Source organism: Sycon ciliatum, chromosome 10 (assembly GCF_964019385.1).
Source record: "Sycon ciliatum chromosome 10, ocSycCili1.1, whole genome shotgun sequence".
In the NCBI taxonomy this organism is placed as follows: Eukaryota; Metazoa; Porifera; class Calcarea; order Leucosolenida; family Sycettidae; genus Sycon; species Sycon ciliatum.
Window position 1 is genome coordinate 19,298,185 of NC_088652.1, and position 144,179 is coordinate 19,442,363.

The following is a 144,179-nucleotide window of genomic DNA, read 5'->3' on the forward strand; positions in this document are numbered from 1 at the left end:
CCCGTTTGAAGCTCAAGAACTGACCATCGCTGTATGGTCCCTGCCTAGACCATACAATGATCTAATCATGCAGTTTATACACACACGTAACTGGCTCACTCTGACTTGCTCTGAAGCTCGGAATGTAATTATCTTCAACCAGACTCAGCTGCAGCAAGAGAAGACTGCCTCCGAACATCCCAAAACCAACCTCACACGAGCATGCATCTCTAGTGCGCATGCTCGTGAGAAGTCATAATAATATGACTTGACTGAGGGACACAACAATTCCCCCACCACTAGAAAAAGACGAACATGGAAAACAGTAATAAGAGTGGTTCAAATACGTATGGATGGCTACTATGCGAGTGTCTGATCTGCAACCAATTATGTCATCATTCGCTATAGAATTATAACCGATACCCATGGCTGACATAGTAACTATTCATGTATTTATGACGGCTAATACCTATAATTATTTGAACTATTTACAGAAACAAGGTTTGTATACACATTATAATACAGTTCATGACCACTGCAGTAACTGGAAACCACTACTTGGCTTGAGTGCGGTACCGTTCAGGTATGACAACCTGGCGGCCGGACCGGGTCGTACTAGTGTTCTGACCAGGTGTCGATGGTGTCGGCATTCTAGACTCAGACTCACTATCCGTAGGTATTGTCATGGTTGTTGGTGTAGGGCTGACTGTTGACTGACTTGACGGTTGTTTCTCAGCGGTAGTAGGACTTGAACTTGAAACTGTACCGGTAGAAGAAACACTGGGACCAGTATCAGCGGATGACGATGGAGCCTGATGCGTCGATTTAGGGGGAGCTTCAGCCACATCCTCCCTCACAAACTCAGACAAAGGAACTGAACGTGCTCTCAACTGGTTGCGATGACGCTTCCACAAAGCATCCTGAACTTGAACTTGGTAGTTGACTGGACTGATGACTGACACGATGCGACCTGGGACCCACTTTGAACCATAAGAGCCAAAATTTAGAGTGAACACAGCGTCGCCTGGTTGGAATTCTGGGGTCTTGTTCATGTTGCGTTCGTAAGAGTCAACAGACGGTTTGGCGGTCTGTTTTAGCGTGTCAAAACGGGTACATGGTTGACGCATCATAAGCATCTCAGCTGGTGACTTGTTGTTTGCTGAAGGGGTTGTACGATGTGACAGGAGGAAGCGTTGTAGCGTAGCGTGTAGGTCACCCTGCGTACCCATGGCTTTCAATTTTGACTTGAAAACCCCAACATAGCGTTCTGCTAACCCGTTGGTTGCCGGATGTCCAGGAGCGGAACAAGTGTGTCGAATGCCATTCTTGTGTAGGAATGATTGAAATTCTTCACTCGTGAATTGTGAGCCGTTGTCCGATACGATGTGATGTGGTAGGCCAAACAAAGCGAAGACACGGCGTAAAGCAGCGATAGTAGTAGCGGACGTTGCACGGTCCATAGGAACAATATCCAGAAATCGAGAATATGAATCAACAATGACAAGAAACATCTTGCCCATGAAAGGACCGGCGTAATCAATATGTAAGCGTTGCCAAGGTCCCGTCGGCCATGACCAGCTACCAAACTCCTTCGCTGGCAGGCGTGCTTCAGCTTGGCATTCCGGACACTGAGCGCAAACCTGCTCCAAATCTCTGTCGATACGAGGCCACCACATGTAGCGACGTGCCAAGCGTTTCATACGAACTACACCTGTGTGTTCATAGTGAAGATCGTTCAGCAAGAACTCACGTAATGATTCTGGAACAATGACACGATCGTTCCAAAGAAGGATATTGTCAGACACAGACAACTCCCAGCGCTTCGCAAAGTACGGCTGTAGAGTTTGATCAATGGTTTCCGGCCACCCATTCAGTACATGGTGCCAAACTGTCTTCAGTATAGGATCCCGTTGCGTTTCGGTAGCAACTGTGTCCGCATTAATGACTTCGCTTTCAATGAATAGTACCTGTTCATCAGCTACCTCGTCGGAGCAGGGAGCGCCAGGACCAGGTTGGCGCGACATGAAATCAGCGAATGGGTTTTGGCGCCCTGGGATGTGCTTGATAGAGTAGTCGTATGCCGCTAGGGCCAACTTCCATTTCTTGAGTCTCGGTGACACCAAGTACGGAACGCCGTCTGTACACCCAAGCAGTTTAACAAGCGGCTGGTGGTCTGTTTCGAAAATGAACTTGCGACCGAGAAGGTACTGGCGGAAAGTAGTAGCTCCGAACACCACGGCAAGCGCCTCTCGCTCGATGTTAGAGTACTTCCTCCGCGTCATCGAAATTTTCGCAGTTTGACTTTTGACATAAAACGGGGTATTTACTCACCAGCACTCGTATCAGAGGCAAGGAATCGGACATAGGCGATAGTCATCAGTATAGGGTGACGGCAAAGTTCTATTTCCTGTTATTGGCATCTGAAATTTTTGAACTAGACGCAATTTCTTCGCTGATGTCGCTGCGATGGTAATTTCAACTCGCTGAGATCAGTCAGGCGTTGCAGGCTGCACATTTCTCGTGCTTATGGCCATTCACTCGAGCCTCATCACTGTTTTACCTTAGCTGGGGTGAGAATGACTTCGTGGAACAAGTAGCAGCGCTCGGAGAAACATCGAGGGGTCAGCAAGCTAAATGCATGCAACGGCGATAAAATTTGTTCCTCTGGCTGAGACACTCAGTACATGATTTTACCTGCAAGAGCCGTGTACTACGGTGTAGACTCTACACGAAGTGCTAGTGACGATGCACGCGCAGCTGCCGTACCAGTGATGCTGAAAAAGAGGGCGCGCTGGATGATAATACACTTACCTGCATGAGCTGTGACCACACAGGTAAAATAAATGGGCATGCCACGGCTAAAAAAAGTTCATTTTCAAGATCGAGGTGGTTCCGCCGACGGTAATCAACCGACCTCGCAACGATCGTTTATTCTTACTAGGCTTCGTTGGGGGTGAAGTAGAAATCATCCAGAGCTAGCAGACGACAAGCATAGCAGCTCTTGTCCTGTAGAGAAAGTCAAAGCGTCTGAGATGAGGCGCGACCAACTTTCAACCTTCCTTGAAATATTTCGGAACGATATTTTTGCGTCCATTGACATCAGCGACGACGAGGACTTCATCTCTGCATGAAAACTCTCAGGCCAACTGTCCTGGAACGTTACTCTAGTCTTCAGACTATCATACTGTGTAATAAGTTTTGAATGGTTTAGCTTATGGAATTGTCAGTAACAAGTGGCAAGTCACTAGTCAAACTGCGACAATTTCGATGACGCGGAGGAAGTAGTTCTTTTCCGCCTTGGTCAAAACACGCGAGGCATATGCAATGGGACGGAAATGACCAGGTCGCTCTTCTTGCAATAGCACCGCTCCTAGACCTACGCCTGAGGCGTCAACTTGGACCTTGATGTCCTTCGTAGTGGAGTAGAAAGCCAACGTTTCAGTGGCGCAGAGTGCACATCTGATTGCGTCAAACGCGTTGCTCTCACTAGACTCCCACTTCCACACAGCATCTTTTTTGAGTAAGGCGTACAACGGTGCCATGATGGTGGCAAAATTCGGAATGAATGCTCTGACGTAGTTCGCAGAACCGATGAACGATTGCAGTTCACTCACAGTAGTTGGAGGTTTTGCGTCTTTCATGGCTGTAGTGCGCTCGGCTGATGGCGATACACCCTCCGCTGAGAATGTGTGCCCCAAGTAGGAGATGCTGTCAAGCATGACTTCAAACTTCTCGAGTTTTAGTTTCATGCCGACGTCTTGCAGGCGCTGGAGAACTTTCACAAGGTTCGCTCGATGCTCGTCAGGTGTTTTGCCCGTAACCACAATGTCATCGATGTATACAATGCATCCATCGATGCCAGCCAGCACAGTCTCCATGGTGCGCTGAAAAATGGCAACAGCCGAGTGTACACCGAACGGTAAGCGCACATATTCAAACAAACCACGGTGAGTATTGATAGTGGTGTACTTTCGGCATGATTCATCGAGCTCGAGCTGGTGATACGCCTGCTTGATATCGATTTTGGTGAATTTCGTACCGCCTGACAATTTAGCGCGGATCTCAGCGATTGTAGGTAGCGGATAGCTTTCCAGCGGTGAATGTGCATTCAGAGTGCGCGAGTAATCCGCACAAATGCGAATCGAGCCATCCGGCTTTTTGACCGGAACAGTTGGCGTTGCCCATTGTGAATATTCAACTTTCTCGAGAATGCCATCGCGCTCGAGTTGATCAAGAGCCTCATCGTATTTCTCAGTAATTGCAAATGGGACTTTGCGAGGCTTGAGGAAAACCGGGTGTGCTTCGTCAACACGCAGGTTGACCTTCATTGTGTTTAGTTTGCCCATTGAGGTAGAATCAAACAGATCTGGAAATTGGGCCATAATTTCCTCACGCAGTTGAATTTGTGCCACGGTTTCATCAATTCTAGTTTTGACAGAGAAGATTTCATTCCATGGCAATTGAAACAGTTGTAGCATGTCCCTTCCCAAAAGGGATGGTCCCGAGACATCTACAACTCTGAGCTTAACGGGCGCTGTCGTACCATTCAAGGTGACATTCATTTCAAGCTCGCCCAGGCAGGTAATAGGCTTATCAGAGAAACCCCTCAACAGTATGGTGGATTTAGGTAAGGTAGACAGAACCCCACCCAGCTTCTCGAAATCCCGTTTATTTAGTATGGACACACCACTGCCAGTATCAACTTCCATGCGAATAGGGATGGGTACCTCATTGATTACAACATCCACAGCAAACGGGGGTACGCTGCCTGTAGTATCACGTACAGTATACATTGGAACGCTCTCACCTGCGTCTTCACAGTCAGAGTCGGAGGTAGAAAGATCCTCACCCATGACATGGTGACAGTCACGCTTGTCTCTCTGCAGTTTAGTACGACAAACCTTCTCCAGATGCCCCCGTTTGTGGCAGTACCGGCACTCGGCGTCCTTATGTCGACACTTGTTTGCCAGGTGCATATCCGACCCGCAGCGAAAACAACGCTTTCCGGACGCCATCGGCTGCTTGGTGGATCGACGTTCCTTCGTCATGTGTACGGGAATGTCCGTGGGAGACCCGATCGACGCAGAAGCAGCAGAGGGTGCAGTGAATTGTTTTGAGTAGGAAATGGCCAGTTCCTCCTTGCTAGCCAGGTCGATGACTTTCTCAAACGTGTCAATATCGGACTCCTTGGAGAGTAACAATTTCCGTCGTATCGTCGAGCTTGCCATGCCCGAAATAAACTGGTCCGTGAGGGCTCGGTCACGATGGGAGCCAAATTGACAATCGACAGCAGCACGCTTGAGTTTATTAGCAAAATCGACTGTAGTTTCACCCGGAGCTTGGGAGACTTGGCGAAACTGAAAAGCGGCGGTGGTTGGGGTAGTGTTCTTTTTGTAGTATTTCTCCAGTACAGCACAAAGCTCGTCATACTTCTTTGACGCGATCTCGTCAGGTAGGATCAGGGATTTCAAGGTTGAGTAGACCGTCTTAGAGAGCAGGGAAATTAGATGCGCTGTCATTCTCTTCTCCGCTGCTCTCTTTTCACCAGAAGAGGCATTGGACGCCACGACACCAATACTATTGGCACAGAAGAAAAATTCAACGCGTTCGCGAAAGTCTTTGAAATCACCCCCGTCGAAAGGCTCGATGGTGGCGGCGTAGGGCAAGTAAGTATTCGTCGCCATTTGTATGGTCCCTGCCTAGACCATACAATGATCTAATCATGCAGTTTATACACACACGTAACTGGCTCACTCTGACTTGCTCTGAAGCTCGGAATGTAATTATCTTCAACCAGACTCAGCTGCAGCAAGAGAAGACTGCCTCCGAACATCCCAAAACCAACTTCACACGAGCATGCATCTCTAGTGCGCATGCTCGTGAGAAGTCATAATAATATGACTTGACTGAGGGACACAACAATCGCCACCCTGATCTTGTTGTCTAGCTGGACATAGGGAAGTGCACGAAGAAAAAATGCCACATTTCATTAGACAACTTGCCCAGGGCTGCTGAAAGCTGAAATCAAGCTATCTCGAAGTTTTGGGCCTTTTTGCCGGTGATTCTTCACTTTGCGGCTAAACTATTGACAGCAGTGCCAACATTTTGGCGTCACTGAATACGGGTGCCAGCGGCCTACAACCAAACCAAAAATGAAATCAATGCGACCACTCACATCACAGCTCGGTCATGTTATAGAGAGGTACGTTGAAAGTGACACGTGGGCACAAATGGTCAAAAAGCGACAATTTCTAACCTTTCTGCCCGTTCGAAGCTCAAGAACTGACCATCGCTACCCTGGTCTTGTTGTTGAGCTGGACATAGGGAAGTGCACAAAGAAAAAATGACACATTTCAATAAACAACTTGCCCAGGGCTGCTGAAAGCTGAAATCAAGCTATCTCGAAGTTTTGGGCCTTTTTGCCCGTGATTCTTCACTTTGCGACTAAACTATTCACAGCAGTGCCAACATTTTGGTGTCACTGAATACGGGTGCCAGCGGCCTACAAGCAAATCAAAAATCAAATCAATGCGACCACTCACCTCACAGCTGGGTCATGTTATAGAGAGGTACGTTGAAAGTGACACATGGGCACAAATGGTCAAAAAGCGACAATTTCTCACCTTTCTGCCCGTTCGAAGCTCAAGAACTGACCATCGCCACCCTGATCTTGTTGTCTAGCTGGACATAGGGAAGTGCACGAAGAAAAAATGCCACATTTCATTAAACAACTTGCCCAGGGCTGCTGAAAGCTGAAATCAAGCTATCTCGAAGTTTCGGGCCTTTTTGCCGGTGATTCTTCACTTTGCGGCTAAACTATTGACAGCAGTGCCAAAATGTTGGCGTCACTGAATACGGGTGCCAGCGTCCTACAAGCAAACCAAAAATCAATTTAATGCGACTACTCACGTCACAACTGGGTCATGTTATAGAGAGGTACGTTGAAAGTGACACGTGGACACAAATGGTCAAAAAGCGACAATTCCTCACCTTTCTGCCCGTTCGAAGCTCAAGAACTGACCATCGCCACCCTGATCTTGTTGTTTAGCTGGACAGAGGGAAATGCACGAAGAAAAAATGCCACATTTCAATAACCAACTTGCCCAGGGCTGCTCAAAGCTGAAATCAAGCTCTCTCGAAGTTTTGGGCCTTTTTGCCCGTGATTCTTCACTTTGCGACTAAACTATTCACAGCAGTGCCAACATTTTGGCGTCACTGAATACGGGTGCCAGCGGCCTACAAGCAAACCAAAAGTCAAATCAATGTGGTCACTCACATCACAGCTGGGTCATGTTATAGAGAGGTACGTCGAAAGTGACACGTGGGCACAAATGGTCAAAAAGCGACAATGTCTCACCTTACTGCCCGTTCGAAGCTCAAGAACTGACCATCGCCACCCTCATCTTGTTGTTTAGCTGGACATAGGGAAGTGCACAAAGAAAAAATGACACATTTCAATAAACAACTTGCCCAGGGCTGCTGAAAGCTGAAATCAAGCTATCTCGAAGTTTTGGGCCTTTTGCCCGTGATTCTTCACTTTGCGACTAAACTATTCACAGCAGTGCCAACATTTTGGCGTCACTGAATACGGGTGCCAGCGGCCTGCAAGCAAACCAAAAATGAAATCAATGCGACCACTCACGTCACAGCTGGGTCATGTTATAGAGAGGTACGTCGAAAGTGACACGTGGGCACAAATGGTCAAAAAGCGACAATTTCTCACCTTACTGCCTGTTCGAAGCTCAAGAACTGACCATCGCCACCCTGATCTTGTTGTTTAGCTGGACATAGGGAAGTGCACGAAGACAAAATGCCACATTTCAATAGACTACTTGCCCAGGGCTGCTCAAAGCTGAAATCAAGCTATCTCGAAGTTTTGGGCCTTTTTGCCCGTGATTCTTCATTTTGCGACTAAACTATTCACAACAGTGCCAACCTTTTGGCGTCACTGAATACGGGTGCCAGCGGCCTACAAGCAAACTAAAAATGAAATCAATGCGACCACTCACGTCACAGCTGGGTCATGTTATAGAGAGGTACGTTGAAAGTGACACGTGGGCACAAATGGTCAAAAAGCGACAATTTCTCACCTTTCTGCCCGTTCGAAGCTCAAGAACTGACCATCGCCACCCTGATCTTGTTGTTTAGCTGGACATAGGGAAGTGCACGAAGACAAAATGCCACATTTCAATAGACTACTTGCCCAGGGCTGCTCAAAGCTGAAATCAAGCTATCTCGAAGTTTTGGGCCTTTTTGCCCGTGATTCTTCATTTTGCGACTAAACTATTCACAACAGTGCCAACCTTTTGGCGTCACTGAATACGGGTGCCAGCGGCCTACAAGCAAACTAAAAAGGAAATCAATGCGACCACTCACATCACAGCTGGGTCATGTTATAGAGAGGTACGTTGAAAGTGACACGTGGGCACAAATGGTCAAAAAGCGACAATTTCTCACCTTTCTGCCCGTTCGAAGCTCAAGAACTGACCATCGCCACCCTGATCTTGTTGTTTAGCTGGACATAGGGAAGTATTATTATTACTTGCATGTACGCGTTGGAGTCAACCATGCAAGCATGATCCACAACCTCGCTTATGCTGAACATGATAAACAGGACTATGACAGGGGAAAAAATGAGCTAGAACGATGATAATAATAATTATGATACTTACATCATATATATGTAGGGCTCAGTGACCAGTCAAGGCCCCGTGACCAATCACGGTCCCCGTGACCAGTCAAACAGTCACAAACCCCCCATGACCAGTCACAAATTAGTTTACCAGTCACAATGCCCCATGACCAGTCACAAATCACCATACATGTACATGTGTAAAGTACACAGTTCGTGACTGCTCGCAGGGTGCTTCGTACTGCAGGATTTTTTGTGGAAACTATAATTCCCTATGACCGGTCACAGAATACAGTTGTGACCACTATAATTCCATGCGAACAGTTACATGCGGAATGTACAGTTGTGACCACTCTTTCTCTGTGAGTAGTCACAGGCAGAATATAGGTATTTCTGTATTACAAGAGAGATTGGAGGCTTTGTCACAACTCTGAGTTTCACGTATTACTACGATCGTCAGGCAACTGATGGCTCCTAAACGGGCAGCCTGAACATAAGGGGGAGCAAGGTGGGAAATTCTGAGGGGTATCATAGGCGACGGGTATTATAGTGCAAGAGTCAGGTGCAGGCGTGAAGTTGCCAAGTCTTCAGACTTGGGGCTATGCAGCAGCAGTTCCAGCGTGAATGACATATAATAGAGCTGGGGACGACACATGCCCACACCATTACACACACATACACCCACACTCTCTCCCTTTTCTCACATACACTCACACGCGCGCGCACGCACACGCACACACACACACACACACACACACACATTATCTAAATCTCTCTCTCTCACACACACACGCACATATGTCATTCATTCTCTACATCACACACACCTGGCCTGGTGTACAGCTGCCAAATGCTTAGCCACGCCGCCCCCGAGACAGGGGGAGAGTAGAAGAGAGAGTTTGAGACACACACACATCCACACACACACACACACACACACACACACACACACACACACACACACACACACACACACACACACACACACACACCTGGCCTGGTGTGCAGCTGCCAAATGCTTGGCCACGCCGCCCCCGAGACAGGGGGAGAGTAGAAGAGAGAGTTTGAGACACACACACACATACACACACACACACACATCCACACACACACACACACACACACACACACACACACACACACACACACACATTCTCTAAATCTCACACACACACACACATACACATTCTCTCTCTCTCACACACACACTCTCTTTCTCACGCATGCACACACACACACACACTCACACATGCGCGCGCACACCTACTCACACACACACACACACACACACACACACACAAATAGGCAGCGGGACTACCAGCTAGATTCACGTGACCTTGCGGACAAAGTTACGGAGGTAGAACTTGTTTCCATGACGACACTTGGACACAAGTGCTTCTGTATTATTATTTTATCTCTTTTCAACCAATCCACAAGCCAAGAAGAGATGCGTAGACGGAAGAACCGTACTCTTGGTGATACTGATCGCAAACATGATTAATTCCTCCAGGCCATTGAGCACCCAATTCTAAACCTTATCTAAGCAAAGCAGCATGCCAGTTCAAGAACATCTCGTCAGACATACATATCGATACATGTCTGGTGCACTCTCACTAACAAGCAGGCATCGCAGGCTACATTCGCACCAGCAATCAAAAGAAGTTGAAGTGAGTGAATATTTCTATAAAATTAATAATTGGAAGACAAATGAAGGTGTGGAGAATCGCCCAAAGACACTGACAAAGAGACAGTAAACGGTACACAGTACTCGTATGCATGTACTTATACACGTTATAGCAGCACAACGAGAAAGACCATGGTGCATAATGTTGCATCAATAAATTTATTTTACAGAGTTATTTTGGGAGTAGAAATGAAGATGTGTTCGAAGCAGTAAACTGCGTAAGCACTACGTTGAGCCACAATATTGAAATACAGTTTCCTGCAGTCAAAACAAGACACTCACACTTCTCTGGTCTAGTTCGCCATTCTTATCGATAAACATGACTTGATTTAATTTCTTACGATGGTTCTTGAGAATGGATCAATGATGTCTTGAATAGATGTCTTCCTGAACGACTTCAACTGAGAGGCAGTTTCAGTTTCAACAAGCTGGACATTGTTTTTCTGTGGAGTCTTCCACAAGAAAGACAGAGCTACACACACGAAGGTGCTTGATGTACTCAGTACCCTCTTGGAAATGAACATATTTTCATTTCCATCTTCATTATATTTTCGTCTCTGCATCGTCGACGATGTCCACTTCTGACTCCGTAATCTTGTCACCCATCCTCTCCAAAAACACAAATCGAGTGCTGCTTGCATGCTGGATCAGTTGAAGTCAGTCTCTGCTCTAGCAAGATCGGCATGCAAATATTACATGACTGAAAATATTCCGAAATAGCTTTTCTGAACGACGAAGTTTGTTCTTCAAATATGATGAATAGCACAACCTACTAGCCAGAACGTCCTCTCAAAAGAGATTCTATCTGAAGCCTGCAAGATTTTCGACCACCCTTCGTTTTGGAGAGGAGCCCACACACACCAGACTCGAGCTACAAGTAAACTACGCGGAGATCGAGAGTTGATCGAAATCTTTCTTGCTCACTTCTGAAACCTGTGAAGGAAAAAAGTATGCTGAACGCATGAATGCCACAGTTGAGTCGTAATATTTTGACGTGGATCCTGTGACCGTTCACAGAGAAAGTCGCGGCTGTTTCTGACTGGTCATCGGGATTCAAACTGGTGTGTGACTTTATGACTGCTCTTCGGGGATTTGTGACTGTTTGATTGGTCACGGGGATCGTGATCGGTCATCGAGACGTGACTGTTGCGCAACGGGTCTAGAGTGAAAGACTTTTCATGGCTTATTTATGTTGTTCTTTAGTTTTATTGTGTAGTGGTTTAGTCTTGACTTTGTTGCATTGTTTTGGTTGCATGTGCAGTCTTCTGTACATGTATACACCATGCAACGCTTACGTCATCGTCGCGCGTGCAACATTATTTCGTGCGCATGCTCATTATATACTGCCGCAACGTTTGTCCTTTTCTTTAGTTATCAGTTTTGCCTCGTCGTGTCCAGTCTTCTCGTCTGTCCGTCTTCGTCTTGTCCAGATATTATGTAGAACTTTTAGTTCAGTTGCGCTGTTGTGTGTGGCGAGTCGGATGGGCGGGGAGGCTGGGCCCCTGACGCCTGGAGAAGATGTGCTGGTGCACGAAATTGGCGACCACGCCAGGATTGTCAGGAAGACGAGGAACTTGCAGGAACTCCGGTGCGAAGGAAAACGCATCGAGAACAAATAACCATTAGTACGTCTACGTCGTTGGGAGGCAGTTTGCACCGTGCATGCGTGGACGAGTGACCAACGAGGGAGCTGCGGATTGTGTGACCTCCGAGGGAGCTGCTTGAGTCCGACGACAAGGACGGTGCGAAGGAAAACGCATCGAAATCAAATAACCATTTGTACGTCTACGTCGTTGGGAGGCAGTTTGCACCGTGCACGAGTGGACGAGTGACCAACGAGGGAGCTGCGCCGCTGTCACAGTCCGCAGTTTGTACCTGGGATTGAGTGACCTCCGAGGGAGCTGCTTGAGTCTGACGACAAGGACGGTGCGAAGGAAAACGCATCGAAATCAAATAACCATTTGTACGTCTACGTCGTTGGGAGGCAGTTTGCACCGTGCCAGACTGGACGAGTGACCAACGAGGGAGCTGCGCCGCTGTCCGCAGTTTGTACCTGGGATTGGGTGACCTCCGAGGGAGCTGCTTGAATCCGACGACAAGGACGGTGCGAAGGAAAACGCATCGAAATCAAATAACCCACGGTACGGTCGTCCACAGTGGAGGAACCCTGCGGGGCGCTGTTCTCGACGACAAGAAGAAGGACATGGAGGGTGCGAAGGAAAACGCATCGTGAACAAATAACCCGCCATGAGTGTGAAGGAGTTTAGAAGGTGCTCCCGCTTTGATTTGTTGTAGAAGTTTGTAGTTTTGACTTGCTCGATTTGTTTGATCTGTACTCGATGTGTTGGTGCCTGGCCTGGTGATAGGTCGGATGTACTGTAGTTTATTGCCTTGATTTGCTGGTGCCTGGTGACAGTTCGGAAGCTGACTTCCGTTTGTATTTTCTATTGATCGTTCATTTGTTATTATTTATTTTGCCGTTTGTGAGTCTTAGGTTATTTATGCGTGCAGCATAGATTATAATGTAGTACAGTTTGCAGCCTCCTTGAGCCTTGAAAAGGTCTTTGGCGGGGAGTATGTTGCGCAACGGGTCTAGAGTGAAAGACTTTTCATGGCTTATTTATGTTGTTCTTTAGTTTTATTGTGTAGTGGTTTAGTCTTGACTTTGTTGCATTGTTTTGGTTGCATGTGCAGTCTTCTGTACATGTATACACCATGCAACGCTTACGTCATCGTCGCGCGTGCAACATTATTTCGTGCGCATGCTCATTATATACTGCCGCAACGTTTGTCCTTTTCTTTAGTTATCAGTTTTGCCTCGTCGTGTCCAGTCTTCTCGTCTGTCCGTCTTCGTCTTGTCCAGATATTATGTAGAACTTTTAGTTCAGTTGCGCTGTTGTGTGTGGCGAGTCGGATGGGCGGGGAGGCTGGGCCCCTGACGCCTGGAGAAGATGTGCTGGTGCACGAAAGTGACTGCTCACTGAGTCCTACATATATTATATACAATGTAGCTCATGGGTATTGAAGATATGTCATTTATGAATATGTCCATAATATGAATATTGCAGCCTGAGTGATAATGATAGTGCTATTTCCTGAGTTTGACTGTTTCAGGATCTGTCGGAATATCACAATGCACAGACCCTCATGCATAGATCTCGCCATGCTGGTCTGTCATGGGCAATGGCTCCCAGGCTCTGCAGAGCGTCTACTATTGAACAATCCAGCATTGGCTTGGCGCAGATCTCCCACCATAAAAACTACAGCCGCGAACCACGTAGTGGAAAGCTACAAAAGATGGCCAACCCATTTTCACATGTACAAACAATTTGCAAAAACGTTCCGAACATTCAGGGAGAAGACATTACTTGCATGACACATTGGCAGAACGAACAAGGCAGACTCGAACATTCCAAGATTCTGCAGCCGTTGCGTTTCAGGTGTTGGGTGGTAGCTCCGTTACTGAGGCCGTATACAAGTCGTCGAGCTCGGCTAGCCGCCGCCAACTAGTCAGCGCAACCTCGGCCACGCGCTCGCATTAGCTCCATGCCCGCGTTGACGGAGCTCCGGGTGACCAACAAGCCGAACAGCTGCAAGTCGCGACTCCAGAATGACACTGGCCGTCCGCGTGCTCTAACACTCCGCTCCACTCGTACTCCCTCTTTAGCCGTTTCGCTGCTCGTCAAGCCCTGCAGGTAACTTGATTTCTTGAAGGGTACAGACGTCTATGCCGTAGAAAGAGAGGTACCGACACAAGCCAGTTCCTCTTGACGGCCGACATGAGGCCCCGCACATTGAAAATTCCGACAGCAAATTTTTCTTTTCCTCCGTAAAGCGTTCGTTCATCAGCTCGTACCATTGATTCCCGTCGCATCGTCCCGTCACTAATGTCCAATGAAAACTGCTCCCCAGTTGCGCGAGGAGACTACATTTCCTCCGGTGAGCGAGGAAGAAGAGCGGAGTTACCCAACTCAACCAAACTTATATAGGGACATAGGGAAGTGCACGAAAAAAAATGCCACCTTTCAATAAACAGCTTGCCCAGGGCTGCTCAAAGCTGAAATCAAGCTATCTCGTAGTTTTGGGCCTTTTTGCTAGTGATTCTTCACTTTGCGACTAAACGATTCACAGCAGTGCCAAAATTTTGGCGTCACTGAATACGGGTGCCAGCGGCCTACAAGAAAACCAAAAATCAAATCAATGCGACCACTCACGTCACAGCTGGGTCATGTTATAGAGAGGTACGTTGAAAGTGACACGTGGGCACAAATGGTCAAAAAGCGACAATTTCTCACCTTACTGCCCGTTCGAAGCTCAAGAACTGGCAATCGCCACCCTGATCTTGTTGTTTAGCTGGACATGGGGAATTTCACGAAGAAAAAATGCCACATTTCAATAAACAACTTGCCCAGGGCTACTGAAAGCTGAAATCAAGCTATCTCGAAGTTTTAGGCCTTTTTGCCCGTGATTCTTCACTTTGCGACTAAACTATTCACAGCAGTGCCAACATTTTGCCGTCACTGAATACGGGTGCCAGCGGCCTACAACCAAACCAAAAATGAAATCAATTCGACCACTCACATCACAGCTGGGTCATGTTATAGAGAGGTACGTTGAAAGTGACACGTGGGCACAAATGGTCAAAAAGCGACAATTTCTCACCTTTCTGCCCGTTCGAAGCTCAAGAACTGACCATCGCTACCCTGGTCTTGTTGTTAAGCTGGACATAGGGAAGTGCACAAAGAAAAAATGACACATTTCAATAAACAACTTGCCCAGGGCTGCTGAAAGCTGAAATCAAGCTATCTCGAAGTTTTGGGCCTTTTTGCCCGTAATTCTTTACTTTGCAACTAAACTATTCACAGCAGTGCCAAAATGTTGGCGTCACTGAATGCGGGTGCCAGCGGCCTACACGCTAACCAAAAATCAAATCAATGCGACTATTTACATCACAGCTAGGTCATGTTATAGAGAGGTACCTCGAAAGTGACACGTGGGCACAAATGGTCAAAAAGCGACACTTTCTCTCCTTTCTGCCCGTTCGAAGCTCAAGAACTGGCCATCGGCACCCTGATCTTGTTGTCTAGCTGGACATAGGGAAGTGCACGAAGAAAAAATGCCACATTTCAATAGACAACTTGCCCAGCGCTGCTGAAAGCTGAAATCAAGCTATCTCGAAGTTTTGGGCCTTTTTGCCCGTGATTCTTCACTTTGCGACTAAACGATTCGCAGCAGTGCCAAAATTTTGGCGTCACTGAATACGGGTGCCAGCGGCCTACAAGCAATCCAAAAATCAAATCAATGCGACCACTCACGTCACAGCTGGGTCATGTTACAGAGAGGTTGTTGAAAGTGACACGTGGGCACAAATGGTCAAACAGCGACAATTTCTCACCTTTCTGCCCGTTCGAAGCTGAAGAACTGACCATCGCCACCCTGATCTTGTGTTTTAGCTGGACATAGGGAAGTACGCGAAGAAAAAATGCCACATTTCAATAAAAAACTTGCCCAGGGATGCTCAAAGCTGAAATCAAGCTATCTCGAAGTTTTGGGCCTTTTTGCCCGTGATTCTTCACTTTGCGGCTAAACTATTCACAGCAGTGCCAAAATTTTGGCGTCATTGAATACTGGTGCCAACGGCCTACAAGCAAACCAAAAATCAAATCAATGCGACCACGCACGTCACAGCTGGGTCATGTTATAGAGAGGTACGTAGAAAGTGACACGTGGCACAAATGGTCAAAAAGCGACAATTTCTCACCTTTCAGCCCGTTCGAAGCTCAAGAACTGACCATCGCCACCCTGATCTTGTTGTTTAGGTGGACATAGGGAAGTGCACGAAGAACAAATGCCACATTTCAATAAACAACTTGCCCAGGGCTCCTCAAAGCTGAAATCAAGCTATCTCGAAGTTTTGGGCCTTTTGCCCATGATTCTTCACTTTGCGGCTAAACTATTCACAGCAGTGCCAAAATTTTGGCGTCACTGAATACGGGTGCCAGCGGCCTACAAGCAAACCAAAAATCAAATCAATGCGACCACTCACGTCACAGCTGGGTCATGTTATAGAGAGGTACGTTGAAAGTGACACGTGGGCACAAATGGTCAAAAAGCGACAATTTCTCACCTTTTAGCCCGTTCGAAGCTCAAGAACTGACCATCGCCACCCTGATCTTGTTGTTTAGCTGGACATAGGGAAGTGCACGAAGAAAAAATGCCACATTTCAATAAACAACTTGCCCAGGGCTGCTCAAAGCTGAAATCAAGCTATCTCGAAGTTTTGGGCCTTTTTGCCCGTGAATCTTCACTTTGCGGCTAAACTATTCACAGCAGTGCCAACATTTTGTCGTCACTGAACATGGGTGCCAGCGGCCTACAAACAAACCAAAAATCAAATCAATGCGACCACTCACATCACAGCTGGGTCATGTTATAGAGAGGTACGTTGAAAGTGACACGTGGGCACAAATCATGCAGAGGCCCAGCCAAAGCCGGCTCAGCCGGCAGAATGCCGGCTGGGAGGGCGACCTGCCGGCTGAGACAGCTCCAAGGGTTATTTTGGCCGGCTGGCAAACAATTGAGATTCAGAGAAATTTTCAGTTTCTACAAGTACAAGTATTTGTAGCATGCTGTGTTCGAGGATAATTTTTCTTTCAATCATGTCACCAAGCCCACTATCCTCCGCCAAGGTAAGAGTCGACCACTGTCAGCTGTCGAAAATAGGTCCAGTTTCTGCCACTACAATGTCCGAATAATCGTGGAAACAGAACGACCGGCAGGCGGCAGCAGCGAAAACTACTTCCACTGTACTGGCACTGCACTACAGTGCACTGTACTTGCGTAGATCCGTAAGTGCACTGCACTAGCACTTGAGTCAGTAGATCTACGTGGCAGAGGCTACTCAGGCTCAGTGCTAGCTCTTCACTCACCCTGAAATGCACTTGAGTATGCACTTGAGTACAGTCATGTACGTTGTTGTCGTTGGTGCGCAGAGTGCCAGTAAAATGTAACAGGTGCTAGGTCGGGTCATGGCTCGCTGCTTCCGGTGGGTACACGGCTAGCTGTGACACTGACAGCTACAGACTCTGGACTGTCATTATCGTGGGCCAGTCGTGGCTAGGCTGGGTCTTGTGCATGCTGCATTTCGGAACACATGACCATCGGCATTGTACACTACTCCAGTTGTTTTGGCGGACCACTCAGGCACTGCATTGCTTTAGTTGTGGCACTTCAAGTAGTTCCTCCACGTTGCTTTAGTGAACACATGATCCATGCTGATGTAGCTGTTTATTTCTTTTTTCATATTAATATTTTTGTTAATTTACCTATAGTCACAATGTCATTGTCACAACTGCCTGATAAATGTCCATAATTGGACGAAGCGAAAGGAGATGCAAGCTGCAATGAAAGATTTGTAGTGGTGTGTGTGTGTGTGTCTGTGTGGATATGTGAGTGATGGCGGGGGTCTGGGGGCGCAGCCCCCAGAACGATGCATTTTCACTAGAACGTTGGCCGGCTGGCATAAAATCCTGGCTAGACCTCTGAAATGGTCAAAAAGCGACAATTTCTCACCTTTCTGCCCGTTCGAAGCTCAAGAACTGGTCATCGCCACCCTGATCTTGTTGTCTAGCTGGACATAGGGAAGTGCACGAAGAAAAAATGCCACATTTCAATAAACAACTTGCCCAGGGCTGCTCAAAGCTGAAATCAAGCTATCTCGAAGTTTTGGGCCTTTTTGCCCGTGATTCTTCACTTTGCGGCTAAACTATTCACAGCAGTGCCAAAATTTTGGCGTCACTGAATACGGGTGCCAGCGGCCTACAAGCAAACCAAAAATCAAATCATTGCGACCACTCACGTCACAGCTGGGTCATGTTATAGAGAGGTACGTAGAAAGTGACACGTGGCACAAATGGTCAAAAAGCGACTTTTTCTCACCTTTCAGCCCGTTCGAAGCTCAAGAACTGACCATCGCCACCCTGATCTTGTTGTTTAGCTGGACATAGGGAAGTGCACGAAGAAAAAATGCCACATTTCAATAAACAACTTGCCCAGGGCTGCTCAAAGCTGAAATCAAGCTATCTCGAAGTTTTGGGCCTTTTTGCCCGTGATTCTTCACTTTGCGGCTAAACGATTCACAGCAGTGCCAAAATTTTGGCGTCACTGAATACGGGTGCCAGCGGCCTACAAGCAAACCAAAATTCAAATCAATGCGACCACTCACGTCACAGCTGGGTCATGTTATAGAGAGGTACGTAGAAAGTGACACGTGGCACAAACGGTCAAAAAGCGACAATTTCTCACCTTTCAGCCCGTTCGAAGCTCAAGAACTGACCATCGCCACCCTGATCTTGTTCTTTAGCTGGACATAGGGAAGTGCACGAAGAAAAAATGCCACATTTCAATAAACAACTTGCCCAGGGCTGCTCAAAGCTGAAATCAAGCTATCTCGAAGTTTTGGGCCTTTTTGCCCGTGAATCTTCACTTTGCGGCTAAACTATTCACAGCAGCGCCAACATTTTGTCGTCACTGAACACGGGTGCCAGCGGCCTACAAGCAAACCAAAAATCAAATCAATTCGACCACTCACATCACAGCTGGGTCATGTTATAGAGAGGTACGTTGAAAGTGACACGTGGGCACAAATGGTCAAAAAGCGACAATTTCTCACCTTTCTGCCCGTTCGAAGCTGAAGAACTGGCCATCGCCACCCTGGTTTTGTTGTCTAGCTGGACATACGGAAGTGCACAAAGAAAAAATGCCACATTTCAATAAACAACTTGCCCAGGGCTGCTGAAAGCTGAAATTAAACTACCTCGAAGTTTTGGGCCTTTTGCCCGTGATTCTTCACTTTGCGACTAAACGATTACCAGCAGTGCCAATATTTTGGTGTCACTAAATACGGGTGCCAGCGGGCTACAAGCAAACCAAAAATCAAATCAATGCGACCACTCACGTCACAGCTGGGTCATGTTATAGAGAGGTACGTTGAAAGTGACACGTGGGCACAAATGGTCAAAAAGCGACAATTTCTCACCTTTCTGCCCGTTCGAAGCTCAAAAACTGACCATCACCACCCTGATCTTGTTGTTTAGCTGGATATAGGGAAGTGCACGAAGAAAAAATGCCACATTTCAATAAACAACTTGCCCAGGGCTGCTCAAAGCTGAAATCAAGCTATCTCGAAGTTTTGGGCCTTTTTCCTAGTGATTCTTCACTTTGCGACTAAACGATTCACAGCAGTGCCAAAATTTTGGCGTCACCGAATACGGGTGCCAGCGGCCTACAAGCAAACCAAAAATCAAATCAATGCGACCACTCGCGTCACGGCTGGGTCATGTTACAGAGAGGTACGTTGAAAGTGATACGTGGGCACAAATGGTCAAAAAGCGACAATTTCTCACCTTTCTGCCCGTTCGAAGTTCAAGAACTGACCATCGCCACCCTCATCTTGTTGTTTAGCTGGATATAGGGAAGTGCACGAAGAAAAAATGCCACATTTCAATAAACAACTTGCCCAGGGCTGCTGAAAGCTGAAATCAAGCTATCTCGAAGTTTTGGGCCTTCTTGCCCGTGATTCTTCACTTTGCGACTAAAGTATTCACAGCAGTGCCAAAATTTTGGCGTCACTGAATACGGGTGCCAGCGGCCTACAAGCAAACCAAAAATCAAATCAATTCGACCACTCACATCACAGCTGGGTCATGTTATAGAGAGGTACGTTGAAAGTGACACGTGGGCACAAATGGTCAAAAAGCGACAATTTCTCACCTTTCTGCCCGTTCGAAGCTGAAGAACTGGCCATCGCCACCCTGGTTTTGTTGTCTAGCTGGACATACGGAAGTGCACAAAGAAAAAATGCCACATTTCAATAAACAACTTGCCCAGGGCTGCTGAAAGCTGAAATTAAACTACCTCGAAGTTTTGGGCCTTTTGCCCGTGATTCTTCACTTTGCGACTAAACGATTACCAGCAGTGCCAATATTTTGGTGTCACTAAATACGGGTGCCAGCGGGCTACAAGCAAACCAAAAATCAAATCAATGCGACCACTCACGTCACAGCTGGGTCATGTTATAGAGAGGTACGTTGAAAGTGACACGCGGGCACAAATGGTCAAAAAGCGACAATTTCTCACCTTTCTGCCCGTTCGAAGCTCAAAAACTGACCATCACCACCCTGATCTTGTTGTTTAGCTGGATATAGGGAAGTGCACGAAGAAAAAATGCCACATTTCAATAAACAACTTGCCCAGGGCTGCTCAAAGCTGAAATCAAGCTATCTCGAAGTTTTGGGCCTTTTTGCTAGTGATTCTTCACTTTGCGACTAAACGATTCACAGCAGTGCCAAAATTTTGGCGTCACCGAATACGGGTGCCAGCGGCCTACAAGCAAACCAAAAATCAAATCAATGCGACCACTCGCGTCACGGCTGGGTCATGTTACAGAGAGGTACGTTGAAAGTGATACGTGGGCACAAATGGTCAAAAAGCGACAATTTCTCACCTTTCTGCCCGTTCGAAGTTCAAGAACTGACCATCGCCACCCTCATCTTGTTGTTTAGCTGGATATAGGGAAGTGCACGAAGAAAAAATGCCACATTTCAATAAACAACTTGCCCAGGGCTGCTGAAAGCTGAAATCAAGCTATCTCGAAGTTTTGGGCCTTCTTGCCCGTGATTCTTCACTTTGCGACTAAAGTATTCACAGCAGTGCCAAAATTTTGGCGTCACTGAATACGGGTGCCAGCGGCCTACAAGCACACCAAAAATCAAATCAATGCGACCACTCACGTCACAGCTGGGTCATGTTACAGAGAGGTACGTTGAAAGTGACACGTGGGCACAAATGGTCAAAAAGCGACAATTTCTCACCTTTCTGCCCGTTCGAAGCTAAAGAACTGACCATCGCCACCCTGATCTTGTTGTTTAGCTGGACATAGGGAAGTGCACGAAGACAAAATGCCACATTTCAATAAACAACTTGCCCAGGGCTGCTCAAAGCTGAAATCAAGCTATCTCGAAGTTTTGGGCCTTTTTGCCCGTGATTCTTCACTTTGCGACTAAACGATTCACAGCAGTGCCAAAATTTTGGCGTCACTGAATACGGGTGGCAGCGGCCTACAAGCAAACCAAAAATCAAATCAATGCGACCACTCACGTCACAGCTGGGTCATGTTACAGAGAGTTACATTGAAATTGAAATGTCAGCACACATGGTCAAAATCTGACATTTTCTCACTTTTCGGTCTGTTCGCAGCTCAGAACTGACAATGACCATCCTGATCTTGTTGTTTAGCTGGATATAGGGAAGTGCACCAAGAAACAAATGCCACATTTCAAAAAACAACTCGCCCAGGGCTGCTGAAAGCTGAAAAGAACCTATCTCCCAGTTTTGGGCCTTTTTGCCCGTGGTTCTTACTTTGCGACTAAACTATTCACAGCAGTGCCAAATTTTTTGCGTCACTGAATGCGGATACCAGCGGCCTACAAGCAAACCAAAAATCAAATCAATGCGACCACTCACATCACAGCTGGGTCATGTTATAGAGAGTTACATTGAAATTGAAATGTCAGCACACATGGTCAAAATCTGACATTTTCTCACTTTTCGGTCTGTTCGCAGCTCAGAACTGACAATGACCATCCTCATCTCGTTATATAGCTGGACATAGGCAAGTGGACCAAGAAAAAGAGCCACATTTCTCTAAAGAACTCGCCCAGGGCTGCTGAAAGCTGAAAATAAGCTATCCCGAAGTTTTGGGCCTGTTTGCCCGTGATTCTTCACTTTGCGACTAAACTATTCACAACAGTGCCAAATTTTCTGGGTCACTAAATGTGGGTGCAGCCCCCTACAAGCAAACCAAAATCAAATCAATGCGAATGTTGTACATGTGGCTGCACGTGTTGTCTCTTTGTCGTACCTGCTGCTGTATTTGTGTCTCTGTGCTGCTGACCCGTACATGCTGCTGCGCTGCTTTGTTGTATTGCTGACACGTGCACCTTTTTGTGCTGATATGATATCGAGTATACCACTTTTTGTGCTGAAGAGGGTACCAATTTCTGATATCATGTTTCCTTTTGCCATGTGAGTTGTGACTTCTCCCGTCGGCTCCTGAGGTGTGATAATGAAAAGCTCTCTCTCTAGAAATACTGTAAAAGCAGAAATTTTCGGTGGTGTAATATTTTCGGTATTCTCCAAAATCAGCGGTTCGGCGGAGGGAAATTTTCGGTAAACCCGCGTTCCAGGTAAGTGTACTAGTACTATACCGACATTTTCGGTGCGTTTTATTTTCGGTAAAAATTTCGGCACCGAAGTTACCGAAAATAAAACACCACCGAAAATTTCTGCTCTTACAGTAGAGAACAACCATTTGACTAGTCCTTTTGATGCGTGGCGTGGCGAGGGTATAGTAGAGGCAGCTCGTTCTGCATCTGAGACGACACGAACACTGACATTACAGCTGGGTCATGTTATAGAGGTACATTGAAAATTTAAAGGTGGGCACAAATGGTCAAAATCTGACATGTTCTCACCTTTCTGCCCGTTCGCAGCTCAGAAACTGATGTGGTAGATTTTGTGTCACGTGTTTGTTTCGTCTTGGCCGCTGTGCACACGCGTCATTGGTTGGTGGTGTTGTGCGCATGCGCGAGACTGTGTAAGTGAAAGGTTGAAATTCGGCTTTGTCCGAAAATATTCACGTCTGAACATTTCCTGTATTACAGTAAATGGAATATTGACCTCGACTTCGGTCTATACGGGAAATATAGACCTCGTCTTGGTCAATATCCTATACACGTATTTCACGTACAAGCGTAGACCTCTACTGTTGGCATGTATTATAATACCTATACTGTAACAGTTTTACACCTACTTTCACCACTCACACCTTATCACCTTGTGTCGCACCTACTTTCATATACATAACCAGTATATTGAGTAATAAACGCTCTCTTCTTCCTTCGCTCAATGAAGAACTACAGTCGTCGCCAAAAAAATCCGGCCAAATGCAATGCTAGCTACCGGTAGCTGTACTGGGCCGCATACTTCATACTCATAGCTGTACTGGGCCGCATACTTCAATAATCATAGTGGTACTGTACTGGTAGATCGGGTCTGCATGTACTGCAGTTCTGTCTTCACTGTCTGTTCACATGCTGACAGGCCGGCTAGGCCCGCATACACCATGTAGAGGCGACGGCTCGATACGTGCAGTGGATACCGGAACGGCTTGACAGGTCAGCCAAATAATTGTATAGGCCCAAACCATGCAAACCTATCATCAGCGTTGATTGTTCACTCGAAATATGTTTGTGGAAGGAAACTGGCATGTTGAAGTTTGATCTGAGGCCAGAGTCAATCGAACTGAGCCTTTGTGTTGACCCATTGCCTCCAAGTTGCCCAGTTTTTCGCTTCAAATCAGAGGTGGCTCCAAATCGGAAAGGGTTTAGAGTGCACGTCAAATTCACTCTTAGTCTGAAATTAGGTAATTGCTATCGCTCCACGACAGCCAGTACAGAATAATAATAAGCCTTGTGTGTGCTTCTCCATTAGTTTCGATTGGTATGCGGTGCTTTATTGGCGAGAGGCGAGCCGCTGTTTACCTGCGACAAGAAGTTGATTTTTCGAAAGTCGTAAAAATCAACACGTCAAAAACTCATCTGCTTGGTGTGGCGCTTCTGGTCATCGCAGAGCCATGAAATTTTGGCTCGGAGTATAAGTTATAACACATCGTAGTCTCACTGTGACATATGTTTTCTAATCAAAATACTAAGAGAGAAAGTGAATATGGAGTCCGTTCCGGTTTGCAACCTACCGGTATGTCCTATTATTTGAAACCGTTGCCTTCTACACTCACTCAGCGATCAGACAGACTCATATCAGGCTCGGCGCAGTGCTCAACCCGACTGCAGCAGGCAGAGTGTGGCGCAGACTAGTCGACTGTTCAGTGCTGTCCACATGCACACTGCCACTGCACTGGTCCAGTGGCAGTGGCAGTGGCCGAGGCTAGACTAGAGTCTAGTGCATGTGCCACTCCATGATCCAGTGCATGAACCCGCGATGAAGTACCGCGTGCGTAGATCTACCTACCATACCTAGTACCTATGTACGCGTATACTTGGCATTGGCCGGATTTTTTTGGCGACGACTGTATTACATTGGTAGCAAGAGGATGGATCTCCATCCCCTGTGGTCGTTCGTGGGCCTAGTTCTGGCCTCGGCTATCAGCTCTATCGTCGTCAGCATCTGGATCGTCAACCGTCTCCGGAAGGAAGCTCTACCCTCTACTCGGTCGTCACCCCAGTGCGTTCCTGAGTCTCGTGCTTCAGCTTCCCAGCCTGCACCGCGTGATCGCCCACACGTCAAGGAGCCGCCCGTGTTCACCGGAGATCCCACCACGTTTCGGGAATGGGCATTTGCCGTCGAGTTGGCCTTGGCTTCGTGGCGCTTCGCGGATCCTAAACGTGAAGCTGAGTTTGCAGCCAGTTATATCGCTGGAAATCCGCGTCTGTGGTTGATGACTTCCTTGGAAGCCGGCGCTGCATACCCAGACTGGTCGTCCTTGAAGAAGGCATTAGAGGCGGCTTACGGTGTGAAGTACGACCAAGAGAGAGCTCGGTGGAGTTTGTTCTCCCTCTCCCAGCGCGGCGCCTTAGGAGACTACATCGCAGAATTCTCGCGGCTCAGTTTTTTAATCACTGACCTGGATGGCCACTCTCGCGCAGTACTATTTGTCAGGGGCCTGGCCCCGGAAATCAGGCGTGAAGTCATGAAGGAGCATCCTACAACCCTGCAGAAGGCGACAGAAGCAGCGCTCGCTGTATCGCAAGTGATGCCCTTCATTACGGTACGACAGCAGCAGGGGAACCCGGTACGTCGTCCACTGTCGGTTCCTGGTCCCCGTTCCAATCGCGAGGAAACGGAACGACGATGCTACATATGCCACCGACCTGGTCATCTGGCACGTCAATGTGATTCGAACCCAAACGCTGGACGCCAGTAAAAAGAGGGGTGCGATTACTGGCCTGTGAGAGAGCACCCAAGGTCACCGTGCCAGTCGCCAACAGGTTTAGTTGCCTGGAGATAGACGACGTGAGACTGATGATGGCGATGACACCCCGGAGTCTCAAGGCCCACAGTGCGTGCGGAGCTACGTCAGCAACATTGCCCTGGATTCGCACGCGCAGGACCACGATCTCCTTGTTGTGAACGGAAAGGTGAACGGCCACCGAGCGACAATGTTAATCGACTGCGGGTCAACACAACTCAACGCCACCATCCAAGGCAGCGTACCGACTATCCAAGCCCGAGATGGATGAACTACAAAAGCAGCTGACAGCCCTCCTGGGTAAAGGATTCATCGAGCCTAGTAAGTCCCCGTACGGAGCCCCGGTGTTCTTTGTTAAGAAGGCCGATGGGTCATTACGAATCGTTTGTGACTGGCGGGATCTAAACAAGATCACTATTAAAAACAAAGCCTGCCTTCCGAACATTGACGATCTGTTCGACACCGTCCAAGGGGCTCGCTACTTCACGAAATTAGACCTCCGTTCGGGATACAACCAAATCAGAATTAGTGAAAAAGATGTACCCAAAACGGCAATTAATACCCCCTTTGGACATTTCCAGTTTCGGGTGCGCCTGCCACCTTCCAGGCCTTGATGAATTCAATACTGCAGCCCTATTTACGTGATTTCGTGGTCGTATTCCTTGATGATATCCTTATCTTCAGTAAAACATGGAGCGAGCATTTGAGGCATGTCAGCACTGTTTTGGAAACCTTGAGAGCCAACAAGTTATTCTGCAAACCCTCAAAGTGTGAATTTGGGTTGTGGAATGTCATCTTCCTAGGCCACAAGCTGAGTGGTTTATCTATCTCTCCCGACCCAAACAAAATTGCTGCGGTTAAGGAGTGGCCTGCGCCGTCCTCTATAAAGGAAGTGAGACAGTTCTTGGATTTCGCGAACTATTTCAGACGGTTCATTGATCACTATTCCATGATTTCGAGACCTTTGGAGGAAATCACAGGGAAACACTCGCGTTTTGAGTGGAACAGCGCACGTCAGTCTGCATTTGAGAAGCTGCGGAAGGCCTTACTGAGTGCACCCGTATTGCGACTTGCTGATGTTAAAAAGCCATTCAGAGTAGAAACCGACGCTAGCGATTTCGCCATTGCTGGAGTGCTCCTGCAGCAAGGCGAACCAGGAAATCTCTGGCATCCAGTCGCTTATGCTAGCTGGAGACTGTCCTCCGCCGAGCGCAACTACACAGCCGGAGAAAGAGAAACCCTCGCTCTAGTCCAAGCCCTGAAGTGTTGGCGAGTGTACCTCTTTGGGCATTTCGATGTGTTCACGGATAACATGGCCGTTGTACATCTGAGAACCAAACCTACCCTCACCAAAAGGGAGGCCCGTTGGGTAGAGTTACTGGCGGATTTCGACTTTACGGTCCATCATAAACCTGGAAGGGACAGTGCGGCTGCTGATGCCTTGTCTCGTCGTCCTGACCTTCAGCCGGGCGAGATCTCAGTAGTTCAAACAGAACTGACTGCTGCACAGTGTAACGCTCTTGAGTTCGCTCTGGCAATTGATGATCGGTTCTCGAAGATGGTAGCAGAAGCATATCAACACAATGCAGAGTTATGGCCTATCATCCAGAAGATGCGTCGTTCTCCGAGTGACAACGTTCACCAGGCATATCTCTGGGATGGTGACGCCCATCATCTGTACTTGCGATCTTCCCCCAGTAACAGGTTCTGCGTTCCCAAATGCGCACTTCGACTACAACTCTTGCAGGAGCACCATGACTGCATTGTCGCAGGTCATCCCGGCAGGGACAGAACGTATTTCCAGCTCGCTCGTCACTTCTATTGGCCACGCATGGGGTTGGATGTTAAGAAGTTTGTTAAATCGTGTGATGTCTGTCAGCGCGCTAAGGGTGCTCAATTAAGGTCTGGGCTTCTCCAGTCACATCCTGTGCCCGTGTCGCGAATCGCGAGAATAATCTAATCAACTCCTTATTTGCTCATCGTGCGCCTAAATCTGCTATGCGTACTGTATTGTTGTACGCTGTATTTTCTCTTCGGGGTGCTAGTGCCGAATTGGGCTAGCACCGTACTCACCCTTTTCTGTAGTATTCATATTTGGTTACAGTGTGCTCGTAATGGTGTTGCTGCTGTTTTCCCCCGAAACAAAGAGCTCTTTCCGGTTGGTGAAAGAGCTGCCGAATTTCTTCTTATCATCGACTTCATTACTTGAAATGATCTTACTCGTAGCCTTGACCAGAGTCAAGCTATAACAACCGAAGCTCTTGTTGTGTGTTATGGACTGACATAGATAATCGGCCAGTGATACACAACAAACTGGTGCCGAAAACCCGACCTTTAGATAACTAGAGTTTGTTACTGAAGGAAATTCAAAATGCCACCGAAGGGCAAGAAGGCGAAGACTCGAGCAGCAAAGTGCTTACTATCTGATGACGATGAGCCCTTGCCACCCCCGCAGGTCTTACACGCAAGGCAAGTGACTACTATCAGCAACGAGCAGCTCTACTCCATCTACAAGACCGCCGACGCGGTGATGGACGACGACGATGTATCCTTGCAACAGCTTAGTTTATTTATTTCTGAACTTTCCGTTGCTATTGATTCTTTTCTGGCTGCCTGTTCTACTTTTGATAACGCTTGCATGAAGTATGGCTTTCTTGATTTAAATGAGTCGGGGTTGAAAGATCGACTGCAACTGGGGCTCGTCAGTAGGGGTAAACTTAGGTGCCTAGAATCCAAACGAGACAACATGCAGCGACCTTCACAATCCACTGCTACATCATCCACTGCAACATCACGTTCTCCCTCCAGTTCTAATGTTTCAAATCCCGCAGTACCAGACAGCACACATGGTAGTTCGTATGCATCCATCCGGCTACCGAAGCTTACCTTACCCAAATTTGATGGCAACTTTTCGAAATTCCGTGAATTTCACGAAATATTCCAAGCCTCTGTCGGTGCCAGCAAATTGTCTGATGTGGAAAAGTTTGCATATCTCCAAGAGAATGTTGAAGGCGTCGCAAAGGAGGCAATTGCTGGGTTCGACCTGACGGGTGCCAACTATCGCATTGCGATGGATGTTTTAGAGGAAAGATTCGGTGACGTTCAAATCCATATCGACAGTCACTACACCGCCATGACGCATCTACCTCCAGCAACAGACAAACCTGCTTCGTTGCGGAAACTACTTGACGAAATCGAACGGAACCTCCGCAGTCTTGAAGCACTCAAACAAGACGTAGAACACCCGTTATTTATTCCTATGATCACAGCAAAGCTCCCACAGGCTGTCATGGTGCAGCTTGAGCTTGCACGGGGCAGCGACAGCTGGACAGTCGCATCCTTACGCAAGGCCCTTGGCATCTTGGTACGTGTCAAGGAAACTAGTGAACGCCAATGTCACGACGCGAACAAAGGACATCAACAGCATCCTGCGCCATCCCATGTCATTTCAACTGGTGTATCCCTCTTGCAACATCATGAGAAACGCAGACCTCCGAAATGTTTCTACTGTTCAGGGGCACACTTTAGCGATGAATGCGGGCAGTACCGAGATTTAGATGCACGCAAAGCTCACTCGAAACTCAATGATCGCTGCTCCATATGTTTCAGATCAGATCATATCGCACGTGACTGCAAACAGGCGAGACCGTGCTTCCACTGTAAACTGTCTACGCATCACAGAAGCTTGTGCGGTAAGAAGTTTGGCGGTGCCTCGGTAGCGCAGTCGGAGCAGAAGCCGGAGAACTCTACAACATTGAACGTCGATGCTACACCATTTCTGTCTGCAACTCAAACCTTGACATCGACTTGCGAACATGTTATCATGCAGACGGCCCTTGCTACCATCCAGGATGAGTCAGGGCAAAGCCTTCAAGCTCGCCTTTTGTTCGATACTGGTTCCAGTCGAACTTACATCAAAGAATCCACCCGAAAAGCCTTGCACATGCCGACAATTGGCACTGATGTCACAGCAATGGCCAACTTTGGTGCATCCCAACGCACCACGCAGAACCTTCCACAAGTGGAATTCAATGTCCAACTTCTCGATGGCTCTGCCCAATCCGTTCAAGCCAGCGTTGTCCCGCAGATCTGTTGTCCAATTCTGAAGACTCCGCTGGATACCCAGACACATCCGTCGCTCGAACGCCTACCTCTTGCTGAGCCCTTAACACTCACTCGCGAACATGTCGAGATTGACATTCTGGTTGGGACAGATTTCTACTATGACTTTGTGCTGACAGATCGCACCCACTTCCCAGATGGTCTGATTCTCCTAGACACCAAGTTAGGTTTTATCTGCACAGGAAAGGTTCCCCACTCCGAGATCCAACCAGACGAGTCCACAGTCATGGTCCATGACGTTCCTGACCCTCAGTGCACTCGTTCTGACTTCTTGGATAAGCCACCTAGCGAGTTGCACGGATCTCCATCTTCCTTTCTGGGGGAGGATCCTGTACGGTTGACCACACCCACTCCTGATGAGTTTGAAGAGTGTGTTGCAGAAGAGGACACTCTGATCACAGATATTCAGCCAGAATGCGCATCCTTTGCCATCGATACCACAGCTGTTGTGAACACCAGGCCACCTGTTGCCCATACTGACGAGTTCTGGGGGGTGGGGGATCCTCTGACACCAGCTCATTTCTTATCCCTCCATTATCTTATGTTCCCCATTTTCTTCATACTAATGTACATGATGACACAGAATGTATTGTATCTAGCTCTAATTATAATTTGCAAGCCAGGCCAGCAGTGTCTTACCAGCCTACGAGAACGCCCACATAGTGCACCAGCCAAGGGAAGCAAGAATGTGGAACCGCGTGTGAACAGTATTGTGTTGATCAAGGAGAGCAGCATGCCAAGAGGGACATGGAGGCTGGGCAGAGTGGTGGATATTCATGACAGCCAAGATGGTTGGGTGAGATCAGCAACTGCGCAGCTTGCATCTCAGAAACAGGCCACGCCGCGCTGCTGCTCAGAAATGCCAGAATATGGTTCGCAGGCTGAGGGATGATGATGCACTGTGAGTTAGTTGTGTACTTTATTTTCTTTCTTTGATCGTGTAATTATTTGGCCAAGTTGTTTGGTCTTCCCAGATTTGTGACTGCGTCTGTCGTTTAATTGCTCTTCCGCTAGCTTTCTTTTCTTTGTTTGCTTCTTTCGCCCGGGAGTGTCGCGAATCGCGAGAATAATCTAATCAACTCCTTATTTGCTCATCGTGCGCCTAAATCTGCTATGCGTACTGTATTGTTGTACGCTGTATTTTCTCTTCAGGGTGCTAGTGCCGAATTGGGCTAGCACCGTACTCACCCTTTTCTGTAGTATTCATATTTGGTTACAGTGTGCTCGTAATGGTGTTGCTGCTGTTTTCCCCCGAAACAAAGAGCTCTTTCCGGTTGGTGAAAGAGCTGCCGAATTTCTTCTTATCATCGACTTCATTACTTGAAATGATCTTACTCGTAGCCTTGACCAGAGTCAAGCTATAACAACCGAAGCTCTTGTTGTGTGTTATGGACTGACATAGATAATCGGCCAGTGATACACAACAGCCCGAGCAACCCTGGGACCATATTACCATGGACTTCATCATGGGTTTACCCAAGTCACCCGAAGGTCATGATGCAATTTACACATTTGTAGATAGACTCACAAAATGTGTTCACCTAGTACCCACAACGGCAACCATAGATGCCGAAGGCAGTGCCAATTTGTATATTCAGCATGTTTTTCGTCTTCACGGTCTTAGCTCTTCTATAGTGTGTGACCGTGACCCACGATTTACGGCCCAGTTCTTCCAGGAAGTGTTTCGTTTCCTCGGTACTAAGTTGTCATTTTCCACGGCTAATCACCCTCAAACAGATGGACAGACAGAGCGAATGAACAGATTAATTATTGCAGATATTCTCAGGTGTTTTGTTAACCACAAGCAAGATAATTGGGCCGCACTATTACCCATATGTGAGTATGCCATCAACAATTCCCAGCAAGCATCCACTGGTAATTCTCCCTTTTTCTTGAATTATGGTTTTAACCCGAAGGTGCCCGCAGACTTCATTCTGGGAACGGGAGCGCGGAGAACTAGGCCAGACTGGATCCAAGCCAGATCTGATGCGCTTAAGAAAGCGCAGGATAGTATTGTCGCGGCTCAAGCCCGCCAGGCCCTGTATGCCGACAGGGGTAGGAATCCTAGCCGTCTCAAGGTGGAAGACCTGGCCCTAGTCTATAGAGACTTTCTGATATTGCCGGAGGCCCGACAACAGCCATCGAGGAAGCTACAACCAAAATGGTTTGGGCTGTTCCGCGTCGTTCGGGAGGTGGGCTCGAACGCCTACGAATTGGAGCTGCCGTCCGTTTTCCGCTGTCATCCTGTATTCAGCGTCACTGCTCTGCGACACTACGAACAGAACACCATTCCCAACAGATGCCAGCCAGTGCCCCTCCGTTTATGGATCTGGACGGAAACACCCGCTATATGGTGGAGGCCATCCTGAAGCACAGAGATGACCGGGGTGAGCGCCAGTACTTGGTGCATTGGAAGGGTAACCCCGTTGGCGAGGCAACATGGGAGCCCATTAGTAACTTGGTTGACGAGTCAGGTAAAAACATTGTCCAGCTGCGGAACTATCTATCTAGTCTACGCAAGTGATAGCATGGTCTGCAGCTCCTCCATGTTGTGGTTATTTTGCGTTCAGTTCCTGACATCATTGAGTTTTTTTAGTTACACAGGCTTCCGTTCCTGACAATTGGGTATTCTGTTGCTCCTTGCCACCTGCTGCATTGCTACACCATTATGATATTACTGTATCCCATGCTCTTGGGTTCCGTGATTAACAATTGGTTAAAGCCACGGAACTTTCCGTTGGGGAGGGGATGGTGTAACAGTTTTACGCTGATGCCAAGGAAGAAAATATTCTTCCTGTAAAGAGGCCGAAACTGAGCAAGGGCACGTCAAGATATGTAGGGTATACAAAGAAAAAGAAATGTCATGGTCGTTTCAGCAGCTCACGACAGCCAACACGCTCCATCGTGTCGGGATTGGAAGTGTCCAGCACGGCTGTTCCGAGCGCTACTGCTCTTGTTATTCTTCTTCAGAAATTCTGCACACCTTGTCGGCCAAAGTACGCGCGCGCGCGCGTGCACGGAAAATAGGTGCGCTGAGCCGTTTCTTGTTCTATTTTGACAAATAATGGCTTGTTGTTTTGCTCTCGACCTTGGCTATCCTTCTACCGTTCAATATTTTACGGAAACGCAACGGCTCCCCCTGTTTTTTTAGCCGAACTTTGGCCAAAGTTACTGGAAAACCCGGAACTCGTTTGAAAAAATACGAACGGTGGAAGTCTTGGAACGTCTTTCGTGCGTGTGGATTCAAAAATTCAGGCAGTTTGAGCCAACCGTAATGAATCCCGTAGAGTTGAAAGTGAGTGATATTGATGGGAAAATGCGATTTGAGCACTGACCGATTGTGTGGTACAGTATATGCACGCGCCTGTCACGTGCATGATGTAGCTGGCGACGCTAGCATGCCAATCCGTGAACCCTAAATTTGTATTTTGTAATTTGTGCCCACAATTTAAATAATTAATTCGTATGTGTGCGGTCTCTGGTGGGATGGCGACTACACCATAGCTCAGTGGTTAGAGCTTCGCTAGCTACAAGCGAGGGTCCCTGGTTCGAGTCCTGGTGATGACAGTCAATGTTTTCTTCAGACTTTTCCCGTTTACGTCTTTCCCTCAAACCAGTGAATGTGCAATGATTGTTCAGCATTATTTCTAAGGTGGATGGGCAGCTTGATACCTTCGAAATAGTGCAGTACGCAGCTACAATAATAAAGAATACCTGAAGAGTGCGGAGAAATGAATTGGCACCTTCGCAGCTGCTTCCAGCATGGAGTCGCTCCGCAATCTCATCTTACGTTTCTTCCTCCTCAGGCGAAGACACGACGTCGCTGCCATCACAAGCGTCAGACTCAAACGTTATCTCAGAGGACGACTCTTCATCTTCCGACTCTGAGTAGTTATCGGCCAGCTGGAGCCGCGTCACAGCGGGCGATGACGTTGCGATTCCGCCTTGCTGTCGACATCGATGTCGGAAACAAAGAACTAACTTCTCATCCTCACGCTGAACTAACTTCAGCGGCTACTTCAGCCAAGGCTCGAACTGTACAGAATGACCGCCGCGCGTGCTCTGCGAGCAGCTCTGGCGTCCACAGCCATCGCGACAAGACCAAGGAACACTTGAGTCGACACCCGACACCACTAACTTCAACTACAATAATGATTGTAGTAAACAAATTTACATCGAGCAAGAAGAACTCGTCGCGCTGTTCGCAGCGCGATGAAACTATCATCTCATGTGACCGCGGACTCCTGCATGTACCCTCGGGCCTCACACAATAACCACACAACTGTTTAGGGACAGCGTGCTTCATGCCAAATAGACACGCTGAGTCCAGCTTGATTCAGCTGAGTTCCCAACTCCTGCTCTAGTCTAACAGTTACATGCAACCGTGTAGTACGGTGTAGTGCCTGGCAGAAGGGGAAAAGAAGAAAGAAGGAAAAATTCTGACCTTCTGCAAGATAGCAAGTAAGAAATGCCGGCTTTGTAAAGCCATGCAACCGGTACCATGATGGCATGAGGTCGGCCGGATGACGCCCGGCTTCCGCCGTTCCGGTAGATCTACATCACATCTTGCCCTGCTGCTCCGTCTGCGCATACTGAGTACCTGATGTGGTGATGATGCCGCTGATGGAAACACCCGTAGATCTACATTTTTTTACGTGCCGCGCCAGTCAATCTGTGTTCATGTCGGGTTGAAACCCTTGACCCGGGTTGAAACGCCATGTGTAAACACAGCCAAAGGCAAAGGCGTCGCATGCACGCAAGCGTACCGCGTCCACGCGCCAGTTGTGAACACTGAGTGCGTTCGATTATGCACGCCAATCGATTCCTGAATCCATTCATGAATCGATTCGCGCACGCACACGATTCCGACTCGATTCCATTTCCAGGGCCTAGGGCTAGGCTCATGACATGAAAATCGAACGACTTGACTAAATGCATGGGGATATTATGATCATGCGGCAAACAGTGCAAGCACACTCCATGCCGTGCATATACCGCACGGCACATCATTCATGTCTAGCCTTCATTTGGGTATCCCAGGGCCATGCGCATCCCTAAACAGAAACTCCTTTGACCTTTGTTCAGCATGACCATGATAATAATGACTAGTCGACTGTGAACGCAACTCATGACATGAGCTCAGTGCACCTCACAATAGGGAGGTTTAGTTTCCACGTAACGGAAACGCGTACGTGGGTGATCCACGTAAATAATTGGATGAAGGGCACCCACGTTGCAATGTTGTGTTTAGTTAGTAACTTACACGGAACAAACAAAAGCATGAAGCGAAAGGCCCAAACCTGGTCAAAGACGAAGCTACCCGGGCCTAAATTACGTATAAGAAGCTCATCCAATATTTTGATTTCGTGCTTCGGAAACTTCTTCAGCTGAGCACCCTCACAGCTCGCACAATGCGCTCCATTCTGATTTTCACCCACGTTCTGGCGGAACGTGGCCGTGGGTGAGCCTCCATACACGGTATGTCGTGAACCAGAAAACGTCTGTACGTGGGTCACTGAGTATATATCACGTGGTACACACACGTAAAGTACCCACGGATTACGTGGGACTAAACCTCCCTAGTATCACATCTACTACACGCCAGTATGTACATTTGCAGAATGCAAAAGCCTGCGTTGAATTCGAAGAATCTACGTATGTCGGCGGTGCACCGTGAATGTGTAGCGAGTCGACCCGAACACACAACGACTTTTCATCCCAAGATTTCAACTACAACTTTACAAGTACAAAGTGGGTAGATGGGAATAACATCCAAAGCCCTCTTTACCGCCCTGATTATCAGTTGATGTGCCCAAGTACAGAGACCCGACCCGAGAGTTATGCTGCAATGTTCCTCACCATGATTCTCGGGCAGGGTTGATTGGATTTCTCAACAGTGCACATACGAGGACTGGTGTTTGTTACGCTGGAAGCGGCGTTTTACTGTACGCAGTTGATAATCCCGGCATACATAGCTGCTGGAGGCATGTAAATTGTGGCGCTCCGTCCACACTTTTCATTAGCCTACACAAAACGGGTCAAGTGATGAGGGATGAATTCCACGGAACACTGTCCATTTAGCAGGTTCTTTTTAAATTTAGTTTCAAAATATCTCAAAGGCGAGGAGTGGAGATTTCTTGTCTCGAGTTCCATGTTCAATAGGAGCAGCAACCTTCTTCGGATATTACCACCGAAGTCGCAATGTCCTTGTTCGTAGGGTAGATACGGCCAGGAGCTACAGGAAGCCGTGTGTGAGCTGCAAAACCATGTGTTTTCTGTGATAGAGGCCTGCCGCTGCGGTGTATTGCGTGCCGAGTTCAGGATGGATGTATTGGCGCTATTGTGAGTTCGATGGATTCGTTGTCGCCTCCATACGTGTGTCTTCGATAAACATTATTCGTGTTCCTTCTTCGAGAGCAGGCCACGACTGATTTACATTCTTTGGTGTGCTAGCGGACCCCGGTAGGGTGTGCGTTTCGATGGGCCAGCTAGGTGCTCGGTCGGGATCGGGATCGGGTCGCTTCGTTCGCGGTACGGACGTCCGTCTGAGCCGAGTCTACCGCCAGTGGCACGCTGCCTGCTGCTCGCCGCATTCTAGAATCTTCTAAAAATAGCTTGTCTGCAGCAACCTGCAACTGTAGTGCCAGCAGACGAGCTAACTCTGAAGCAGGTGAGTGTTGTTGTCTCGCTGCTACAGTCTACAGTCTACAGCCTAGACATCGCTGTGCAACGTCCCACCTTGCTCGTTGCCAATTGGCCCATTCCAAAGTTCACACTAGACCGCAATGTTTTCCTCATGCATTAGCGAGCACTGCTACAGTACATGCAGCGATTACACTGTTAGGACCAGGGAGTCGTATACCGGTAGATTCTACACGACTCCCTGGTTAGGACGCTACCCGCTAGCACTGCTGCACGGCGCACGGGCCGCTGAGCGCTTCCGAGAATCGTGGGGTCGTGAGGTCAAAGTTCACGCTCGAAGAATGCTAGCAGCTGCATCCGCTCGCAAGCGAGGCCGGGTGGAATCAAAGTGCAGTTCAAGAACACGTTCCATTCTTCTTTGTTGCTTTGAAGGAAGCACACAACGTCCTTCTTCTCCGTTTTATTTCCCTTGGAGGCAAATCCGAAGCATTGGAAAGCCAACCAGCATTTGACAGGTGTGTAGGAGCCATACAGAGTAAAGATCGCGTGCAGCTGGCAGGCTTGGTTTTGAAGCAAATACCGTCTACAGCCAGTACAGGTTTCTCAAGTGGAGCACCAAGGCAAGCAAAGAAGGTAAACTGTTGGCATTCATCCTCTGCACCACTTCTTCTGTATTCCTCGTTGACCTTCTTTTAACCTCTACCGGAATATTCCTGCCAGCATAATAGAAACATTCTTTCGTCTTAGCAAGCTGTAAAATTGAAATACTCTCCGGTAACGACTCAGTGTTGTCTCCTTTTCTTTGCAGCCAAGGAGTGCATTATGGGGCTCGCTGCGCATGCGCAGTGTGACGGCGGTGAATTGGCTTCTTCATGTTACAAATTCCAGGAGGTGAGCAGCTCGTTGGACTTGGTTTACCATCTCTCTTATAATTATCATGTACAGGATTTCTGGTGTTCTTCAGTTGACACCATAATGAACCGTGAATTGTGTGAACCACAGTATTGTTCCTCATGCTTGCAAGCTACCATTCCTATATGTCCAGGACCCCTACTAACCAGTGTTCTCTCTGTTGTTTTGTAGCGAACGTTGTGTTTTGAACCGCTAGCCGATACGGACACGTGGCTTGGCACGCGGCTGAGCGACACCCATCAGCTTTTCGTTCGCAAACACCTGCTATCGTCGGGATATGTTGATGCCAGCACCTTTTCAGCTCAAGATATCCACCGGTGAAAGAAGTGTCCTCCTTTCCGGCTTTCAGGTACAGTAGTTTTGTAGGATCAGTTGTGCTGCTATAACTTCGTCCTTGTAATCACTGTTCCTTCCCAGATACATATTGCGTTTCTGGCATTGACGCCAATATAGGATCTCGCTGTAGCTCTAGTTTGCATGGACGTTTGTTCAAGCCAATCCCGTATCCAATGGACGATAGCACAGGATGGCGCCCCTAAAACTCGCTTCGCGGAGGGGATTCTCGGTGATGAAGCGAGGATTGCTTCATACATCAAAGAGTAGCTTGCTATATCGTGACACTAGTTCAGGTTTCTGGAAACTTAGTGACGTTTATTGCATCGCCTTGGGAGGTATTTGTCCATACAGCTTGTGTAGGTTTAGTGGGGGGGGGGGGGGGTTCCGCATGATATTGCATGGTATGGTTCTATCTAGACCGGATAATGACATGGATCAACCAAAATCCGGAGCCTAAGCTGTGCTAAGTGTTTGCTTTATATCATTTTATGCTTTTCTTTATCGGCTTTTCATGATTTCCCAATAATCGTTTTACTAAACTGACCTCTTTCTAGACCTAATACCATGACTGCAAGCACTCTTGCTGTCAGATTGATAGATATTCCACTGAACAGGAATCCCTGAATCTAATTGCTAAAGAGCTAATTGAGCTAACAGGTAATGAGGTAAAACCTTGCTGACCTTGGGCAGAAATAAAAACTATGATATGCGCTAATCAGTAAGATAAATACTGCTGATCTCCTGAATATGGAATAATCGAAGCTGATCTAATTTGGGTACTAATAATAATTCTTTAAACAGCCATCTGAACCAATCAGACGGTTATAATTATAATGTTGACCTGGTTCTAAAAGTAAACTAGAACTACTTGGAAGTAAGACTAAAACTACTCTCTGAACTAACTGGCTCCCTTGATAATGCTTACCTTCAATAACAAAAATCGGGACTGGCTGACTGCATGGGCTGTGTGGACAAAAACTCCATGGTGATAGAAGCCAAATCTAGATATCTCCCTATAGATAACCAGTCGTGCAAGTCGCAAGCTAAGTTTCAAAGTGATAAATGATCCGACAAGGTTCTCCCAACATCTAAATGTTCGCCATAATCGTTTTTGGTGGCGACTTCCTGTTCTATTTCTATTGTGTGCATTGCTTGTAGATCATGTGCATTTCTGGATCACACATTAATTGCACATGGATCCATTTTTCGGCGGTATGAGGATAAAGCGCATTTGGTCTGCACATAATCCCGGCGTCTGCATTTTCTCTCTTTGTTTTCTTCCTTTGACCATGCACTTGGCCATGAGAGGATATTCCAGGATACAGGACTGCAATGACATGCTATCAACCATGCTCGTGGGCCGTCTGTTACTCAGTGTGCACAGGTAGGCAGCATTATGCCGTGTTAATTTAAACAGTACAACTTTCAATAAATACCGTACTGGCAATATATATGGTCGCAGTGAGGCCATGAAGCGTTACATTGGCACATGTTTACCGCACGCAGGGCGTTACATGCAAAGTCGCACAGGAGCCGTTACACAGGTTTCTATATTGCCGCAGTCCTTTTTTTGCTATCGCAGGACTTCCTGCTGCATCCAGTTTTGAACTTTTCGCCACGTGCTTTCACAGTTTTCAGCCTTTTTTGCAATGAAAAGATCGCCGCACCCCGCCGGACGCGCGTTACGAACGCAACGGAACTTTGTCGCACTAGCCTGGTCGCGCGTTACGCCGCACCCCCCTGCGTTACGCGGCAACATATATTGCCAGTACGGTATTCAACGAGGAGACAACTATTTCTCCTTTCATGTATTTCTCCTTACCTCTTAGATTCTGTTTGCATCATCTCCATCGCTTAAAGGGGAAGTTAAGGCAAAAATTAAAATTTCACCAGTTGTAGTCTTCGGGGTGCTGAGTCGAATGGTCTTGGTCCGAGAAAGCTGAGACGCTCCCTTCCTACTTGAATCCCAGTCGAACTCGCGCACTTCCACTGAAACTGGGTGACTGCGCCCTACTAGATGGGGATTTGTATGCAAAATGTCACTAAAAGCGCCATTTCGTTCTTATAAAAGCACGGATGACCGCGATTGGCCCATATGTTGTACTCTTTTGGACGCTGAGTCGCCTGGTTTTGGTCCGAAAAGGCTGCGATGCAGCGTTCCTCCTTTATTCCCAATCGAACATGGTTGAACAAGTGGTCACGTGCTCCTGGGTGCCCAAATCACCTGGTCACCACGCCAGCAGGCGACAACTTTCACACCAAGGTTCAACTCAAGTTCAACTCGAGTGACAGGACTGCACCCAAAAAAGGTCAAACAGGCTAGTAAGTTGTACCCTTGAGGCACGGTGACCAGCTGACTGGTGTACGCAGGAGCACGTGACCGCTTGTTCAACCATGTTCAATTGGGAATAAAGGAGGAACGCTGCATCGCAGCCTTTTCGGACCAAAACCAGTCGACTCAGCGTCCAAAAGACTACAACATATGGGCCAATCGCGGTCATCCGTGCTTTTATAAGAACTCAGGTAGAATAAGGACACTTTTCTGGTGCCGCTGTACTTCAAGATCAGCGCTGCAACTCGCCATGGTGATAATGTGGCTGACGTCATGTTACCAAGGAAAACATGGCGTTTGGCCGTGTTCGCCGCACTCGAGCGCTCACCTTTTTTTCACAATCTTGTTTTGAAAAACACTTCAAGTCTTTTGCAGCACTTTTGGAGGCCAGTCACATCGCGATCTGTACGAGTATCTTTATCATGGCCATTGTCTTGTGTCGTTTTGAGCTCGAATAGCTTTCTCTGATGAAGTATTCAAAATATATAATGACGTTCTCTTTTATGGTGGGCATGAAGCTCCCCACTCGCAGCGGAGATGACATCGGACGGAATAAATGTGTCGAGTCCCGAGCAGGAGTTCTGCTGACAAAAGTGATTAGCTCCTCGCGACCTGGGGCATGTGAGGACTACAGTTCTACTTGGGCAATACCCCACGGACACATCTAGCTGGAAGCGCAGAGTCGATTGAGAAAAATGTCATGACGTTCTCTTTTATCGTGGGCATGAAGCTCCCCACTCGCAGCGGAGATGACATCGGACGGAATAAATGTGTCGAGTCCCGAGCAGGAGTTCTGCTGACAAAAGTGATTAGCTCCTCGCGACCTGGGGCATGTGAGGACTACAGTTCTACTTGGGCAATACCCCACGGACACATCTAGCTGGAAGCGCAGAGTCGATTGAGAAAAATGTCATGACGTTCTCTTTTATCGTGGGCATGAAGCTCCCCACTCGCAGCGGGGATGACATCGGACGGAATAAATGTGTCGAGTCCCGAGCAGGAGTTCTGCTGACAAAAGTGATTAGCTCCTCGCGACCTGGGGCATGTGAGGACTACAGTTCTACTTGGGCAATACCCCACGGACACATCTAGCTGGAAGCGCAGAGTCGATTGAGAAAAATGACCAAGATCATAAAGAAGGCTTGTTTGCTTCCACAAAATGTTTTAGTAGCCGAGTCCACGCACTGAAAACTGCACTTGCATTGTTCCTGTCCAGTCGACTAGTCATACAGTACATCAGTGCATGCAGTACAGAGTGCACTTGCAAGTCACAACGACACGAGCACAGTCGCGTGTACAGACTCAGTTCACACAAATCACAGTTGTGACCAGCGATCGCGCGTGGGAGTCAAGTACCCTACTCAAGTGCGCATGCTCGGCTCGCTGCATGCACTGTCTGACTGTAGATCTACAGCAGATTGCTGGTGTGATGCACTACATGTACAGCGCAGTCATTTATGTGTAAGAGACAATGTCGGCTATTTTGAAACGGCAATGACAGCTTCATCCATAAACGCGGAGCGTGGGGAATGTCTTTGGCAAATGAGAGCTGTTGCATTGGCTAGCTGTACATCCCAGCAAGCGGGAATGTGCTGGATATCGATACTAAACACCCGTTCATCGCGGTGGTGAGTCTGAACAGACCCCGAGGTACGACAGCTTCGTATACTAAATGTGTACAGTGCGTATGGTGAAACAAGTCGATACTGGTTTCCAGCGAAATGTTGTTATCTATGTACAATATCCACCAATATCCTTTATCTAGGGCCCAAAGGCTATCCAGTTCACCAGGATTTGTGGCCTTACTATTTTTCGTTTTCTCCGCGTTTTGGGTTGAAATCTGAACATAAAAAGTAGCACTGATGACGTCATTCAGCTCATAATTTAAATTTGATATTGGAAATCGATGCCAACAAACCCAATGTATCACCACAGAAAATTTGGTTGAAAAATATTAATGTATGCCAAAGTTATTACCAATACAAGTTTTGTACACACATGATTACCTTATTATACCTGAGAACGAGATGGCGCTTTTAGTGACATTTTGCATACAAATCCCCATCTAGTAGGGCGCAGTCACCCAGTTTCGGTGGAAGTGCGCGCGTTCGATTGGCATTCAAGTAGGAAGGGAGCGTCTCAGCTTTCTCGGACCAAGACCATTCGACTCAGCACCCCGAAGACTACAACTGGTGAAATTTTAATTTTTGCCTTAACTTCCCCTTTAACATTGTTTAATAAAGTAGATTTTAGGGGTGAAACGGTTACCCTTTAAGGCTACAAACGGGTACCAGGCTTTACGGGCGGGTTGTCGGGTACCCTTTAGCAGCCAATAGTATCAGTTACTATACAATAGCCTTCCGCATTTTGTACCCGGAGAACATGCGATGTCATGCAATTCACAGCAAGTACACTACATTGTGACGAGCACAGCATGCGCACTTACTGTGTGTGCTACATGCAAGACGGTCAAAATGGTCGTAAGTAGCAGGATCGAACTACCAGCATCACATTCAAACTGTACATCGAACTGTACGACTGTGCAAGCCAGCTAATAATACCAAACTGTACCGTCGTACACGACTAACAGGTAATCGTTTGCTAACGGATCAGCAGCTAAACAGACGGGTACCCGGATCACCCATTTCACCCCTAAAAGTAATCCGATGTCACTTCAGCTCGTCCTCCTTATAGCCATAGTACTACTTCCGACGGGTTTTCTTTACTTCAAATTACTCAAAATAACTCGCACTGTCTTTACAATCGAAAATAATTATTACCGAAAGACATGGCCTTATATTCGAAACGCCGCTGCTTTCCTAGATGTTTTAGATGCAGAATGACTCGCCCACTACGCCATGCCATAAAAGTCAGTCCACGCAGAAATGTCATTCTAAATATACCAACGCATATGGCCGATTGGTTTGCAGGCCTGCCTGCGAATCATGAGGTCCCGAGTTCAAGACCCGCGCTGGTAGCAGGGAGCGTGTAAAAAGACTTTTTACGCGTGCTGAACTGCGCCGACACCCACGGTCAACTGGGTACTCACAGCTCGGAGTGAGAATAACAAGGATGCAGTTTACAGGGTTATGGGCCGTTACACGCCCGATTGGTTGAGAGACTAACCTCCTCTCCCCTGACTCACTTGTGAGGTCTGCATTCGCCACTAAGGTTAATAGGCATAGTGGTGGCCTGCGGATGCGAAGGCTAGTTTGTGTGTTTCTGAACATTCAAGCGATGCCAACGCGGATCCCGCGAATATTATTATTATTATTATTAAATATACTTGTAAACCCTTCCTGCTGGGCTGTAAGCTTGTCAGCATAGTACTTATTCCTTCATTTTGCAAAACACACTTCAAATGTCATTTCATTTTACAAAGCCCATGGCTTTATAACTGAGACTGGCTTTATAATCGAATATACCGCCATGGCGTTAAAGGTGCGGACATACGGTAACTCACCAAAACACAACGTACGTAGTACATGTAGTTGTTTTTTGTACATTTCAACACAATCATCGGTTGTTTTTGTTTGCACAGTGGTTTTCAGCAATATACTTCTCACTTCCTTGGTACTTTTCAACAGCACAATTTTTGGTGTCGGCGTATAAGCCCATCTTCTCGTATAAGCCTACCGAAATGTCTTTGTGAAACGGATAAGCCCATGGGATTATTATTATTATTATTACACCTTCCAGTGGCTAAAGATGAATCAGTGCCAATATAGATGAGGAGGGGGCGTTTGCCAGCCATGGCGTAGAAAGAAAGTATGAGAAGTGTGGTGGTGCACCAATACCATGGTAAATAACAGAGGAAAGGGAGCAGTACAGCCGACGTGAGACGACCGAGATTAAACAGGTATATTGACTATTGAATGGGAATGTTGAAATGCTGCTTTGCAAGATTGCGAAATGAGGGAAACGACTTTTTCTGACGGACATGAAGGGGCAACGCCAGCCATTTAGTATAAGAGCTGAAAAAGGGGGAAGATACAAACAGAGATGTGGTAGCTTGGGGGAGACGGACTTTACTACGTGTGGGGTATCCGCGGGATTCTACGGTATCAGATTGCACTGTTTAGAAGCAACCATACTTGCCAAGGAGGAAACAAGTGAAATTTGTCATTTATCCATCTTGCAGAATGTGAAGTTCACAACACCTGTAGAATTTTTGTATTTCAGTTAGCTGAGGGCAATACTGTTCCCCTGGTCAATATTCTGCCGAGCTGGCATTCGTGAGGCAAGAGCCCGTTTCGAAGCTTGTTTAGCCGGAAATTCAGGTCGTGTGGATACTTCTCAGGTAGTGACAATGACGTTACACATGGTTTACACATTATGACGTCATGACGTTATACATGGCATACACATGATGACGTTACTTCCACTCCCTCATTTTCACAAGTGTAGGGCATTAGACACGTCACATGATGACGTTACTTCCACTCACCCATTTTCACAAGTGTAGGGCATTAGACACGTTCATACAGACAAATGATCTGTGGATACTCACACCTCACCCAAGTGCATGCAGCGCACCCTGCGCTGTCTCTTGTCACTTCCGTTGACTGCATGCACTCGTTTCCGAGCACACTTCAGCCATATTGCAGTCAAACATGTCATGCAGTCATGAAGCACTTGTGATTGCTGTAATACATTATGCAGGTCAGATAAGGCACTTGGTACGCTAAAAGCTGGTCGCTGGTGGCTAGACTGAGGTGGCTACTTATTCCAGTGCAGTTTCTATGCAGATCTACCGGTGCATAAAAAAACAGTAGTTATCATTATCAAGAGACGAGAGGTCGCTTTACTTTTTTATTTTTTATTTTTTACTGTAGTTGGCTTTAGGTTTTGTATTCATTTCTAGAGTTAAATTTCTGGTGCTTTTTTGCTGCCGTTGGGAGTGGGGAAAGCCCCCCCCCCCCTCCATCATAAGGCCTTGGATTGCCACCCTGTGGTGTATACCAGTATGGCCTGCTCTTGGCCTACATTTGCCTTAGATAAATGTCTGATTCTTTTGTGTTGACTTGTAGATGGCCTCCTGAGGCCCTTTGGAGTGTTTCACAGTCCCGAGTTTTGCGTACTGTCAAGTTCAGGAGATGCTGGAATGGATTCTTGCTAAGTACTCTCTACTCTTGTGTTCACTACACTACATACACTGTCTATGTTCATAGCTCTAGCCAAGAAAGGGCATGCGGGGTGAGAAAATCAAATTTTGTCAAAACCCAACTTCTGACAGTTTTGGTCCAATCGCCATCTTGCATAATGCAGGGTGAGCATAGCTGAAGTGCAACAATAACGTCTTTCAAGATGTTTGTTGAAGATTTGTACAGTGCCTCTGAGTGGGATTTCAGTCAGCTCCTACTGCATTCTGATATCTAGGTGTTGACTGTGCAGCAGTACCATCCTGAGAGGGTGGAGGACGGGGATAGATCTAGCAGCAATGAATGCAGCTTACAGAGATGCATTGGTCAAGATATAGCAAAGCCTAGATACCTAGCCCTAGTTTCGTGGACAAATCAAAAGCAGTTATATCTTTCTAATGGGAATCATTTCAGCTTTCATACCATCATTTCAGCCCACACTTACCTATAACTGTTACACGATTGTGTTTTTTATGGGTGATTTCTCACAGCTTTTAGCTATGAATTGCATGATTTCTTGTAGAGGGCTCTAGGCGACTCATACCAATGTTAAAGAACCAGTGCCCTGTTGAAGCTAAGCTAATACTTCCCAGTCTGTTTAGTGACAAAATGTACCATGGGCGTAGCTGGAGGTTGGATCCGTAAGATGCATGGTTCTGGAATATTTCTTTCTTGATATGGTCGCACTGTATTTCAAGTCTGAAGGTGTCACACTTTAACTGTATCATATAGCTACAGTCAGCTATGCTGTGCGCTATTGTTGTGTGCTATTGCTGTGCGCTATTGTTGTTGTGTGTGCGTGTGTGTGTGTTGTTTCAGGTCAACGTGCCATCTGTTCCCATCTTCGCATCGTCCCCTAAAAGGGAGGGGCAATACATTGTGGCAATCTAGAATTGCGGCAGTGTTTTGCAAAACAAATGACAGGTGTTCCGTTCCATCCTTGGCTTTTAGGGTTACCTTGGTGGGGAGAGGGGGGTGGGGGGAGGAGATCTGCTGGTGATTCCATGACATTTCCGCTCGTTTCTGGTCTAATTGCAGACTGGAAACAAAAAAATCTCGCACTGAAATGTGTTTTGAAAATGGCTACATACCTGTGAAAACATCACTTGAGGTCCGTGACGAGCTATGATGTTTTCATCACAGCGATATGTGCGAAGAAAAGAAGACCGTATCTGGAAGCTACGGACAGAGGTGTAGGACAATAAAGTTCGTGGTAAAAAAAGTGCGCCGGTTAGCGATTTCTGAATGAAGGACAGGAATTAAACGTAACTCCTGCAGACTATGTGTGCTATCACAAAGCTATAGAAGGAATACACAGTAAGTAAACAGCATTTGATTGTATATTAAAGAACAATAAAACTGAGCTTGCTTGATACTCGGCCCTTTCATGTCATTCCTACACTTGTATTGAATGGAACAATCCCTGATTCAAGTTGTACCTGCATGGCTGCTTTTCACCCCAAACAGATGCCATCACATTGCCAAACATTGCAGTGCAACTACATAGTTCCTGGCTTGGACTGAAGAAGCAGCCAGATGATGCGGGACAGTAACATCAACCCATTCCACTCACATCAATTGCCGTAATTAATCACCACATTTTACTTGTTCTATTCTAGCATATCATCTATTCACTTTGAACTCTTTATATGCATGTATTTTATGCATGTATTTCCTTTCCCCTACCATGCATGAGGAGGGTTGGCCATGGTGCATTCAGGGTTGGTCCTTGGGGTATGCAATGGCTTGGTCCTAGGTGCATGCAGTGGGGTAGCTCTGGGTTAGTTAGGTATAGATCAGGGTCAGGTAAACCCTGTAGGTCATCTCTTCAACATCCAGCGCTACGCTACGACCAGTTCAAGGCGCGGACCTACCATCATTGTCTTTGGTAATTATGTCGTTCTGTATTGTGCCCGGTGTATTTTACAACACCACGTTGTGTTTGTAACTCTGTTTTCCATCTTGCAAGGGCTTGAACCTCGTGTATGCAATGGATTGGTCCTGGGTGCATGCAGTGGGGTAGCTCTGGGTTAGTTAGGCATAGATCAGGGTCAGGTAAACCCTGTAGGTCATCTCTTCAACATCCAGCTCTACGCTACGCCCAGCTCAAGGCGCGGACCTACCATCATTGTCTTTGGTAACTATGTCGTTCTGTACCCGGTGTATTTTACAACACCATGTTGTGTTTGTAAACCCGTTTTCCCTCTTGCAAGGGCTTGAACCTCGTGTATGCAATGGGTTGATCCTTGGTGCATGGGGAGTCTAGTGCTTGGGATATGCAATGGGTTGGTCCTGGGTGCATGCAATGGGGTAGCTCTGGGTTAGTTAGGCATAGATCAGGGTCAGGTAAACCCTGTAGGTCATCTCTTCAACATCCAACGCCACGCGACATCCCGTTCAAGGCTCTTCCGTCGCCGTCATCTTTGGTAAATATATCCTGGTTTGTATACTAATTTTATGTATGTAATCATAGTGCATGGCTGCAACTCTTGCCTTACTTCAGCCTTCTTTTCTACCGGTTCAGTTGAATGCAAGTAGCCCAGTCTCATGGAGATGCACTCCTTTCCTTCAATTTGATTTACCGAGGTCTTGGGAAAGTGCTCAACATGGGTGGTCGGTGGGGAGGTGAAATAAGCAAACAGCAAAAAAACCGCTGCAATTGGCATTGTTTATTCCATGTCTTCAGTAGCTTGCTTTTGTTGGGTGCCTTCTCAATGCCCCAGTCCATTGACCCGTGCATGACATCATTTTAGTACATGCATAAGGCAGTGTAGCTGTTCAGTCTAGTGAATTTCCATGCAGCAGTGGCCACGTTAGGCCGTTGTTGCATGGGCTTGTGCTACTGAGCGATTGTCTCTTGTTTTGCTCACAACCACCCAGATTGGTCGTCATGAAGCCATGCTGAATCGCATCCAAGACTTTAAAACCTGGCAGCATGTTGCCAGTTGGTTATGTATACCTCACAGAAAGGTGCGTCAGAATTGCATGTGTTGTGTGTGTATGTCTATACCCCTGGCATGGAGTTCTTTTGCCTGAAGCAGACCCACTGCACTGCAATTTACCATGTTCTTGACGGGGGGGGGGGGGCGTGCACATGTAGTCCAACTTGATGCATTTGTTTCCTTGAATTAGAATTTTCGACTGCGTTGGAAGGCGCTCAATATGGGTGGGCGATGGGGAGGTGAGATAAGCAAACAGCAAAAAAAGCTGCAATTGGCATTGTTTATAACATGTCTCCAGATACTTGCTTGTATTGGGTTCCTTCCTGCTTGCTTTGGATACTTGGCCCTTGTGGATCTATGTTACCCCTTTTCACCCTGCGCACAATGTTTGTCAACCAGCCATGATTTCTTGCCATCTTTCCGACACCATAATTATTGCATGTGCTTGAAAGTCGGCTTACTCAAAATACCTGGCGTGTGACTAATGCCTGTGTCCACATTTGATTCAACCCATGCATAAGGGACATCAACGCGAACAGTGGATCAACACTGATCAACATTGTCACTGCTAGCTACACGCTATCAACCCTTGATGCCATCGATGGCGCTATCGCTAGGGATGGGGGCAGTGGACACAAGCCTCCATCCCACAAGTCTACAAGGTAAATTTCACATGGTGTTGTTTTCTGAACTCGAATGTTGAGGCAATGTAACCCCAGATAAATAAGGGGAGGACAAAGTGTTACGAGTTATGACAAACTGTATATTATCTGGATGCATTGGTGGACAGCGAGTTATAACTCGTAACATGTTGTCCTTCCTTTATTAATTTTATCCGTATTGCTTTATGGCAGTTTATTACCTAGCAGCATTCGGCATCAGCGCTTGTTAAAATTGTTCAGCTAGGATGTTTGCATTATATTTCAAGGTGTGTATTGCACATAGCCCCTGGCAGCAGTGAATTAGAAGTGGTGCACTGTTTTTAAATAAAGACGAATGCTCATTGCTCTGGAACAAATGCGATTGTGAATATTAGCAGTCTTGGTCCAGTCAACATTACGATGCTGCAAAGAGGGTTTACATGTACATGTATATAAATAGAGTCCTGGACAGTGTAGACTACTGTGTTGTGATGACATACACAAAGGACATATAAAATCTTGGAATGAAGCGCTGACATTGATGTTTCGCATGTCAATCTAGATTTTCCCGGTACAGGTACAGTTGCATCTCCGTTGAATCGAGGACGTCATGGAATCACCAGCATCTCCACAGTTGACTCTAAAATGCATTCTGCAGTGATGGAGAAATGGCTCTAATTTTGTGGCTTTTGCAGAATTTTACGTCCAATTTCCTTGCTCAATACTGCCACTGGAGAGCCATTTTTCTGATCTGTATTATGCATAGCCCTGATGGAACGGAACACCTGTCACCCAGGGGAAATGAGTTACAAAATGGGAGGGGGGGGGGGCAAAATAGAAAATTGGAAAAAAATAGTAAATTTTGGTCTGGCTTTTCAAAAACTGGAAATTGCGACAAACCTATCGCCAAATTTTTCAGGATGACCGCCATTTTATTTTGTGACGTCACTACATACATTTAAATGGGCACTGTATACCTAGATACCCACCACACATTTCTTATACTTTTCATACATTGATGCTCCCCACACATTCAAATCCTCGCAATACATTCCGATGCCCACCATACATTCAGATGCTCACCATACATTCAGATTTTCTCCATACATTCAGATACCCACCATACATTCAGATACCCACCATACATTCAGATGCCCACCATACATTTAGATGCTCACCATACATTCAGATACCCACCACACATCCAGATCCTTGCAGTACATGTACATTCCGATGCCCACCATACATTCCGATGCCCACCATACATTCAGATACCCACCATACATTCAGATGCCCACCATACATTCCGATGCCCACCATACATTCAGATGCCCATCATACATTCAGATGCTCACCATACATTCAGATGCCCATCATACATTCAGATGCGCGCCATACATTCAGATGCCCACCATACATTCAGATGCCCAGCATACATGTACCCACAACAGTGCATTTATAATGTTGTTGTTTTTTCGGGGCTAACGGCCTCTTTTACGGGCAAAATATAGTCATGTAGACGTGAAACAAATAGAGATACCATGAAAGGTAAAAATAGAATTTTATTCAAGTACAATACATTGGAAAACTCCAGAAATTCCACGTAAAACAGAAATGGCTGCTGCATTATTCTGATACTCCTTACATGTACATGTACAGTCACAGGCGCATCGCACCGACTTTGGAGGTGGGGCGGCCATGGAAGGGGGGTCGCCCCCGGGAAAAAATTCAAAAATTGAAGCCAATTGCAAGCATTTCCGGGCATTTGGTGCCATTTCAGTGTACGGTAACTACAATGAAAGACTTTTTGATTCTGTAAAAAAACAAGAAAATGCTACGATCGGAGACAAACATTACCCTACCCCAGGAAAAAAATTGAAGCCAATTGCAAGCATTCCCAGGCATTTGGTGCCATTTCAGTGTACATGGACTTTTGATTCTGCAACAGACCACGATCGGGGACAAGGACTTGCCACGTTTGCGCTGAGATCATCGCGCTTTGTTGCAGTGTGCTAAAAAAGAAAAAAGAAAAAAACTGCCGAAAATGTGGGGGGGGGCGGCCATGGCTGCCCCGGCCGGTGCGGTTCCGACGCCCTTGCAGTCATGTATATTCCGATACCAGCCACACATTTGGTTAGCTAGCATGCGTCATGTACATGCACATCCAGATGGCTCCCTTCACGAGTAGATAAACAAGAGTGTGGAACTCACGGATGGGTTGGCCCACGGCGGAAATGTTCGTGGACGTAATATTTTCTGAAAATTATGAGCCATGCCGTACAAGCCACACGCTGCGTGCAGTTTTGGTAAGTTTTGTTTCGTGCACTTGGCCACTAAGCTTGTCCGGGCTTTACATTACAAGGCCGGTGCCCAGCACGTGCTCTCACACTGCTCAGCGGCAAAATGCTTTGTACGACACACGTCATGTTTTCTGAAAAAGGTGATGTAAACAAAAAAATGCTGTCGTGGGCCAGGGTATCTGCAGATTGTGCAGAAGCGATGCGGAGTTGCACACTCTTGTTTATACACTCTTGCTCCCATGCATCAGGATACCTTCCACATGTTTCATGTCTACAATAAGGCCAAGTAAGAAAACTTAGAAAAGGGATTGTTTATCGTTTGCGCCCACCCGCCCAAATTACAAACAAAACCACTGTGTATGTACGTACACTGTACATGTATGGCTCAATGTACTTTTTAACAGTTGGACACGGGTTTCGGATGCTTCACGTGGACTAAACCTTGTGCTGCATGCAATGACGTATATGTATGTGACATATTGTACTATGACCTACGGGGTATGCTTACTGTAGCACTGTTCGACATTGACGGTCCACAATAAAATAAAACCCTTCCCACCCATCCTAATTCCTCGGAAAATCTGACGATAAAAAAACAATATATTTGACATGGTCCATGATCCAATGTACGGTAAAACCTGGTGTAAGCAACCTCTGGGTTTAGCGACCACCTACTCTTAACGACCGTTTTCCATGCACGGACAGTTCTACACAGAAACTGTGGGACCTAGTTTCTAAAGATAGCCAGTGCAGGCTAAATTTTATTTTTCAAGGAAACCCTTCGAAAATGGTACCAATCGATTCAGCATGGCATTTTCATTCCTCCTGCAAAGTTTCAGCTGATTTGGAGTCATGACAAGGACGCTATGGCGATTTGAAGATCGAAAAACTTCACTTTTGTTTGTCAAGAAGAAAGACCATGATCGCACACAAATCATACAACCCGTGTGGCACAATGATTTTTGAACGAAGTAACAAGTTGATCCGCGGACCGGCCCCGTGCTTCGCGCATGCACGCATGCATACTGCACAGTACAGAGGCTTTTTTGAACAAGGATATGTAGTTCTTTGTCTTCTTCGAAATCTCTTCCAAATGCGTGGTGCTGGTGTTGTTCTCACCTTCGTCAAGGCAGAATGCAGCTGCATGTGATGCTCCTGTGTGTTCATGCATGTTCTCTTTTCGCGTCTCGACATTGTAGCGTCCAGACTCAGCTCGACTGGAGAAGATTGAGGAGACTATGCTTTGATCCACATGGAAAATCGATGAAATTTGGTAATTATCGTCGGGCGCTAAAAAGCGCTGGGGAGCATGGGGCTAAAACTTCGTAGCAGTCATCCCTACCATGACAGGCATCGACTGGTATATGTTCCATTCTGTTCCCAACCACTACGGGTAGTCTGCGAAGCTTTCTTCTTCGCCGATTCTCGGACAGATCGTACGTCTTCGCACTGTATCTCTCGTCTCCCTCAACGGATCAAAACACGGTTTTCGCCAGGACGAACACAAACCCCCAGATTTCGCGGCGCCAACAACTTCGAGTAGGGAAAAGCTAGCAGCTAACCAGGAATCACCAAAAAACACGTGTAATACTCGGTGTGATTTGCGACAGCTGTCATTGTGCCGTCGCACCATGCATGGGAATGGAACACGGATGAGTCGTTTTATTACGACAGCCTGCACTGGCTACTAAAGACCACCTGGCTTTAAGGGGGTTCGGGACAGTTAGGCCCAAAAAATTAATTTCAACATCAGCGCAATCTGACATCAGGTTTGAATAGCTACAGCCTTATATTTTCGCTTAGTAACATCAGTTTTTCAATTGCCTGAATAGGTCTTGCCAAAAACACAATTTTCCATGATAACACAAAATATTGCAAAATCCGAAAATTGATGAGAAATCGTCCATAACACCAGATAGGACCAAAACTATGACATAAAATTATACAGACTGTTAGAGGTATTGACTAAGATGATATCAACACCAAAAAATGTACACTTTGGTTGACGATAGGATCCAGGTCGTCATTTCCTGGAGAAGAACAAAAAGACGCAAAAAATGAAACTTTGAATATTTTTTGCAGCTTATTTTTGAGTTTGCCCCATATGTGGATACTTCAAATACGTTCTATAAGTGGGTTGGAACAGGTTTACCGCGGCGAAAATAGGGGTCACCGTGCATATTCTGGAGAAAAATCCAAAAAACTGTCAAAATTTGCCTAAAATTGGTAAATTCACGTATCTATATTGCGTGTACTTCTCTGCTGCTGCTTTGGTCATAACTACTTACTTATTGGATTTTTGGCTGTTAGGTGTTGCATAAACTCGCTAGAGCCCTCGGCGTTCAGAACAATACAAGGATGGAATAGCTGAACTAGTGAATTTGCCGGGAAACCCTGGGTGCACGCATTATCGATACCGTATTTTTCGGAGTATAGTGCGAACCTTTGTATAACGCGCACCCCCAATCTTCATTGGGGGTGCGCACTTCAATCTTCATTGAAGTACATGCATTTCATATTCGGAGCATAGTGCGCACCTGCGATTTAGGGCCTAAATTAGCACATCTAAAGTGCGCACTATACTCCGGAAAATACGGTAGGTACTTTTCTCCATGATTACTCTCCTGTTGGTACTTGGTTTTGATACATGTACATGTAGCTGTGATAGCACTTAGCACAGCCCCATATCAAACTACAATGAAAGCTGGCATGTTGGAACGAATCAGACAACATTGAGTCCTCTTGTTCTTCAACTATGCGAGCTAGAACGTGTCCCCACGCTGGCAAAAATGATGGTATTTTACGGTGCGCACAAACAAGGGAAGCACTTTGCCACAGGGCGTTACTTACATTTGGGTTGATGCTGGTTCTTGGCTAAGTGTTCAGCCACCACTAATATAATCTTCCTTGAGGCTGTCACCCGCTTCTTACCTCCGACTTGCTCCTTCATCAGTCTGGAAATGGCTGGCTCACCATTTTGTTTGTAGGACAAGACAAAGTGCTTCATCACCAACCCACTAGCAGCTGCCCGCACCGCAACTGATTTAGAGAAGCACGTTGCTTGGACCAACGGTTGAAGGATGGCCAGCCGCTTTTGCTGATGTTCTGCAAACTCCATCGCCGAACATGCTGATGCAAAAGTGACAGAGTGTTACAGGATACTGGCATCAAGGCGAGCTTCGACAATTTCAGCTAGGGCTGCTACCGTGATCCGCAACAGCATCATGAGCAGCGAACTCATTCCCAACGATGAACTATAAATCAATCTGAGGCTGTAGCTTGGGAGCTCCGGTATCGCGGTTTAGGGATCAGAGTGTTCACCCAGCACAATAATGCACACCATCGACACACACATGCGTGCACACATACACACACACACACACACACACACACACACACACACACACACACCTGTCCTGTCCTGTAGAGCCACTGCCACAGGGGTCACGTGGGCCCCGGAGGGGCATCAGAGAGGAAGATAGAGCACGCAGCCTGATGACGCTGGAGATGGTGGAGCAAACAGAACCGGCGAGAACACACGCATACATGACTGAACGAATAACGCTGCTGGGCAGTCGGGCGCGGGCCAGTCCTCGAGCACCGGTGACGACCGCGGCCTTGCACAGTCCGAAAGCAGCGGGCATACACACACACACACACACACACACACACACTACTACTACTACTACTACTATGTACAGCTACCCTATCGGGCCACGCCGCTCCCAGAAGCGGGAGACAACGACAAGAAGAGAGAAGAGAAGAGAGAGAAATCGCAAAGTCAACAATTTTTGGCATGGCGTTGCAAGTCCTGTGGCCTTGAGAACCGTCTTTCGCAATGCTGGCATTCATGACGGCAGTTGTTCCTGGCTGCACGTGATGATCGTGTCATCACTGTGACCGTGCGAAACACACACACACACACACACACACACACACACACATGCTCTCACACGCAATAGAACACATGCGCGCGCGTACACACACATATATTCACGCACGTGTACGTACCCACCCACATGCATATGCAAACTCATGTGCATGAGTGGAGATGCCCGCATACACATGTCACACCAACATGCCCTGGGAGCGGTCATGCACGTGTGTATAGTATGTGTGCGAGGGCACGTCCACATGAGCGCATATGCATGTGCATGCTCCGCGCATGCAGTGTGCTCATACATTTCCATAGCCATCGGGTGCAATGACTCCCAAATATCATGAATAAATCTTATGAGATTGAAAAACACACTTACCCAAAGCAGCTTTGGTGTTGCTTGTGGAAGCATGGGGGCCAGGGTGTTGAGCAGTTACAGGGCTATCTGTATCTATAAAATCAAGTTCTCCATCCCACACTGCTGACACGGAATGACAAGTACGCTGCCCAGGCCGTACCTCTTCTCTTCAACGCAATCAATGAGCGCCAGAGGTTTGCCACATCCAGGATTCTGGCACGCAGACAATCCCACACTGAGCCAGATACCTGAGATGAACGATTCGTCGACCGTGAAGAGGGGCACTGAACGACCTCTTCGCGGGAGTCGAATCCAGTGGCGTTGGTGGTGGAGATCGCCCTTTCGGTTTTTCAGGAACTCGATCGATCGTTTGAGCTTGCGAAGCGTCCCCCTCCTCGGCTTCTTGAATCGTCCAGTAGATCTACGCACTGAGAATGCGAGGCCGCGTCGTGGGTGACAGATTACTCTCCCGCGTCTTCATCTCCACGACACGTCGGCAGGATACCCAAGCTATCCAAAAACCGCCGATGTCAAAACAAATCCGCAAGTCCACTAGTGGCTGAGCTTGTTCCTCAAATCTTGTCTCCACTCGAGCACGCGCTGCGAAGTCATGGTCAAACTGCTTATTTTTTTACTCGATTGTGCATGATCGCGTCCCATTTTTCCACTCCGAAAAGCATTATTTTTCAGAAAAAAATTCGGAAATCCAACATGGCGCTAACCGTCGCGAACCTCCTTAACGGCCGTTTTGCTTGCACCGTGGGGGGGGGGGGGTGGTCACTTAAACCAGGTTTTACTGTACATGTAGATTTCGATGTCGACCATGCATTCAAACTCACTTTGGATTTAGATACATGTATACTAGTACATACGATGTACTTTTGAATGGCCACCATACACGAAGGATGCACCTAGTCAAGTGAAAAAGATGGAGGGGATGAGAACTTTATAAAGTACAGTCAGCATCGCCTATAGCGTTGGTGTTTGATTTTGAGCATTTGATCACTACACGTATAAGCGATATAATTATCACTATGACCTATACTGCATGCAATGTATGCGAGTGGGGTGTCAAACGACTCAGGGCGCCGTGCACATACGCACTGCATAGCTGGCTACCGCTCATGTCACACAACATCAGCATTTCCTCACGATGGAGGCATATTTGGCAACTTGTACAAGCAGAACTCACCAAACAACACTAGACAAGTTAGTTCTTCACGAAGAAGAAGCACCCTGTTCTCCTCTGACACCACTTGATTTTACATCAATCACTATAATAAATGTAAAAATAATGTATTAATAAATGAAGGTCTTTTGAAATATGAATTTGATCACTATAGGCGATATATTACTATGGACGATTATTACTATACGCGATAACTGTGTATACTTAGTTATGGCAAATGAAAATGAATTTGAGAAATTGATCACTATATCCGGTATATTACTATAGCCGCCAACCTTATAGGCGATACGTACTGTAACTAATAGGGGGCGGTTACTGCGATCACATACCGTATTATTGGGAGTATAAGCCGCACTTTGAACAAACAAAATCCACCTAAAAAAGGGGTGCGCGTGCGGCGTGTACTCCAATGTTCAAATTCAGTATAGTGTCACTGACTGTCAGTGTCGTGCAATGTTATCGCATGAGCTGATTGTTTAGTAACTGGTGGTGCTAGTGGAAATTATAGCATAACTTGTAGTTCCCTGGTCCTTCTTCTTTTCTATAGATCAAATTAAAGGTAATATAATAGGAAAGATCATGGTCTGTATTTCGTGGGAAAGATGGGGTGCGGTTTATACTCCAGTCTGGCATATACTCCGCATAATATGGTAGTTTACAAACGCAACATTATGTCTGTGAAGCAGAAATAGAACCATCCAGCATATCTGTTGAAATAGGGCGTGATGCGAATCATGGAATGAGATACTGCATAAGAGGTCCAGGATGTGGTGGGAATCAGTTGCAATCAACATGCAGGCTAAGAGACGGTAACATGCTGCAATACTTGCAAGTTACAAACATTGCTATGTATGGCTTCACTCGACAAAATTCCCGGGCCATAGCACCTTATCAAAACATGTCCCCTTGTAAGTTAAAACCTGCGAGTTCCACCACTAGCACCAGGTCCCTGTGATCAATCCCAACCAATGATATATTTGTGCCATAGTCCCTAGCCGCGGTATGATTCATCACCCTTGCAAGCTGTTGAATGCTGTAATACCAGCACAAGTTGCTACAGCACTGAAGGCTACAAACTTTCGGCCCATTCAAATTTCGGCCTCCCAGTCCCAGGGCAAAAATCCATTTCAGCCGCATCAAATTTTCGGCCTGTATGCACTGTCACACTGAACCTTGCAAAACAAAATTTCGGCCGCGACAAATTTCGGTCAAACATGACCAGACCGAAAATAGCCGAAAATAAATATGCACCGAATGTTGTTTCACTAACAGCATTGAACACAGCCCTTCTTTCACTTCGTGAATACAATAAACCAATTGAAAATGACCAAATTCTGCAGTGATCGACCTGCTCTGTGGTGGAGCTAAGCCTTTCATACGTCATCACTGCGCTGGTCGCTATGGCAACGTGAGTATACAATTGGCGATTTGGCAAGTTTGGCTTATAGTATGGAAGCGAGAGATATGCCATTCGAACCGATATCAAAATTAATTGTCTTTCTTCTGAGCCCTACTCGAAAAATCGATGCACTTCCCCTTACATGACATTTTGTAATATAGAGTAGACCTATGTACCAGGCCGCCCTAGTAGGCTACACATACAGAGTAAGTAAATAAGCTCAATAAAACTGTGAACCGTGTAGATCTACCATTCGGCTGTTCAATGCAACAATCTTTGTAAATAAGCTCCCAGCTTATATTATGTGACTCTTGATACTATCCACGGCAAGAGTATCTGCATTATGAAAGACAGAGCATACACAAGGCAGAACAGCAGAGACCAACTGTGTCTTTCTCGTGCTTCCGAGTTTCATGTAAAAAAAACTCATCAGCCTGCGTGTGACGACCAATGGGAGCTATACTCTTCAGTGATATTATGGCACTGTAAAACATGTAATTTTAGGTGTACATGTATTTTAAAAGTTCGGTGTCAGGGATCAGCCAGGTTTCAAGTGTAATGTAGAGTTAGGTGACCAGCTTTCCCATAACATACAATCAAGAGTGCATGACCCCGGGGGTTCTGTACTCTTGATACAATGCATACTCTAGTGTCTTTTAGGTGTAATTTAAATTTAGGTGCCTGGTTTCTGTAGCGAAATCAAAGTTACACCCAAAATAACGTGTTTTACAGCACAGTGAAACCTGTCTAAGGCGACCCCTCAAGGGACGAGAAAAAGTGGTCGCCGTGGCCAGGTGGTCTTCTTATCCAGGTTCAGTGGGTCACATGACCATATCCACATGTGATACATCATTTTGATCAGTGCATCACAGTGCACACACCTATGCTACTCTAGCACGACTCATGTGCCTGGGGTCCTCAGACCTGTCAAGTGTCGTGCATGCACCATGCACATCTACACTTCCTGCACTGATGTGTAGATCTACCATGCCTGGTGCACCATGCAATGCATACATTTACATGACTAGCACTGTACAAAGCGGTCGCGGGTGGGTGGTCGCCGGTCGCGGTGAGCGAGTGGTCGCCTTATCCGAGGTGTTTTGAATGTGAATGCGTCCGTGACAAGGGAAAGTGGTCGCCATGGTCGAGTGGTCGCCATATCCGAGTGGTCGCCATATCCGAGTGGTCGCCATTACAGGTTTTACAGTATGCGTAGGGCTCCGAGTCCCTGCCGTACGCCAGTCACAGGTAGACCCGAAACCCTACTCAGTCCTGCCAATGGCGGACCCATCTGCCATCTGCCCGATAGCATGCAGGGAGTCGTCAAATACCAGTATTTGACGACTCCCGGCCTGATAGCTGCATGGTACTGTACCAGGGGCCGGAGTCGTATAAACCGGGTCACAAGTAACTTGTACCGGCGACTCTCTGTTTTAGTAGGGGCATGTTCGATTGTACGAATCCGTGGGCCCCGGATTCGCCAAATTTGTACATGTTCGATTGTATGAATCCGGATCCCGAGAGCACGGATTCGGATCCAGCCAACCCTCTGCAGCCTTGTCATCAAAATGTCAACTTCGCTAATAATGACCATCCGTGAATAACGACGGAATTTCCATGCCCCGTAAAAGTCCCATCTAACTATAATACATTAGCGTAGAATCCCGTGTATAAGCCCATGCTCGCGCATAAGCCCAGGGTTTGTTCGAACATCACAAAGCTTCATCGTACAAGCCCATGGGCCTAGGTCATACCGAGAGTCCATAAATTATGGACTCTTGGCATACCAGGTACGTAGTCATGCACATTATACCTTTTTTCGTACATTTCAGCACAATCATCGGTTGTTTTTGTTTGCACAGTGGTTTTCAGCAATGCACTTCTCACTTCCTTGGTACTTTTCAATAGCACAACTAATACTTGGTGTCGGCGTATAAGCCCATGCCCGCGTATAAGCCCATGTTCACGGTATAAGCCCACCGAAATTTCTTTATGAAACAGATAAGCCCATGGGCTTATCCGCGGGATTCTACGGTATAATGAGACTTCGGGTATAACCAGGCGCGTAGCACCGCCGTTGGCAGTGGTCCGGCCAGGGGGATCTCCCCCCCCCCCGTAATTTGTTTGAAATTAGGGTGCAAAATCCTGCATTCTGGGCACTTTTGGCATTGTTTTACTATGGTGGTCGTGGTCCGGCGAAAAAGTGGTCCGGCCAAAGCCGGACCGGCCGGAGCGGCTACTACGCCCCTGATAACTACACTTTTCTGATGCCCCGCCGAGTGTCGTTATAATTATGCAAAGTTGACTGTACTTCACAACAGATGCCCTGAAAACTCAAGCGGACATCCCAAATTCGGTACAGAATAGAACAAGAGTAATTGCAAGATCGATAAGAGTCCATAAGCACTCTTGCCTTGGCACTAGTGTACATGATTGTACTGCGAAATCACAAGCAACAATCAAAGAGGGTTCCCAGTAAAAACGCAACGCCTGTTGGGACTCCCCAAGTAAAATAATAAAATCTACTACAATCAACTTCGTTTATAACGACACTCGGCGGGGCATTAAAAAGGTGTCCTTATTCGCGAAGTGTCGTTATACCCACAGTCTCATTAATGTATTACAGTGGGATGGAATTTTGCTCTGGGCATCGAAATTCTGTCGTTATTCGCGAATTGTCGTTATATCCGCAGTCGTTATTAGCGAAGTTGACTGTACTAGTACATGTACTACCAAGAGTGTGCAACTCCTGATCAGTTCCTGTATGGAAGCCCGCTCGGCGGAATTCATTCATTGCGTCATTTTTGGTGCAGTGCGATGAGTCACGCCGATGAATTCTTCTAAAATTTACAGTCAAATCAGGATGCTTCCCCAGGGTAAACAGCCTAAAATGCGATTCTAGTCTGAGCCTGAAGATCGAAGCAAAAGTGAAACAAAGCACACGATCATATTATCCTGAAGACAAAACCATTTATTAAATTATTTTTTCGATGCAATGGTGACTCTTCATCGCCTTCTTCTTTCACCAGTGCAGTCAGTCTCTTCAAGAAAAATTTCTTCCCCAGGCCATCGGCATATTTCCGGTGCTTTCCTCGAAGATGATTTCAAATGGTGCGACAAAGTCATGCTGATATGGGTACGTCACCATGGTATTCGCGCGGTTTGGTACAACTTGTAAAAATTTATCGGCAACTCTTGAACCTTTGTACAACTTTGCTATAAAAAAGTCCAACATCGTACACCAAATCGCTTGTCGCATCGCAAAAGTTAAGCCAAGCTCAACTTCCGCGATGGCCCTATTGCAGCACTTGTGTGGGGTCCGCGATGGTTGCGATTTGGGGATTTCCCGGTTTCGCGGCTGTCGCATCTCGTGTCGCATCGCAAAAAAGCTTCTGTGAATCCCGCTTTAACTATTCACAGCAGTGCCAACATGTTGGCGTCACTGAATACGGGTGCCAGCGGCCTACAAGCAAACCTAAAATCAAATCAATGCGACCACAAACATCACAGCTGGGTAATGTTATAGAGAGGTACGTTGAAAGTGACACGTGGGCACAAATGGTCAAAAAGCGATAATTTCTCACCTTTCTGCCCGTTCCAAGCTCAAGAACTGACCATCGCCACCCTGATCTTGTTGTTAAGCTGGACATAGGGAAGTGCACGAAGAAAAAATGCCACATTTCAATAAACAACTTGCACAGGGCTGCTCAAAGGTGAAATCAAGCTAACTCGAAGTTTTGGGCCTTTTTGCCCGTGGTACGTTGAAAGTGACACGTGGGCACAAATGGTCAAAAAGTGGCCTACACGCAAACCAAAAATCAAATCAATGCGACCACTCACATCACAGCTGGGTCATGTTATAGAGAGGTACGTTGAAAGTGACACGTGGGCACAAATGGTCAAAAAGCGACAATTTCTCACCTTTCTGCCCGTTCGAACCTCAAGAAATGACCATCGCCACCCTGATCTTGTTGTTTAGCTGGACATAGGGAAGTGCTAGAAGAAAAAATGCCACATTTCAATCAACAACTTGCCCAGGGCTGCTCAAAGCTGAAATCAAGCTATCTCGAAGTTTTGGGCCTTTTTGCCCGTGATTCTTCAATTTACGACTAAACTATTCACAGCAGTCCCAAAATTTTGGCGTCACTGAATACGGGTGCCAGCGGCCTACAAGTAAACCAAAAATGAAAGCAATGCGACCACTCACATCACAGCTGGGTCATGTTATAGAGAGGTATGTTGAAAGTGACACGTGGGCACAAATGGTCAAAAAGCGACAATTTCTCACCTTTCTGCCCGTTCGAAGCTCAAAAACTGACCATCGCCACCCTGATCTTGTTGTTTAGCTGGACATAGGGAAGTGCACGAAGACAAATGCCACATATCAATAAACAACTTGCCCAGGGCTGCTCAAAGCTGAAATCAAGCTATCTCGAAGTTTTGGGCCTTTTTGCCCGTGATTCTTCACTTTGCGGCTAAACTATTCACAGCAGTGCCAAAATTTTGGCATCACTGAATACGTGTGCCAATGGCCTACAAGCAAACCAAAAACCAAATCAATGTGACCACTCACATCACAGCTGGATAATGTTATAGAGAGGTACGTTGAAAGTGACACGTGGGCACAAATGGTCAAAAAGCGACAATTTCTCACCTTTCTGCCCATTGCAAGCTCAAGAACTGACCATCGCCACCCTGATCTTGTTGTTTAGCTGGAGACAGGGAAGTGCACGAAGAAAAATGCTACATTTCAATAAACAACTTGCCCAGGGCTGCTCAAAGCTGAAATCAAGCTATCTCAAAGTTTTGGGCCTTTTTACCCGTGATTCTTCACTTTGCGACTAGACTGTTCATAGCAGTGCCAAAATTTTCGCGTCACTGAATACGAGTGCCAGCGGCCTACAAGCAAACCAAAAATCAAATCAATGCGACCACTGACATCACAGCTGGGTCATGTTATAGAGAGGTATGTTGAAAGTGACACGTGGCACAAATGGTCAAAATGCGACAATTTCTCACCCTTATGTCCGTTCGAAGCTCAAGAACTGACCATCGGCACCCTGATCTTGTTGTTTAGCTGGACATAGGGAAGTGCACGAAGAAAAAATGCCACATTTCAATAAACAACTTGCCCAGGGCTGCTGAAAGCTGAAATCAAACTACTAGTATCTCGAAGTTTTGGGCCTTTTTGCCCGTGATTCTTCACTTTGCGACTAAACTATTCACAGCAGTGCCAAAATTTTGGCGTCACTGAATACGGGTGCCAGCGGCCTACACGCAAACCAAAAATCAAATCAATGCGACCACTCACATCACAGCTGGGTCATGTTATAGAGAGGTACGTTGAAAGTGACACGTGGGCACTAATGGTCAAAAAGCGACAATTTCTCACCTTTCTGCCCGTTCGAACCTCAAGAAATGACCATCGCCACCCTGATCTTGTTGTTTAGCTGGACATAGGGAAGTGCACGAAGAAAAAATGCCACATTTCAATCAACAACTTGCCCAGGGCTGCTCAAAGCTGAAATCAAGCTATCTCGAAGTTTTGGGCCTTTTTGCCCGTGATTCTTCAATTTACGACTACAGTCCATTCATAAAAAGATGGGTCCTGGCTCTGGCGAGCTCCCGTATTTGGCGATTTTTCGTGATTTCATCGTACACAGTGCAGTGCTGCGAACTTTGAAATTTGAAAAAGGGTCCAAAAAGGGTGCCTGAACTGGGGTTCGAACCGCAGAATGCACTGTTGCAGGCGGGGTCAAACGGCCTGGATTTTGATGGTTTTTCCCAATTCAGTGCTTTTGGGGCAAAACCTGGCCGAAATCCTATTCTTGCTATGGCTTGCTTTTTGGACAAAAAAACTTCAGAAACATAATTGGAAGAGGATTCCATATGGGATTGCAGAAAAAAATTCTAAAAAAACTCAACGTTTGACCCATTTATGGCCAAAAGCTAGAAGTTCATTTTTTTCTGAATGGACTGTAAACTATTCACAGCAGTCCCAAAATTTTAGCGTCACTGAATACGGGTGCCAGCGGCCTACAAGCAAACCAAAAATGAAAGCAATGCGACCACTCACATCACAGCTGGGTCATGTTATAGAGAGGTATGTTGAAAGTGACACGTGGGCACAAATGGTCGAAAAGCGACAGTTTCTCACCTTTCTGCCCGTTCCAAGCTCAAAAACTGACCATCGCCACCCTGATCTTGTTGTTTAGCTGGACATAGGAAAGTGCACGAAGACAAATGCCACATTTCAATAAACAACTTGCCCAGGGCTGCTCAAAGCTGAAATCAAGCTATCTCGAAGTTTTGGGCCTTTTTGCCCGTGATTCTTAACTTTGCGGCTAAACTATTCACAGCAGTTCCAAAATTTTGGCATCACTGAATACGAGTGCCAATGGCCTACAAGCAAACCAAAAATCAAATCAATGCGACCACTCACATCACAGCTGGGTCATGTTATAGAGAAGTACGTTGAAAGTGACACGTGGGCACAAATGGTCAAAAGGCGACAATTTCTCACCTTTCTGCCCGTTCGAAGCTCAAGAACTGACCATCGCCACCCTGATCTTGTTGTTTAGCTGGACATAGGGAAGTGCACGAAGAAAAATGCCACATTTCAATAAAAAACTTGCCCAGGGTTGCTCAAAGCTGAAATCAAGCTATCTCGAAGTTTTGGGCCTTTTTGCCCGTGATTCTTCACTTTGCGGCTAAACTATTCACAGCAGTGCCAAAGTTTTGGCGTCTCTGAATACGGGTGCCAGCGGCCTACAAGCAAACCAAAAATCAAATCAATGCGACCACTCACATCACAGCTCTGTTATGTTATGGAGAGGTACAAAAGTGACACGTGGGCACAAATGGTCAAAAAGCGATAATTTCTCACCTTTATGCCCGTTCGAAGCTCAAAAACTGACCATCGCCACCCTGATCTTGTTGTTTAGCTGGACATAGGGAGGTTCACGAAGAAAAAATTCCACATTTCAATAAACAACTTGCCCAGGGCTGCTCAAAGCTGAAATCAAGCTATCTCGAAGTTTTGGGCCTTTTTGCCCGTGATTCTTCACTTTGCGAATAAACTATTCACAGCTGTGCCAAAATTTTGCCATCACTGAATACGGGTGCCAGCGGCCTACAAGCAAACCAAAAATCAAATCAATGCGACCACTGACATCACAGCTGGGTCATGTTATAGAGAGGTATGTTGAAAGTGACACGTGGCACAAATGGTCAAAATGCGACAATTTCTCACCCTTATGTCCGTTCGAAGCTCAAGAACTGACCATCGGCACCCTGATCTTGTTGTTTAGCTGGACATAGGGAAGTGCACGAAGACAAAATGCCACATTTCAATAAACAACTTGCCCAGGGCTGCTGAAAGCTGAAATCAAACTACTAGTATCTCGAAGTTTTGGGCCTTTTCGCAGGTGATTCTTCACTTTGCGACTAAACTATTCACAGCAGTGCCAAAATTTTGGCGTCACTGAATACGGGTGCCAGCGGCCTACACGCAAACCAAAAATCAAATCAATGCGACCACTCACATCACAGCTGGGTCATGTTATAGAGAGGTACGTTGAAAGTGACACGTGGGCACTAATGGTCAAAAAGCGACAATTTCTCACCTTTCTGCCCGTTCGAACCTCAAGAAATGACCATCGCCACCCTGATCTTGTTGTTTAGCTGGACATAGGGAAGTGCACGAAGAAAAAATGCCACATTTCAATCAACAACTTGCCCAGGGCTGCTCAAAGCTGAAATCAAGCTATCTCGAAGTTTTGGGCCTTTTTGCCCGTGATTCTTCAATTTACGACTAAACTATTCACAGCAGTCCCAAAATTTTAGCGTCACTGAATACGGGTGCCAGCGGCCTACAAGCAAACCAAAAATGAAAGCAATGCGACCACTCACATCACAGCTGGGTCATGTTATAGAGAGGTATGTTGAAAGTGACACGTGGGCACAAATGGTCGAAAAGCGACAGTTTCTCACCTTTCTGCCCGTTCCAAGCTCAAAAACTGACCATCGCCACCCTGATCTTGTTGTTTAGCTGGACATAGGAAAGTGCACGAAGACAAATGCCACATTTCAATAAACAACTTGCCCAGGGCTGCTCAAAGCTGAAATCAAGCTATCTCGAAGTTTTGGGCCTTTTTGCCCGTGATTCTTAACTTTGCGGCTAAACTATTCACAGCAGTTCCAAAATTTTGGCATCACTGAATACGAGTGCCAATGGCCTACAAGCAAACCAAAAATCAAATCAATGCGACCACTCACATCACAGCTGGGTCATGTTATAGAGAAGTACGTTGAAAGTGACACGTGGGCACAAATGGTCAAAAGGCGACAATTTCTCACCTTTCTGCCCGTTCGAAGCTCAAGAACTGACCATCGCCACCCTGATCTTGTTGTTTAGCTGGACATAGGGAAGTGCACGAAGAAAAATGCCACATTTCAATAAAAAACTTGCCCAGGGTTGCTCAAAGCTGAAATCAAGCTATCTCGAAGTTTTGGGCCTTTTTGCCCGTGATTCTTCACTTTGCGGCTAAACTATTCACAGCAGTGCCAAAGTTTTGGCGTCTCTGAATACGGGTGCCAGCGGCCTACAAGCAAACCAAAAATCAAATCAATGCGACCACTCACATCACAGCTCTGTTATGTTATGGAGAGGTACAAAAGTGACACGTGGGCACAAATGGTCAAAAAGCGATAATTTCTCACCTTTATGCCCGTTCGAAGCTCAAAAACTGACCATCGCCACCCTGATCTTGTTGTTTAGCTGGACATAGGGAGGTTCACGAAGAAAAAATTCCACATTTCAATAAACAACTTGCCCAGGGCTGCTCAAAGCTGAAATCAAGCTATCTCGAAGTTTTGGGCCTTTTTGCCCGTGATTCTTCACTTTGCGAATAAACTATTCACAGCTGTGCCAAAATTTTGCCATCACTGAATACGGGTGCCAGCGGCCTACAAGCAAACCAAAAATCAAATCAATGCGACCACTCACATCACAGCTCGGTCATGTTATAGAGAGGTACGTTGAAAGTGACACGTGGGCACAAATGGTCAAAAAGCGATAATTTCTCACCTTTCTGCCCGTTCGAACCTCAAGAACTGACCATTGCCACCCTGATCTTGTTGTTAAGCTGGACATAGGGAAGTGCACGAAGAAAAAATGCCACATTTCAATAAACAACTTGCCCAGGGCTGCTCAAAGCTGAAATCACCCTATCTCGAAGTTTTGGGCCTTTTTGCCCGTGATTCTTCACTTTGCGACTAAACTATTCACAGCAGTGCCAAAATTTTGGCGTCACTGAATACATGTGCCAGCGGTTCACAAGCAAACCAAAAATGAAATCAATGCGACCACTCACGTCACAGATGGGTCATGTTATAGAGAGGTACGTTGAAAGTGACACGTGGGCACATATGGTCAAAAAGCGACAATTTCTCACCTTTATGCCCGTTCGAACCTCAAGAAATGACCATCGTCACCCTGATCTTGTTGTTTAGCTGGACATAGGGGAGTGCACGAAGAAAAATGCCACATTTCAATAAACAACTTGCCCAGGGCTGCTCAAAGCTGAAATCAAGCTATCTCGAAGTTTTGGGCCTTTTTGCCCGTGATTCTTCACTTTGCGACTAGACTATTCACAGCAGTGCCAAAATTTTCTCGTCACTGAATACGACTGCCAGCGGCCTACAAGCAAACCAAAAATCAAATCAATGCCACCACTCACATCACAGCTCGGTCATGTTATAGAGAGGTATGTTGAAAGTGACACGTGGGCACAAATGGTCAAAAAGCGACAATTTCTCACCTTTCTGCCCGTTCGAAGCTCAAGAACTGACCATCGCCACCATGATCTTGTTGTTTAGCTGGACATAGGGAAGTGCACGAAGAAAAAATGCCACATTTCAATAAACAACTTGCCCAGGGCTGCTCAAAGCTGAAATCAAGCTATCTCGAAGTTTTGGGCCTTTTTGCCCGTGATTCTTCACTTTGCGACTAAACTATTCACAGCAGTGCCAAAATTTTGGCGTCACTGAATACACGTGCCAGCGGCCTACAAACAAACCAAAAATCAAATCGATGCCACCACTCACGTCACAGCTGGGTCATGTTATAGAGAGGTACGTTGAAAGTGACACGTGGGCACAAATGGTCAAAAAGCGACAATTTCTCACCTTTCTGCCCGTTCGAAGCTCAAGAACTGACCATCGCCACCCTGATCTTGTTCTTTAGCTGGACATAGGCAAGTGCACGAAGAAAAAATGTCACATTTCAATAAACAACTTGCCCAGGGCTGCTCAAAGCTGCAATCAAGCTATCTCGAAGTTTTGGGCCTTTTTGCCCGTGATTCTTCACTTTGCGGCTAAACTATTCACAGCAGTGCCAAAATTTTGGCGTCACTGAATATGGGTGCCAGCGGCGTACAAGCAAACCAAAAATGAAATCAATGCGACCATTCACATCACACTTGGGTTATGTTATAGAGAGGTACGTTGAAAGTGACACGTGGGCACAAATGGTCAAAAAGCGACAATTTCTAACCTTTCTGCCCGTTCCAAGCTCAAGAACTGACCATCGCCACCCTGATCTTGTTTTTTAGCTGGACCTAGGGAAGTGCACGAAGAAAAAATGCCACATTTCAATAAACAACTTGCCCAGGGCTGCTCAAAGCTGAAATCAAGCTATCTCGAAGTTTTGGGCCTTTTTGCCCCTGATTCTTCACTTTGCGACTAAACTATTCACAGCAGTGCCAAAATTTTGGCGTCACTGAATACGGGTGCCAGCGGCCTACAAGCAAACCAAAAATCAAATGGATGCCACCACTCACGTCACAGCTGAGTCATGTTATAGAGAGGTACGTTGAAAGTGACACGTGGGCACAAATGGTCAAAAAGCGACAATTTCTCACCTTTCTGCCCGTTCGAAGCTCAAGAACTGACCATCGCCATCCTGATCTTGTTCTTTAGCTGGACATAGGAAAGTGCAAGAAGAAAAAATGCCACATTTCAATAAACAATTTGCCCAGGGCTGCTCAAAGATGAAATCAAGCTATCTCGAAGTTTTGGGCCTTTTTGCCCATGATTCTTCACTTTGCGAATAAACTATTCACAGCAGTGCCAAAATTTTGGCGTCACTGAATACGGGTGCCAGCGGCCTACAAGCAAACCAAAAATTAATTCAATGCGACCACTCACATACAAGCTGGGTCATGTTATAGAGAGGTACTTTGAAAGTGACACGTGGGCACAAATGGTCAAAAAGCGACAATTTCTCACCTTTCTGCCCGTTCGAAGCTCAAGAACTGACCATCGCCATCCTGATCTTGTTGTTTAGCTGGACATAGGCAAGTGCACGAAGAAAAAATGCCACATTTCAATAAACAACTTGCCCAGGGCTGCTCAAAGCTGAAATCAAGCTATCTCGAAGTTTTGGGCCTTTTCGCCCGTGATTCTTCGCTTTGCGACTAAACTATTCACAGCAGTGCCAAAATGTTGTCGTCACGGAATACGGGTGCCAGCGGCCTACAAGCAAACCTAAAATCAAATCAATGCGACCACTCATATCACAGCTGGGTCATGTTATAGAGAGGTATGTTGAAAGTGACACGTGGGCACAAATGGTCAAAAAGCGACAATTTCTCACCTTTCTGCCCGTTCGAAGCTCAAAAAATGACCATCGCCACCCTGATCTTGTTGTTTAGCTGGACATCGGGAAGTGCACGAAGAAAAAATGCCACATATCAATAAACAACTTGCCCAGGGCTGCTCAAAGCTGAAATCAAGCTATCTTGAAGTTTTGGGCCTTTTTACCCGTGATTCTTCACTTTGCGACTAGACTATTCACAGGAGTGCAAACATTTTCGCGTCACTGAATACGAGTGCCAGCGGCCTACAAGCAAACCAAAAAATCAAATCAATGCGACCACTCACCTCACAGCTGGGTCATGTTATAGAGAGGTATGTTGAAACTGACACGTGGGCACAAATGGTCAAAAATCGACAATTTCTAACCTTTCTGCCCGTTCGAAGCTCAAGAACTGACCATCGCCACCCTGATCTTGTTGTTTAGCTGGACCTAGGGAAGTGCACGAAGAAAAAATGCCACTTTTCAATAAACAACTTGCCCAGGGCTGCTCAAAGCTGAAATCAAGCTATCTCGAAGTTTTGGGCCTTTTTGCCCCTGATTCTTCACTTTGCGACTAAACTATTCACAGCAGTGCCAAAATTTTGGCGTCACTGAATACGGGTGCCATCGGCCTACAAGCAAACAAAAAATCAAATCGATGCCACCACTCACGTCACAGCTGGGTCATGTTATAGAGAGGTACGTTGAAAGTGACACGTGGGCACAAATGGTCAAAAAGCGACAATTTCTCACCTTTATGCCCGTTCGAACCACAAGAACTGACAATCGCCACCCTGATCTTGTTGTTAAGCTGGACATAGGGAAGTGCACGAAGAAAAAATGCCACATTTCAATAAACAACTTGCCCAGGGCTGCTCAAAGCTGAAATCAAGCTATCTCGAAGTTTTGGGCCTTTTTGCCCGTGATTCTTCACTTTGCGGCTATATTATTCACAGCAGTGCCAAAGTTTAGGCGTCTCTGAATACGGGTGCCAGCGGCCTACAAGCAAACCAAAAATCAAATCAATGCGACCACTCACATCACAGCTGGGTCATGTTATAGCGAGGTACGTTGAAAGTGACACGTGGGCACAAATGGTCAAAAAGCGACAATTTCTCACTTTTCTGCCCGTTCGAAGGTCAAGAACTGACCATCGCCACCCTGATCTTGTTGTTTAGCTGGACATATGGAAGTTCAGGAAGAAAAAATTCCACAATTCAATAAACAACTTGCCCAGGGCTGCTCAAAGCCGAAATCAAGCTATCTCGAAGTTTTGGGCCTTTTTGCCCGTGATTCTTCACTTTGCGAATAAACTATTCACAGCAGTGCCAAAATTTTGGCGTCACTGAATACGGGTGCCAGCGGCCTACAAGCAAACCAAAAATGAAATCAATGCGACCACTCACATCACAGCTGGGTCATGTTATAGAGAGGTACGTTGAAAGCACGTGGGCACAAATGGTCAAAAAGCGACAATTTCTCACCTTTCTGCCCGTTCGAACCTCAAGAACTGACCATCGCCACCCTCATCTTGTTGTTTAGCTGGACATAGGGAAGTGCACGAAAGAAAATGCCAAATATAAATAAACAACTTGCCCAGGGCTGCTCAAAGCTGAAATCAAGCTATCTCGAAGTTTTGGGCCTTTTTACCCGTGATTCTTCACTTTGCGACTAGACTATTGACAGCAGTGCCAAAATTTTCGCGTCACTGATTACGAGTGCCAGCGGCCTACAAGCAAACCAAAAATCAAATCAATGCGACCACTCACATCACAGCTGGGTCATGCTATAGAGAGGTACGTTGAAACTGACACGTGGGCACAAATGGTCAAAAATCGACAATTTCTAACCTTTCTGCCCGTTCGAAGCTCAAGAACTGGCCATCGCCACCCTGATATTGTTGTTTAGCTGGACATAGGGAAGTGCACGAAGAAAAAATGCCACATTTCAATAAACAACTTGCCCAGGGCTGCTCAAAGATGAAATCAAGTTATTTCGAAGTTTTGGGCCTTTTTGCCCATGATTCTTCACTTTGCGAATAAACTATTCACAGCAGTGCCAAAATTTTGCCGTCACTGAATACGGGTGCCAGCGGCCTACAAGCAAACCAAAAATCAAATCAATGCGACCACTCACATCACAGCTGGGTCATGTTATAGAGAGGTACGTTGAAAGTGACACGTGGGCACAAATGGTCAAAAAGCGACAATTTCTCAACTTTATGCCCGTTCGAAGCTCAAGAACTGACCATCGCCATCCTGATCTTGTTCTTTAGCTGGACATAGGCAAGTGCACGAAGAAAAAATGCCACATTTCAATAAACAATTTGCCCAGGGCTGCTCAAAGATGAAATCAAGCTATCTCGAAGTTTTGGGCCTTTTTGCCCATGATTCTTCACTTTGCGACTAAACTATTCACAGCAGTGCCAACATTTTGGCGTCACTAAATACGGGTGCCAGCGGCCTACAAGCAAAACAAAAATGAAATCAATGCGACCACTCACATCACAGCTGGGTCATGTTATAGAGAGGTACGTTGAAAGTGACACGTGGGCACAAATGGTCAAAAAGCGACAATTTCTCACCTTTCTGCCCGTTCGAAGCTCAAAAACTGACCATCGCCACCCTGATCTTGTTGTTTAGCTGGACATAGGAAAGTGCACGAAGAAAAAATGCCACATTTCGATAAACAATTTGCCCAGGGCTGCTCAAAGCTGCAATCAAGCTATCTCGAAGTTTTGGGCCTTTTTGCCCGTGATTCTTCCCTTTGCGGCTAATCTATTCACAGCAGTGCCAAAATTTTGGCGTCACTGAATACGGGTGCCAGCGGCCTACAAGAAAACCAAAAATAAAACCAATGCGACCACTCACATCACAGCTGGGTCATGTTATAGCGAGGTACATTGAAAGTGACACGTGGGCACAAATGGTCAAAAAGCGACAATTTCTCACTTTTCTGCCCGTTCGAAGTTCAAGAACTGACCATCGCCACCCTCATCCTGTTGTTTAGCTGGACATAGGGAAGTTCACGAAGAACAAATTCCACATTTCAATAAACAACTTGCCCAGGGCTGCTCAAAGATGAAATCAAGTTATTTCGAAGTTTTGGGCCTTTTTGCCCGTGATTCTTCACTTTGCGGCTAAACTATTCACAGCAGTGCCAAAGTTTTGGCGTCTCTGAATACGGGTGCCAGCGGCCTACAAGCAAACCAAAAATGAAATCAATGCGACCACTCACATCACAGCTGGGTCATGTTATAGCGAGGTACGTTGAAACTGACACCTGGGCACAAATGGTCAAAATTCGACAATTTCCCACTTTTCTGCCCGTTCGAAGGTCAAGAACTGACCATCGCCACCCTGATTTTGTTGTTTAGCTGGACATAGGGAAGTTCACGAAGAAAAAATTCCACATTTCAATAAACAACTTGCCCAGGGCTGCTCAAAGCTGAAATCAAGCTATCTCGAAGTTTTGGGCCTGTTTGCCCGTGACTCTTCACTTTGCGAATAAACTATTCACAGCAGTGCCAAAATTTTGGCGTCACTGAATACGGGTGCCAGCGGCCTACAAGCAAACCAAAAATCAAATCAATGCGACCACTCACGTCACGGCTAGGTCATGTTATAGAGAGGTACGTTGAAAGTGACACGTGGGCACAAATGGTCAAAAAGCGACCATTTCTCACCTTTATGCCCGTTCGAAGCTCAAGAACTGACCATCGCCACCCTGATCTTGTTGTTTAGCTGGACATAGGGAAGTGCACGAAGAAAAAATGCCACATTTCAATAAACAACTTGCCCAGGGCTGCTCAAAGCTGCAATCAAGCTATCTCGAAGTTTTGGGCCTTTTTGCCCATGATTCTTCACTTTGCGACTAAACTATTCACAGCAGTGCCAAAATTTTGGCGTCACTGAATACGGGTGCCAGCGGACTACAAGAAAACCAAACATGAAATCAATGCGACCACTCACATCACAGCTGGGTCATGTTATAGAGAGGTATGTTGAAAGTGACACGTGGGCACAAATGGTCAAAAAGTGGCAATTTCTCACCTTTCTGCCCGTTCGAAGCTCAAAAACTGACCATCGCCACCCTGATCTTGTTGTTTTGCTGGACATAGGGAAGTGCACGAAGAAAAAATGCCACATTTCAAAAAACAATTTGCCCAGGGCTGCTCAAAGCTGCAATCAAGCTATCTCGAAGTTTTGGGCCTTTTTGCCCGTGATTCTTCACTTTGCGGCTAAACTATTCACAGCAGTGCCAAAGTTTTGGCGTCTCTGAATACGGGTGCCAGCGGCCTACAAGCAAACCAAAAATCAAATCAATGCGACCACTCACATCACAGCTGGGTCATGTTATAGCGAGGTACGTTGAAACTGACACGTGGGCACAAATGGTCAAAAATCGACAATTTCCCACTTTTCTGCCCGTTCGAAGGTCAAGAACTGACCATCGCCACCCTGATCTTGTTGTTGAGCTGGACATAGGGAAGTTCACGAAGAAAAAATTCCACATTTCAATAAACAACTTGCCCAGGGCTGCTCAAAGCTGAAATCAAGCTATCTCGAAGTTTTGGGCCTGTTTGCCCGTGATTCTTCACTTTGCGAATAAACTATTCACAGCAGTGCCAAAATTTTGCCGTCACTGAATACGGGTGCCAGCGGCCTACAAGCAAACCAAAAATCAAATCAATGCGACCACTCACATCACAGCTGGGTCATGTTATAGAGAGGTACGTTGAAACTGACACTTGGGCATAAATGGTCAAAAATCGACAATTTCAAACCTTTCTGCCGATTCGAAGCTCAAGAACTGACCATCGCCACCCTGATCTTGTTGTTTAGCTGGACCTAGGGAAGTGCACGAAGAAAAAATGCCACATTTCAATAAACAACTTGCCCAGGGCTGCTCCAAGCTGAAATCAAGCTATCTCGAAATTTTGAGCCTTTTTGCCCCTGATTCTTCACTTTGCGACTAAACTATAAACAGCAGTGCCAAAATTTTGGCGTCACTGAATATGGGTGCCAGCGGCCTACAAGCAAACCAAAAATCAAATCGATGCCACCACTCACGTCACGGCTAGGTCATGTTATAGAGAGGTACGCTGAAAGTGACACGTGGGCACAAATGGTCAAAAAGCGACAATTTCTCACCTTCCTGCCCGTTCGAAGCTCAAAAACTGACCATCGCCACCCTGATCTTGTTGTTTAGCTGGACATAGGGAAGTGCACGAAGAAAAAATGCCACATTTCAATAAACAACTTGCCCAGGGCTGCTCAAAGCTGAAATCAAGCTATCTCGAAGTTTTGGGCCTTTTTGCCCGTGATTCTTCACTTTGAGGCTAAACTATTCACAGCAGTGCCAACATTTTGGCGTCACTGAATACGGGTGCCAGCAGCCTACAAGCAAACCAAAAATGAAATCAATGCGACCACTCACATCACAGCTGGGTCATGTTATAGAGAGGTATGTTGAAAGTGACACGTGGGCACAAATGGTCAAAAAGCGACAATTTCTCACCTTTCTGTCCGTTCGAAGCTCATAAAATGACCATCGCCACCCTGATCTTGTTGTTTAGCTGGACATAGGGAAGTGCACGAAGACAAAATGCCACATTTCAATAAACAATTTGCCCAGGGCTGCGCAAAGCTGCAATCAAGCTATCTCGAAGTTTTGGGCCTTTTTGCCCGTGATTCTTCACTTTGCGGCTAAACTATTCACAGCAGTGCCAAAATTTTGGCGTCACTGAATATGGGTGCCAGCGGCCTACAAGAAAACCAAAAATGAAATCAATGCGACCACTCACATCACACTTGGGTTATGTTATAGAGAGGTACGTTGAAAGTGACACGTGGGCACAAATGGTCAAAAAGCGACAATTTCTCACCTTTCTGCCCGTTCGAAGCTCAAAAAATGACCATCGCCACCCTGATCTTGTTGTTTAGCTGGACATCGGGAAGTGCACGAAGAAAAAATGCCACAATTCAATAAACAACTTGCCCAGGGCTGCTCAAAGCTGAAATCAAGCTATCTTGAAGTTTTGGGCCTTTTTACCCGTGATTCTTCACTTTGCGACTAGACTATTCACAGCAGTGCAAACATTTTCGCGTCACTGAATACGAGTGCCAGCGGCCTACAAGCAAACCAAAAAATCAAATCAATGCGACCACTCACCTCACAGCTGGGTCATGTTATAGAGAGGTATGTTGAAACTGACACGTGGGCACAAATGGTCAAAAATCGACAATTTCTAACCTTTCTGCCCGTTCGAAGCTCAAGAACTGACCATCGCCACCCTGATCTTGTTGTTTAGCTGGACCTAGGGAAGTGCACGAAGAAAAAATGCCACTTTTCAATAAACAACTTGCCCAGGGCTGCTCAAAGCTGAAATCAAGCTATCTCGAAGTTTTGGGCCTTTTTGCCCCTGATTCTTCACTTTGCGACTAAACTATTCACAGCAGTGCCAAAATTTTGGCGTCACTGAATACGGGTGCCATCGGCCTACAAGCAAACAAAAAATCAAATCGATGCCACCACTCACGTCACAGCTGGGTCATGTTATAGAGAGGTACGTTGAAAGTGACACGTGGGCACAAATGGTCAAAAAGCGACAATTTCTCACCTTTATGCCCGTTCGAACCACAAGAACTGACAATCGCCACCCTGATCTTGTTGTTAAGCTGGACATAGGGAAGTGCACGAAGAAAAAATGCCACATTTCAATAAACAACTTGCCCAGGGCTGCTCAAAGCTGAAATCAAGCTATCTCGAAGTTTTGGGCCTTTTTGCCCGTGATTCTTCACTTTGCGGCTATATTATTCACAGCAGTGCCAAAGTTTAGGCGTCTCTGAATACGGGTGCCAGCGGCCTACAAGCAAACCAAAAATCAAATCAATGCGACCACTCACATCACAGCTGGGTCATGTTATAGCGAGGTACGTTGAAAGTGACACGTGGGCACAAATGGTCAAAAAGCGACAATTTCTCACTTTTCTGCCCGTTCGAAGGTCAAGAACTGACCATCGCCACCCTGATCTTGTTGTTTAGCTGGACATATGGAAGTTCAGGAAGAAAAAATTCCACATTTCAATAAACAACTTGCCCAGGGCTGCTCAAAGCCGAAATCAAGCTATCTCGAAGTTTTGGGCCTTTTTGCCCGTGATTCTTCACTTTGCGAATAAACTATTCACAGCAGTGCCAAAATTTTGGCGTCACTGAATACGGGTGCCAGCGGCCTACAAGCAAACCAAAAATGAAATCAATGCGACCACTCACATCACAGCTGGGTCATGTTATAGAGAGGTACGTTGAAAGCACGTGGGCACAAATGGTCAAAAAGCGACAATTTCTCACCTTTCTGCCCGTTCGAACCTCAAGAACTGACCATCGCCACCCTCATCTTGTTGTTTAGCTGGACATAGGGAAGTGCACGAAGGAAAATGCCAAATATAAATAAACAACTTGCCCAGGGCTGCTCAAAGCTGAAATCAAGCTATCTCGAAGTTTTGGGCCTTTTTACCCGTGATTCTTCACTTTGCGACTAGACTATTGACAGCAGTGCCAAAATTTTCGCGTCACTGAATACGAGTGCCAGCGGCCTACAAGCAAACCAAAAATCAAATCAATGCGACCACTCACATCACAGCTGGGTCATGCTATAGAGAGGTACGTTGAAACTGACACGTGGGCACAAATGGTCAAAAATCGACAATTTCTAACCTTTCTGCCCGTTCGAAGCTCAAGAACTGGCCATCGCCACCCTGATATTGTTGTTTAGCTGGACATAGGGAAGTGCACGAAGAAAAAATGCCACATTTCAATAAACAACTTGCCCAGGGCTGCTCAAAGATGAAATCAAGTTATTTCGAAGTTTTGGGCCTTTTTGCCCATGATTCTTCACTTTGCGAATAAACTATTCACAGCAGTGCCAAAATTTTGCCGTCACTGAATACGGGTGCCAGCGGCCTACAAGCAAACCAAAAATCAAATCAATGCGACCACTCACATCACAGCTGGGTCATGTTATAGAGAGGTACGTTGAAAGTGACACGTGGGCACAAATGGTCAAAAAGCGACAATTTCTCACCTTTATGCCCGTTCGAAGCTCAAGAACTGACCATCGCCATCCTGATCTTGTTCTTTAGCTGGACATAGGCAAGTGCACGAAGAAAAAATGCCACATTTCAATAAACAATTTGCCCAGGGCTGCTCAAAGATGAAATCAAGCTATCTCGAAGTTTTGGGCCTTTTTGCCCATGATTCTTCACTTTGCGACTAAACTATTCACAGCAGTGCCAACATTTTGGCGTCACTAAATACGGGTGCCAGCGGCCTACAAGCAAAACAAAAATGAAATCAATGCGACCACTCACATCACAGCTGGGTCATGTTATAGAGAGGTACGTTGAAAGTGACACGTGGGCACAAATGGTCAAAAAGCGACAATTTCTCACCTTTCTGCCCGTTCGAAGCTCAAAAACTGACCATCGCCACCCTGATCTTGTTGTTTAGCTGGACATAGGAAAGTGCACGAAGAAAAAATGCCACATTTCGATAAACAATTTGCCCAGGGCTGCTCAAAGCTGCAATCAAGCTATCTCGAAGTTTTGGGCCTTTTTGCCCGTGATTCTTCCCTTTGCGGCTAATCTATTCACAGCAGTGCCAAAATTTTGGCGTCACTGAATACGGGTGCCAGCGGCCTACAAGAAAACCAAAAATAAAACCAATGCGACCACTCACATCACAGCTGGGTCATGTTATAGCGAGGTACATTGAAAGTGACACGTGGGCACAAATGGTCAAAAAGCGACAATTTCTCACTTTTCTGCCCGTTCGAAGTTCAAGAACTGACCATCGCCACCCTCATCCTGTTGTTTAGCTGGACATAGGGAAGTTCACGAAGAACAAATTCCACATTTCAATAAACAACTTGCCCAGGGCTGCTCAAAGATGAAATCAAGTTATTTCGAAGTTTTGGGCCTTTTTGCCCGTGATTCTTCACTTTGCGGCTAAACTATTCACAGCAGTGCCAAAGTTTTGGCGTCTCTGAATACGGGTGCCAGCGGCCTACAAGCAAACCAAAAATGAAATCAATGCGACCACTCACATCACAGCTGGGTCATGTTATAGAGAGGTACGTTGAAAGTGACACGTGGGCACAAATGGTCAAAAAGCGACAATTTCTCACCTTTATGCCCGTTCGAAGCTCAAGAACTGACCATCGCCATCCTGATCTTGTTCTTTAGCTGGACATAGGCAAGTGCACGAAGAAAAAATGCCACATTTCAATAAACAATTTGCCCAGGGCTGCTCAAAGATGAAATCAAGCTATCTCGAAGTTTTGGGCCTTTTTGCCCATGATTCTTCACTTTGCGACTAAACTATTCACAGCAGTGCCAACATTTTGGCGTCACTAAATACGGGTGCCAGCGGCCTACAAGCAAAACAAAAATGAAATCAATGCGACCACTCACATCACAGCTGGGTCATGTTATAGAGAGGTACGTTGAAAGTGACACGTGGGCACAAATGGTCAAAAAGCGACAATTTCTCACCTTTCTGCCCGTTCGAAGCTCAAAAACTGACCATCGCCACCCTGATCTTGTTGTTTAGCTGGACATAGGAAAGTGCACGAAGAAAAAATGCCACATTTCGATAAACAATTTGCCCAGGGCTGCTCAAAGCTGCAATCAAGCTATCTCGAAGTTTTGGGCCTTTTTGCCCGTGATTCTTCCCTTTGCGGCTAATCTATTCACAGCAGTGCCAAAATTTTGGCGTCACTGAATACGGGTGCCAGCGGCCTACAAGAAAACCAAAAATAAAACCAATGCGACCACTCACATCACAGCTGGGTCATGTTATAGCGAGGTACATTGAAAGTGACACGTGGGCACAAATGGTCAAAAAGCGACAATTTCTCACTTTTCTGCCCGTTCGAAGTTCAAGAACTGACCATCGCCACCCTCATCCTGTTGTTTAGCTGGACATAGGGAAGTTCACGAAGAACAAATTCCACATTTCAATAAACAACTTGCCCAGGGCTGCTCAAAGATGAAATCAAGTTATTTCGAAGTTTTGGGCCTTTTTGCCCGTGATTCTTCACTTTGCGGCTAAACTATTCACAGCAGTGCCAAAGTTTTGGCGTCTCTGAATACGGGTGCCAGCGGCCTACAAGCAAACCAAAAATGAAATCAATGCGACCACTCACATCACAGCTGGGTCATGTTATAGCGAGGTACGTTGAAACTGACACTTGGGCACAAATGGTCAAAATTCGACAATTTCCCACTTTTCTTCCCGTTCGAAGGTCAAGAACTGACCATCGCCACCCTGATTTTGTTGTTTAGCTGGACATAGGGAAGTTCACGAAGAAAAAATTCCACATTTCAATAAACAACTTGCCCAGGGCTGCTCAAAGCTGAAATCAAGCTATCTCGAAGTTTTGGGCCTGTTTGCCCGTGACTCTTCACTTTGCGAATAAACTATTCACAGCAGTGCCAAAATTTTGGCGTCACTGAATACGGGTGCCAGCGGCCTACAAGCAAACCAAAAATCAAATCAATGCGACCACTCACGTCACGGCTAGGTCATGTTATAGACCCTTTGCATATGCGGCCAAAAAGGCTGCGTTTTGTACGCCACGCGTCATACCCATGACTCACCATTGTCACGTGCACGGTGTTTCTTCAAAATGGGACATGTCGTGAACATGGTGAAGGAGATTGAATGTTTGGCAATTGAGAATGCCACTTTGACGTCCATATTTTCACTTTCATCGTGCTCTACCACTGGTCTGTATTGATTGTTATGATGGACACGGAGCCTGTAGTCTCATCTGACCCACTGCAGCCAGTAGTTACCCCCAAGTTATCTGTGTATGCCGAGAAATTGGATTCCATTGGGAAGAAACGATATGAAGAGAAATTGTCTTTGCTTTCTGGATTCGACCCAATGCTGGGCATTCCTCGTGGTGCGAAACCTGTTGAGCCGTGTGTGGAAATGTCTGACCTTATGTCCTACTTGGTCCATGAAACGAGTTTCTGCTCCAAAAAGCAGTTTAAAGCAAAGAAGGGCCTTGACGCATATAACCAGTTCGTATCAGGTTGGGTGAAGGAAGTGAAGTCGTTCGAGTGCTGCGGGAAACATGTCACTGTAGCACGGGTAAGAGTTTTGTTCATCACAATAAATAATCACTCTTCATCGGTAACACTAGTATGGCAGAACTGACAAAACTGAATCTGCTGAGTTGGCTATTTACTCCTGATTAGTATGTGTGTATGAAAGTGGTTCAAATTTTGAACTTATAGGGGAATAATTGATAAACAAATTTCAGCACATGTACTAGATGCGCCACTTACTGTGCCATGAGATTGTGACTTGACGTAGTACTTACTATACCCTTCTTGCGGACATGTCCAGGGCTATATTTCTCAGTATGCATATGTACAAATTATTCCAAATTGTTGGTGAGTGATGAACGTGCATTCCATGTGTTCCATGTGCTCCATGTCTCTCACAGGTCCGTCACTCACAAAGGTTCAGCGAAACACCACTACACTGTTGGCTTATCACAGACCCCGATGGTGTTGTCTGCTGTGCGCACTGCAACTGTATGGCAGGCTTGGGAGAAACGTGCACACATGTTGCTGCTACTCTGTTTTTCCTGGAGGCTGTTCATCGGCATAAGGAACCCGCCGCGACCGTAACTGGAGTGCCATGCCAGTGGAAGGTCCCAACCTTTCAGAAGGAAATGGAGTATGCCAGGGTAGCAGACATTGATTTCTCGTCGCCTCAGCAGAGGCAGGAAGCACTTGATCGAGATGTGTCACCTCCCCCAAGCCCAAAGCGCCTCTGTGTGAAGCTACCCTCAGACGCCGAGAAGAAGTGCTTCTATAAGACCCTTGCGTCCCTGAAAACGAAGCCCGCCGTCCTGTCCGTCATCAAGCCTTTCCTATCAGGTTATGTACCAGCATAAACTTCACCCACCCTCCCGAAGCCACTGAATAGCCTTTATCAAGAGGAATGCCTCGCTATGAGCCATGAGCAGCTTCTTGATGTGTGTGCACAGAGTAATGTGGACATAAGCGAGAGGGAAGTGGCAGCTGTTGAGACAGCTACAAGGATGCAATCTGGCAGCAGAGTGTGGTTTGAACAAAGAGCCGGCCGTGTGACGGCTTCCCGAATGTATGATATATGTCACACATCTGCGCAGTCTCCATCCAGGAGCCTCATCCAGGCTATATGCTACCCCGATCCTCTGCCAAAGGGTGCTCCCTCTACACGCTGGGGACAAGAACACGAAGGCCCTGCACGGGAGCGGTACACTGCTATGATATCTGCCAATCACATGAATTTCGAGGTGTCTGATTCTGGTTTAGTCATCAGCAAGGAGCTGCCATTCATCGCTGCCTCACCGGATGGCATTGTCCAATGTGATTGTTGTGGATCCGGTCTGGTGGAGGTGAAGTGCCCTTATACTCATCGGGGGACTCCATTGGATTCGGCTTCCCAGGACAAGAAGTTTTGCCTGGAAATGGTTGGGAGCAAGTTACAGCTCAAGCGGACTCACGCTTATTATTTGCAAATCCAGACCCAGCTGTATGTTACGGGAGCAGATTTCTGTGATTTGTGTTTGTGCCTCTTCTCTGAGGATGGCAAGAATGATTTACATGTTGAACGCATCTACCCGGACTGTGATGCCTGGAAGGACTTCATTACAAAGGCGAAGAAGTTCTTCTTTGGGTGCATCTTGCCAGAGCTCGTTGGGAAATGGTATACGTCCAAGGGTGCTCGTCTTAGTATTGGCACTACCATGGGCCCTCAACAACCACCACCAATGTTGTCGCCTGCCAGAGAAGCCACATCTTCCTCGACAGTCCAAATGACGACGCAAAGCCTCTCTCTTCAGTCAGCTGCGAGCATCGCCCAAGTCCAGTATCCGATGGCGTCGAGTCTGGCACTTCATTCGCCGTCAATGGTGAAGGCCTGCTGCAAGAGTGGATGCTCCTATTCTTTAGATCTTCGTCCTTGCCGCTGTGGTCACCACTTTCATCATATATGTACGACTGATGAGGATGGAAAGCTGTGTGCTTGCTGTTATACAGCGTACCCCTTTTTATAGTCATTGACGTATTCGTCATTTTGTGTTATTTATGGTGGTAGTGCCACTCATTAACCACTATAGTTTCCCTTGCCACTGGAAATGACCTTAGCATATATAGCTCGCGTGTGTGTGTGTGTGTGTGCGCGCGCGCGCGTGTGTGTGTGTGTGTGTGCACATGTGTGTGTGTGTACGTGCGTGTGTGCCTGTACGCACAATGAACGAACAGCTTTTCGCTATCATTGCTGTTGCAATGGGCAAGTAACGGGTGTGTGTATGTGTTTATGAAGAAGGATTCCGGTTGTATACCCCAGTGACACAGTACTCTCTTGGCTCCCTGGCCCCTAACTACTGTACTGCGGGCATGACCATTACAAGTTAGTCTAGTAGGATGTTTTTGTTTATAACCTGAGAATGTGGAGAGCATGAACGCGAATGTTTTCTGATTTTCTGAATTTCTTTGCTAAATTTGATTTCTTCTTTGCCTGCCTGACGTACGAGTAGTAGTTTTGTACAAGTATCTCTCCACATCTGCTAATATTAGTCCGTAAAAGCGGCATCCTTCCTTGGCTGTTCCCCAGTCCAATACAATACCACTACCTCACAAAGCATTGTGTTTGCTTGTCTCAACCATGCAGGGAGTGAAAATATATCCCATGCTCTGCTTGCTGTATATTGAAGTCAAGCGAGAAGTAGGTATTGCTGCATGCTAAGAAGCCCCTGGTGTATTGTCACAAGCTAACAATACAGCGGATATAGGGACAAGATTTTGAGGCCCGGAGGCATGTCGTTGTAACCAATGTTGTCTGTACATGTATGTGGGACACAAGACGAGTAAATCGTTATAAATTTTTTCAAACTGTATCTACGGGACTGCATGGCAGCTCTCAGATTGCGGGATAAGATCAGAAGATACAAGCAACAGAGGAAAAAGCCCACAGCCAACATGTTCGGTGTCTCCGCTGTCACCGTGAACAAATCAAGTGAAGCGAAAAAAGATCATGATATGGCAGTGTCATTACAATAGAGGTAACTTGCAAATCTGGAAACTGTAAAAAGGACAACTGTGATTTCAGCAACAACAAAACACACACACACACTCTACAGCCATCACGTTCGGGCTCTCCACCGTCTCCGTGGACAAGTCAAGTGAAGTCGAAACGGGTCATCGGCGCAGGCAACAGGTGTAGTCACTCGAAAGGCACAACCGAATCACAGAGATTGGTCAGGGCACAACATACAGGAATGATACGGCAAATCAAAGGTCGGTCATCTCCAGAGCGACTACGCAGGAAATCAATCGGCAGTATTCCTCGCAAAATAGAATATTTCTTGCGGAGATTCCCAATAACTCGTTCGACGTGGATGCGCACGTTTGCGATGCTGCGGGTGGTATGCACATCATCGGCCGACAGTTGCTTCTTACCCCTTGTGAACGCTGGGATGTGGAGCTTGGCTCCCTGCACGGCAACTAGCTCCTGGATGTCAAAGCCACGGTCTGCAAGGACAATGTCTCCAGGTAAAAGGTTTGACAAGAACTGAGAGTGCTGGGTTAGATACTTGTCACTGACGCGCCCGCCCCACGGCTCGGAGATGAAGGAGATGACACCTTGCGGGGTGATCCCAATCAGCACTTTAATTGTGTTATGTTGTTTGTAGTTCGACCATGTCTGGGCACGGGTGTACAAGTTTGAAGGCCTGTCTATGAACACTTCGAAGCAGTCGATGATTGATGACACTTTCACGCCAAACGCCTCCCTGAAACAAACTGGTGTTGTCGCTTGTAGCTCCTCCCTCCCTGGCCAGACAACCAAATGTGATAGTCGACGGTCCATGGCTGTATACCATTTGGTAAGAATGCGGGAAATGGTGCCAGCCGATACACCCATCCGATGGCCCAGGTCTTGTAATGATGAGTCCAACCGTAACTTCACAAGGGCAACAACCATCTCTTGAAACGGGGACAAGGCACAGCCAAATGAGTCTGGCATTCCCTCACGCACATGCTCGTACACAGCCAGTAACATCTCGAAGGTTGGCAAACCCGTAAAGAACCGCACATCGCTATCATTTTGCAACTTGGCTTGCGTGAACGGCGCGTGACTGGCCAATTTGCCTTCAAGCACCTTGTATTCCGCTGTCAGCTTGGTCAGCCTATCTTGCAAGCCCTTGTTCTCTGTAGATAGCCTGGCCAGCTGCACCTGGACGTCCAAGTTGTTGGAGCTAGCCGTTGGAGCATGGAGGGAAGAAGGTGAGAAGGTGGCTTCCGTTAAAGATTGAAAGGCAAATGTTATATCATCACCAGATAACAACGTCCCCACGCATTTGTCATTGGTGTCCTTACTGCCTTCTTCAGAAAAGTCTAGCTCTTGAACCAGCTGGCCAGGTGGAAAATTGGATAAATCCATGCTCTCCTCCACAAGGACGTCACTCTCATCATCAACATCATGTGGCGGTGACAGATCCAAAGCAGCAGGCCCAGCATCAGGTGATGGTGGTGGTTGTAACGAGGCAACGCCAACATCACACAGATGTGGCGGATCATTGACATCCAATGAAGCTGCAGCCTCTGAATGGGCCTCCTCCACTCTCTGTCTGGCTTTGCGACGGGCATAACGCTCCACTACCTGCTCCTCACTCGCCTTCCTTTTGCCAGGACCAGGCAAATTCTTCGAAGGAACCCAATCTGGGTTTGTTTTGTCCCAGAGTTCAGAAGGGCGGCCGGAAATGAAATGATCGCTGCAAACACGAGCATCATCCAATGTCTTCCCAACTAGGTCTGCTCTGGCTATCGCTGCAATCCACAGCCGTCGCCTCTCCTTGACCAGTTCGATGTCAGCACTTTTCGTTTTCGAGTTCACATTGGGAAGAGAAAACCTCTTGATTTTATCTCGACCCGTCCGCTTCGTACAGCGGGCAATAGAACATATACCCATCACCACAATGGACACAGACTACAGAAATGCAAAAAGCGGACTGCTTGGCAAGGAACAAGCGCAAGAAGAAGGGGAAGAAAACTCTAATATCAATTTGAAAACAATAATAATTTATTATAATCGAGGATGGGACATGTCCCAAGTTGCTTCCAACCTAGCACGGGTCCCTGACGTCATGATAATGATGACATAATGCGTACGCTGTGCAAAGGGTCTATAGAGAGGTACGTTGAAAGTGACACGTGGGCACAAATGGTCAAAAAGCGACCATTTCTCACCTTTATGCCCGTTCGAAGCTCAAGAACTGACCATCGCCACCCTGATCTTGTTGTTTAGCTGGACATAGGGAAGTGCACGAAGAAAAAATGCCACATTTCAATAAACAACTTGCCCAGGGCTGCTCAAAGCTGCAATCAAGCTATCTCGAAGTTTTGGGCCTTTTTGCCCCTGATTCTTCACTTTGCGACTAAACTATTCACAGCAGTGCCAAAATTTTGGCGTCACTGAATACGGGTGCCAGCGGCCTACAAGCAAACCAAAAATCAAATCAATGCGACCACTCACATCACAGCTGGGTCATGTTATAGAGAGGTACGTTGAAAGTGACACGTGGGCACAAATGGTCAAAAAGCGACAATTTCTCACCTTTATGCCCGTTCGAACCTCAAGAACTGACCATCGCCACCCTGATCTTGTTGTTTAGCTGGACATAGGGAAGTGCACGAATAAAAAATGCCACATTTCAATAAACAACTTGCCCAGGGCTGCTCAAAGCTGAAATCAAGCTATCTCGAAGTTTTGGGCCTTTTTGCCCGTGATTCTTCACTTTGCGGCTAAACTATTCACAGCAGTGCCAACATTTTGGCGTCACTGAATACGGGTGCCAGCGGACTACAAGAAAACCAAACATGAAATCAATGCGACCACTCACATCACAGCTGGGTCATGTTATAGAGAGGTATGTTGAAAGTGACACGTGGGCACAAATGGTCAAAAAGTGGCAATTTCTCACCTTTCTGCCCGTTCGAAGCTCAAAAACTGACCATCGCCACCCTGATCTTGTTGTTTTGCTGGACATAGGGAAGTGCACGAAGAAAAAATGCCACATTTCAAAAAACAATTTGCCCAGGGCTGCTCAAAGCTGCAATCAAGCTATCTCGAAGTTTTGGGCCTTTTTGCCCGTGATTCTTCACTTTGCGGCTAAACTATTCACAGCAGTGCCAAAGTTTTGGCGTCTCTGAATACGGGTGCCAGCGGCCTACAAGCAAACCAAAAATCAAATCAATGCGACCACTCACATCACAGCTGGGTCATGTTATAGCGAGGTACGTTGAAACTGACACGTGGGCACAAATGGTCAAAAATCGACAATTTCCCACTTTTCTGCCCGTTCGAAGGTCAAGAACTGACCATCGCCACCCTGATCTTGTTGTTGAGCTGGACATAGGGAAGTTCACGAAGAAAAAATTCCACATTTCAATAAACAACTTGCCCAGGGCTGCTCAAAGCTGAAATCAAGCTATCTCGAAGTTTTGGGCCTGTTTGCCCGTGATTCTTCACTTTGCGAATAAACTATTCACAGCAGTGCCAAAATTTTGCCGTCACTGAATACGGGTGCCAGCGGCCTACAAGCAAACCAAAAATCAAATCAATGCGACCACTCACATCACAGCTGGGTCATGTTATAGAGAGGTACGTTGAAACTGACACTTGGGCATAAATGGTCAAAAATCGACAATTTCAAACCTTTCTGCCGATTCGAAGCTCAAGAACTGACCATCGCCACCCTGATCTTGTTGTTTAGCTGGACCTAGGGAAGTGCACGAAGAAAAAATGCCACATTTCAATAAACAACTTGCCCAGGGCTGCTCCAAGCTGAAATCAAGCTATCTCGAAATTTTGAGCCTTTTTGCCCCTGATTCTTCACTTTGCGACTAAACTATAAACAGCAGTGCCAAAATTTTGGCGTCACTGAATATGGGTGCCAGCGGCCTACAAGCAAACCAAAAATCAAATCGATGCCACCACTCACGTCACGGCTAGGTCATGTTATAGAGAGGTACGCTGAAAGTGACACGTGGGCACAAATGGTCAAAAAGCGACAATTTCTCACCTTTCTGCCCGTTCGAAGCTCAAAAACTGACCATCGCCACCCTGATCTTGTTGTTTAGCTGCACATAGGGAAGTGCACGAAGAAAAAATGCCACATTTCAATAAACAACTTGCCCAGGGCTGCTCAAAGCTGAAATCAAGCTATCTCGAAGTTTTGGGCCTTTTTGCCCGTGATTCTGCACTTTGCGGCTAAACTATTCACAGCAGTGCCAAAATGTTGGCGTCACTGAATACGGGTGCCAGCGGCCTACAACCAAACCAAAAATGAAATCAATGCGACCACTCACATCACAGCTGGGTTATGTTATAGAGAGGTACGTTGAAAGTGACACGTGGGCACAAATGGTCAAAAAGCGACCATTTCTCACCTTTATGCCCGTTCGAAGCTCAAGAACTGACCATCGCCACCCTGATCTTGTTGTTTAACTGGACATAGGGAAGTGCACGAAGAAAAAATGCCACATTTCAATAAACAACTTGCCCAGGGCTGCTCAAAGCTGAAATCAAGCTATCTCGAAGTTTTGAGCCTTTTTGCCCGTGATTCTTCACTTTGAGGCTAAACTATTCACAGCAGTGCCAACATTTTGGCGTCACTGAATACGGGTGCCAGCAGCCTACAAGCAAACCAAAAATCAAATCAATGCGACCACTCACATCACAGCTGGGTCATGTTATAGAGAGGTATGTTGAAAGTGACACGTGGGCACAAATGGTCAAAAAGCGACAATTTCTCACCTTTCTGTCCGTTCGAAGCTCATAAAATGACCATCGCCACCCTGATCTTGTTGTTTAGCTGGACATAGGGAAGTGCACGAAGAAAAAATGCCACATTTCAATAAACAATTTGCCCAGGGCTGCTCAAAGCTGCAATCAAGCTATCTCGAAGTTTTGGGCCTTTTTGCCCGTGATTCTTCACTTTGCGGCTAAACTATTCACAGCAGTGCCAAAATTTTGGCGTCACTGAATACGGGTGCCAGCGGCCTACAAGCAAACCAAAAATCAAATTAATGCGACCACTCACATCACACTTGGGTTATGTTATAGAGAGGTACGTTGAAAGTGACACGTGGGCACAAATGGTCAAAAAGCGACAATTTCTCACCTTTTTGCCCGTTCGAAGCTCAAGAACTGACCATCGCCACCCTGATCTTGTTGTTTAGCTGGACATAGGGAAATGCACGAAGAAAAAATGCCACATTTCAATAAACAACTTGCCCAGGGCTGCTCAAAGCTGGACACAAGCTATCTCGTAGTTTTGGGCCTTTTGCCCGTGATTCTTCACTTTGCGGCTAAACTATTCACAGCAGTGCCAAAATTTTGGCGTCACTGAATACGGGTGCCAGCGGCCTACAAGCAAACCAAAAATGAAATCAATGCGACCACTCACATCACACTTGGGTTATGTTATAGAGAGGTACGTTGAAAGTGACACGTGGGCACAAATGGTCAAAAAGCGACAATTTCTCACCTTTTTGCCCGTTCGAAGCTCAAGAACTGACCATCGCCACCCTTATCTTGTTGTTTAGCTGGACATAGGGAAGTGCACGAAGAAAAAATGCCACATTTCAATAAACAACTTGCCCAGGGCTGCTCAAAGCTGAAATCAAGCTATCTCGAAGTTTTGGGCCTTTTTGCCCGTGATTCTTCACTTTGCGGCTAAACTATTCACAGCAGTGCCAAAGTTTTGGCGTCTTTGAATACGGGTGCCAGCGGCCTACAAGCAAACCAAAAATGGAATCAATGCGACCACTCACGTCACAGTTGGGTCATGTTATAGCGAGGTACGTTGAAAGTGACACGTGGGCACAAATGGTCAAAAAGCGACAATTTCTCACTTTTCTGCCCGTTCGAAGGTCAAGAACTGACCATCGCCACCCTGATCTCGTTGTTTAGCTGGACATAGGGAAGTTCACGAAGAAAAAATTCCACATTTCAATAAACAACTTGCCCAGGGCTGCTCAAAGCTGAAATCAAGCTATCTCGAAGTTTTGGGCCTTTTTGCCCGTGATTCTTCACTTTGCGAATAAACTATTCACAGCAGTGCCAAAATTTTGCCGTCACTGAATACGGGTGCCAGCGGCCTACAAGCAAACCAAAAATCAAATCAATGCGACCACTCACAACACAGCTGGGTCATGTTATAGAGAGGTACGTTGAAAGTGACACGTGGGCACAAATGGTCAAAAAGCGACAATTTCTCACCTTTCTGCCCGTTCGAACCTCAAGAACTGACCATCGCCACCCTGATTTTGTTGTTTAGCTGGACATAGGGAAGTGCACGAAGGAAAATGCCACATATCAATAAACAACTTGCCCAGGGCTGCTCAAAGCTGAAATCAAGCTATCTCCGAGTTTTGGGCCTTTTTACCCGTGATTCTTCACTTTGCGACTAGACTATTCACAGCAGTGCCAAAATTTTCGTGTCACTGAATACGAGTGCCAGCGGCCTACAAGCAAACCAAAAATCAAATCAATGCGACCACTCACATCACAGCTGGGTGATGTTATAGAGAGGTACGTTGAAACTGACACGTGGGCATAAATGGTCAAAAATCGACAATTTCAAACCTTTCTGCCCATTCGAAGCTCAAGAACTGACCATCGCCACCCTGATCTTGTTGTTTAGCTGGACCTAGGGAAGTGCACGAAGAAAAAATGCCACATTTCAATAAACAACTTGCCCAGGGCTGCTCAAAGCTGAAATCAAGCTATCTCGAAGTTTTGGGCCTTTTTGCCCGTGATTCTTCACTTTGCGACTAAACTATTCACAGCAGTGCCAAAATTTTGGCGTCACTGAATACGGGTGCCAGCGGCCTACAAGCAAACCAAAAATCAAATCAATGCGACCACTCACGTCACAGCTGGGTCATGTTTTAGCGAGGTACGTTGAAAGTGACACGTGGGCACAAATGGTCAAAAAGCGACAATTTCTCACCTTTCTGCCCGTTCGAAGCTCAAGAACTGACCATCGCCATCCTGATCTTGTTCTTTAGCTGGACATAGGGAAGTGCACGAAGAAAAAATGCCACATTTCAATAAAAAATTTGCCCAGGGCTGCTCAAAGATGAAATCAAGCTATCTCGAAGTTTTGGGCCTTTTTGCCCGTGATTCTTCACTTTGCGACTAAACTATTCACAGCAATGCCAAAATTTTGGCGTCACTGAATACAGTTGCCAGCGGCCTACAACCAAACCAAAAATCAAATCAATGCGACCACTCATATCACAGCTCGGTCATGTTATAGAGAGGTACGTTGAAAGTGACACGTGGGCACAAATGGTCAAAAAGCGACAATTTCTCACCTTTATGCCCGTTCGAACCTCAAGAACTGACCATCGCCATCCTGATCTTGTTGTTTAGCTGGACATAGGGAAGTGCACGAAGAAAAAATGCCACATTTCAATAAACAATTTGCCCAGGGCTGCTCAAAGATGAAATCAAGCTATCTCGAAGTTTTGGGCCTTTTTGCCCGTGATTCTTCACTTTGCGACTAAACTATTCACAGCAATGCCAAAATTTTGGCGTCACTGAATACGGGTGCCAGCGGCCTACAACCAAACCAAAAATCAAATCAATGCGACCACTCATATCACAGCTCGGTCATGTTATAGAGAGGTACGTTGAATGTGACACGTGGGCACAAATGGTCAAAAAGCGACAATTTCTCACCTTTATGCCCGTTCGAACCTCAAGAACTGACCATCGCCACCCTGAACTTGTTGTTTAGCTGGACATAGGGAAGTGCACGAAGAAAAAATGCCACATTTCAATAAACAACTTGCCCAGGGCTGCTCAAAGCTGAAATCAAGCTATCTCGAAGTTTTGGGCCTTTTTGCCCGTGATTCTTCACTTTGCGGCTAAACTATTCACAGCAGTGCCAAAATTTTGCCGTCACTGAATATGGGTGCCAGCGGCCTACAAGCAAACCAAAAATGAAATCAATGCGACCACTCACATCACACTTGGGTTATGTTATAGAGAGGTACGTTGAAAGTGACACGTGGGCACAAATGGTCAAAAAGCGACAATTTCTCACCTTTCTGCCCGTTCGAAGCTCAAGAACTGACCATCGCCACCCTGATGTTGTTGTTTAGCTGGACATAGGGAAGTGCACGAAGAAAAAATGCCACATTTCAGTAAACAATTTGCCCAGGGCTGCTCAAAGCTGCAATCAAGCTATCTCGAAGTTTTGGGCCTTTTTGCCCGTGATTCTTCACTTTGCGGCTAAACTATTCACAGCAGTGCCAAATTTTGGCGTCACTGAATATGGGTGCCAGCGGCCTACAAGCAAACCAAAAATGAAATCAATGCGACCACTCACATCACACTTGGGTTATGTTATAGAGAGGTACGTTGAAAGTGACACGTGGGCACAAATGGTCAAAAAGCGACAATTTCTCACCTTTCTGCCCGTTCGAAGCTCAAAAACTGACCATCGCCACCCTGATCTTGTTGTTTAGCTGGACATAGGGAAGTGCACGAAGAAAAAATGCCACATTTCAATAAACAACTTGCCCAGGGCTGCTCAAAGCTGAAATCAAGCTATCTCGTAGTTTTGGGCCTTTTGCCCGTGATTCTTCACTTTGCGGCTAAACTATTTACAGCAGTGCCAAAATTTTGGCGTCACTGAATACGGGTGCCAGCGGCCTACAAGCAAACCAAAAATCAAATCAATGCGACCACTCACATCACAGCTGGGTCATGTTATAGAGAGGTACGTTGAAAGTGACACGTGGGCACAAATGGTCAAAAAGCGACAATTTCTCACCTTTCTGCCCGTTCGAAGCTCAAGAACTGACCATCGCCATCCTTATCTTGTTCTTTAGCTGGACATAGGGAAGTGCACGAAGAAAAAATGCCACATTTCAATAAACAATTTGCCCAGGGCTGCTCAAAGATGAAATCAAGCTATCTCGAAGTTTTGGGCCTTTTTGCCTGTGATTCTTCACTTTGCGACTAAACTATTCACAGCAGTGCCAAAATTTTGGCGCCACTGAATACGGGTGCCAGCGGCCTACAAGCAAACCAAAAATCAAATCAATGCGACCACTCACGTCACAGCTGGGTCATGGTATAGCGAGGTACGTTGAAAGTGACACGTGGGCACAAATGGTCAAAAAGCGACAATTTCTCACCTTTCTGCCCGTTCGAAGCTCAAGAACTGACCATCGCCATCCTGATCTTGTTCTTTAGCTGGACATAGGGAAGTGCACGAAGAAAAAATGCCACATTTCAATAAACAATTTGCCCAGGGCTGCTCAAAGATGAAATCAAGCTATCTCGAAGTTTTGGGCCTTTTTGCCCGTGATTCTTCACTTTGCGACTAAACTATTCACAGCAGTGCCAAAATTTTGGCGTCACTGAATACGGGTGCCAGCGGCCTACAAGCAAACCAAAAATCAAATCAATGCGACCACTCACATCACAGCTCGGTCATGTTATAGAGAGGCACGTTGAAAGTGACACGTGGGCACAAATGGTCAAAAAGCGACAATTTCTCACCTTTATGCCTGTTCGAACCTCAAGAACTGACCATCGCCACCCTGATCTTGTTGTTTAGCTGGACATAGGGAAGTGCACGAAGAAAAAATGCCACATTTCAATAAACAACTTGCCCAGGGCTGCTCAAAGCTGAAATCAAGCTATCTCGAAGTTTTGGGCCTTTTTGCCCGTGATTCTTCACTTTGCGGCTAAACTATTCACAGCAGTGCCAAAATTTTGGCGTCACTGAATATGGGTGCCAGCGGCCTACAAGCAAACCAAAAATGAAATCAATGCGACCACTCACATCACACTTGGGTTATGTTATAGAGAGGTACGTTGAAAGTGACACGTGGGCACAAATGGTCAAAATGCGACAATTTCTCACTTTTCTGCCCGTTCGAAGCTCAAGAACTAACCATCGCCACCCTGATCTTGTTGTTTAGCTGGACATAGGGAAGTGCACGAAGAAAAAATGCCACATTTCAATAAACAACTTGCCCAGGGCTGCTCAAACTGTCAAAGCTGAAATCAAGCTATCTCGAAGTTTTGGGCCTTTTTGCCCGTGATTCCTCACTTTGCGGCTAAACTATTCACAGCAGTGCCAAAATTTTAGCGTCACTGAATACGGGTGCCAGCGGCCTACAAGCAAACCAAAAATCAAATCAATGCGACCACTCACATCACAGCTGGGTCATGTTATAGAGAGGTATGTTGAAAGTGACACGTGGGCACAAATGGTCAAAAAGCGACAATTTCTCACCTTTCTGCCCGTTCGAAGCTCAAAAACTGACCATCGCCACCCTGATCTTGTTGTTTAGCTGGACATAGGGAAGTGCACGAAGAAAAAATGCCACATTTCAATAAACAACTTGCCCAGGGCTACTCAAAGCTGAAATCAAGCTATCTCGAAGTTTTGGGCCTTTTTGCCCGTGATTCTTCACTTTGCGACTAAACTATTCACAGCAGTTCCAAAATTTTGGGGTCACTGAATACGAGTGCCAGCGGCCTACAACCAAACCAAAAATCAAATCAATGCGACCACTCACATCACAGCTGGGTCATGTTATAGAGAGGTATGTTGAAAGTGACACGTGGGCACAAATGGTCAAAAAGCGACAATTTCTCACCTTTCTGCCCGTTCGAAGCTCAAAAACTGACCATCGCCACCCTGATCTTGTTGTTTAGCTGGACATAGGGAAGTGCACGAAGAAAAATGCCACATTTCAATAAACAACTTGCCCAGGGCTGCTCAAAGCTGAAATCAAGCTATCTCGAAGTTTTGGGCCTTTTTGCCCGTGATTCTTCACTTTGCGGCTTAACTATTCACAGCAGTGCCAAAATTTTGGCGTCACTGAATATGGGTGCCAGCGGCCTACAAGCAAACCAAAAATGAAATCAATGCGACCACTCATATCACACTTGGGTGATGTTATAGAGAGGTACGTTGAAAGTGACACGTGGGCACAAATGGACAAAATGCGACAATTTCTCACTTTTCTGCCCGTTCGAAGCTCAACAACTGACCATCGCCACCCTGATCTTGTTGTTTAGCTGGACATAGGGAAGTGCACGAAGAAAAAATGCCACATTTCAATAAACAACTTGCCCAGGGCTGCTCAAAGATGAAATCAAGCTATCTCGAAGTTTTGGGCCTTTTTGCCCGTGATTCTTCACTTTGCGGCTAAACTATTCACAGCAGTGCCAAAATTTTGGCGTCACTGAATACGGGTGCCAGCGGCCTACAAGCAAACCAAAAATGAAATCAATGCGACCACTCACATCACAGCTGGGTCATGTTATAGAGAGGTATGTTGAAAGTGACACGTGGGCACAAATGGTCAAAAAGCGACAATTTCTCACCTTTCTGCCCGTTCGAACCTCAAGAACTGACCATCGCCACCCTGATCTTGTTGTTCAGCTGGACATAGGGAAATGCACGAAGAAAAAATGCCACATTTCAATAAACAACTTGCCCAGGGCTGCTCAAAGCTGAAATCAAGCTATCTCGAAGTTTTGGGCCTTTTTGCCCGTGATTCTTCACTTTGTGGCTAAACTATTCACAGCAGTGCCAAAATTTTGGTGTCACTGAATACGGGTGCCAGCGGCCTACAAGCAAACCAAAAATCAAATCAATGCGACCACTCACATCACAGCTGGGTCATGTTATAGAGAGGTATGTTGAAAGTGACACGTGGGCACAAATGGTCAAAAAGCGACAATTTCTCACCTTTCTGCCCGTTCGAAGCTCAAAAACTGACCATCGCCACCCTGATCTTGTTGTTTAGCTGGACATAGGGAAGTGCACGAAGAAAAAATGCCACATTTCAATAAACAACTTGCCCAGGGCTACTCAAAGCTGAAATCAAGCTATCTCGAAGTTTTGGGCCTTTTTGCCCGTGATTCTTCACTTTGCGACTAAACTATTCACAGCAGTTCCAAAATTTTGGCGTCACTGAATACGGGTGCCAGCGGCCTACAACCAAACCAAAAATCAAATCAATGCGACCACTCACATCAAAGCTCGGTCATGTTATAGAGAGGTACGTTGAAAGTGACACGTGGGCACAAATGGTCAAAAAGCGACAATTTCTCACCTTTCTGCCCGTTCGAAGCTCAAAAACTGACCATCGCCACCCTGATCTTGTTGTTTAGCTGGACATAGGGAAGTGCACGAAGAAAAAATGCCACATTTCAATAAACAACTTGCCCAGGGCTGCTCAAAGCTGAAATCAAGCTATCTCGAAGTTTTGGGCCTTTTTGCCCGTGATTCTTCACTTTGCGGCTAAACTATTCACAGCAGTGCCAAAATTTTGGCGTCACTGAATACGGGTGCCAGCGGCCTACAAGCAAACCAAAAATCAAATCAATGCGACCACTCACATCACAGCTGGGTCATGTTATAGAGAGGTATGTTGAAAGTGACACGTGGGCACAAATGGTCAAAAAGCGACAATTTCTCACCTTTCTGCCCGTTCGAAGCTCAAAAACTGACCATCGCCACCCTGATCTTGTTGTTTAGCTGGACCTAGGGAAGTGCACGAAGAAAAATGCCACATTTCAATAAACAACTTGCCCAGGGCTGCTCAAAGCTAAAATCCAGCTATCTCGAAGTTTTGGGCCTTTTTGCCCGTGATTCTTCACTTTGCGGCTAAACTATTCACAGCAGTGCCAAAATTTTCAGCGTCACTGAATATGGGTGCCAGCGGCCTACAAGCAAACCAAAAATGAAATCAATGCGACCACTCACATCACACTTGGGTGATGTTATAGAGAGGTACGTTGAAAGTGACACGTGGGCACAAATGGTCAAAATGCGACAATTTCTCACTTTTCTGCCCGTTCGAAGCTCAACAACTGACCATCGCCACCCTGATCTTGTTGTTTAGCTGGACATAGGGAAGTGCACGAAGAAAAAATGCCACATTTCAATAAACAACTTGCCCAGGGCTGCTCAAAGCTGAAATCAAGCTATCTCGAAGTTTTGGGCCTTTTTGCCCGTGATTCTTCACTTTGCGCCTAAACTATTCACAGCAGTGCCAAATTTTGGCGTCACTGAATACGGGTTCCAGCGGCCTACAAGCAAACCAAAAATGAAATCAATGCGACCACTCACATCACAGCTGGGTCATGTTATAGAGAGGTATGTTGAAAGTGACACGTGGGCACAAATGGTCAAAAAGCGACAATTTCTCACCTTTCTGCCCGTTCGAACCTCAAGAACTGACCATCGCCACCCTGATCTTGTTGTTTAGCTGGACATAGGGAAATGCTAGAAGAAAAAATGCCACATTTCAATAAACAACTTGCCCAGGGCTGCTCAAAGCTAAAATCAAGCTATCTCGAAGTTTTGGGCCTTTTTGCCCGTGATTCTTCACTTTGCGGCTAAACTATTCACAGCAGTGCCAAAATTTTGGCGTCACTGAATATGGGTGCCAGCGGCCTACAAGCAAACCAAAAATGAAATCAATGCGACCACTCACATCACACTTGGGTTATGTTATAGAGAGGTACGTTGAAAGTGACACGTGGGCACAAATGGTCAAAATGCGACAATTTCTCACTTTTCTGCCCGTTCGAAGCTCAAGAACTAACCATCGCCACCCTGATCTTGTTGTTTAGCTGGACATAGGGAAGTGCACGAAGAAAAAATGCCACATTTCAATAAACAACTTGCCCAGGGCTGCTCAAACTGTCAAAGCTGAAATCAAGCTATCTCGAAGTTTTGGGCCTTTTTGCCCGTGATTCCTCACTTTGCGGCTAAACTATTCACAGCAGTGCCAAAATTTTAGCGTCACTGAATACGGGTGCCAGCGGCCTACAAGCAAACCAAAAATCAAATCAATGCGACCACTCACATCACAGCTGGGTCATGTTATAGAGAGGTATGTTGAAAGTGACACGTGGGCACAAATGGTCAAAAAGCGACAATTTCTCACCTTTCTGCCCGTTCGAAGCTCAAAAACTGACCATCGCCACCCTGATCTTGTTGTTTAGCTGGACATAGGGAAGTGCACGAAGAAAAAATGCCACATTTCAATAAACAACTTGCCCAGGGCTACTCAAAGCTGAAATCAAGCTATCTCGAAGTTTTGGGCCTTTTTGCCCGTGATTCTTCACTTTGCGACTAAACTATTCACAGCAGTTCCAAAATTTTGGGGTCACTGAATACGAGTGCCAGCGGCCTACAACCAAACCAAAAATCAAATCAATGCGACCACTCACATCACAGCTGGGTCATGTTATAGAGAGGTATGTTGAAAGTGACACGTGGGCACAAATGGTCAAAAAGCGACAATTTCTCACCTTTCTGCCCGTTCGAAGCTCAAAAACTGACCATCGCCACCCTGATCTTGTTGTTTAGCTGGACATAGGGAAGTGCACGAAGAAAAATGCCACATTTCAATAAACAACTTGCCCAGGGCTGCTCAAAGCTGAAATCAAGCTATCTCGAAGTTTTGGGCCTTTTTGCCCGTGATTCTTCACTTTGCGGCTTAACTATTCACAGCAGTGCCAAAATTTTGGCGTCACTGAATATGGGTGCCAGCGGCCTACAAGCAAACCAAAAATGAAATCAATGCGACCACTCATATCACACTTGGGTGATGTTATAGAGAGGTACGTTGAAAGTGACACGTGGGCACAAATGGACAAAATGCGACAATTTCTCACTTTTCTGCCCGTTCGAAGCTCAACAACTGACCATCGCCACCCTGATCTTGTTGTTTAGCTGGACATAGGGAAGTGCACGAAGAAAAAATGCCACATTTCAATAAACAACTTGCCCAGGGCTGCTCAAAGATGAAATCAAGCTATCTCGAAGTTTTGGGCCTTTTTGCCCGTGATTCTTCACTTTGCGGCTAAACTATTCACAGCAGTGCCAAAATTTTGGCGTCACTGAATACGGGTGCCAGCGGCCTACAAGCAAACCAAAAATGAAATCAATGCGACCACTCACATCACAGCTGGGTCATGTTATAGAGAGGTATGTTGAAAGTGACACGTGGGCACAAATGGTCAAAAAGCGACAATTTCTCACCTTTCTGCCCGTTCGAACCTCAAGAACTGACCATCGCCACCCTGATCTTGTTGTTCAGCTGGACATAGGGAAATGCACGAAGAAAAAATGCCACATTTCAATAAACAACTTGCCCAGGGCTGCTCAAAGCTGAAATCAAGCTATCTCGAAGTTTTGGGCCTTTTTGCCCGTGATTCTTCACTTTGTGGCTAAACTATTCACAGCAGTGCCAAAATTTTGGTGTCACTGAATACGGGTGCCAGCGGCCTACAAGCAAACCAAAAATCAAATCAATGCGACCACTCACATCACAGCTGGGTCATGTTATAGAGAGGTATGTTGAAAGTGACACGTGGGCACAAATGGTCAAAAAGCGACAATTTCTCACCTTTCTGCCCGTTCGAAGCTCAAAAACTGACCATCGCCACCCTGATCTTGTTGTTTAGCTGGACATAGGGAAGTGCACGAAGAAAAAATGCCACATTTCAATAAACAACTTGCCCAGGGCTACTCAAAGCTGAAATCAAGCTATCTCGAAGTTTTGGGCCTTTTTGCCCGTGATTCTTCACTTTGCGACTAAACTATTCACAGCAGTTCCAAAATTTTGGCGTCACTGAATACGGGTGCCAGCGGCCTACAACCAAACCAAAAATCAAATCAATGCGACCACTCACATCAAAGCTCGGTCATGTTATAGAGAGGTACGTTGAAAGTGACACGTGGGCACAAATGGTCAAAAAGCGACAATTTCTCACCTTTCTGCCCGTTCGAAGCTCAAAAACTGACCATCGCCACCCTGATCTTGTTGTTTAGCTGGACATAGGGAAGTGCACGAAGAAAAAATGCCACATTTCAATAAACAACTTGCCCAGGGCTGCTCAAAGCTGAAATCAAGCTATCTCGAAGTTTTGGGCCTTTTTGCCCGTGATTCTTCACTTTGCGCCTAAACTATTCACAGCAGTGCCAAATTTTGGCGTCACTGAATACGGGTTCCAGCGGCCTACAAGCAAACCAAAAATGAAATCAATGCGACCACTCACATCACAGCTGGGTCATGTTATAGAGAGGTATGTTGAAAGTGACACGTGGGCACAAATGGTCAAAAAGCGACAATTTCTCACCTTTCTGCCCGTTCGAACCTCAAGAACTGACCATCGCCACCCTGATCTTGTTGTTTAGCTGGACATAGGGAAATGCTAGAAGAAAAAATGCCACATTTCAATAAACAACTTGCCCAGGGCTGCTCAAAGCTAAAATCAAGCTATCTCGAAGTTTTGGCCCTTTTTGCCCGTGATTCTTCACTTTGCGGCTAAACTATTCACAGCAGTGCCAAACTTTTGGCATCACTGAATACGGGTGCCAGCGGCCTACAAGCAAACCAAAAATCAAATCAATGCGGCCACTCACATCACAGCTGGGTCATGTTATAGAGAGGTATGTTGAAAGTGACACGTGGGCACAAATGGTCAAAAAGCGACAATTTCTCACCTTTCTGCCCGTTCGAAGCTCAAAAACTGACCATCGCCACCCTGATCTTGTTGTTTAGCTGGACATAGGGAAGTGCACGAAGAAAAAATGCCACATTTCAATAAATAACTTGCCCAGGGCTGCTCAAAGCTGAAATCAAGCTATCTCGAAGTTTTGGGCCTTTTTGCCCGTGATTCTTCACTTTGCGGCTAAACTATTCACAGCAGTGCCAAAATGTTGGCGTCACTGAATATGGGTGCCAGCGGCCTACAAGCAAACCAAAAATCAAATCAATGCGACCACTCACATCACACTTGGGTTATGTTATAGAGAGGTACGTTGAAAGTGACACGTGGGCACAAATGGTCAAAAAGCGACAATTTCTCACCTTTCTGCCCGTTCGAAGCTCAAGAACTGACCATCGCCACCCTGATCTTGTTGTTCAGCTGGACATAGGGAAGGGCACGAAGAAAAAATGCCACATTTCAATAAACAACTTGCCCAGGGCTGCTCAAAGCTGAAATCAAGCTATCTCGAAGTTTTGGGCCTTTTTGCCCGTGATTCTTCACTTTGCGGCTAAACTATTCACAGCAGTGCCAAAATTTTGGCGTCACTGAATACGGGTGCCAGCGGCCTACAAGCAAACCAAAAATGGAATCAATGCGACCACTCACATCACAGCTGGGTCATGTTATAGAGAGGTATGTTGAAAGTGACACGTGGGCACAAATGGTCAAAAAGCGACAATTTCTCACCTTTCTGCCCGTTCGAAGCTCAAGAACTGACCATCGCCACCCTGATCTTGTTGTTTTGCTGGACATAGGGAAGTGCACGAAGAAAAAATGCCACATTTCAATAAACAACTTGCCCAGGGCTGCTCAAAGCTGAAATCAAGCTATCTCGAAGTTTTGGGCCTTTTTGCCCGTGATTCTTCACTTTGCGGCTAAACTATTCACAGCAGTGCCAAAATTTTGGCGTCACTGAATATGGGTGCCAGCGGCCTACAAGCAAACCAAAAATGAAATCAATGCGACCACTCACATCACACTTGGGTTATGTTATAGAGAGGTACGTTGAAAGTGACACGTGGGCACAAATGGTCAAAAAGCGACAATTTCTCACCTTTCTGCCCATTCGAAGCTCAAGAACTGACCATCGCCACCCTGATCTTGTTGTTTAGCTGGACATAGGGAAGGGCACGAAGAAAAAATGCCACATTTCAATAAACAACTTGCCCAGGGCTGCTCAAAGCTGAAATCAAGCTATCTCGAAGTTTTGGGCCTTTTTGCCCGTGATTCTTCACTTTGCGGCTAAACTATTCACAGCAGTGCCAAAATTTTGGCGTCACTGAATACGGGTGCCAGCGGCCTACAAGCAAACCAAAAATCAAATCAATGCGACCACTCACATCACAGCTGGGTCATGTTATAGAGAGGTATGTTGAAAGTGACACGTGGGCACAAATGGTCAAAAAGCGACAATTTCTCACCTTTCTGCCCGTTCGAAGCTCAAGAACTGACCATCGCCACCCTGATCTTGTTGTTTAGCTGGACATAGGGAAGTGCACGAAGAAAAAATGCCACATTTCAATAAACAACTTGCCCAGGGCTGCTCAAAGCTGAAATCAAGCTATCTCGAAGTTTTGGGCCTTTTTGCCCGTGATTCTTCACTTTGCGGCTAAACTATTCACAGCAGTGCCAAAATTTTGCCGTCACTGAATATGGGTGCCAGCGGCCTACAAGCAAACCAAAAATGAAATCAATGCGACCACTCACATCACACTTGGGTTATGTTATAGAAAGGTACGTTGAAAGTGACACGTGGGCACAAATGGTCAAAAAGCGACAATTTCTCACCTTTCTGCCCGTTCGAAGCTCAAGAACTGACCATCGCCACCCTGATCTTGTTGTTTAGCTGGACATAGGGAAGGGCACGAAGAAAAAATGCAACATTTCAATAAACAACTTGCCCAGGGCTGCTCAAAGCTGAAATCAAGCTATCTCGAAGTTTTGGGCCTTTTTGCCCGTGATTCTTCACTTTGCGGCTAAACTATTCACAGCAGTGCCAAAATTTTGGCGTCACTGAATACGGGTGCCAGCGGCCTACAACCAAACCAAAAATCAAATCAATGCGACCACTCACATCACAGCTGGGTCATGTTATAGAGAGGTATGTTGAAAGTGACACGTGGGCACAAATGGTCAAAAAGCGACATTTTCTCACCTTTCTGCCCATTCGAAGCTCAAGAACTGACCATCGCCACCCTGATCTTGTTGTTTAGCTGGACATAGGGAAGTGCACGAAGAAAAAATGCCACATTTCAATAAACAACTTGCCCAGGGCTGCTCAAAGCTGAAATCAAGCTATCTCGAAGTTTTGGGCCTTTTTGCCCGTGATTCTTCACTTTGCGGCTAAACTATTCACAGCAGTGCCAAAATTTTGGCGTCACTGAATATGGGTGCCAGCGGCCTACAAGCAAACCAAAAATGAAACAATGCGACCAATCACATCACAGCTCGGCCATGTTATAGAGAGGTACGTTGAAAGTGACCCCCGGGCACAAATGGTCAAAAAGCGACAATTTCTCACCTTTCTGCCCGTTCGAAGCTCAAGAACTGACCATCGCCACCCTGATCTTGTTGTTTAGCTGGACATAGGGAAGTGCACGAAGAAAAAATGCCACATTTCAATAAACAACTTGCCCAGGGCTGCTCAAAGCTGAAATCAAGCTATCTCGAAGTTTTGGGTCTTTTTGCCCGTGATTCTTCACTTTGCGGCTAAACTATTCACAGCAGTGCCAAAATTTTGGCGTCACTGAATACGGGTGCCAGCGGCCTACAAGCAAACCAAAAATCAAATCAATGCGACCACTCACATCACAGCTGGGTCATGTTATAGAGAGGTATGTTGAAAGTGACACGTGGGCACAAATGGTCAAAAAGCGACAATTTCTCACCTTTCTGCCCGTTCGAAGCTCAAAAACTGACCATCGCCACCCTGATCTTGTTGTTTAGCTGGACATAGGGAAGTGCACGAAGAAAAAATGCCACATTTCAATAAACAACTTGCCCAGGGCTGCTCAAAGCTGAAATCAAGCTATCTCGAAGTTTTGGGTCTTTTTGCCCGTGATTCTTCACTTTGCGGCTAAACTATTCACAGCAGTGCCAAAATTTTGGCGTCACTGAATACGGGTGCCAGCGGCCTACAACCAAACCAAAAATCAAATCAATGCGACCACTCACATCACAGCTGGGTCATGTTATAGAGAGGTATGTTGAAAGTGACACGTGGGCACAAATGGTCAAAAAGCGACAATTTCTCACCTTTCTGCCCGTTCGAAGCTCAAAAACTGACCATCGCCACCCTGATCTTGTTGTTTAGCTGGACATAGGGAAGTGCACGAAGAAAAAATGCCACATTTCAATAAACAACTTGCCCAGGGCTGCTCAAAGCTGAAATCAAGCTATCTCCAAGTTTTGGGCCTTTTTGCCCGTGATTCTTCACTTTGCGGCTAAACTATTCACAGCAGTGCCAAAATTTTGGCGTCACTGAATACGGGTGCCAGCGGCCTACAAGCAAACCAAAAATCAAATCAATGCGACCACTCACATCACAGCTGGGTCATGTTATAGAGAGGTATGTTGAAAGTGACACGTGGGCACAAATGGTCAAAAAGCGACAATTTCTCACCTTTCTGCCCGTTCGAAGCTCAAAAACTGACCATCGCCACCCTGATCTTGTTGTTTAGCTGGACCTAGGGAAGTGCACGAAGAAAAATGCCACATTTCAATAAACAACTTGCCCAGGGCTGCTCAAAGCTAAAATCCAGCTATCTCGAAGTTTTGGGCCTTTTTGCCCGTGATTCTTCACTTTGCGGCTAAACTATTCACAGCAGTGCCAAAATTTTCAGCGTCACTGAATATGGGTGCCAGCGGCCTACAAGCAAACCAAAAATGAAATCAATGCGACCACTCACATCACACTTGGGTGATGTTATAGAGAGGTACGTTGAAAGTGACACGTGGGCACAAATGGTCAAAATGCGACAATTTCTCACTTTTCTGCCCGTTCGAAGCTCAACAACTGACCATCGCCACCCTGATCTTGTTGTTTAGCTGGACATAGGGAAGTGCACGAAGAAAAAATGCCACATTTCAATAAACAACTTGCCCAGGGCTGCTCAAAGCTGAAATCAAGCTATCTCGAAGTTTTGGGCCTTTTTGCCCGTGATTCTTCACTTTGCGCCTAAACTATTCACAGCAGTGCCAAATTTTGGCGTCACTGAATACGGGTTCCAGCGGCCTACAAGCAAACCAAAAATGAAATCAATGCGACCACTCACATCACAGCTGGGTCATGTTATAGAGAGGTATGTTGAAAGTGACACGTGGGCACAAATGGTCAAAAAGCGACAATTTCTCACCTTTCTGCCCGTTCGAACCTCAAGAACTGACCATCGCCACCCTGATCTTGTTGTTTAGCTGGACATAGGGAAATGCTAGAAGAAAAAATGCCACATTTCAATAAACAACTTGCCCAGGGCTGCTCAAAGCTAAAATCAAGCTATCTCGAAGTTTTGGCCCTTTTTGCCCGTGATTCTTCACTTTGCGGCTAAACTATTCACAGCAGTGCCAAACTTTTGGCATCACTGAATACGGGTGCCAGCGGCCTACAAGCAAACCAAAAATCAAATCAATGCGGCCACTCACATCACAGCTGGGTCATGTTATAGAGAGGTATGTTGAAAGTGACACGTGGGCACAAATGGTCAAAAAGCGACAATTTCTCACCTTTCTGCCCGTTCGAAGCTCAAAAACTGACCATCGCCACCCTGATCTTGTTGTTTAGCTGGACATAGGGAAGTGCACGAAGAAAAAATGCCACATTTCAATAAATAACTTGCCCAGGGCTGCTCAAAGCTGAAATCAAGCTATCTCGAAGTTTTGGGCCTTTTTGCCCGTGATTCTTCACTTTGCGGCTAAACTATTCACAGCAGTGCCAAAATGTTGGCGTCACTGAATATGGGTGCCAGCGGCCTACAAGCAAACCAAAAATCAAATCAATGCGACCACTCACATCACACTTGGGTTATGTTATAGAGAGGTACGTTGAAAGTGACACGTGGGCACAAATGGTCAAAAAGCGACAATTTCTCACCTTTCTGCCCGTTCGAAGCTCAAGAACTGACCATCGCCACCCTGATCTTGTTGTTCAGCTGGACATAGGGAAGGGCACGAAGAAAAAATGCCACATTTCAATAAACAACTTGCCCAGGGCTGCTCAAAGCTGAAATCAAGCTATCTCGAAGTTTTGGGCCTTTTTGCCCGTGATTCTTCACTTTGCGGCTAAACTATTCACAGCAGTGCCAAAATTTTGGCGTCACTGAATACGGGTGCCAGCGGCCTACAAGCAAACCAAAAATGGAATCAATGCGACCACTCACATCACAGCTGGGTCATGTTATAGAGAGGTATGTTGAAAGTGACACGTGGGCACAAATGGTCAAAAAGCGACAATTTCTCACCTTTCTGCCCGTTCGAAGCTCAAGAACTGACCATCGCCACCCTGATCTTGTTGTTTTGCTGGACATAGGGAAGTGCACGAAGAAAAAATGCCACATTTCAATAAACAACTTGCCCAGGGCTGCTCAAAGCTGAAATCAAGCTATCTCGAAGTTTTGGGCCTTTTTGCCCGTGATTCTTCACTTTGCGGCTAAACTATTCACAGCAGTGCCAAAATTTTGGCGTCACTGAATATGGGTGCCAGCGGCCTACAAGCAAACCAAAAATGAAATCAATGCGACCACTCACATCACACTTGGGTTATGTTATAGAGAGGTACGTTGAAAGTGACACGTGGGCACAAATGGTCAAAAAGCGACAATTTCTCACCTTTCTGCCCATTCGAAGCTCAAGAACTGACCATCGCCACCCTGATCTTGTTGTTTAGCTGGACATAGGGAAGGGCACGAAGAAAAAATGCCACATTTCAATAAACAACTTGCCCAGGGCTGCTCAAAGCTGAAATCAAGCTATCTCGAAGTTTTGGGCCTTTTTGCCCGTGATTCTTCACTTTGCGGCTAAACTATTCACAGCAGTGCCAAAATTTTGGCGTCACTGAATACGGGTGCCAGCGGCCTACAAGCAAACCAAAAATCAAATCAATGCGACCACTCACATCACAGCTGGGTCATGTTATAGAGAGGTATGTTGAAAGTGACACGTGGGCACAAATGGTCAAAAAGCGACAATTTCTCACCTTTCTGCCCGTTCGAAGCTCAAGAACTGACCATCGCCACCCTGATCTTGTTGTTTAGCTGGACATAGGGAAGTGCACGAAGAAAAAATGCCACATTTCAATAAACAACTTGCCCAGGGCTGCTCAAAGCTGAAATCAAGCTATCTCGAAGTTTTGGGCCTTTTTGCCCGTGATTCTTCACTTTGCGGCTAAACTATTCACAGCAGTGCCAAAATTTTGCCGTCACTGAATATGGGTGCCAGCGGCCTACAAGCAAACCAAAAATGAAATCAATGCGACCACTCACATCACACTTGGGTTATGTTATAGAAAGGTACGTTGAAAGTGACACGTGGGCACAAATGGTCAAAAAGCGACAATTTCTCACCTTTCTGCCCGTTCGAAGCTCAAGAACTGACCATCGCCACCCTGATCTTGTTGTTTAGCTGGACATAGGGAAGGGCACGAAGAAAAAATGCAACATTTCAATAAACAACTTGCCCAGGGCTGCTCAAAGCTGAAATCAAGCTATCTCGAAGTTTTGGGCCTTTTTGCCCGTGATTCTTCACTTTGCGGCTAAACTATTCACAGCAGTGCCAAAATTTTGGCGTCACTGAATACGGGTGCCAGCGGCCTACAACCAAACCAAAAATCAAATCAATGCGACCACTCACATCACAGCTGGGTCATGTTATAGAGAGGTATGTTGAAAGTGACACGTGGGCACAAATGGTCAAAAAGCGACATTTTCTCACCTTTCTGCCCATTCGAAGCTCAAGAACTGACCATCGCCACCCTGATCTTGTTGTTTAGCTGGACATAGGGAAGTGCACGAAGAAAAAATGCCACATTTCAATAAACAACTTGCCCAGGGCTGCTCAAAGCTGAAATCAAGCTATCTCGAAGTTTTGGGCCTTTTTGCCCGTGATTCTTCACTTTGCGGCTAAACTATTCACAGCAGTGCCAAAATTTTGGCGTCACTGAATATGGGTGCCAGCGGCCTACAAGCAAACCAAAAATGAAACAATGCGACCAATCACATCACAGCTCGGCCATGTTATAGAGAGGTACGTTGAAAGTGACCCCCGGGCACAAATGGTCAAAAAGCGACAATTTCTCACCTTTCTGCCCGTTCGAAGCTCAAGAACTGACCATCGCCACCCTGATCTTGTTGTTTAGCTGGACATAGGGAAGTGCACGAAGAAAAAATGCCACATTTCAATAAACAACTTGCCCAGGGCTGCTCAAAGCTGAAATCAAGCTATCTCGAAGTTTTGGGTCTTTTTGCCCGTGATTCTTCACTTTGCGGCTAAACTATTCACAGCAGTGCCAAAATTTTGGCGTCACTGAATACGGGTGCCAGCGGCCTACAAGCAAACCAAAAATCAAATCAATGCGACCACTCACATCACAGCTGGGTCATGTTATAGAGAGGTATGTTGAAAGTGACACGTGGGCACAAATGGTCAAAAAGCGACAATTTCTCACCTTTCTGCCCGTTCGAAGCTCAAAAACTGACCATCGCCACCCTGATCTTGTTGTTTAGCTGGACATAGGGAAGTGCACGAAGAAAAAATGCCACATTTCAATAAACAACTTGCCCAGGGCTGCTCAAAGCTGAAATCAAGCTATCTCGAAGTTTTGGGTCTTTTTGCCCGTGATTCTTCACTTTGCGGCTAAACTATTCACAGCAGTGCCAAAATTTTGGCGTCACTGAATACGGGTGCCAGCGGCCTACAACCAAACCAAAAATCAAATCAATGCGACCACTCACATCACAGCTGGGTCATGTTATAGAGAGGTATGTTGAAAGTGACACGTGGGCACAAATGGTCAAAAAGCGACAATTTCTCACCTTTCTGCCCGTTCGAAGCTCAAAAACTGACCATCGCCACCCTGATCTTGTTGTTTAGCTGGACATAGGGAAGTGCACGAAGAAAAAATGCCACATTTCAATAAACAACTTGCCCAGGGCTGCTCAAAGCTGAAATCAAGCTATCTCCAAGTTTTGGGCCTTTTTGCCCGTGATTCTTCACTTTGCGGCTAAACTATTCACAGCAGTGCCAAAATTTTGCCGTCACTGAATACGGGTGCCAGCGGCCTACAACCAAACCAAAAATCAAATCAATGCGACCACTCACATCACAGCTGGGTCATGTTATAGAGAGGTATGTTGAAAGTGACACGTGGGCACAAATGGTCAAAAAGCGACATTTTCTCACCTTTCTGCCCATTCGAAGCTCAAGAACTGACCATCGCCACCCTGATCTTGTTGTTTAGCTGGACATAGGGAAGTGCACGAAGAAAAAATGCCACATTTCAATAAACAACTTGCCCAGGGCTGCTCAAAGCTGAAATCAAGCTATCTCGAAGTTTTGGGCCTTTTCGCCCGTGATTCTTCACTTTGCGGCTAAACTATTCACAGCAGTGCCAAAATTTTGGCGTCACTGAATATGGGTGCCAGCGGCCTACAAGCAAACCAAAAATGAAACAATGCGACCAATCACATCACAGCTCGGCCATGTTATAGAGAGGTACGTTGAAAGTGACCCGTGGGCACAAATGGTCAAAAAGCGACAATTTCTCACCTTTCTGCCCGTTCGAAGCTCAAGAACTGACCATCGCCACCCTGATCTTGTTGTTTAGCTGGACATAGGGAAGTGCATGAAGAAAAAATGCCACATTTCAATAAACAACTTGCCCAGGGCTGCTCAAAGCTGAAATCAAGCTATCTCGAAGTTTTGGGTCTTTTTGCCCGTGATTCTTCACTTTGCGGCTAAACTATTCACAGCAGTGCCAAAATTTTGGCGTCACTGAATACGGGTGCCAGCGGCCTACAAGCAAACCAAAAATGAAATCAATGCGACCACTCACATCACAGCTCGGTCATGTTATAGAGAGGTATGTTGAAAGTGACACGTGGGCACAAATGGTCAAAAAGCGACAATTTCTCACCTTTCTGCCCGTTCGAAGCTCAAAAACTGACCATCGCCACCCTGATCTTGTTGTTTAGCTGGACATAGGGAAGTGCACGAAGAAAAAATGCCACATTTCAATAAACAACTTGCCCAGGGCTGCTCAAAGCTGAAATCAAGCTATCTCGAAGTTTTGGGCCTTTTTGCCCGTGATTCTTCACTTTGCGGCTAAACTATTCACAGCAGTGCCAAAATTTTGCCGTCACTGAATACGGGTGCCAGCGGCCTACAACCAAACCAAAAATCAAATCAATGCGACCCCTTACATCACAGCTGGGTCATGTTATAGAGAGGTATGTTGAAAGTGACACGTGGGCACAAATGGTCAAAAAGCGACATTTTCTCACCTTTCTGCCCATTCGAAGCTCAAGAACTGATCATCGCCACCCTGATCTTGTTGTTTAGCTGGACATAGGGAAGTGCACGAAGAAAAAATGCCACATTTCAATAAACAACTTGCCCAGGGCTGCTCAAAGCTGAAATCAAGCTATCTCGAAGTTTTGGGCCTTTTTGCCCGTGATTCTTCACTTTGCGGCTAAACTATTCACAGCAGTGCCAAAATGTTGGCGTCACTGAATATGGGTGCCAGCGGCCTACAAGCAAACCAAAAATCAAATCAATGCGACCACTCACATCACACCTGGGTTATGTTATAGAGAGGTACGTTGAAAGTGACACGTGGGCACAAATGGTCAAAAAGCGACAATTTCTCACCTTTCTGCCCGTTCGAAGCTCAAGAACTGACCATCGCCACCCTGATCTTGTTGTTTAGCTGGACATAGGGAAGGGCACGAAGAAAAAATGCCACATTTCAATAAACAACTTGCCCAGGGCTGCTCAAAGCTGAAATCAAGCTATCTCGAAGTTTTGGGCCTTTTTGCCCGTGATTCTTCACTTTGCGGCTAAACTATTCACAGCAGTGCCAAAATTTTGGCGTCACTGAATACGGGTGCCAGCGGCCTACAACCAAACCAAAAATCAAATCAATGCGACCACTCACATCACAGCTGGGTCATGTTATAGAGAGGTATGTTGAAAGTGACACGTGGGCACAAATGGTCAAAAAGCGACATTTTCTCACCTTTCTGCCCGTTCGAAGCTCAAGAACTGACCATCGCCACCCTGATCTTGTTGTTTAGCTGGACATAGGGAAGGGCACGAAGAAAAAATGCCACATTTCAATAAACAACTTGCCCAGGGCTGCTCAAAGCTGAAATCAAGCTATCTCGAAGTTTTGGGCCTTTTTGCCCGTGATTCTTCACTTTGCGGCTAAACTATTCACAGCAGTGCCAAAATTTTGGCGTCACTGAATACGGGTGCCAGCGGCCTACAAGCAAACCAAAAATCAAATCAATGCGACCACTCACATCACAGCTGGGTCATGTTATAGAGAGGTATGTTGAAAGTGACACGTGGGCACAAATGGTCAAAAAGCGACAATTTCTCACCTTTCTGCCCGTTCGAAGCTCAAGAACTGACCATCGCCACCCTGATCTTGTTGTTTAGCTGGACATAGGGAAGTGCACGAAGAAAAAATGCCACATTTCAATAAACAACTTGCCCAGGGCTGCTCAAAGCTGAAATCAAGCTATCTCGAAGTTTTGGGCCTTTTTGCCCGTGATTCTTCACTTTGCGGCTAAACTATTCACAGCAGTGCCAAAATTTTGCCGTCACTGAATATGGGTGCCAGCGGCCTACAAGCAAACCAAAAATGAAATCAATGCGACCACTCACATCACACTTGGGTTAGGTTATAGAGAGGTACGTTGAAAGTGACACGTGGGCACAAATGGTCAAAAAGCGACAATTTCTCACCTTTCTGCCCGTTCGAAGCTGAAGAACTGACCATCGCCTCCCTGATCTTGTTGTTTAACTGGACATAGGGAAGGGCACGAAGAAAAAATGCCACATTTCAATAAACAACTTGCCCAGGGCTGCTCAAAGCTGAAATCAAGCTATCTCGAAGTTTTGGGTCTTTTTGCCCGTGATTCTTCACTTTGCGGCTAAACTATTCACAGCAGTGCCAAAATTTTGGCGTCACTGAATACGGGTGCCAGCGGCCTACAAGCAAACCAAAAATGAAATCAATGCGACCACTCACATCACAGCTGGGTCATGTTATAGAGAGGTATGTTGAAAGTGACACGTGGGCACAAATGGTCAAAAAGCGACAATTTCTCACCTTTCTGCCCGTTCGAAGCTCAAAAACTGACCATCGCCACCCTGATCTTGTTGTTTAGCTGGACATAGGGAAGTGCACGAAGAAAAAATGCCACATTTCAATAAACAACTTGCCCAGGGCTGCTCAAAGCTGAAATCAAGCTATCTCGAAGTTTTGGGCCTTTTTGCCCGTGATTCTTCACTTTGCGGCTAAACTATTCACAGCAGTGCCAAAATTTTGCCGTCACTGAATACGGGTGCCAGCGGCCTACAACCAAACCAAAAATCAAATCAATGCGACCCCTTACATCACAGCTGGGTCATGTTATAGAGAGGTATGTTGAAAGTGACACGTGGGCACAAATGGTCAAAAAGCGACATTTTCTCACCTTTCTGCCCATTCGAAGCTCAAGAACTGATCATCGCCACCCTGATCTTGTTGTTTAGCTGGACGTAGGGAAGTGCACGAAGAAAAAATGCCACATTTCAATAAACAACTTGCCCAGGGCTGCTCAAAGCTGAAATCAAGCTATCTCGAAGTTTTGGGCCTTTTTGCCCGTGATTCTTCACTTTGCGGCTAAACTATTCACAGCAGTGCCAAAATGTTGGCGTCACTGAATATGGGTGCCAGCGGCCTACAAGCAAACCAAAAATCAAATCAATGCGACCACTCACATCACACCTGGGTTATGTTATAGAGAGGTACGTTGAAAGTGACACGTGGGCACAAATGGTCAAAAAGCGACAATTTCTCACCTTTCTGCCCGTTCGAAGCTCAAGAACTGACCATCGCCACCCTGATCTTGTTGTTTAGCTGGACATAGGGAAGGGCACGAAGAAAAAATGCCACATTTCAATAAACAACTTGCCCAGGGCTGCTCAAAGCTGAAATCAAGCTATCTCGAAGTTTTGGGCCTTTTTGCCCGTGATTCTTCACTTTGCGGCTAAACTATTCACAGCACATGGCCAGCAATCGAGGACATCTGAGAGTTGTAATTTTTGTACTCCTCCGAGGTGTGATTTTTGGCGTGCTGGGCCAAGCACAAGGAAGCCATCTGCAAAAAAACTGCAGAAAATGGTTGTTGTTTGATCCTTTGCTGTAATCTTTGTTTGTAGTCGAAGCTAGTTGCTGTTTGGAGCAGAAACGCTGAAATTGACTATTTTCTGCATGTACTCATACATGTACTCATGTACTCAGGCATGCAGTCTCACTCGTATTTTAGCTCTTTTTCTGGAATGGATGCTGCTCTGCGCCCCTTGGTGAACATTTCCTGCGCTCGTGGAGCAGCTGAAAAGGACCACTGGTATGTCTGGTTCCTGGTTTGAAAGTGGAGGGTCGACTTTTGTGCCTTGAAAAAGGAGTAGAGAGCGATAAAGGTACGTCTGTGGCTTATCTTTGAGTGCTCCTCGTACATTTTTGATCGTGATAGAAATTCTCAGACCAAAGTCAGACCAAAGTCAGCGCGATGATGGCAGTACAGTTTTCTTGTGGATTTTTTAGTTGTTTCATCTCGTATCTATGTCAGTATCATGATGGTGAAGTGGAGAGGGTGATTTTCTTCCTCTAGGCTTCGTTCGGCCGACTTTGCTTCGTCCTCGTTGAAAAGTGATCCTGAAAAAAAGGTCGATTCACAAAATTATGTTGATTTTCAATGTACGTGATGACATGCGATTGCTGGCTATGGTGCCAAAATTTTGGCGTCACTGAATACGGGTGCCAGCGGCCTACAAGCAAACCAAAAATCAAATCAATGCGACCCCTTACATCACAGCTGGGTCATGTTATAGAGAGGTATGTTGAAAGTGACACGTGGGCACAAATGGTCAAAAAGCGACATTTTCTCACCTTTCTGCCCATTCGAAGCTCAAGAACTGATCATCGCCACCCTGATCTTGTTGTTTAGCTGGACATAGGGAAGTGCACGAAGAAAAAATGCCACATTTCAATAAACAACTTGCCCAGGGCTGCTCAAAGCTGAAATCAAGCTATCTCGAAGTTTTGGGCCTTTTTGCCCGTGATTCTTCACTTTGCGGCTAAACTATTCACAGCAGTGCCAAAATTTTGCCGTCACTGAATACGGGTGCCAGCGGCCTACAACCAAACCAAAAATCAAATCAATGCGACCCCTTACATCACAGCTGGGTCATGTTATAGAGAGGTATGTTGAAAGTGACACGTGGGCACAAATGGTCAAAAAGCGACATTTTCTCACCTTTCTGCCCATTCGAAGCTCAAGAACTGATCATCGCCACCCTGATCTTGTTGTTTAGCTGGACATAGGGAAGTGCACGAAGAAAAAATGCCACATTTCAATAAACAACTTGCCCAGGGCTGCTCAAAGCTGAAATCAAGCTATCTCGAAGTTTTGGGCCTTTTTGCCCGTGATTCTTCACTTTGCGGCTAAACTATTCACAGCAGTGCCAAAATGTTGGCGTCACTGAATATGGGTGCCAGCGGCCTACAAGCAAACCAAAAATCAAATCAATGCGACCACTCACATCACACCTGGGTTATGTTATAGAGAGGTACGTTGAAAGTGACACGTGGGCACAAATGGTCAAAAAGCGACAATTTCTCACCTTTCTGCCCGTTCGAAGCTCAAGAACTGACCATCGCCACCCTGATCTTGTTGTTTAGCTGGACATAGGGAAGGGCACGAAGAAAAAATGCCACATTTCAATAAACAACTTGCCCAGGGCTGCTCAAAGCTGAAATCAAGCTATCTCGAAGTTTTGGGCCTTTTTGCCCGTGATTCTTCACTTTGCGGCTAAACTATTCACAGCACATGGCCAGCAATCGAGGACATCTGAGAGTTGTAATTTTTGTACTCCTCCGAGGTGTGATTTTTGGCGTGCTGGGCCAAGCACAAGGAAGCCATCTGCAAAAAAACTGCAGAAAATGGTTGTTGTTTGATCCTTTGCTGTAATCTTTGTTTGTAGTCGAAGCTAGTTGCTGTTTGGAGCAGAAACGCTGAAATTGACTATTTTCTGCATGTACTCATACATGTACTCATGTACTCAGGCATGCAGTCTCACTCGTATTTTAGCTCTTTTTCTGGAATGGATGCTGCTCTGCGCCCCTTGGTGAACATTTCCTGCGCTCGTGGAGCAGCTGAAAAGGACCACTGGTATGTCTGGTTCCTGGTTTGAAAGTGGAGGGTCGACTTTTGTGCCTTGAAAAAGGAGTAGAGAGCGATAAAGGTACGTCTGTGGCTTATCTTTGAGTGCTCCTCGTACATTTTTGATCGTGATAGAAATTCTCAGACCAAAGTCAGACCAAAGTCAGCGCGATGATGGCAGTACAGTTTTCTTGTGGATTTTTTAGTTGTTTCATCTCGTATCTATGTCAGTATCATGATGGTGAAGTGGAGAGGGTGATTTTCTTCCTCTAGGCTTCGTTCGGCCGACTTTGCTTCGTCCTCGTTGAAAAGTGATCCTGAAAAAAAGGTCGATTCACAAAATTATGTTGATTTTCAATGTACGTGATGACATGCGATTGCTGGCTATGGTGCCAAAATTTTGGCGTCACTGAATACGGGTGCCAGCGGCCTACAACCAAACCAAAAATCAAATCAATGCGACCACTCACATCACAGCTGGGTCATGTTATAGAGAGGTATGTTGAAAGTGACACGTGGGCACAAATGGTCAAAAAGCGACATTTTCTCACCTTTCTGCCCGTTCGAAGCTCAAGAACTGACCATCGCCACCCTGATCTTGTTGTTTAGCTGGACATAGGGAAGGGCACGAAGAAAAAATGCCACATTTCAATAAACAACTTGCCCAGGGCTGCTCAAAGCTGAAATCAAGCTATCTCGAAGTTTTGGGCCTTTTTGCCCGTGATTCTTCACTTTGCGGCTAAACTATTCACAGCAGTGCCAAAATTTTGGCGTCACTGAATACGGGTGCCAGCGGCCTACAAGCAAACCAAAAATCAAATCAATGCGACCACTCACATCACAGCTGGGTCATGTTATAGAGAGGTATGTTGAAAGTGACACGTGGGCACAAATGGTCAAAAAGCGACAATTTCTCACCTTTCTGCCCGTTCGAAGCTCAAGAACTGACCATCGCCACCCTGATCTTGTTGTTTAGCTGGACATAGGGAAGTGCACGAAGAAAAAATGCCACATTTCAATAAACAACTTGCCCAGGGCTGCTCAAAGCTGAAATCAAGCTATCTCGAAGTTTTGGGCCTTTTTGCCCGTGATTCTTCACTTTGCGGCTAAACTATTCACAGCAGTGCCAAAATTTTGCCGTCACTGAATATGGGTGCCAGCGGCCTACAAGCAAACCAAAAATGAAATCAATGCGACCACTCACATCACACTTGGGTTAGGTTATAGAGAGGTACGTTGAAAGTGACACGTGGGCACAAATGGTCAAAAAGCGACAATTTCTCACCTTTCTGCCCGTTCGAAGCTCAAGAACTGACCATCGCCTCCCTGATCTTGTTGTTTAACTGGACATAGGGAAGGGCACGAAGAAAAAATGCCACATTTCAATAAACAACTTGCCCAGGGCTGCTCAAAGCTGAAATCAAGCTATCTCGAAGTTTTGGGCCTTTTTGCCCGTGATTCTTCACTTTGCGGCTAAACTATTCACAGCAGTGCCAAAATTTTGGCGTCACTGAATACGGGTGCCAGCGGCCTACGACCAAACCAAAAATCAAATCAATGCGACCACTCACATCACAGCTGGGTCATGTTATAGAGAGGTATGTTGAAAGTGACACGTGGGCACAAATGGTCAAAAAGCGACATTTTCTCACCTTTCTGCCCATTCGAAGCTCAAGAACTGACCATCGCCACCCTGATCTTGTTGTTTACCTGGACATAGGGAAGTGCACGAAGAAAAAATGCCACATTTCAATAAACAACTTGCCCAGGGCTGCTCAAAGCTGAAATCAAGCTATCTCGAAGTTTTGGGCCTTTTTGCCCGTGATTCTTCACTTTGCGGCTAAACTATTCACAGCAGTGCCAAAATTTTGGCGTCACTGAATATGGTTGCCAGCGGCCTACAAGCAAACCAAAAATGAAACAATGCGACCAATCACATCACAGCTCGGCCATGTTATAGAGAGGTACGTTGAAAGTGACCCGTGGGCACAAATGGTCAAAAAGCGACAATTTCTCACCTTTCTGCCCGTTCGAAGCTCAAGAACTGACCATCGCCACCCGGATCTTGTTGTTTAGCTGGACATAGGGAAGTGCATGAAGAAAAAATGCCACATTTCAATAAACAACTTGCCCAGCAGGGCGCGAAATAACGGTCGGACATCGGACAATTTCCGACCGTTTACGGTCAGTTTCCGGATGTTTTGTACATATCCGGACAAAGTGTCCGCGCACCTTTTTGCAAAGTACAAAAAAGAAAAGGCACTTCAATCCTTTGTCTCATAGTCATTAGTGATGTCGTCTGGCAAGAGAAAGCCAAGCACCGCTGATGTGGGTGCTCCTCTTGGAAAGAAGCCCTGTTGTGAAACGACAAGTTCTCGAGAGTGAAAGGCCTTCTCGCTTGTGACATTGTGTTCGTTTCAATGCAGCTGTATGCCGACTCCGCCGTACCGCTGATGATTACGACGTAGTATACGCTACATGCGCTATGTGCGGTTTGCTGTGTGCGCTGTAGTTGTATGTTGTATGTGTATGCTTTTCTCATATACGCTGTCATTTTCACGCTATAACTACCTGGTGGTTTTAGTGTTAGTTCTTTCAGTTGTTTCAGTTCATTCAGTTGTTCCATTCATTGTTCATTGTTATTAGTCGATGGAAGTGAAAGATATTGTTGAGAATAAATAGTTGTCCTCGTGCCGTGTGGGGTCGTTCGTTCCTGATACTTTAGAGAACCAGAGGGTTCACAACATTTGGCGACCACGCCAGGATACGAAGCGAGCATGGCACAGGAACTATGGATCATCGAAGCCAGCTTTATCGCCAACGGAATTCGGTATGGATTTGAAGGCGATAGGTTGAGAGAATACGTGGAGAAGAGGCTCCGACAGAGCGAGGAGTTTGAAGAGCGCAGTGCTAGACGGCAAGAGTGTGCGCTCCGCGCAGAGTTTAACGAAAAGCTCAAGAAGATGGCCGAGCGCATCGCCGTCAGTACATATTATGAGGAAGCAAAGCGAGATTTGCTTGCCTCGCCCGGAAGGACGCCGGAAAAGGCGTGTAAGACTTTGCTTGCAGACAAGCAGCGGTCAGAAGAGTATTCGAAGCCAGTGGGAGGATCAGATCCGAGGCCCACTGGGTCGGTACAGTGCATGGCGACATCGGTCGGAGACGCTCAGAAGCAGCTGGAGTCTCGACCGAACGAGTTGGAGGCGCAAGAGTTGGAGGCGCAAGAGTTGGAGGCGCAAGAGTTGGAGGCGCAAGAGTTGGAGGCGCAAGAGTTGGAGGCGCAAGAGTTGGAGGCGCAAGAGTTGGAGGCGCAAGAGTTGGAGGCGCAAGAGTTGGAGGCGCAAGAGTTGGAGGCGCAAGAGTTGGAGGCGCAAGAGTTGGAGGCGCAAGAGTTGGAGGCGCAAGAGTTAGAGGCGCAAGACTTAGAAACGCAAGGCGTAGTAGCCGAGAAAATGAGTAGGGCGATACTACTGGTTAGCACGGAAGAAGTAAGCGGCGAGACTGTGTGGAACACAGAGATCCGATGTGTGTCCTCGGATTCCACGCCCGCCCCGGTTCGAAGCAGTGTACCGGTGACCATGTCGTGTGTGACAGCCCACATCGTCGAGCTTTATGACATTATCGGTTGTGTGTTGTCTGGTCCAGCGTCTGCCCCATGTCGAAGTGGATCGGTAACAGTGTCGTGTGCGACAGCCCACAGCGGCGAGCTTCGCGATGTCGAGTTGTCTGAAGTGGTGGGCATTAGTGATATTCTACCATGGCCACCACCGCAGCAGCAGATGACGCGTAGTAAGCCCCAAATCGTTTGACTTGTGAGTTGTTGTACGGCGGTGAGAAGCCCTTTGGTGGGGAGAATGTTGTGAAACGACAAGTTCTCGAGAGTGAAAGGCCTTCTCGCTTGTGACATTGTGTTCGTTTCAATGCAGCTGTATGCCGACTCCGCCGTACCGCTGATGATTACGACGTAGTATACGCTACATGCGCTATGTGCGGTTTGCTGTGTGCGCTGTAGTTGTATGTTGTATGTGTATGCTTTTCTCATATACGCTGTCATTTTCACGCTATAACTACCTGGTGGTTTTAGTGTTAGTTCTTTCAGTTGTTTCAGTTCATTCAGTTGTTCCATTCATTGTTCATTGTTATTAGTCGATGGAAGTGAAAGATATTGTTGAGAATAAATAGTTGTCCTCGTGCCGTGTGGGGTCGTTCGTTCCTGATACTTTAGAGAACCAGAGGGTTCACAACAAGCCCAGAGGAGTCAAGACGACCACTTGTGACAAGTGGGTCGCCGAGTATGATAGTGAGCTTTCAACTTCTGTTTGGCTGAGCTATGAGCGCAGTCCCTCAGATCGTAGCGTTGTCGAAATTTTGAAGTGTAAGATGTGTTCCCGTTTTGTTGATAAAATTCGCAGCAGCAAGAATTTTTCTGACTCCTTCGTCGTTGGCTCAAGGAACCTGAAAACGTCAGCCTTCAAAGATCATGCTGCTTCTGAAATGCATCGTCGTGATAACATTTTGATGGTATTAATTCTACACTGAACATTGTGTGATTTGATGTGAAAGTTGCATGTCCGGACATGTCCGGCCATTTTTGCAACTGGCAGGACATTGTGTCAGAGCAAATTTTAATCCTTAGCGCATGCCCTGCCCAGGGCTGCTCAAAGCTGAAATCAAGCTATCTCGAAGTTTTGGGTCTTTTTGCCCGTGATTCTTCACTTTGCGGCTTAACTATTCACAGCAGTGCCAAAATTTTGGCGTCACTGAATACGGGTGCCAGCGGCCTACAAGCAAACCAAAAATGAAATCAATGCGACCACTCACATCACAGCTGGGTCATGTTATAGAGAGGTATGTTCAAAGTGACACGTGGGCACAAATGGTCAAAAAGCGACAATTTCTCACCTTTCTGCCCATTCGAAGCTGAAGAACTGACCATCGCCACCCTGATCTTGTTGTTTAGCTGGACATAGGGAAGTGCACGAAGAAAAAATGCCACATTTCAATAAACAACTTGCCCAGGGCTGCTCAAAGCTGAAATCAAGCTATCTCGAAGTTTTGGGCCTTTTTGCCCGTGATTCTTCACTTTGCGGCTAAACTATTCACAGCAGTGCCAAAATTTTGCCGTCACTGAATATGGGTGCCAGCGGCCTACAAGCAAACCAAAAATGAAATCAATGCGACCACTCACATCACACTTGGGTTAGGTTATAGAGAGGTACGTTGAAAGTGACACGTGGGCACAAATGGTCAAAAAGCGACAATTTCTCACCTTTCTGCCCGTTCGAAGCTCAAGAACTGACCATCGCCTCCCTGATCTTGTTGTTTAACTGGACATAGGGAAGGGCACGAAGAAAAAATGCCACATTTCAATAAACAACTTGCCCAGGGCTGCTCAAAGCTGAAATCAAGCTATCTCGAAGTTTTGGGCCTTTTTGCCCGTGATTCTTCACTTTGCGGCTAAACTATTCACAGCAGTGCCAAAATTTTGGCGTCACTGAATACGGGTGCCAGCGGCCTACCACCAAACCAAAAATCAAATCAATGCGACCACTCACATCACAGCTGGGTCATGTTATAGAGAGGTATGTTGAAAGTGACACGTGGGCACAAATGGTCAAAAAGCGACATTTTCTCACCTTTCTGCCCATTCGAAGCTCAAGAACTGACCATCGCCACCCTGATCTTGTTGTTTACCTGGACATAGGGAAGTGCACGAAGAAAAAATGCCACATTTCAATAAACAACTTGCCCAGGGCTGCTCAAAGCTGAAATCAAGCTATCTCGAAGTTTTGGGCCTTTTTGCCCGTGATTCTTCACTTTGCGGCTAAACTATTCACAGCAGTGCCAAAATTTTGGCGTCACTGAATATGGGTGCCAGCGGCCTACAAGCAAACCAAAAATGAAACAATGCGACCAATCACATCACAGCTCGGCCATGTTATAGAGAGGTACGTTGAAAGTGACCCGTGGGCACAAATGGTCAAAAAGCGACAATTTCTCACCTTTCTGCCCGTTCGAAGCTCAAGAACTGACCATCGCCACCCGGATCTTGTTGTTTAGCTGGACATAGGGAAGTGCATGAAGAAAAAATGCCACATTTCAATAAACAACTTGCCCAGCAGGGCGCGAAATAACGGTCGGACATCGGACAATTTCCGACCGTTTACGGTCAGTTTCCGGATGTTTTGTACATATCCGGACAAAGTGTCCGCGCACCTTTTTGCAAAGTACAAAAAAGAAAAGGCACTTCAATCCTTTGTCTCATAGTCATTAGTGATGTCGTCTGGCAAGAGAAAGCCAAGCACCGCTGATGTGGGTGCTCCTCTTGGAAAGAAGCCCAGAGGAGTCAAGACGACCACTTGTGACAAGTGGGTCGCCGAGTATGATAGTGAGCTTTCAACTTCTGTTTGGCTGAGCTATGAGCGCAGTCCCTCAGATCGTAGCGTTGTCGAAATTTTGAAGTGTAAGATGTGTTCCCGTTTTGTTGATAAAATTCGCAGCAGCAAGAATTTTTCTGACTCCTTCGTCGTTGGCTCAAGGAACCTGAAAACGTCAGCCTTCAAAGATCATGCTGCTTCTGAAATGCATCGTCGTGATAACATTTTGATGGTATTAATTCTACACTGAACATTGTGTGATTTGATGTGAAAGTTGCATGTCCGGACATGTCCGGCCATTTTTGCAACTGGCAGGACATTGTGTCAGAGCAAATTTTAATCCTTAGCGCATGCCCTGCCCAGGGCTGCTCAAAGCTGAAATCAAGCTATCTCGAAGTTTTGGGTCTTTTTGCCCGTGATTCTTCACTTTGCGGCTTAACTATTCACAGCAGTGCCAAAATTTTGGCGTCACTGAATACGGGTGCCAGCGGCCTACAAGCAAACCAAAAATGAAATCAATGCGACCACTCACATCACAGCTGGGTCATGTTATAGAGAGGTATGTTCAAAGTGACACGTGGGCACAAATGGTCAAAAAGCGACAATTTCTCACCTTTCTGCCCATTCGAAGCTGAAGAACTGACCATCGCCACCCTGATCTTGTTGTTTAGCTGGACATAGGGAAGTGCACGAAGAAAAAATGCCACATTTCAATAAACAACTTGCCCAGGGCTGCTCAAAGCTGAAATCAAGCTATCTCGAAGTTTTGGGCCTTTTTGCCCGTGATTCTTCACTTTGCGGCTAAACTATTCACAGCAGTGCCAAAGTTTTGGCGTCTCTGAATACGGGTGCCAGCGGCCTACAAGCAAACCAAAAATGAAATCAATGCGACCACTCACATCACACTTGGGTTAGGTTATAGAGAGGTACGTTGAAAGTGACACGTGGGCACAAATGGTCAAAGGCGACAATTTCTCACCTTTCTGCCCGTTCGAAGCTCAAGAACTGACCATCGCCACCCTGATCTTCTTGTTTAGCTGGACATACGGAAGTGCACGAAGGAAAAATGCCACATTTCAATAAACAACTTGCCCAGGGCTGCTCAAAGCTGAAATCAAGCTATCTCGAAGTTTTGGTCCTTTTTGCCCGTGATTCTTCACTTTGCGGCTAAACTATTCACAGCAGTGCCAAAATTTTGGCGTCACTGAATACGGGTGCCAGCGGCCTACAAGCAAACCAAAAATGAAATCAATGCGACCACTCAAATCACACTTGGATTATGTTATAGAGAGGTACGTTGAAAGTGACACGTGGGCACAAACGGTCAAAAAGCGACAATTTCTCACCTTTCTGCCCATTCGAAGCTCAAGAACTGACCATCGCCACCCTGATCTTGTTGTTTAGCTGGACATAGGGAAGGGCACGAAGAAAAAATGCCACATTTCAATAAACAACTTGCCCAGGGCTGCTCAAAGCTGAAATCAAGCTATCTCGAAGTTTTGGGCCTTTTTGCCCGTGATTCTTCACTTTGCGGCTAAACTATTCACAGCAGTGCCAAAGTTTTGGCATCTCTGAATACGGGTGCCAGCGGCCTACAAGCAAACCAAAAATCAAATCAATGCGACCACTCACATCACAGCTGGGTTAATGTTATAGAGAGGTACGTTGAAAGTGACACGTGGGCACAAATGGTCAAAGGCGACAATTTCTCACCTTTCTGCCCGTTCGAAGCTCAAGAACTGACCATCGCCACCCTGATCTTCTTGTTTAGCTGGACATACGGAAGTGCACGAAGGAAAAATGCCACATTTCAATAAACAACTTGCCCAGGGCTGCTCAAAGCTGAAATCCAGCTATCTCGAAGTTTTGGTCCTTTTTGCCCGTGATTCTTCACTTTGCGGCTAAACTATTCACAGCAGTGCCAAAATTTTGGCGTCACTGAATACGGGTGCCAGCGGCCTACAAGCAAACCAAAAATGAAATCAATGCGACCACTCACATCACAGCTGGGTCATGTTTTAGAGAGGTATGTTGAAAGTGACACGTGGGCACAAATGGTCAAAAAGCGACAATTTCTCACCTTTCTGCCCGTTCGAAGCTCAAAAACTGACCATCGCCATCCTGATCTTGTTGTTTAGCTGGACATAGGGAAGTGCACGAAGAAAAAATGCCACATTTCAATAAACAACTTGCCCAGGGCTGCTCAAAGCTGAAATCAAGCTATCTCGAAGTTTTGGGCCTTTTTGCCCGTGATTCTTCACTTTGCGGCTAAACTATTCACAGCAGTGCCAAAATTTTGGCGTCACTGAATACGGGTGCCAGCGTCCTACAAGCAAACCAAAAATGAAATCAATGCGACCACTCACATCACACTTGGGTTATGTTATAGAGAGGTACGTTGAAAGTGACACGTGGGCACAAATGGTCAAAAAGCGACAATTTCTCACCTTTCTGCCCGTTCGAAGCTCAAGAACTGACCATCGCCACCCTGATCTTGTTGTTTAGCTGGACATAGGGAAGTGCACGAAGAAAAAATGCCACATTTCAATAAACAACTTGCCCAGGGCTGCTCAAAGCTGAAATCAAGCTATCTCGAAGTTTTGGGCCTTTTTGCCCGTGATTCTTCACTTTGCGGCTAAACTATTCACAGCAGTGCCAAAGTTTTGGCGTCTCTGAATACGGGTGCCAGCGGCCTGCAAGAAAACCAAAAATCAAATCAATGCGACCACTCACATCACAGCTGGGTCATGTTATAGCGAGGTACGTTGAAAGTGACACGTGGGCACAAATGGTCAAAAAGCGACAATTTCTCACCTTTCTGCCCGTTCGAACCTCAAGAACTGACCATCGCCACCCTAATCTTGTTCTTTAGCTGGACATAGGCAAGTTTTGGGCCTCTTTGCCCGTGATTCTTCACTTTGCGACTATACTATTCACAGAAGTGCCAAAATTTTGGCGTCACTGAATACGGGTGCCAGCGGCCTACAAACAAACCAAAAATCAAATCAAGGTGACAACTCACATCACAGCTATCTCGAAGTTTTGGGCCTTTTTGCCCGGGATTCTTCACTTTGCGACTAAGTTATTCACAGCAGTGCCAAAAATTTTGCGTCACTGAATACGGGTGCCAGCGGCATACAAGCAAACCAAAAATCCAATCAATGCGACCACTCACTTCACAGCTCGGTCATGTTATAGAGAGGTATGTTGAAAGTGACACGTGGGCACAAATGGCCAAAAAGCGACAATTTCTCACCTTTCTGCCCGTTCGAAGCTCAAAAACTGACCATCGCCACCCTGATCTTGTTGTTTAGCTGGACATAGGGAAGTGCACGAAGAAAAAATGCCACATTTCAATAAACAACTTGCCCAGGGCTGCTCAAAGCTGAAAGCAAGCTATCTCGAAGTTTTGGGCCTTTTTGCCCGTGATTCTTCACTTTGCGACTAAACTATTCACAGCAGTGCCAAGATTTTTGCATCCCTGAATACGGGTGCCAGCGCCCTACAAGCAAACCAAAAATCAAATCAATGCCACCACTCACATTACAGCTGGGTCATGTTATAGAGAGTTACATTGAAATTCAAAGGTCAGCACACATGGTCAAAATCTGACATTTTCTCACCTTTCTGTCTGTTCGCAGCTCAGAACTGACAATGACCATCCTCATCTCGTTATATAGCTGGACATAGGCAAGTGCACCAAGAAAAAGAGCCACATTTCTTTAGAAGTTTTGGGCCTTTTTGCCCGTGATTCTTCACTTTGCGACTTAACTATTCACAACAGTGCCAAATTTTCTGGGTCACTCAATGTGGGTGCCAGCCCCCTACAAGCAAACCAAAATCAAATCAATGCGAATGTTGTACATGTGGCTGCACGTGTTGTCTCTTTGTCGTACCTGCTGCTGTATTTGTGTCTCTGTGCTGCTGACCCGTACATGCTGCTGCGCTGCTTTGTTGTATTGCTGACACGTGCACCTTTTCGTGCTGATGTGATATTGAGTATACCACTTTTTGTGCTGAAGAGGGTACCAATTTCTGATATCATGTTTCCTTTTGCCATGTGAGTTGTGACTTCTCCCGTCGGCTCCTGAGGTGTAATAATGAAAAGCTCTCTCTCTAGAAATAGAGAACAACCATTTGACTAGTCCTTTTGATGCGTGGCGTGGCGAGGGTATAGTAGAGGCAGCTCGTTCTGCATCTGAGACGACACGAACACTGACATTACAGCTGGGTCATGTTATAGAGGTACATTGAAAATTTAAAGGTGGGCACAAATGGTCAAAATCTGACATGTTCTCACCTTTCTGCCCGTTCGCAGCTCAGAAACTGATGTGGTAGATTTTGTGTCACGTGTTTGTTTCGTCTTGGCCGCTGTGCACACGCGTCATTGGTTGGTGTTGTGCGCATGCGCGAGACTGTGTAAGCGAAAGGTTGAAATTCGGCTTTGTCCGAAAATATTCACGTCTGAACATTTCCTGTATTACAGTAAATGGAATATTGACCTCGACTTCGGTCTATACGGGAAATATAGACCTCGTCTTGGTCAATATCCTATACACGTATTTCACGTACAAGCGTAGACCTCTACTGTTGGCATGTATTATAATACCTATACTGTAACAGTTTTACACCTACTTTCACCACTCACACCTTATCACCTTGTGTCGCACCTACTTTCATATACATAACCAGTATATTGAGTAATAAACGCTCTCTTCTTCCTTCGCTCAATGAAGAACTATTACATTGGTAGCAAGAGGATGGATCTCCATCCCCTGTGGTCGTTCGTGGGCCTAGTTCTGGCCTCGGCTATCAGCTCTATCCTCGTCAGCATCTGGATCGTCAACCGTCTCCGGAAGGAAGCTCTACCCTCTACTCGGTCGTCACCCCAGTGCGTTCCTGAGTCTCGTGCTTCAGCTTCCCAGCCTGCACCGCGTGATCGCCCACACGTCAAGGAGCCGCCCGTGTTCACCGGAGATCCCCCCACGTTTCGGGAATGGGCATTTGCCGTCGAGTTGGCCTTGGCTTCGTGGCGCTTCGCGGATCCTAAACGTGAAGCTGAGTTTGCAGCCAGTTATATCGCTGGAAATCCGCGTCTGTGGTTGATGACTTCCTTGGAAGCCGGCGCTGCATACCCAGACTGGTCGTCCTTGAAGAAGGCATTAGAGGCGGCTTACGGTGTGAAGTACGACCAAGAGAGAGCTCGGTGGAGTTTGTTCTCCCTCTCCCAGCGCGGCGCCTTAGGAGACTACATCGCAGAATTCTCGCGGCTCAGTTTTTTAATCACTGACCTGGATGGCCACTCTCGCGCAGTACTATTTGTCAGGGGCCTGGCCCCGGAACTCAGGCGTGAAGTCATGAAGGAGCATCCTACAACCCTGCAGAAGGCGACAGAAGCAGGGCTCGCTGTATCGCAAGTGATGCCCTTCATTACGGTACGACAGCAGCAGGGGAACCCGGTACGTCGTCCACTGTCGGTTCCTGGTCCCCGTTCCAATCGCGAGGAAACGGAACGACGATGCTACATATGCCACCGACCTGGTCATCTGGCACGTCAATGTGACTCGAACCCAAACGCTGGACGCCAGTAAAAAGAGGGGTGCGATTACTGGCCTGTGAGAGAGCACCCAAGGTCACCGTACCAGTCGCCAACAGGTTTAGTTGCCTGGAGACAGACGACGTGAGACTGATGATGGCGATGACACCCTGGAGTCCCAAGGCCCACAGTGCGTGCGGAGCTACGTCAGCAACATTGCCCTGGATTCGCACGCGCAGGACCACGATCTCCTTGTTGTGAACGGAAAGGTGAACGGCCACCGAGCGACAATGTTAATCGACTGCGGGTCAACACAACTCAACGCCACCATCCAAGGCAGCGTACCGACTATCCAAGCCCGAGATGGATGAACTACACAAGCAGCTGACAGCCCTCCTGGGTAAAGGATTCATCAAGCCTAGTAAGTCCCCGTACGGAGCCCCGGTGTTCTTTGTTAAGAAGGCCGATGGGTCATTACGAATCGTTTGTGACTGGCGGGATCTAAACAAGATCACTATTAAAAACAAAGCCTGCCTTCCGAACATTGACGATCTGTTCGACACCGTCCAAGGGGCTCGCTACTTCACGAAATTAGACCTCCGTTCGGGATACAACCAAATCAGAATTAGTGAAAAAGATGTACCCAAAACGGCAATTAATACCCCCTTTGGACATTTCCAGTTTCGGGTAATGGGATTTGGTCTAACCAATGCGCCTGCCACCTTCCAGGCCTTGATGAATTCAATACTGCAGCCCTATTTACGTGATTTCGTGGTCGTATTCCTTGATGATATCCTTATCTTCAGTAAAACATGGAGCGAGCATTTGAGGCATGTCAGCACTGTTTTGGAAACCTTGAGAGCCAACAAGTTATTCTGCAAACCCTCAAAGTGTGAATTTGGGTTGCGGAATGTCATCTTCCTAGGCCACAAGCTGAGTGGTTTATCTATCTCTCCCGACCCAAACAAAATTGCTGCGGTTAAGGAGTGGCCTGCGCCGTCCTCTATAAAGGAAGTGAGACAGTTCTTGGATTTCGCGAACTATTTCAGACGGTTCATTGATCACTATTCCATGATTTCGAGACCTTTGGAGGAAATCACAGGGAAACACTCGCGTTTCGAGTGGAACAGCGCACGTCAGTCTGTCCGTTTTCCGCTGTCATCCTGTATTCAACGTCACTGCTCTGCGACACTACGAACAGAACACCATTCCCAACAGATGCCAGTCAGTGCCCCTCCGTTTATGGATCTGGACGGAAACACCCGCTATATGGTGGAGGCCATCCTGAAGCACAGAGATGACCGGGGTGAGCGCCAGTACTTGGTGCATTGGAAGGGTTACCCCGTTGGCGAGGCAACATGGGAGCCCATTAGTAACTTGGTTGACGAGTCAGGTAAAAACATTGTCCAGCTGCGGAACTATCTATCTAGTCTACGCAAGTGATAGCATGGTCTGCAGCTCCTCCATGTTGTGGTTATTTTGCGTTCAGTTCCTGACATTATTGAGTTTTTTTAGTTACACAGGCTTCCGTTCCTGACAATTGGGTATTCTGTTGCTCCTTGCCACCTGCTGCATTGCTACACCATTATGATATTACTGTATCCCATGCTCTTGGGTTCCGTGATTAACAATTGGTTAAAGCCACGGAACTTTCCGTTGGGGAGGGGATGGTGTAACAGTTTTACGCTGATGCCAAGGAAGAAAATATTCTTCCTGTAAAGAGGCCGAAACTGAGCAAGGGCACGTCAAGATATGTAGGGTATACAAAGAAAAAGAAATGTCATGGTCGTTTCAGCAGCTCACGACAGCCAACACGCTCCATCGTGTCGGGATTGGAAGTGTCCAGCACGGCTGTTCCGAGCGCTACTGCTCTTGTTATTCTTCTTCAGAAATTCTGCACACCTTGTCGGCCAAAGTACGCGCGCGCGCGCGTGCACGGAAAATAGGTGCGCTGAGCCGTTTCTTGTTCTATTTCGACAAATAATGGCTTGTTGTTTTGCTCTCAACCTTGGCTATCCTTCTACCGTTCAATATTTTACGTAAACGCAACGGCTCCCCCTGTTTTTTTAGCCGAACTTTGGCCAAAGTTACTGGAAAACCCGGAACTCGTTTGAAAAAATACGAACGGTGGAAGTCTTGGAACGTCTTTCGTGCGTGTGGATTCAAAAATTCAGGCAGTTTGAGCCAACCGTAATGAATCCCGTAGAGTTGAAAGTGAGTGATATTGATGGGAAAATGCGATTTGAGCACTGGCCGATTGTGTGGTACAGTATATGCACGCGCCTGTCACGTGCATGATGTAGCTGGCGACGCTAGCATGCCAATCCGTGAACCCTAAATTTGTATTTTGTAATTTGTGCCCACAATTTAAATATGACAATTAATTCGTATGTGTGCGGTCTCTGGTGGGATGATGACTACACCATAGCTCAGTGGTTAGAGCTTCGCTAGCTACAAGCGAGGGTCCCTGGTTCGAGTCCTGGTGATGACAGTCCATGTTTTCTTCAGACTTTTCCCGTTTACGTCTTTCCCTCAAATCAGTGAATGTGCAATGATTGTTCAGCATTATTTCTAAGGGGTCGTCCGCAATTATCGAAAGTTTTTTCCAATCCGTAGTAGCTTCGAAAGTGGGTGGGTGGGTCAAGGCCAGTTACGGATTGAAAAACTTCCGAAATGACACGTGCGCGTGCCACGTGTACGTCTACGTGTAGCCCCTGTTTTCCACACGCGGCTGCGCGCGAACTGTCTACTACAAATATTTTTGTAGTTCTGGCAGTTTCTGTGCCCCCGCGCGCGCTTCCTTGGCTGCTTCTGGGCCGGGGATCATAAAGTTCGGCGCATTCGACGGCGAGTCGACACTTTCTATTTTTGAGTTTCACTGTCTCCTTCGTCCAGAGTATCGTCTTCTATGCACTCCTTTGAAGTCCTTCCGTCTAGCGCTGGCGCTGACGACTGTTATTGACTATGTCCAGACAGGCGACGTTGTTTGGAAAGGCGGTGAAGAAGCAGCCCTTTTCGGTGATCACCAATTAAACATCAATATGGTAGTTGTAATACAATACATGACGTCACTATGACTCCGGACCAGCACTGATTGAGTTTGTTCCATATGTGTTGGGTTGTGTGTCCATCAATAATATTTTATAACGGACTGGGGGGGTGGGTGGGTGGGTGAGGAAAAATTTGAAGCTACTACGGATTGGAAAAAACTTTCGATAATTGCGGACGACCCCTAAGGTGGATGGGCAGCTTGATACCTTCGAAATAGTGCAGTATGCAGCTACAATAATAAAGAATACCTGAAGAGTGCGGAGAAATGAATTGGCACCTTCGCAGCTGCTTCCAGCATGGAGTCGCTCCGCAATCTCATCTTCCGTTTCTTCCTCCTCAGGCGAAGACACGACGTCGCTGCCATCACAAGCGTCAGACTCAAACGTTATCTCAGAGGACGACTCTTCATCTTCCGACTCTGAGTAGTTATCGGCCAGCTGGAGCTGCGTCGCAGCGGGCGATGACGTTGCGATTCCGCCTTGCTGTCGACATCGATGTCGGAAACAAAGAACTAACTTCTCATCCTCACGCTGAACTAACTACTTCAGCGGCTACTTCAGCCAAGGCTCGAACTGTACAGAATGACCGCCGCGCGTGCTCTGCGAGCAGCTCTGGCGTCCACAGCCATCGCGACAAGACCAAGGAACACTTGAGTCGACACCCGACACCACTAACTTCAACTACAATAATGATTGTAGTAAACAAATTTACATCGAGCAAGAAGAACTCGTCGCGCTGTTCGCAGCGCGATGAAACAATCATCTCATGTGACCGCGGACTCCTGCATGTACCCTCACACAATAACCACACAACTGTTTAGGGACAGCGTGCTTCATGCCAAATAGACACGCTGAGTCCAGCTTGACTCAGCTGAGTTCCCAACTCCTGCTCTAGTCTAACAGTTACCAGTGGTTACATGCAACCGTGTAGTACGGTGTATGTAGTGCCTGGCAGAAGGGGAAAAGAAGAAAGAAGGAAAAATTCTGACCTTCTGCAAGATAGCAAGTAAGAAATGCCGGCTTTGTAAAGCCATGCAACCGGTGATGATGGCATGAGCATGAGGTCGGCCGGATGACGGTGAGCTTCCGCCGTTCCGGTACATCTACATAATCATTATACATATCTTGCCCTGCTGCGCATACTGAGTAGATCTACCTGATGTGGTGATGCCGCTGATGGAAACACCCGTAGATCTACACTTTTTACGTGCCGCGCCAGTCAATCTGTACAGCTGTGTTCATGTCGGGTTGAAACTAAATAATTAATTACTTGACCCGGGTTGAAACCATGGAAACGCCACGTGTGAACACAGCCAAAGGCATCGCACGCAAGCGTACCGCGTCCACGCGCCAGTTGTGAACACTGAGCCTGAGGGCGTTCGATTATGCACGCCAATCTATTCCTGAATCCATTCATGAATCGATTCGCGCACACAATGGATTCCGAATCGATTCCATTTCCAGGCCCAGGGCTCATGCTCATGACATGAAAATCGAACGACTTGACTTTATGCATGGTGCCATTGGTGGATCTGATCATGTGCATGTGGCAAACAGTGCAAGCACACTCCAATGCCGTGCACCGCACGGCACATCGATCTATAAGGGCTGGGTCGGGTAGCATTTTCTTCGGGTATCGGGTCCGGGTAGTTTTCCACGGGTAGCACGGGTACCCGATCGGGTAATGTTTCCATGGCAAGACCACAATGCACACCGGCACCTTCCCTTGCACACTGGGTAGATATGCGGGAATTATTTGTACACGTACATGTAGATCTACGTGCACTGTACATGATGTCAACTGCGACCTCGGGTTTCCGGTAACTATTCGGTACCCGACTACCCGAGGTCCTCACGGGTGTGCACGGGTACCCGACTACCCGTGCACACCACTAATAATAATGCATGCACTTACGCCTACTACTAAGTACTAGGCGGTAGGTCTACATGTACATGCAGGAGTGCATACAAAACAATGGTCGCCGAGAGAGAAATTCTCAACATGGAAAAGCCGCTCGATCACGGTTGGATACCTGTCAGAGTGACAACAACCGGAATCCTGGTCAGTAAGGTACATGTATCTAGAGGAGACGTGGGCAATAAAATTGCGGTGCCCAAAAGTCGGAACGAGATTTTTCTAAAAAGGCGACGTGGAGACAATAATCTCAATAATGCAATGAATATAACTAAATGCGCACTCATATCACAACCATGGGGACGAATAATGTATTCCAGAACGTTTTCTTGTCACAATTATCAATGGAATTCGTGACTAAAGAGAATGATGAAACTACAATAGGATTTATACACTTGGAGTGAAACAGCGAGGAAACAAGCATAGTAAGAAAAATAGCACAAACCTAGGAACAATTTGCACAGGTATAGGTGAGGTGAGGTGAGGTGAGAAATGATAGGAAATTCAGCAAGTGCAGTGTGACAATGGACATGCATGTGCAAGTCGCACTCACACACACTTGCACATGCATGTCCATTGTCACACTGCACTTGCTGAATTTCCTATCATTTCTCACCTCACCTATAGTTTATTACCTGTGCAAATTGTTCCTAGGTTTGTACTATATTTCTCACTATGCTTGTTTCCTCGCTGTTTCACTCCAAGTGTATAAATCCTATTGTAGTTTCATCATTCTCTTTAGTCACGAATTCCATTGATAATTGTGACAAGAAAACGTTCTGGAATACATTATTCGTCCCCATGGTTGTGATATGAGTGCGCATTTAGTTATATTCATTGCATTATTGAGATTTTTCTAGGAGGCCTTTTTCAGGTTTGGCCCACGGATTTAAACATGAAAATGCACGACACACAATGTCATCACACATCTGCGTGTATACAGCTGCCTAAACTATAGTCGTATAGAGAAACTGGTACATTCTACAGATTCATGCTGTCAATCTAACAAATTGCGTGAACTATAAGAAGGTAATATCTAATACTGGTTCTGAACTACATTGTACTTAGTATTGGTATAATACCATTCTATGTGTACACGATTGTACATTTTCTTGGGGGGGAGGGGGGGAGTCGAGTATGTGTTTCCTGTGTAGGCCCAGTAGGGTATACGTGTGCGTGTGGGTGCGCATGCGCATGCGCGTGTGCCCAAGGTCCCGGGGGTATGCTCCGCATGTGTATTCCGTGTGGTGGGTGTGGATTTGCAGCGCATGAAATTAATTATTTGAGTAGGAACACCAGGTAGACCTACACTACAGCATTATTCATGTCTAGCCTTCATTTGGGTATCCCAGGGCCATGAGGGTATGCGCATCCCTAAACTCCTTTCACCTTTGTTCAGCATGACCATGATATAATTATGATGACTGTGAACGCAGCTCATGAGCTCAGTGCACCTCACAGCTGTCACATCTACTACACGCCAGTATGTACATTTGCAGAATGCAAAAGCCTGCGTTGAATTCGAAGAATCTACGTATGTCGCCGGTGCACCGTGAATGTGTAGCGAGTCTCCCCGAACACACAACGACTTTTCATCCCAAGATTTCAACTGCAAGTACAAAGTGGGTAGACGGGAATAACATCCAAAGCCCTCTTTAACGCCCTGATTATCAGTTGATGTGCCCAAGTACAGAGACCCGACCCAAGAGTTATGCTGCAATGTTCCTCACCATGATTCTCGGGCAGGGTTGATTGGATTTCTCAACAGTGCACATACGAGGACTGGTGTTTGTTACGCTGGAAGCGGCGTTTTACTGTACGTAGTTGATAATCCCGGCATACATAGCTGCTGGAGGCATGTAAATTGTGGCGCTCCTTCCACACTTTTCATTAGCCTACACAAAAAGGGTCAAGTGATGAGGGATGAGTTCCACGGAACACTGTCCATTTAGCAGGTTCTTTTTAAATTTAGTTTCAAAATATCTCAAAGGCGAGGAGTGGAGATTTCTTGTCTCGAGTTCCATGTTCAATAGGAGCAGCAACCTTCTTCGGATATTACCACCGAAGTCGCAATGTCCTTGTTCGTAGGGTAGATACGGCCAGGAGCTACAGGAAGCCGTGTGTGAGCTGCAAAACCATGTGTTTTCTGTGATAGAGGCCTGCCGCTGCGGTGTATTGCGTGCCGAGTTCAGGATGGATGTATTGGCGCTATTGTGAGTTCGATGGATTCGTTGTCGCCTCCATACGTTTGTCTTCGATAAACATTATTCGTGTTCCTTCTTCGAGAGCAGGCCACGACTGATTTACATTCTTTGATGTGCTAGCGGACCCCGGTAGGGTGTGCGTTTCGATGGGCCAGCTAGATGCTCGGTCGGGATCGGGATCGGGTCGCTTCGTTCGCGGTACGGACGTCCGTCTGAGCCGAGGCTACTGGCAGTGGCACGCTGCCTGCTGCTCGCCGCATTCTAGAATCTTCTAAAATAGCTTGTCTGCAGCAGGCTGTAGCAGACGAGCTAACTCTGAAGCAGGTGAGTGTTGTTGTCTCGCTGCTACAGTCTACAGTCTACAGCCTAGACGTCGCTGTGCAACGTCCCACCTTGCCCGTTGCAAATTGGCCCATTCCAAAGTTCACACTAGACCGCAATGTTTTCCTCATGCATTAGCGAGCACTGCTACAGTACATGCAGCGATTACACTGTTAGGACCAGGGAGTCGTATACCGGTAGATTCTACACGACTCCCTGGTTAGGACGCTACCCGCTAGCACTGCAGCACGGCGCACGGGCCGCTGAGCGCTTCCGAGAATCGTGGGGTCGTGAGGTCAAAGTTCACGCTCGAAGAATGCTAGCAGCTGCATCCGCTCGCAAGCGAGGCCGGGTGGAATCAAAGTGCAGATCAAGAACACGTTCCATTCTTCTTTGTTGTTTTGGAGGAAGCACACAATGTCCTTCTTCTCCGTTTTATTTCCCTTGGAGGCAAATCCGAAGCATTGGAAAGCCAACCAGCATTTGACAGATGTGTAGGAGCCATACAGAGTAAAGCTCGCGTGCAGCTGGCAGGCTTGGTTTTGAAGCAAATACCGTCTACAGGTTTCTCAACTGGAGCACCAAGGCAAGCGAAGAAGGTAAATTTTTGGCATTCGTCCTCTCCACCACTTCTTCTGTATTCCTCGTTGAGCTTCTTTTAACCTCTACTGGAATATTCCTGCCAGCATAATTGAAATACTCTCCGGTAACGACTCAGTGTTCTCTCCTTTTCTTTGCAGCCAAGGAGTGCATTATGGGGCTCGCTGCGCATGCGCAGTGTGACGGCGGTGAATTGGCTTCTTCATGTTACAAATTCCAGGAGGTGAGCAGCTCGTTGGACTTGGTTTACCATCTCTCTTATAATTGTCATGTACAGGATTTCTGGTGTTCTTCAGTTGACCACCATAATGAACCGTGAATTGTGTGAACCACAATATTGTTCCTGATGCTTGCAAGCTACCATTCCTACATGTCCAGGACACCCTACTAACCAGTGTTCTCTCTGTTGTTTTGTAGCGAACGTTGTGTTTTGAACCGCTGGCCGATACGGACACGTGGCTTGGCACGCGGCTGAGCGACACCCATCAGATTTTCGTTCGCAAACACCTGCTATCGTCGGGATATGTTGATGCCAGCATCTTTTCAGCTCAAGATATCCACCAGTGAAAGAAGTGTTCTCCTTTCCGGCTTTCAGGTACAGTAGTTTTGTAGGATCAGTTGTGCTGCTATAACTTCGTCCTTGTAATCACTGTTCCTTCCCAGATACATATTGCGTTTCTGGCATTGACGCCAATATAGGATCTCGCTGTAGCTTTAGTTTGCAAGGACGTTTGTTCAAGCCAATCCCGTATCCAATGGACGATAGCACAGGATGGCGCACCTAAAACTCGCTTCGCGGAGGGGATTCTCGGTGATGAAGCGAGGATTGCGTCATACATCAAAGAGTAGCTTGCTATATCCTGACACTAGTTCAGGTTTCTGGAAACTTAGTGACGTTTATTGCATCGCCTTGGGAGGTATTTGTCCATACAGCTTGTGTAGGTTTAGTGGGGGGGGGGGGGTTCCGCATGATATTGCATGGTATGGTTCTATCTAGACCGGATAATGACATGGATCAACCAAAATCCGGAGCCTAAGCTGTGCTAAGTGTTTGCTTTTTATCATTTTATGCTTTTCTTTATCGGCTTTTCATGATTTCCCAATAATCGTTTTACTAAACTGACCTCTTTCTAGACCTAATACCATGACTGCAAGCACTCTTGCTGTCAGATTGATAGATATTCCACTGAACAGGAATCCCTGAATCTAATTGCTAAAGAGCTAATTGAGCTAACAAGTAATGAGGTAAAACCTTGCTGACCTTGGGCAGAAATAAAAACTATGATATGCGCTAATCAGTAAGATAAATACTGCTGATCTCCTGAATATGGAATAATCGAAGCTGATCTAATTTGGGTACTAATATAATTCCTTAAACAGCCATCTGAACCAATCAGACGGTTATAATTATAATGTTGACCTGGCTCTAAAAGTAAACTAGAACTACTTTGAAGTAAGACTAAAACTACTCTCTGAACTAACTGGCTCCCTTGATAATGCTTACCTTCAATAACAAAAATCGGGACTGGCTGACTGCATGGGCTGTGTGGACAAAAACTCCATGGTGATAGAAGCCAAATCTAGATATCTCCCTATAGATAACCAGTTGTGCAAGTCGCAAGCTAAGTTTCAAAGCGATAAATGATCCGACAAGATTCTCCCAACGTCTAAATGTTCGCCATAATCGTTTTTGGTGGCGACTTCCTGTTCTATTTCTATTGTGTGCATTGCTTGTTGATCATGTGCATTTCTGGATCACTTACTAATTGCACATGGATCCATTTTTCGACGGAATGAGGATAAAGCGTATTTGGTCTGCACATAATCCCGGCGTCTGCATTTTCTCTCTTTGTTTTCTTCCCTTGACCATGCACTTGGCCATGAGAGGATATTCCAGGATACAGGACTGCAATGACATGCTATCAACCATGCTCATGGGCCGTCTGTTACTCAGTGTGCACAGGTAGGCAGCATTATGGTGTGTTAATTTAAACAGTACAACTTTCAATAAATATTCAACGAGGAGACAACTGTTTCTCCTTTCATGTATTTCTCCTTACCTCTTAGATTCTGTTTGCATCGTCTCCATCGCTTAACATTGTTTAATAAAGTAGATTAAACTTAGGTAATCCGATGTCACTTCAGCTCGTCCTCCTTATAGCCATAGTACTACTTCCGACGGGTTTTTTTTGCTTCAAATTACTCAAAATAACTCGCACTGCCTTTACAATCAAAAATAATTATTACCCCGGTAACTCACAACGTACGTAGTACATATAGTTGTTTTTTGTACATTTCAACACAATCATCGGTTGTTTTTGTTTGCACAGTGGTTTTCAGCAATACACTTCTCACTTCCTTGGTACTTTTCAACAGCACGGTTTTGGTGTCAGCGTAAAGGCCCATCTTCTCGTATAAGCCTACCGAAATGTCTTTGTGAAACAGATAAGCCCATGGGATTATTATTATTATTACACCTTCCAGTGGCTAAAGATGAATCAGTGCCAATATAGATGAGGAGGGGGCGTTTGCCAGCCATGGCGTAGAAAGAAAGTATAAGAAGTGTGGTGGTGCACCAATACCATGGTAAATAACAGAGGAAAGGGAGCAGTACAGCCGACGTGAGACGACCGAGACTAAACAGGCATATTGACTATTGAATGGGAATGTTGAAATGCTGCTTTGCAAGATTGCGAAATGAGGAAAGCGACTTTTCCTGACGGACATGAAGGGGCAACGCCAGCCATTTAGTATAAGAGCTGAAAAAGGGGGAAGATACAAACAGCGATGTGATAGCTTGGGGGAGACGGACTTTACTACGTGTGGGGGTATCCGCGGGATTCTACGGTATCAGGTTGCATTGTTTAGAAGCAACCATACTTGCCAAGGAGGAAACAAGTGAAATTTGTCATTTATCCATCTTGCAGAATGTGAAGTTCACAACACTGGTAGAATTTTTGTATTTCAGTTAGCTGAGGGCAATACTGTTCCCCTGGTCAATATTCTGCCGAGCTGGCATTCGTGAGGCAAGAGCCCGTTTCGAAGCTTGTTTAGCCGGCAATTCAGGTCGTGTGGATATTTCTCAGGTAGTGACAATGACGTTATACATGGTTTACACATTATGACGTCATGACGTTATACATGGCATACACATGATGACGTCATGGCATACACATTATGACGTCATGGCATACACATGATGACGTTATACATGGCATACACATGATGACGTTATACATGGCATACACATGATGACGTCATGGCATACACATAATGACGTTACTTCCACTCACTCATTTTCACAAGTGTAGGGCATTAGACACGTTCATACAGACAAATAATCTGTGGATACTCACATCTCACCCAAGTGCATGCAGCGCACCCTGCGCTGTCTCTTGTCACTTCCGTTGACTGCATGCACTCGTTTCTGAGCACACTTCAGCCATATTGCAGTCAAACATGTCATGCAGTCATGAAGCAAATGTGGTTGCTGTAATACATTATGCAGGTCAGATAAGGCACTTGGTACGCTAAAAGCTGGTCGCTGGTGGCTAGACTGAGGTGGCTACTTATTCCAGTGCAGTTTCTATGCAGATCTACCGGTGCATAAAAAAACAGTAGTTATCATTATCGAGAGGTCGCTTTACTTTTTTTTTTTTTTACTGTAGTTGGCTTTAGGTTTTGTATTCATTTCTAGAGTTAAATTTCTGGTGCTTTTTTGCTGCCGTTGGGAGTGGGGAAAGCCCCCCCCCCCCTCGATTATAAGGCCTTGGATTGCCACCCTGTGGTGTATGGCCTGCTCTTGGCCTACATTTGCCTTAGATAAATGTCTGATTCTTTTGTGTTGACTTGTAGATGGCCTCCTGAGGCCCTTTGGAGTGTTTCACAGTCCCGAGTTTTGCATACTGTCAAGTTCAGGAGATGCTGGAATGGATTCTTGCTAAGTACTCTCTACTATTGTGTTCACTACTACACTACATACACTGTCTATGTTCATAGCGCTAGCTAGGAAAGGGCATGCGGGGTGAGAAAATCAAATTTTGTCAAAACCCAACTTCTGACAGTTTTGGTCCAATCGCCATCTTGCATAATGCAGGGTGAGCATAGCTGAAGTGCAACAATAACGTCTTTCAAGATGTTTGTTGATGGTTTGTACAGTGCCTCTGAGTGGGATTTCAGTCAGCTCCTACTGCATTCTGATATCTAGGTGTTGACTGTGCAGCAGTAGTACCATCCTGAGAGGGTGGAGGACGGGGATAGATCTAGCAGCAATGAATGCAGCTTACAGAGATGCATTGGTCAAGATATAGCAAAGCCTAGATACCTAGCCCTAGTTTCGTGGACAAATCAAAAGCAGTTATATCTTTCTAATGGGAATCATTTCCGCTTTCATACCATCATTTCAGCTCACACTTACCTATAACTGTTACACGATTGTGTTTTTATGGGCGATTTCTCACAGCTTTTAGCTATGAATTGCATGATTTCTTGTAGAGGGCTCTAGACTCTAGGCGACTCATACCAATGTTAAAGAACCAGTGCCCTGTTGAAGCTAAGCTAATACTTCCCAGTCTGTTTAGTGACAAAATTTACCATGGGCGTAGCTGGAGTATGGATCCGTAAGATGCATGGTTCTGGAATATTTCTTGATATGGTCGCACTGTATTTCAAGTCTGAAGGCCTCACACTTTACCTGTATATCATATAGCTATAGTCAGCTATGCTGTGCGCTATTGTTGTTATGTGTGTATGTGTGTGTGTGTGTGTTATTTCAGGTCAACGTGCCATCTGTTCCCATCTTCGCATCGTCCCCTAAAAGGGAGGGGCAATACATTGTGGCAATCTAGAATTGCGGCAGTGTTTTGCAAAACAAATGACAGGTGTTCCGTTCCATCCTGGGCTTTTAGGGTTATCTTGGTGGGGAGGGGGGGGGGGGAGGAGATCTGCTGGTGATTCCATGACATTTCCGCTCGTTTCTGGTCTAAATGCAGACTGGAAACAAAAAAATCTCGCACTGAAATGTGTTTTGAAAATGGCTACATACCTGTGAAAACATCACTTGAGGTCCGTGACGAGCTATGATGTTTTCATCACAGCGATATGTGCGAAGAAAAGAAGACCGTATCTGGAAGCTACGGACAGAGGTGTTGGACAACAAAGTTCGTGGTAAAAAAATTGCGCCGGTTAGCGATTTCTGAATGAAGGACAGGAATTAAACGTAACCACCCCAGACTAGGCGTGCTATCACAAAGCTATAGAAGGGATACACAGTAAGTAAACAGCATTTGATTGTATATTAAAGAACAATAAAACTGAGCTTGCTTGATACTCGGCCCTTTCATGTCATTCCTACACTTGTATTGAATGGAACAATCCCTGATTCAAGTTGTACCTGCATGGCTGCTTTTCACCCCAAACAGATGCCATCACATTGCCAAACATTGCAGTGCAACTACATAGTTCCTGGCTTGGACTGAAGAAGCAGCCAGATGATGCGGGACAGTAACATCAACCCATTCCACTCACATCAATTGCCGTAATTAATCACCACATTTTACTTGTTCTATTCTAGCATATCATCTATTCACTTTGAACTCTTTATATGCATGTATTTTATGCATGTATTTCCTTTCCCCTACCATGCATGAGGAGGGTTGGCCATGGTGCATTCAGGGTTGGTCCTTGGGGTATGCAATGGCTTGGTCCTAGGTGCATGCAGTGGGGTAGCCCTGGGTTAGTTAGGCATAGATCAGGGTCAGGTAAACCCTGTAGGTCATCTCTTCAACATCCAGCGCTACGCTACGACCAGTTCAAGGCGCGGACCTACCATCATTGTCTTTGGTAATTATGTCGTTCTGTATTGTGCCCGGTGTATTTTACAACACCACGTTGTGTTTGTAACTCTGTTTTCCATCTTGCAAGGGCTTGAACCTCGTGTATGCAATGGATTGGTCCTGGGTGCATGCAGTGGGGTAGCTCTGGGTTAGTTAGGCATAGATCAGGGTCAGGTAAACCCTGTAGGTCATCTCTTCAACATCTAACGCTACGCTACGACCAGTTCAAGGCGCGGACCTACCATCATTGTCTTCGGTAATTATGTCGTTCTGTATTGTGCCCGGTGTATTTTACAACACCACGTTGTGTTTGTAACTCTGTTTTCCATCTTGCAAGGGCTTGAACCTCGTGTATGCAATGGATTGGTCCTGGGTGCATGCAGTGGGGTAGCTCTGGGTTAGTTAGGCATAAATCAGGGTCAGGTAAACCCTGGAGGTCATCTCTTCAACATCCAGCTCTACGCTACGCCCAGCTCAAGGCGCGGACCTACCATCATTGTCTTTGGTAACTATGTCGTTCTGTACCCGGTGTATTTTACAACACCATGTTGTGTTTGTAAACCCGTTTTCCCTCTTGCAAGGGCTTGAACCTCGTGTATGCAATGGGTTGATCCTTGGTGCATGGGGAGTCTAGTCCTTGGGATATGCAATGGGTTGGTCCTGGGTGCATGCAATGGGGTAGCTCTGGGTTAGTTAGGCATAGATCAGGGTCAGGTAAACCCTGTAGGTCATCTCTTCAACATCCAACACCACGCGACATCCCGTTCAAGGCTCTTCCGTCGCCGTCATCTTTGGTAAATATATCCTGGTTTGTATACTAATTTTATGTATGTAATCATAGTGCATGGCTGCAAATCTTGCCTTACTTCACCCTTCTTTTCTACCGGTTCAGTTGAATGCAAGTAGCCCAGTCTCATGGAGATGCACTCCTTTCCTTCAATTTGATTTACCGAGGTCTTGGGAAAGTGCTCAACATGGGTGGTCGGTGGGGAGGTGAAATAAGCAAACAGCAAAAAACCGCTGCAATTGGCATTGTTTATTCCATGTCTTCAGTAGCTTGCTTTTGTTGGGTGCCTTCTCGATGCCGCAATCCATTGACCCGTGCATGACATCATTTTAGTACATAGCCAATGCATAAGGCAGTGTAGCTGTTTAGCCTGGTGGATTTCCATGCAGCAGTGGCCACGTTAGGCCGTTGTTGCATGGGCTTGTGCTACTGAGCGATTGTCTCTTGTTTTGCTCACAACCACCCAGGTAGGTCGTCATGGAGCCATGCTGAATCTCATCCAAGCCTTCTAAACCTGGCAGCGTGTTGCCAGTTGGTAATGTATACCTCGCAGAAAGGTGCGTCAGAATTGCATGTGTTGTGTGTGCATGTCTATACCCCTTGCATGACGTTCTTTTGCCTGAAGCAGATCCCACTGCAATTCACCATATTCTTGACGGGGGGGGGGGGGGGGGGGTGCACATGTAGTCCAACTTGATGCATTTGTTTCTTTGAATTAGAATTTTCGACTGCGTTGGAAGGCGCTCAATATGGGTGGGCGATGGGGAGGTGAGATAAGCAAACAGCAAAAAAAAGCTGCAATTGGCATTGTTTATAACATGTCTCCAGATACTTGCTTGTATTGGGTTCCTTCCTGCTTGCTTTGGATACTTGGCCCTTGTGGATCCATGTTACCCCTTTTCACCCTGCGCACAATGTTTGTCAACCAGCCATGATTTCTTGCCATCTTTCCGACACCATCATTATTGCATGTGCTTGAAAGTCGGCTTACTCAAAATACCTGGCGTGTGACTAATGCCTGTGTCCATATTTGATTCAACCCATGCATAAGGGACATCAACGCCAACAGTGGATCAACACTGATCAACATTGTCACTGCTAGCTACACGCTATCAACCCTTGATGCCATCGATGGCGCTATCGCTAGGGATGGGGGCAGTGGACACAAGCCTCCATCCCAAATGTCTACAAGGTAAATATCACATGGTGTTGTTTTCTGAACTCAAATGTTGAGGCAATGTAACCCCGGATAAATAAGGGGAGGACAAAGTGTTACGAGTTATGACAAACTGTATATTATCTGGATGCATTGGTGGACAGTGAGTTATAACTCGTAACATGCTGTCCTTCCTTTATGAATTTTATCCGTATTGCTTTATGGCAGTTTATTACCTAGCAGCATTCGGCATCGGCGCTTGTTAAAATTGTTCAGCTAGGATGTTTGCATTATATTTCAAGGTGTGTATTGCACATAGCCCCTGGCAGCAGTGAACAAGGTGTATATTGCACATAGCCCCTGGCAGCAGTGAATTAGAAGTGGTGCACTGTTTTTAAATAAAGACGAATGCTCATTGCTCTGGAACAAATGCGATTGTGAATATTAGCAGTCTTGGTCCAGTCAACATTACGATGCTGCAAAGAGGGTTTACATGTACATGTATATACATGTAAATCAAGTCCTTGACAGTGTAGACAATAATTGTGTTGTGATAACATACACAAAGGACATTAAAATCTTGGAATGAAGCGCTGACATTGATGTTTCGCATGTCAATCTAGATTTTCCCGGTACAGGTACAGTTGCATCTCCATTGAATCAAGGACGTCATGGAATCACCAGCATCTCCTCAGGGGACTCTAAAATGCATTCTGCAGTGATGGAGAAATGGCTCTAATTTTGTGGCTTTTGCAGAATTTTATGTCCAATTTCCTTGCTCAATGCTGCCGCTGGAGAGCCATTTTTCTGATCTGCATTATGCATAGCCCAGATGGAACGGAACACCTGTCACAAGGGGAAATGTGTTACAAAAATGGGAGGGCAAAATATAAAATTTGGAAAAAAATAGTAAATTTTGGTCTGGCGTTTCAAAAACTGGAAATTGCGACAAACCTATCGCCAAATTTTTCAGGATGACCGCCATTTTGATTGTGTGACGTCCCTACATACATTTCGATGGGCACTGTATATCTAGATACCCACCACACATTTCTTATACTTCTCATACATTCAGATACCCACTGTGCATTCAAATGCTCACCGTACATGCAGATGCTCACCATACATTCAGATGCCCACCACACATTCAGATGCCCACCATACATTCAGATGCTCACCATACATTCAGATGCCCACCATACATTCAGATGCTCACCATACATGTACATTCAGATACCCAAAATGCATTTAAGTGGTTGCTACATTATTCAGATTCCCCTTACATGTACATGTATGTATATTCCGATACCAGCCACACACTTGGATACCTAGCATACAATGCCATGCACATGTACAGATGGCTCCCATTAAGAGTAGATAAACAAGAGTGTGCAACTCACGGAAGGGTTGGCCCACCGCGGACATTTTTGTGGACGTCATCTTTTCTGAAAATCACGAGTCATACCACATGAGCCACACGCTGCGTGTAGTTATGGGAAGTTTTGTTTTGTGCACTTGGCCGGCCCCTAAGTTTGGCTGGGCTTTGTATTGCAAGGTCGGTGCCCAGCAGCACGTGCTCTCACATTACTCAGCGCCGGGAAAAAGGTGACGTCAACAAAACTTTCTGTACATTGTATACTAGTACATATGATGTACTTTTGAACAGCCACCATACACGAAGGATGCACTTAGTCAAGTGAAAAGGATGGAGGGGATGAGAACTTTATAAAGTAACTAATAAGGGGTGGTTCCTAGGATCACACACCGGAGGATACGCCGCACTTTGAACACTCAAAATCCCCCCCCCCCCCCCCCCCCCGGGCCAAAAGGGGGATTTGGCATATACTCCGATGATCTTAAGTATAGTGTCAGTGTTGCGCAATGTTATCGCATGAGCTGATTGTTGAGTAACTGGTGGTGCTAGTGTAGTATCCCTGCCCGACCAATACCAGTCCTGGAGATGTCCTAGATAGGACATCACGGAACCCAGCATGCCCCAGCATACATACTATGCTGTTCCCATAGTAATCGTGACACGTGACTCAAAACTTTGTGTCGCGGCCTAGGAAGATGAACATGTCTCACTCAAAACAAACGCAACGAAGGCCTTTCGTCTCAAAAGTAA

At 46.3% G+C, this 144,179-nt stretch overlaps 2 protein-coding genes and 1 long non-coding RNA gene across 4 annotated transcripts; all 3 read right to left on the reverse strand.

Annotated features, from left to right (window-relative positions):
* Positions 1-533: 533 nt before the first annotated feature.
* LOC135826723 (uncharacterized protein K02A2.6-like) lies at positions 534-2,261 on the reverse strand. The gene has a single exon (XM_065339324.1). The coding sequence runs from the start codon at positions 2,259-2,261 to the stop codon at positions 534-536; it is 1,728 nt and encodes a 575-aa protein (XP_065195396.1).
* A 5,081-nt stretch (positions 2,262-7,342) lies between these two features.
* Positions 7,343-74,366, reverse strand: LOC135825852 (uncharacterized). Of its 2 annotated transcripts, none has more exons than XR_010555157.1 (3): positions 74,324-74,366; positions 72,856-72,913; positions 7,343-7,394 (listed from the first exon to the last, which is right to left on the reverse strand). It is a non-coding gene; the product is annotated as an uncharacterized LOC135825852 (long non-coding RNA). The 2 variants fall into 2 exon arrangements; XR_010555156.1 differs by lacking the exon at positions 7,343-7,394 and adding an exon at positions 70,665-70,712.
* An 8,315-nt stretch (positions 74,367-82,681) lies between these two features.
* LOC135826296 (uncharacterized) lies at positions 82,682-85,355 on the reverse strand. The gene has a single exon (XM_065338922.1). It carries the CDS (start codon positions 85,203-85,205, stop codon positions 83,460-83,462), a length of 1,746 nt encoding a protein of 581 aa, XP_065194994.1. The 5' UTR covers positions 85,206-85,355; the 3' UTR covers positions 82,682-83,459.
* Positions 85,356-144,179: the final 58,824 nt, after the last annotated feature.

Coding starts and splice junctions, on each gene's coding strand:
- LOC135826296 (XM_065338922.1), bottom strand. CDS start 85,205: ATGGGTATATGTTCTATTGCCCGCTGTACGAAGCGGACGGGTCGAGAT.
- LOC135826723 (XM_065339324.1), bottom strand. CDS start 2,261: ATGACGCGGAGGAAGTACTCTAACATCGAGCGAGAGGCGCTTGCCGTG.